At 49.2% G+C, this 121896-nt stretch overlaps 2 protein-coding genes across 2 annotated transcripts; both read left to right on the top strand.

Moving 5' to 3' along the window:
• The first annotated feature begins 64297 nt into the window (after positions 1–64297).
• LOC118793924 (retinoic acid receptor alpha-B) lies at positions 64298–109466 on the top strand. Its single transcript, XM_036552008.1, has 8 exons — positions 64298–65372; positions 93417–93565; positions 99337–99478; positions 105258–105418; positions 106101–106277; positions 107665–107869; positions 108356–108514; positions 108946–109466. The coding sequence occupies exons 1-8, from the start codon at positions 65198–65200 to the stop codon at positions 109143–109145; spliced, it is 1368 nt and encodes a 455-aa protein (XP_036407901.1). The 5' UTR covers positions 64298–65197; the 3' UTR covers positions 109146–109466.
• Positions 109467–113866: 4400 nt separating this feature from the next.
• On the top strand, positions 113867–114581 carry hspb9 (heat shock protein, alpha-crystallin-related, 9). The gene has a single exon (XM_036552009.1). It carries the CDS (start codon positions 113933–113935, stop codon positions 114512–114514), a length of 582 nt encoding a protein of 193 aa, XP_036407902.1. The 5' UTR covers positions 113867–113932; the 3' UTR covers positions 114515–114581.
• Positions 114582–121896: the final 7315 nt, after the last annotated feature.

The raw sequence follows: 121896 nt of genomic DNA on the forward strand, positions 1-121896 counted from the left end.
TCCCTGGCATTTGAAGTCCCTGGCAGTGGCCGGCGGAACAACTCTTGCCACAACTGCGTTTGAAGATTGAACGCCGGATGGTTTAATTCTTAGCCGCTGCTTACAGCTCGCCTGCGTCAGCTGCTTTATTTGGGACAGCATAGGTTCCCGAGCCCCACGGCGGGCCTTCATAAGCAAACGGGCCGACCCTAATGATGGTGCACAGCTGTACCCCTATCGACAGATAAATTGAGTGCTCTGACGGCAGGGGGGGGGGGGGAGTCCCAGGAAAACATCACTTGAAAGCATTTTTACCCCCCCAGCCCCGCGTTCATATCTGCATTTTATCCCTCCGTCCCGCAAGACCAGTCAGGAAGAAAAATTGATCAATTAATCAATGCCCAGGCCACTGGCAACAAGCGCCGGTCTTAGCTGGTATGAAAATAATCATCGCTGGGAGCTGACGGGGCAAACTGTGTGGGGCCCAGAGTTAGTTTGGGTCTGTTTGAGCAGGGAGCAGCTCGTCGTTAGATCACCCAGCAGTGCCCCGCTATTGCGTCCAAGCAGCAATAGACAGATAACCCTTTACCCAGCTTGCAGGTATACAGAGATAAGTGGGTGATAAGCTTATTAGATTTCTGTAAGAGCAAATAGGTTCTTTCTATTTTTGAGCCCAAGTGACAAGGTCCATGTGCTCTTTTCCAGCAGTTTATTCCAAGCTGAGAAAAGTCTGTTGAAACTGTTGAGCTACTGCTAGACAGGTTTATCTCAGAAGAAATATATTCTCTGCTCTCAACGGGACCACCTGGATAAATAAAAGATGAAAAAAAAAAATGCTGCCTTCTGGGTGCAGCACCGCTGCTAATGGTACTGTGTGCATGATTGAAGCTGGGATTTGGCAGTGAGTCAGTGAGCTTTTGTGCTTGCATCACAATGCTAGCATATTATATTATGGTGATCTATGTTCTCTTTTCGATTGTTAATTTCTCTGAGCTGAAAACCCATTCAGTGAGCAAACTAGCACGTATTCATGTGTTGGTTAATACGTAACTCAGATTCAATGGACTAACTTTTCCTTTGTCCTGTACAGTGGCATCATGGGTAATTTCAGTAGGGGTACCATTTAAGGCCTTATCTACAGTTTTCCCTTTTTAAACTGTAGCCATGTGCTTTTTTCCCTGGCCTATTTTAAGGCTATACTTAGACATTCTTAACCAGTCTTCTTAGAAGGCTGGATTTCTGATGACTTTAACAGTTTAAGCAGGACAGAAAAAAACTACCAAGCTTTTTTTTCCCTCATTATGGATAATTTTATAAAGTATTCCTGGTCGTTTGCGACCTAAATAAATTGTTGCTCTAATTCGCTCAGATTCATCCATTAGCCACGGAAGCGTCTCTGACCTCCTCCCTCTGTTTCTGAGCCGAGTCGGAGTCTGACTCTTCCTCTCGCTCGGTAAAGAGGGTGCAGGGGAGCCACCCTCTCTCCGCGTCTCAGGAGGGGGGGCGGCCCACTGACAGCATTGTTAACCCACTACTGACTAATGAGCGCAGGGGCACGCGGCTGGAGGGGGCCAGAGGGGGCCCTCGGTGGCGAGGATCTTTAGCTGGGGCTAATGCGGAGGCGCAGGGAGGGCAGGCTCGGACGTGAGCCCGTGACCCCCGACCTCAGCATCATTTGTTTGGATGGGGGACGTCAGCGCCTGTCGCGGCGCCCGTGATAAAGTGCCACCCGGTAATTGCCCCGCGAAGCTGTGGGTTTGCGGTGGTGCAGGTAGGGAGAGGGGGGCGGGGAGGCTGAGGGTGAGAGGGCAGAGAGGGGAAGAATCACCCCCCCCACACACACACATACACACACCCGATGTCTCATCTCACAAAGAGCTTTCCAACGTGCCCCACCATCCTCTGCTCTGCTATCAATTGTGTTTGCGTGTGTGTCTGTGTGTGTTAGTGTTTATCTCTCTGCCTGTGTCCGATTGCATTGTATTTTTTCCCTCTGTGGATATGGAAGAGGTAATCTTTATGTATGGGAGCGTGCGTATGCGAGAGAATGCATGCCAGCTCATTTATGCAATCCTTCTTCTCTGGTTGCTGCTGTTTGTGCTGCTGCATCGGTTTGCAAGCGGCTGGAATCCCCCTGGAATGCGTGGGGCCCTGCAGGCCGGGGTGTGGGGCTGTCGGGGCAGGGCTGGGCGGCGAGGCTGTGTCGTGGCTCTGGTTGTGTGAAGTGCCCGGGCCTCGAGCGAGGAACGCCCCCCCCCCCCCCCCCCCGGGCTGTAAATCCTGAGAGCCGCATGTTAATGCAGGATTAAAGCAGGTAGTAAATCAGGCCGGCGGGCTGCTGGCCACGTGGCTGGGCGCGCTGTGAGGGAGAGGCAGCGGGGAGAGTTATGGAGCCTCTGGACGTGGGAGAAAGGTCTCTTTTCCAAATCGGGTGCCCCGGGAACAGGCCCGGGCCCGGCGACGCTCCCTCGTGGGCCTGTGCCCGCACGGCGGCTCAGCCTCTCACAGATATTGGTTCAGCCTGCACTTCCTGTCCCCCCCCACTGTGGGTGAGCCATGTATATACATGTGTGTGTATGTAAGTGTGCATGTGTATGTATATAGGTGTGCCTGCGCGTCTGCATGTGTGTGCATGCGTGCTGATGTGTATGTGCTTGTGCGCGGACTGTGTGTTATGTTCTTGTGTTAATATATTCAGTGAGGGGTCTGAGTGAGTGTGCCAGCTTCTGCTCGGCTGGTTTTTGAGTGAGAAAGACCAGACAAAGCAACTACGCCCACACTCAAATCCATGATAGACTCTTTGTAGCTGAGATAATCCAATATCTCCAGCCTATACAAACTCCAAAATTATTGTTTTTGTTATTATTCATTCAGTTAATCATTATTCATTCTCTTATATGCCACACATTTCTTTACACATAACCCAGTTGTGCAGCTGGATATTTACTGGAGCGATCCAGGTTTAGTCTGTTCCTCCAGAGGAACCACAGCAGTGACTTCCCTGGGGATGGAGCAAACCGCAGCCCAGCTGCAAGCCCAGCTCCTCAGCCTCTGTCGCACTGCCGCCTATAGAGAAGGCACAGGGGCAGTCCAAGCCGGGGCACATTTATAGGCCCACGGTTTGTAGCTTGTTTCAGCTGGTATTGATTAGGAAATGTAGGAAGTGAAAAGGGCTTGCGGGACATGCTGTGTCAAAGGCTGATGCATCTCTCCGCGGGACATGCTGTGCTCAAAGGCTGATGCATCTCTCTGCGGGACATGCTGTGTCAAAGGCTGATGCATCTCTCCGCGGGACATGCTGTGTCAAAGGCTGATGCATCTCTCCGTGGGACATGCTGTGCTCAAAGGCTGATGCATCTCTCCGCTGCGTGACCACAGTGAGGCACAGGCGGGTGGGTGGGGTCGGAGGGTGACCCGGGGGCGGCTGTCGGGGGGTGAGCGGAGCTGGCGGCATCGGGGGCGGGAGCACGGCCGCAGCTGCGTCGGTCAGGACCTCTCATCTGAGAGCCTCCCGCCCCCCACGCCGCGCCGAAGACATTAAGGCCCGCGGCCACGCCGGGGCGTTAGGTGACACGGTTAGGTGGTGACGCACCCGCAGCCATCAGAGAGCGAGGCGCGCGCAGGTCGGCCCCAGGTGTGCGACAGACAGAAGCACAAAGTTCGCTTAACCTGCTGTAACCCTTCCCTTTACCTGAACGAAGGGCGGGTGAAATGATAGGGCGTTTCTCTTCTGTTCAGATATAGTGCTTGGACTTTGATCTGTGGATCCAGAAGGTGTGTGATAAAATGGCTGAGTAGGAATTATACGATTCAAAGTTGTCTTGATGATCCCTTAACATGGAAATGACTGTTTTTTAGCAGGAATCAGTACCCTGTGAGCTGGAATCACAGGAATTTCATAATTCTCTGGATGACTTTGTGTTAATAATTATCTGTAGTGTTTCATATTATTTATTATCTCACACATTATTCTTCTCACGTTTTGTTTTGAATTAAACCAGTCCAGTATTGCTCTCAGGAAGGCGATTGACTGTGGTGTTTTGCTGTTGCTGATGCTGGCTGTAGCTCAGGCCTTCGCAACCTAAAAGTCTAAATCTGTTGGTGTTCTCACTGAGGAGCCATAGGTATCGATCCAATGGTCTCGCAAGACTGAGCAGCATCAGCGGTCGATGAGATGCCACGCTGGGCGTCCCTCTCGCAGCGCACCCCCGTGCTGGGATGCTGGCGCGGTCCATCCCCGCGGGGTCCAACAAGCAATGAAGAGCAGAGACCAGCAATGGACTGACCCATCACCCGTTTGGGGGGCGGGGGGGGAGGGGGGGGTGTCACAGTACCCTGTGAGGCACCCGAGCAGAAATCCATCAGAAAGACAGAAACGACAAGTAGACCGGGGGGGGGGGGGGGTGTTAGGTGAGAAAGTGCAACGAGCCAGAAGGGTGTTTACTGATAGCGTGTCCAGAGGAGCATGCGTGTCCTGTAGGAACCCCCCGGCGAACTTTGACCCTGTCTGATATCATCGTCCCCCATGGCCATCACTGCCATCCACCACAATTTAAAGCATACAGCCAAAAGGGAAAATGTTGCAAGACACAAGATCTAAATTCTCTGGTGATAGAGGGGATTTCAGCTAGCTTCCCCTATATTCTGAAAAGTACTGTGGTGGGATCCCAAGCTGTGTTATAGCGACAGACAATTCTACACTCCTATATATGTTTATATATGTGTATGCTTTGCAGGACTAGCATGCGTAGTTCAGCTTTTAGTCCCTCATGATGTTAGTCACCTTTAGTCCTTTAGAATGGCAGTGGTCATGTTACCTGTGAGACCAGTGTATGAGGTTCAGTGCTCAGTGTGTCTTTGTTTTGAACGTTCCATTTCCAGCTGAAGCTAATTCTGATTTTGCACATGCCTGTGAGCCTGATGCACCCGACTCTAATCTAATCGAGTCTGTTCAATCTAACAGCAATAGGCGTCGCCTTCAGCCTTTGCAAACAAATTAAAAATGAATTCGGTCATGGATTTTCAGGGGACGGTGAAGCTCAGAACATTGAGGAAGAAACCAAAGCAACAATAACTTAAAGTTATTGGACAAAGCACAAAGCACATTATGTTAATGTTGAATAGGAGTGGGAACGTTAGAGCTCCAACCTTTTGGGAGAAATGCTACAGGGAAACAGGTACACCCCCTCCCTCTCCTCCATGTCCTCACCTCTGATTCTATTAAACAAATGATCTGGGGGTGAAAATGGTCAATTAGCACATTTGGAGATCCTCTGGCGTGAAAGTGTGAGTGATTGTGAGAGCTGTCTGCCCTTCTCCAATCTCGCTAATGGTGCAATTACCACACAAAGTCTGTAGTCAGCAAAAATAGAGGTGTTAATGTGAGCGGGGGAAATCATTTCAAGTAAAGAAGCTGCAAACATCAGTGCAGAATGAGAATGTGAGGAATAATCCTGCAACCGTCACAGGCGGGTTGCAATGAGGAAACGCACACGCTCTTTAAAAAGTCTCGCACTTTTAATGTGCAGGGTTCTAATGTTGATGAAATGATCTGAAATTCAATCCAGGCGTGGTTTCAGATTCTGGCCTTGTCTAAAACACTAAGACAGTGCATTGGATAATCATATTGCTCAGTGTATCAATGATTAATGATATTTATCCCCATCAAACTTATCTGTAAATAAATAGAATAAATAAAATAGAATATATAAATAAGTAGTGTACAGGCACTAGTCACAAGTGGAAGTATCCCTAACTGACAAAGTGAGTGCTGACAAGGTCAACATTGCCATGAGAAAGAACAAGAAAATTCCTGTTTCCTCAGGAAGGCTGCTCCGCTGTCTAGTTTTCAAAGTTCATGCTAACCGCATGGTACACATTGATTGGCATTTGCGGCCAATTCCAGCACTGGTCATCAGCTATTCAGTACACTTCTGTAAAAACTAATTTCAGTTTGACTAAAAGCGGTTACTGAATGAATTTCCAAACCATCACAGTCTAGGAGAATGACATATGTGTGTGCGTGTGTGTGTGTGTATGTGCGCACATGGATGAGGGGGCGGAGACTGTTCAGCTCTGCCAGCGGCTTTCAATTCTGTGTCTGTGGTAAATTTTGTCAAATCCTCAAAACTGCAGACTGCACAGTAATAACAAGATCCCCAAACCATCCGAATAAATGACCTGCAATGCACCTCATCGAAACGATGTGAGTGTTTATGCGAGTGGGTGTCTGTGTGTGCTGAAACTAACTGTTGGTGTCCCAATCAGCTCTGTAACATCAATTAAAGCTGCCTTGCTGGACATGAACAGCTCAATGCCCAAGAGCAATCTCTCATTGGTCATGGGGTGGCAGTGTTCGAGTGAGGCAGTTTGTCTAAGTCTCCTGTTCTCTGAGTGTGAAACCTGTCTGTGACTGCCTGTTGTCTGTTGCTATGGGGTGGTCCCCAGTATATGTGTGTAAACCCGGGGAAAGTCAGACAGCCAGCCAGAGACAGCACATCTACGTCAGGCTTAGTCTGAGTCAAAGCTCTGTCACAGGAGGGTGGTCAGAGTGAAAGTGAAGCCGTCCTGCTCTAAATTATTGCTAGTCCTTTTTTTTTTTTTTGGCTGAAACTCTTACCCAGGGTGACCTAACGAGCAATTCTGTTTAAAGTACAAGAGACAGTTGATATATAATTAACCAAGAGAACAAAATTGTGCAATTTTATTGCTGCTTTACACAAATATTTAAATTCCTATCGTCAATGTGCCTGTGTGTGTTTGTGCACACTTGTATGTGTGTGCACGTGTGTGTTTCTGCGTGCGTCAATGTGTGTGTGTAGGTATGCATGCGTGTCTCCTTCAAACTGAATTCTGGTTCTGTTAGTACAAATTGACAGTACCCTGCCACATACAGACGTACTGTAAGGAGGCCATACTGTGATGGCTCAGAGCAACGGTGATTTGCATTTGTGTTGACTTTCCGAGGGCACGGCTGACCCCACGTCCCCTTCCTGCTGCATTAAAGGTCAACTGCCCCTCACAAGGCCTTCACTCCACCTCTAGATGCCAGCTCCTAATCCAGCGTGACAGAGCGGCGCTCACAAAAGCCTTTTTATGCGCGCCTGCTATTTATAGCCGCCCATGTGGAAGCCAGCTCAAAAACTGAGGAAACACGGAGACTGATGGGGAGGAAATGCTGCCGCTCATCCAAATCATTACTGTACACTCGAAAGGGGGCTGTTTTGTCTTTATTGGTTGCAGCTGCCATACTCAAAGGCTAAGCAATACCAGTTAAGTCCCCAGCATTAAAATCGCACGTAATTAGCATTTGAGGGTAGTTTGATGGTAATAGGTTTGTTTGAAATCTTGCTTAAATCGGCTCATTATAGGAAATCGAGTGTTTGGTGTCAGCAGGAGATGCAGCGCCAGATAGGACACTTTGGTGCTTTGCGAATGGTGTTTCCCCAACTGTGGTGAGTATGCATGCTGCCCTGCTCAGGATTTAACTTTGTTATGTGTCAGGTGCACAGGCCGCACGTCGGTAGCCTGACTGCTTAAGCTGGTCTCTCCGCTTATAAAAATGCAGGTAGGCAGGGAGCGCTGTGCACTCTCACATAGTTGGGTTGAAACTTTGGACGGCGTAATACAGCTCAGGAATAGCAAAAACACGAGTTACTGAATGCGCTCTCAGTACGCCCCCTTTTTCTCCAGTGTTTCTTGAAGTAAGCCAGTGAAACAAAAGGCCTCTCTCCGTCGCGCTGTTTATTTATGCGAGCCTTGCATGAACAAAAACATCCTGATTGCTCATTCCACGACCTCACGATAAACACACCTACTCGCACTCCGCCTGTTTTTGGCCGCGGCGAGCGCCGTATCGGAAAGTGATCCAAGAGAGAGACCAGCTCCGGCCTGTGCAGAGGCCTGCCTTGCGATAGTGTGAGCACACTGCACAGCTCTATTGTCCCACCTGCCCACGGCTCTCTCGTTTATCCTGGCTTTACCCAGCACGCCCTGACGTGCATGCAGCAGAAACCAGTGCCTCCATTGCATTCTCACACCGCTTCCCAGTAAAGGCCCAGTGTCTGCCTCATCCCAGGACTCCCTGCAAGAGCAGCAGCTCTGAGAGGGTTACATTATTTTACATTACATTACATTACATTATTGGCATTTAGCAGTTGCTCTTATTCAGAGCGACTTACATCAGCTACAGTTTTTTTTTACAATGTTGTCCGTTTATACAGCTGGATATTTACTGAGGCAACTGTGGGTTAAGTACCTTGCCCAAGGGTACAGCAGCAGCAGTGCCCCAGTGGGGAATCGAACCTGCAACCTTTGGGTTAGGAGTCCTCCTTAACCACTAGGCTACACTACCGCCCCACATACACTGGAGTGCACTTTATTCAATGCTTCTGTTAGTCAGTGGCGGGAGACATGACATAGATGGTTGTGGGTGAATTGAAACCTAGGGTTTGTGTGTGTCTGTGCTTTGTTTTTGTTTTTTTGTTTTTTTTTTGCGGTACCTTCAGAGTATAGCAATGGCTGAATAGAGCTTTTTTTATGGCCAAGGATTGTAATCGACAGTCAACTCACATTTAACGCTCAGAACACTTTTTTCTCACGCCGTAGCTTTGCCTTTTGCTGAAATCCATCAGCTAACACTGAATGATTTTTCTTGTCTGGAGGGAATTTCCCCATTGACACACACCAGTGCTTGGGCGCTCGGGAGGCAAGCTGTGAGTTAGATTAAGCTGCATTTTATTGATCCTACATTGAAGGCCCTAGCATTATGATTACACCTGCTCTCACCTGGGGCAAAAGAGATTTTTTTTGTAATGGAACCAGTATGTGCTTGCCTCTGTAGTGAAAAAAACGATGCCTCAGCCTAAATATCGCCATGGTCCCCTTTTGTAGAACCAACATTTCCGCCCAGAAAGCGGGAGCGGTCTTCTCAGTAAGTAAAGCTGTTCAACGCTGGCAGTCTGCATGCAGCACGACTCAAGTGGTGTGTTCAGATGGGTACACCCGACTCCGTGTCAGGAGCGAGAGAGAGCGGCTGCGAAACTAAATCATTCATATCATTTACTTTGGGAAGAGGAGGAACAAAGGCCGTTACCCACACAGGAAAAAAAAAAAACATTCCCAGCATGCACGCTGAGGAAGCACAGAGTGTGTGAAAGTGTCCTCCGCGCACGCAGGCGCACAGGCTCGGCAGTTGTTGTTTTTTTTTTTTCCCTCTTTGTGTTCCCTCTTTTGCTCCGCTCGGACAGGACTCATAATGGATCTTATTGTCCCGCTGTGGACAGGCCGTTGTCATGGAGAAATATGATGGCTGGGAGACAGCAGTGTCCCTTTCTCCCCCCCACCCTCCCCTCCACCCAGACCCTCACCCCCACCCCCCACCGCCCCCTTTTCCCCAACCCATCCTTCCCCAGTCAGACACAATGGACATTAAGCGTCTCACCCTCAGACAACAGGGGAGAGAGGATGGGATGCAAGGATGAAAAATGGAACTCACCTCCTTATTTCTTCTCTCCCCTCCTCAGTCTTTCTTCCCCTGCTCTGAGGTCGCCACCAGCTGTGTGCTTGACCCTCTGCTATGTGAGCGCTCAGTGACTCCCCTGTTCCCACAGGAGTGTCTGGGCTCGCTGTGGAGGGTGGGGGGGTGGGGGGTGTCCGTGCCGCTGTGCTGACCCGGCGTGTTCCCGACACACCGTTGGCATCAGTGCAGCCCCACCGGGATGCCCTTATCGCCCAGCAAAGGGATCTGTGCAGTGCATGTGAGAGACATCGCATACAACACTGTAGCTTGGAATTAAACATATCCGCCTCAGAAGAGAATTACCTTTTTTAATCAGCGTTAATGCTGTATGACATTATGCTGTACGATCTCTGCTTATCATTAAGTCAGACTTAAGATCAGACTTAGGATGAATAGGCAGTGTGCCCCTCCTTTTATTGTGCCATAGCTCCAATCTTCTACAGCGCTCTGGTTTTTGAGGCTTGTATGTTACAACACCCTTTTGTCTCGGGAGAATTAAAATGCGTTCATTATTGCATGGCAGGGATGATTGGTGCCTGCGGTGGTGTTCTGTGTTTTGTGTTTGGTTTCTGTTCTGTAGATTTGGTAGATTGCAGCGCTTTACTGCCGCAAACTTGCAGGGTGTCTTTGCTGCAAAAACCTGTTTGACCAGTATGTCAATGGGCAGCCGTGCTGGCTGTATCGGGGCAGCCAGTAGCCGCAGAGATCCACCGCTGTTTAAGTTACAGCCTTTTGTCGTGTGGCCCAATTTCACTTTATCTCCTTCATTCCCCTTTTTCCATAAATAATTTATAGTACATGCGAGCGCCTGTTTGTCTGGGTCTTAAGTCTTAAAGGAATCAGCCCAATTCATTAGGTTGGTCATGCGTCACGGCAAAGCCCGACCAGACTGTTAGAAAAACATGTCTGAAGGGCTCCTTATTTAACCCAATTGTCTTTGTTTTCCTCCTCAAATAGGACAGTGGCCCCGATGGCGGAGGGCTTGACAGAGCTGCCTTCCCCGCTCTTAACACAAATCCGGTATTTATTAAAGCAATAATGGTGCCGTAATGCTTTTCCATGCCCCTGCCTTCCCCTCGGTGCCCGACCGCACAGCCCCTGACTGATACAGCTAATAAAGTTCATTTAAAGCTAATTCCTGGCCTCTTCCTGCAGCCGACGCGGGTGACGGGCAATCGATGCAGCCTGCTCTCTCCCCGGAAGCGCGGCGAGCCAGCGGGCGGCCCACTCCATCAGGCTGAAGGCCTCCGTTAGGGCTGAGAGGGAGCTCCAGGTAGGCTGGGTGCCTCTCTGTCCGAGAGTACCCCCCCCAAACCCCCCATCCCGCTCTGCATCAGCCGAAAGGTTAGCCGTTCAGTGCATAAAGCATTTAATAAATACTAAAAATAGTAAAAGGCAAGGAGGTTCAGTAAGTCAGGAACTGAGGCTGGTTTTGTTGGATAGCGCCGTTTGTCATTGAATGGGAATGGAATTTGTTGCGATGAGCTTTTGTTCTGTGGGTTGTTTGGACATGGCCAGGTTGCTTGATCCTGTCCAGAAGGTTTGCGGAAAATATGTGTGCATGTGTGTGTGTGTGTGTCTGTGCACGTGTGCTGGTGTGATTCCTGTTTTAGCACGAAAGGGATTCCGCGCGCAATTGTACTCTGCCAAAGGTGTTCCATTCTACACTTGTGGCAAATTCAGTTAATTCCCTCAAACTGCAGGCCGTGCGGTAACAAAAACAACAAAAAGCCCATACTTTCAAATAAGCCTCCCCTCAGTGTGCTTCATCAAAAGCAAATGACTCTGTCTCAGCCCGATAACGTCCTTCTCTGCAGGAACAAAAGACTGTCTGCCCCAGGCTGGGACTCTCTCCCGCTGCAGGAGCATGTAGAGTCATACGTCTCAACAGGACTGCTGGGTTTTCATGCTTTCAGACAACTCCGCATTAACACACTCTCACAGAGACACCGTGCCCCCCACAGCCCCCCTCAGTCTGATAAGTGTGGTTTGGGGGGGGCTAGGTTGTGGGGGTGCTGGCAGGACTGTTCCAGGCCACCTCTCCTGATAAGTGCCTGTGCTCGAGCACACTGTGTTGGGATCGCTGCCCTTATCGCTGCACCCCACCTGGCCAGCACATGCACTCATTGAGAATAGTGGGGTTTGGTGATCAGTCCACACGGAGGTATTCTCACATACCACACACACACACACACACACACACACACACACACACACACACACAGAGCAACGCAGTGACCAGCGATCAGTCCACATCACACACACACATATAGTAGATATTCATGAACTGACTAACCTCCTTATATTCTTTGATATGAGCATCTGAAAACTGCTTTGGTTTGCCACTGGAAATAGATGTTAAAATAACTAGTGTTTTCGTCTGAAGTGTGACGTCTGAAGCATGGGCTGTATGGGGTTCCACCTCCTCCACATGCAAACTGAGACATGTGTCTGCACCAGGAGGGGGCTGGAGACTCATCACAGCTACGGGAATAGCTGTTTAATGACCTGTGCTCTGGAAATTGTGTGTGTGTGTATGCGTGTGTGTGTACGTGCGTGTGTGCGCGTGCATGTGTGTGTACACGTTTGTGTGTACACACGGGTGTGTGTGCGTGTACGCAAGTGTGTGTAAGCTTGTGTGTGTACGCGTGTACGTGTGTGTGAGCGTGTGTGTGTGTGTGACCGTGTGCACTCTGCCCACTACTACAGTTTCTTTATGCTCTTTGTACCCCTCAGCTACAGCCTCGTTGAATCTCACGAGTGAGAGGTGGAACACGGGCTGAATTTAGGATGGAAAATGAACAGGATGCAGGAATTTGTAATCTGTTTATATGTCATCTCCGTATCTTGCGGCTGAAGCAAAGTCAAGGGATTTGAGAAAAAGACATTTGTTTCACTGATGAATGTGTGTGAGGCAGGGAGGATTGTAAGAATGTGAAGCTGGAAAGGGCATGCTGCTACAGCTTGCCATCAGCACTAATGTTTGCTGATTCCTTGTTAATGATAGTCAACATTAGTGGAAACAGTTCTTGTCTTGTGTAGCTGGGTCTGTTAAAATATTCAGAGCAGAAAACTGATGATGCTGGTGATTCTGCTCTGTGGGCCACCCCATGATAAAAGCACCCACACACATGCCTCTGGGTACACACAAACAAGCACACGCACACACACACACACACACACACACACACACACACACGCATGCACACGCATGCTCCTCTGGGTATACATAAACAAGCACTCACACAATCACACACACACACACACGCACACACACACACACACACACACACACACCCAGAGCAAAGCGGGGACCACTGATCAGTCCACACAGAGGTGTTCTCACACATACACAAACATACATGCACACTCCTCTGGGTACACATAAATAAACACTGACACAATCACACACACACACACACACACACACACACACACACATATAAGCACTCTCTCTCTCTCACACACACTCACACACACACACACACACAACCCCCCTTCTTTCGTTCTCTTGTTCCCTCAGCTCTCTCGCTCTCTCTTTCCCTTCTGCAGGCTTGAGGGATCTGGTGTTCATCACAGAAAATTAAACCTCCCGGCCAAGTTTGGACAGAAGGATGAAAAATCTAAATGTAGCATCAGGCTATCCTTAAGTAACGTCCCTGTCCTCTCTCTCTGACTCCCTCTCCTCCTCTCTCTCGGCGCTTCCCCGCTCGGCGGGAGTCACCTCTTGCAGTCAGAGGATATGAGCTATACATGCTCTTGCATGTTGTTTTAACATGTGTTGAACACCAGTAAGGCAATGTTGTTCTATCCCCAGCGGTTCTTCTGGATCTCTCCTCCGCAGTTGGCCCTGTGGTTCTTTCCCCCTCGGAAGAGGTGAAAGGACTTTATGAAATAGCCCTGCGATGTTTCTGTGCCAAAAAAAAAAAAAAAAGAAAGGTCGCTCCATGTTTATCGCAGAAACCGAATGTTATCATTCTCGTTTCCTCCCCTGTTCTGCAGGGATTTCTACACAGGCTTTGATGTTGCTGAAACCAGCGTCACAAAAAAAAAAAACCCCAAAAAACACTGGGCTCCACGTTTCTCCATGATAGAGAGAAAAACACTCGTTACACACGACTGTTACCGCGGCGGACACAATTAAAGTGCAAATGTTTCGCCGTTCATTCCGTGGCCGCCTGTTCATTTGTCCCTTATTGTGCTTCAGCGCAGGCCATTCTTTACATACAAGCACTGTAAATGAACACATGCCTTAATGCACGCTGTGTGCGGAAGCACAGCGGCGGGGCCGTACTTTAATAAGACAGTGGTAATGATAAATCCAGAGAGGTAATCAGGTTCCACTTTCCACCGAATCAAAGGAAGGCAACATTAGCCCCGCGCCGCTTTCAATTACTCTATTCATCACGTATCTTGTCGGGAGGGGTAGGTTTTGCCTGCGAGGAGTCGTCTGGCCTTTTTTCGGGGTGGGGGTAGTGGTGGAGGTGGTGGTGCTGATAATGGAAAAGGGGTGGGGGGGGGGGGGGTGGCAGGGAGGTGGGGAGGTGTGGTAGCTTTAAAGGCACGGTGCCAAATGAGACATATGCAAGTTTATAAATCACCGGGCGAAAATTTCGCCCTGACTGGAAAGGTACACAGGAAAGGCCCTGATGCAGACCCCCGCGCGGGGCTCCGCCCGGCCGGCAGCCACTGCTCTGGGCACGGCGGCACCGAGGCGACAGATTTCAGCAGCCTTGGAAGTCTAATTTAAGGCCCCCGGAGAAAGATTAGGGTGATTTATGGAGCTCCGCCGTAATGCCACCGCCGTGGCTCGCCCATAAATTGGCAGTAATGGAAGTTTTTTTTTTTTTTTTGCACGAATGGAAGGAGGGACATGTGGCTCTCTCACTCCGGCTAGGCGGGGGTGGTGGGGGTGGTGGGGGTCGGGGGGGGGAGCGGAGACAGGCCTTGTGGGTGATTTTGGGACAGCCGTGCCTGTAACGCAGCATGCTCGGGTCTGGGATACGCTGCCCTGACAGATGGGCCGGTGGCTGGCCCCTTCACTGTAATGCTCCTCAGATAGGTATGCACTGAGAGGGAAATCTGGACCTACACGCGGGAAGTAGGACAAGGTCTCCACTCAGCTGTGATCAGCATTTATTGCGCTTGCTTTTCCCATCATTTTCATGTGCCGTGTTATTTGTTTTTTGGGGTTATGGATTGGAGAAAGAGTTGTTTTGTTGCCTGTCAGTGTTGATGTTGTGAAAATTGTTAAAGGCATTGATTTAAAGTTTATTTTTCATCTCGCATCCCTTTGACCTTCTTTTGCAATCGTCAGATTGCCTCTTGGCTTATCCTGTCTTTTCAATGAGGCCTTTTTCATTTGAGGGAACATGCTTTCAAATCAGATTCATTTGTAAAGGGGTGTTATTGCACAGCATTGTCTGGGTGAGTTATGCTTTTTTCAAAATCAAATATGACAATATATGGAATCACAAATCTAATGAATGCATTTTTTAATGCATCTATTTTTTCATTTAAAGATCAAAGTATGTAGAATATTGGAATGTATCATTACATTACATTACATTACATTGCATTTAGCAGACACTCTTATCCACAGCAACTTCCAGCACAATAGGACATAAGTGTATCAATTCAAGTTAAAAGAGCAACAGTGTCAGACGAGGCTACACTCCTAGACCAATGAGTGTGAACATAACACTGTTCAAGCCCTACCACGAGTTAACTTGTGCAATCTGATGGAAGCCAAGTATAGAACACAGAATCAAAAATGCATCACAACACTACAGGTAAAATAAATATCAAATACTAGCATAGTATAGTATACTGTAGTGTAGTCCAGTGTACAGTATTGTAGTGTTGTGTCGAATGAAGCAGAATTGTATAGTATAGTGCTCTCTAGCCTAAAGTAGTTTAGTATAATTTAGTTGTAGCATAGTGTACTGTAGTGTGGAAGAGTACAGTGAAAGTGTAGTGTAGAGGAGCTTAGTATAGTTAGTGTAATATGGTATAGTGTGGTGTAGATGAGTGCAGTGAAATGTATTGTAGAATAGTATAGTGTAGCATAATGTAATAGGATGTAATAGGAGAGAGTGAGAGGTATGTGGGGTATGGCTAGTGGAGTCTGATTAAGGACAGTGGCAGCCTGTTCACCCCCACATCCTGGTTTTCCGCCCCTGGAGGGGTGCAGTTCAGTCAGTTTACTGTGGAGAGCTGTTTAAAGGGTTCCGTTAAGGTAGATCTTCACTTGCTGTCTTGCTCAGATGGACTGAAAACCTGCACGTAAAGTGGCAAAATGCTGGCGGTAGACTGGTCTAGACTCTCACTGTTGGATGTGTGTGGATCCCTCTTTGTACGGCCAATTGCACAAAATCAACTTTGTGACCAAATGCACAGAATTTTGTTTCAGTGATTTTGAGCATGTTCCTGGTCCCCCCCCCCCCCACCCCCCCCCCCCCCCCCACACACACACACACACACACACTGTCTTGGGAACTTGTTGCCCACAGTGGGAGGCTGAGAGAAAATGACTAAGAGCCGAGCATGAGGTAAAGATGGTAGAAACAATCTCCTTCTGTTGAAGAGATACTGACAGATGCTGACAGATACTGTCAAACCCAGTGTAACAAAACCATACACCCACCACCATGTTAGCCAGGTCTTGTTCGGTACTCCAGGAGGATTTGCTTATTCAGTAGAAAATATGCATGAGTATTCAAAAAACAACTGCTGTCTCATCGCCAAATCACATGGAAATTGTTTACAAAGGGTGACATGCGCTTTATACCACGGAACACAACTGCTGCTCTTCAGCAAAAAGACAACAGACAGATCATTTGGGCTGCCACTGAAAGCAAATAACAGTCAAACTGTGATTGTACTCTACAAAGTTGATGCGGGAGTCATTTTAGAAGAATGTTGTATGCAACAAAAAACTGGTAGTCTTAAATTCAGGATTAATCATGTGATTTTATCATGCATGTGAAATATTGTCCAGAAATTTTACACTTTTTGTCACGCCTGACCTCTTTGCTGTTGAGCAGGTTTCAACCCTGAAAGTAACAGTTTGCCAAGGTGTGACATGAGTTTAGCGCCCACGTCAATGGATGTGGGTTCCACAGGAAGTCAGGGTTGCAGGGAGGGAGGGGCCGGGGGGAGGAGGCACACAAGGAGTTATCACCGGACATTACACCCTCTGGCTTCCGGGTTACGCTTAAGGACAGCCACACATTACAGACACCGTGACACAAGCCATCATGTCCACCAAAGTTGTGTCAGTTCTCCCACTCTGGGGTGTGGATGAAGACTACAGCTGACTGAGGCAGATCCAGAGGCGACTGTTCCATAGCCATGAGCATCTGTGGTTTCCCTATTCTTCCACTCTGTGGAGTCTTTGTTTTAGTATGGGGTGGTACATGTGAACACACCTCTCCTTTCAAGTGCTACGTATGTGTTTGTGTTTCAGTGAATTCCTGTTTACTGACACTGATGGTCACAGGTTTGGGCTGAAACACAAACCGCATGCATTGTGTATTCACAGAAGCCAAGACAAAGAAGGAAATGCTGAACGCTAGTTTGGTGAGTAGGGGAGCACTCATAGTTTTAGAGGATTGCCCTGAGACGTTGCTGTCCATTTGGTGCTATTTGATGTCAGCTTAGACAAGCCAACCAGAGGGACTGAGACAGGCCACCTGTGATGCTCATTTGTGAGCTTGAGCACTGTTTCGCAATGCGGTGATTCTGCGATGTTCTGAAACAGGGACGCAAGCGAAGGCGTTTTCCCATCCAGACCTCTCGGCACCTGGTGTCGAAGGAATACTTTCAAGCGGCTGAGAAAACAGATGATAATGACGGCACTAATAACGCGCCGTGTTGGGCCTGAGCTGAGCAGCGGTCAGCAAGGGGCTGCAAATGACTGGCTGACGCTTGAGAAGTTTTTCTCGGCTGCTGTGCCGCCGGTCTGTGCTTTCCCTACTTTGAGGGAACGTAGGGCCGTGCGCTCATTGGCTGAGCCTTGTTCTAGTATGTCCCAGAATGCCCTATCGGGGTGTGATCTCCGGGGCAGTGAGTAGCCAGGTTTGGGGAGCTGTGCTTTTTTCCCAGTGAGTGTTCCCTTCTCCTGGAGCAAAGGGGGGGGGGGTGTTGAGGGGGGGTGATGCGGGTGCTGCTGGATGGGGAAGACGAATCGCCAGCTGGTGTCAGGGCCCGGTCACGTGACAGGAGTGACTGATTAGCCTGCGCACCTCCCTGAAACTGCCACAGGCGCAGCTCTGATTAAAGCTCAGACCGCTATCTGTCACCGAACCCCCCCCCACCCCCTGCTCCTCCGCCACACCCCCCCCCCCCCCCCCCGCCTGTGTCTCCCCACGTCCTCACCGCTAAATGGATGTGGTTCTCAAAATTTAATATTGTTTGCTTGGAGAACCATTTGCATTTTGCCATCATCATCTCAGACGGGTGGTGGAGAAAACCCTTTTGAAAGAAGTAAGAGGTTTACTGTATTCTTCTCACTGTGCTCCCCTCTCTTCCCATGCTCCTCCTCTCTCTCTCCCTCTTGCATTCTTTCTCATTTTAGAAGTCCTTGGCGATGGAACTTTTATCCGACTCTCTGGGGACTTTGATAGCTGTCTGGGGATGCACACTATATCTCCCCAGTCCTAGTGGCCTGCTTGTAGTGCCGCCCTTGTAATAGGATTACGTATGTATGGGGATGAATTTGTCAGTGAGTTTATGAAAAAAAAAAATGTCAGCACACAATGTTCTGGTTATTCATGCAAAAGTGCGAGGCCTTTAAAAGCCTCACCGGTGGATGCGAGGACACACACAACTTTCCTGGAAATGTTTAAGGAGGAGGAGGGCGGCATGAGCTCACCAACACACACACACACACACACACACACACATGCGCGCACACACACACACACACACACACACACACACACACACACAACTCTGTACAGCGCTGTTAATCTCATCTGAAGAGCAGTTATCTGTGCCTTGCCCTTTGGCCTTCCTCCCCCCTCCCCTTCTTCAGAACACCACCCCATAGCAAACAAATTGTATAACGAGCTTTGGGCTAAAGGATTGCTTTTGTCTCCCTCCTCCCCCCCCATTATGTAATGCAGCAGAATGTCTTAATTTAACGCGATGGTGATATCTGCTGCAGAAAGGAGGTCAGGGTCTGACTGCCTCTGACCCTTGTTCCTTGTTGTTTTTTGGTCGGGTCCCCTTACAGGCAGTCTTTTTTTAGAAGCGCTTTTCCAGTTTTGGTGTCACCAATGTTAGCCCCCGGCACGCGGAGATGGAAGCGTGTTCTCGAGCGGGCGCACGCTCCGCCTTCCCCTCTGCTGCCCGTTACCGTTGCGGATGGCTGAAAACCCCTCTCAGGAGTCCGGAACCCGAAGCGCTGCGTCCTGATTTGATTACAGGGGGTTTTTATGGATGGGAACACCCGGAATGCAGTTTGTTTGTTTCGTAGCTAATTTCTCCTGCATTTTTTTTTCCGCGGCCGTGTCTCTGAGGAAGCGGAGACCTGGGGGAAAAGCCGCGCATGGTTTGGGTTAGCGGCAGAGGCGTAATGGCAGATGACAAGCGCCTCCTCCCCTCGCCTCCACATGCGAGCCGAGTGAGCGGAACCCAGTCCCCCCCGAGCCGAGGCTCTGGGGACGGCTTAGGGAGGAGCGCGCGGCATCCGCCGCATCCCACCAATCGATTGGTTTAATCTGAACGACCGTCCTGTTTTTCTCCAACCCTCCCCTCTTCGGGGGCTGAGATCATGAGAGGTCGGCGGGAGACCTGCCACGACCCCTGGTCTCCGCGGAGACGTCTCCGGTGCGGACTGTCTGTCACCACCAGAGGTCTGCACCGTGCATCACCCAACCCACCCCCCATGCCCCTGCCACAACACACCCCCGAAAACGTAATCCTCTGAGGGACAGCATCTCCTGATGCTCCGCAGATACTTTCATCAAGTGCCCTGCCACCCCCCCCCCACCCCCCCACACACACTTTGTGCCCCTCTCTTACATGTGCAAACTGAACATATGTGAAACGTCCCTTTTAATGCTTGTCATGTTTTAGCTCCGCGGCGTGACGCTACGCTTAATCCGCCGCTTGGCACGCGATGGAGAGCGAGGCCCATGTGACCCGCCACCCTGCGTGCGTGGTGGTTTATTGAGCGTTTCCCCCTCTCTCTGTTCTGTGGGCTGGGGGGGGGGCGGGGAGGAGAACCTTGCTGTGGTGCCGCTGTCAGATCGTATCAGCGTTTCTGGGAGTGAGATCTCTCTCTCTCTTGCTCTCTCTCCCCCTCCCTCTCTCTCACTCATGCTCTCCTTCGCACTGAAAGAAAAAAATAGCAAGAGCTGGATGAGATGTGTGTGTGTGTGTGTGTGTGTGTGTGTGTGAGCGCTTGTGTGTGCATGTCTGTGTGCATGTTTGTGTTTGTGCGTGTGTGTGTGTGTGTGTGTGTGTGTGTGTGTGTGTGTTGCGTTTGTGTGTTTGCCTGTGGGTTGAGAGAGTGAGTAAATGGCGGGAGAGGGAGAGGAAAGCAGCGGTCCTCCCTCTGCCTCTCTCCCTCTCTCCATCACCGTCTCCCGGTCCACAGCTGCAGAGCAGAGTGAGAGAGTGTTCCTAGGCCTTCCTGTCTGGCAGGCACCCGTCTCCTTGTTTTCACTCCGAAAGAAAAACAAAGCCAAAACTCACAGTGTCGGGGCTCGCCCAATCAGATAAAACACTGTTTCATCAGCAGCCCTTTTCTCTCACTGCCCTCCATCCTCTCCGGTAACAGTGAAGTGTGTGTGGGTGTTTAAATTTCTGCATGTGTGTGTGCTCAAATATGTGTGTGTGCATGTGTGTACTTGTGCATGAGAGTGTGTGAGTATGCCTTTTTGTGTGCATGTATGTGTGTATGCATGTGTGTGCATGCATGTACAGGTATGTGTGTGTATGTGTGTAAGTGCATCTCAGTGTTGACTACAGCAACACTTTCAGTAACTTTCAATTCCCTCCTAAACCCTGAGACCCCAGAGGAAGGCCCAGGTCCCCCTGCAGCCCATTGAGTCCTGCAGTGGAGTCGTCCCCCTGTGAACCTCAGGAGTGGCAGTGCTGCAGTAACACAGATGGACATTATGCACATGCCTTTGTGTCTGGCAGTTTGCTATTGACTGACCTTGTAATGCGTATAAATGCGCTGAAGCCTTTGAGGAGGCGTCGGATGAAATGAGAGGCTTCGGTCTGCCAGACTCCTGTTTCTCCTGCCTGTGGAGGCTTCTGTATGCAGGGTGAAGCAGGGCCCTCCTGCCCCCTTACGCCTGCCGGAGGAAGAATAAAGGCGAGAGGGAAAGACAGAGGAGTTAAATAGCTTGCGCTGAGGGTCACAGGTTAGCGCTGCGGCGTGTGAGACGGGCTGCTTTTTTATGAATGTGGAGGCGCGCTAGCGGGGTGTACGGGGCTTGGTGATCTCCACGCCGGGGCGGCACGCAAGAGCACTGAGTGTGTTGGTGTCTGAGGGCACTCTCCATCTGCCTGTGCCGTGTGTGTGTGTGTGTGTGTGTGTATGGGGGGTGTGCCTGTATGTGTATGGATGTGCATTTATTTGTGTGTGTGTGTGAGTGTGTGTGTGTCTGTATGTGTATGGATGTGCATTTATTTGTGTGTGTGTGAGTGTGTGTGTGTGTGTGTGTGTCTGTATGTGTGCCTGTATGTGTGTGGATGTGCATTTATTTGTGTGTGTGCCTGTATGTGTGCCTGTGTGTTTGTGTGTGTGTGTGCGAGCGCACGCGCGTGTGAAGCATATATATATATATATATATATATATATATATATATATATATATATGCGCACGTATTCCTCTATGAGTGTATGTGTGTGCCTATATGCATATGTGAGCATGTTCCTGTGTGTGTGAATGTGCCTGAATGTGTTTGTGTATGTGCATGTTCCTATGTGTGCATGCACCAATATATGTGTGTGCATGTGTGTGTGTGTGTGTGTGCTTATATGTGCATTGTATTTGTGCATATGGCTCCAGTACCCTGGCCTCCCTCACCTCCCCAAGGAGTGTGCTTATGGTGGGGTGGGGTGGGAGGCAGCGGTCTGGAACAGCCCTCCCCGCGCATGTCCGCCGGCGACCCTGCGGAAACTGGCACGTGGAGAGTGATGATGCCGTTGCCTCGGTGTCTCCCAGACGCCAATCAATCAATTCCAGGATCGATACTCATCTGCTAAGCCCCCTCAGGACAGAGAATAAGCTCATTGAAACACTCCAACCAATTACTTTTCTCCTTTTAATAGCGGAGCGGTGAGGGGTGTTAGGAGTCGCCTGATGACATTGCACGGGAGCAGGACAAACAGCAGTGCTTTGGACGCCCTTGGCGCAAAGTACGGCCAGCGTGTTGAAGCACATAGCCGGACCTTGCCTGCGTGTATGTTAAATATGCTGCCCGTTTACACGAGTCCTGGAAGTAATTTTACTCTCAGAAAAGCGGGGATCAGTAGGCGTGTTTATTACCCTTGTGTTTTTCCTCTAATGTCTCTCGCCCACGCTGCGCGCCATGCTAAGACACAGCGGGGCGCGGCTAATTTGTCATTTTAACTCCTTTTAATATTAATGAGGTGGAAGAAAGTGTTATCTCAGCTTCGCTCTGTCCGAGGGGCGAGCGAAGCCGAGCTGATACGAGGGTTAGGCTGTGTCTTTGAAGGCTCTTTGCGTCACCTCTGTGCGTCCGTTTGTCCGTCCCTTTGACCCAGCCGTACCTCACTGCAGCCACTGCCCTGACTGAGTCAGACCGATGCCATGCTGTCAAAGACAGCAGGCCTCCATCTGAATATTAATGCCCACCCTCTGCCTGTAACCTCCCCTACATTTAAATGCTGGATTGCACTCTGTGTGTGTGTGTGTGTGTGTGTGTGTGTGTGTGTGTGTGTGTGTATGCGTTGTCTGTATTTATAGGGCAGAAATTTGTGTGTGTTTGTGTGGGTCTGTGAGTATGTGTTTATGTGTGTTGAAGTGCATAGATATGTGTGTGGATGTACATCCTTGTGTATGTGGCTGTTGGGGAGAAATGTGTGTCTGTGCGTGCGCATGTGTGTGTGTGTGCGCGCGTGTGTGTGTGCGCGTGTGTGTGTGTGTGTGTGTGTGCGCGCGTGTGTGTGTGCGCGCGTGTGTGTGTGTGTGTGTGTGTGTGTGTGTGTGTGTCTGTACGTGCGCATGTGTGTGTGTGTGTGTGCGCGTGTGTGTGTGTGTGTGTGCGCGCGTGTGTGTGTGCGCGCGTGTGTGTGCGTGTGTGTGTGTGCGCGCGTGTGTGTGTGTGTGTGTGTGTGTGTGTGTGCGCCTCCCTGTCCCTGCCCTGTATGTACATACGGAGCAGCATGGCGCCTCGCAGCTTCCGCATGCTGCACACCAGGCCTGCAAAGCGTGAAGGATTGTGCAAACAGGTTTCTCTCCGCTACACCCCAACAAGCATGGAGACCGAAAATCATCCTCTTATGCTGGTTTTGCGAAATACTGAGCGTGTGTGTGTGTGTGTGTGTGTGTGTTTTATTTATTCATTTTTTTTTGGTGAGAGGATTTGGTTTCTGAAGCACTTGTCAGATGAGTAACTCGTATCTCCCCGGTGGAAGTTGAACACTGTTACTTTGAGTGATAGTGACAGATGGGTGTGCTAAATGGATGTCACTGTGTTGCTGAGACTGTTGTTTGGGCCTTGGGAAGCTTGACAAATACACTGTAAAGAATCCCTATTACAGCGCAAGCAACCCGCTTAATATCCAGCAGTGGACTGGAATGGTCTTTGCTAACATGACACAAACATGAGATCATCCCCAGCTGTTTACCAAATTCAGTCAGATTTCAGGGAAAAGTGGATCAGAGTAGCAGTGTGATGATTTGTTCATGTTCAATCAAACAGGATGTGTAGACATTCAGAAGTTCAGTGGAAGCATCTGTGGCTCAATTTTGGCTTGCAAAGAATTAGATACTTGTTTTGTAACAGATTATGCAAATATATACCATTTGATGATAAGAATTCTACAGCACTTGTGACTTTGTACTGAGTACTGTGTAGTTAACATCAGCTGATGCAGGAGATTCATCGTTTCTGATAGGGAGGCCCAGGGAAGCTGGTCTGGATATAAGCAGAAAACGCCTTCAGTAACCACTGCCCACATCCTGTAATTCCGTTTAATTGATCTAGCGCCGAATCTCCCCCAAAATCAGAGCGCGCCCATAAACGGGTTGTCAGATAGGCCTTCTGAGACATGTGTGGCATTGAAATCAGCCTGTGTTTTTGCAGAAGGAGAGAGCAGCAGAAATAGACAATGCATACAGGCCACCGTCCCCCCCGGATGTGGCTGGTGTGTGGGATACTGCTCTTGTGCATCAGGCAGGTCCAGTGTGGCTTTGGTGTCTTGTGGAACAGGGAGGAGCTCACCCTGCTCTCATGGCACACCATTGGGGCGGCAGTGTAGCATAGTGATTAAGGAGCAGGACTCATAACTGAAGGGTTGCCGGTTCGATTCCCTACTGGGGCACTGCTGCTGTACCCTTGGGCAACCCACAATTGCCTCAGTAAATATCCAGCTGTATAAATAGATAGCATTGTAAACAAACTGTAACTGATGTAGAGTGTCTGCTAAATGCTAATAATGTAATGTAATGTAACACACCCCAGCCTCATAGCTGTCACTGTCTGGCAGCAGCCCTCTACAGTCACTCCTGTGTGGGACCTTTCTCATATGTTGCTTTTTGCCAGGCAACATATGAGAGAATCTGTAACTGGATGCTGTATACAAATGGAATGTTTGTGTAGATTGTGAGGGAGGCAGAACGTTTGTGGAAATGTGTTTGCATCTCTTTACCTCTCAGAGGCAATATGTACATGAATGTGTGCAGCATAAGCGGGCTGTTCATGTATTTTGCATAAATCATTGTTTTGAAAGGTGGTGTACATCTGCAGTGAGATACACAGGACCAAGTTGTGTATGATGCTGAGTATAAAAGCTCAACAGAGTACATGCGCACATGTACTGACAGACACACACACACACACATGCACGCACACAAACACTCTGCAGGCTTGACGTCAGGAGGCCCACTTAAGCTGGAGTGTTTTGGACGCGGGGAGCCTGTGGGAAAACTGAAACATCCTCTCGGTCCAGCTGGTCTCCTAGTGACTGCACTTCGATCAGACCAAAGTGCAGCCACCGCTGTTTTTAAGGCGTTCTGCAGAAGCTGTGGGGTTACAGAGGGCTGGGCATCCTTCCCTCACCCCCAACGCCGGCCTGCCTGGAGGGGTAGGAACTTCAAATGAGCGTGTCCAGTTCAGGAGCAAGCTGCTGCTCTATTACATGCTTCACTTGGCCTGACATTTAGGGCCGTTAGCGTGTGTAGGTGAGGCTGTGCTACGCGTCATACATGCTGTAATAGAGCAAAAAAGAGACAGAGGGCTGTGATTGTTGAAGAGAGAGTGAGGTGCAGTAGTATGGAAGGACAAAAAGCAAACGTCCAGTGTGACTGTGTGTGTGTGTGTGTATATGTGTATATGTATATGTGTATATGTATGTATATGTGTGTGTGTGTGTGCACGCTTGTGTACGTGCACAAGTGTTTGTGCATGCCTCTGTGTGTGTATGTGTGTGTGTGTGTGTGTGTGTGTGTGTGTGTGATTATGTGTGTGTGTGAGTGTGCATGTGTGAGATTGTGTGTGTGTGTGTGTGTGTGTGTGTGTGTGTGTGTGTGTGTGATTATGTGCATGTGTGAGTGTGCGTGTGTGATTGTGTGTGTGTGTGTGTGCATGTGTGTGTGTGTGTGAGTGTGCATGTGTGATTATGTGCATGTGTGATTGTGTGTGTGTGTGTGTGCATGTGTGTGTGTGTGTGAGTGTGCATGTGTGATTATGTGCATGTGTGAGTGTGCATGTGTGATTGTGTGTGTGTGTGTGTGTGTGTGTGTGTGTGTGTGTGTGTGTGTGTGTGTGTGTGTCCTGTGAAGACGTTGAGGGATGAGGCACAGAAGGGCTGCATTCATTCATTAAGTGCAGCTCCACTTGCTGAGGGCGGCCGGAGCCAGGCCTTTGCTTTTGGGGGGGAGCACTTCCCCCCTCCTGGCAGTGATAAATAACTGGAGAGGGGGAGGTGGAGGCCAAAAGGGGTCAAATCCCTCTGTCCCCTTGTTTGAAAACACTCTCTTTACCCCGCCCAGACAGAAGGGGGGGGGGGGGGGGGGGGGGGTTGTCGCTGCCCTTAAAGGCCTTGTGAAGGTTACTCAATGTCACACTTGCAAGAGGTTTTCCCAGAATCCCGTGCATCCTCCATGTACTGCCTCAATCCACACGACAGCATTATAACTGCACCACATTAAATTCATCATCTTTCACATTCATGGCGTCTCTCTGGCCCTGTGTCATTGGCTGCTGAGACTGTCATAAGTAAGGAATGCCAAGTGTGATAGAGGGATAGGAAACAGAATCTTCCCGGTGCAAGGCATTGGTGATTTGTCTGTGGGGCTGAGGGTCCACAGTCAACAGGGTCAATAGCCGATGGCATGACTGGAAACGCCAGAGACCTGCTCTCTTTGGCCCTCTTTCTTCCCTGTCATGTCTCCTCCCTCTTTATTTTTCATGCCCTCCCTTCCCCCCGTTTCTCTCTCTCTCTCACCCTCTATTTCCTCTCCCCACTCTTCATACAGCGATCTCTTCCTTCATCCCAGCTGTATAAACAGCGGTACCAGTCCGACGTGTTTTCACAGAGCAGGGAATGGCGGAAAAGCTTGGACACTCAGATCTGTGTAGGCAGCATCAATGATCTATATCCCTTTGTCTTTTTTTTCATTGGAGTACATTATCCACTGTGCTCATGTATTGTTTGAGTTTGGGTGTGTGTGTGTGTACAGTAACCATAGTCCCAAAATATTGACCCTTACAAATTACTTCAGCCTGTTCCTGAAAGTAAACTAAGACATTGAGGCATTGCTCCAAACTTGATTGTCTGATTATGTGAGTGGAGTTCCTTTTTGGCAGGACAAAGATTTTATCAGACCCTGCCATTTTTGGATGAAAGGACCTCTGTAGACCTTTTTTGCAACACAGAAATGACAAATGTGAAAAATATGTATTTCCTCTTACTGCTGGAACTGGTGTTGGGTGACTGGACCACCCTGTCTCTCAGATCAGTCTGAACCAAATCAACCTGCTCTGCTTAACGAATCCTCCAATCCACTGTCATGGTATTTGTTTTTGATAATGCCATTATCATTTTTATTTGCACTTTTGTACGTCGCTTTGGATTAAAGCGTCTGCTAAATGAATAAATGTAAATGTTATTGTCCTGTTAATTTTTAATATTATCTCCTCTCTCAGTGATGCGCCGTACTGAGATGACAGTTTAAGAGCTAAACATGCTTAAAGATAAAATAAATTGCATGCCAAAATGCAGCCAGTGAACCACTTCCCATATCACCATTATTTCTCTTACTCTGAATTTTGTGTGGTATCCCTTTCCCTTTCTTTCTGAAACAGCACTAAGCAATGCTGTTTAGTGCTGAATCCAGTGAATTCAGTCATGGTAATCTGATGCAGAGGCAGAGAGATTTAGCCATACTGAAGTGATCCATTTTTCCTGCAGAACCCTCTCTGGTTCAGCATGGAGTTCCCCTGGTGCCATCCTTGGGCCACATCACTCCCCCCACTCACATGTGCACACTCACAAGTATTTGTCTTGACACACGTTTGACTTGACATTTTGGTATAAAGAGGAACACCGAGGATGCTTTGACAAAACCTCCGAGACCTCGTACGTGCGCCCCTTGAGTCCCAGCTAAGCCCTTCTCCCATCCCCCAGCCTCTCCACCACCCCCCCTGCCCCGACCCCCAGTCCTGTGCCTCCTGCCGGATCAGTCCCCTGCCCCTCCACGCATCACGAGACGCTGCCCGTCACACGCTACCCCCCGGGGGCGTGCGGTGGACACACTATCCCACTCGCCGGAATGCCGCCACACGCTCACACGCACTAGCATGCACGCAATGCGCTCGCTCACTCGCCGCACCCTCCCCACCTGGCCCCCTTCATGAATGTTTCAGGCTACACCACTCTCACACCATATGTTACTCTGCATGTGGAGATGCTGCTGCTATGCTCTGTCCTGTTACTTTCCCAACAGTCAGGGTGTCCTCACTCGCGTGGTGGCAAGCCTGGTCCCGGAGCAGGAGAAATGCTGCTGCAAGTTCCTCTTCCATCTGATATCTTAATCACGTTATTCAGCCACTTATTAAGACAATTGAATTCAGATGACCATGTTCTCAATGGACTCTGTATTCCTCTGTAGAGATATATAGAAAATGTACAGGATTGGGGTTCTCTAGGTGCAGGCAAGCAAGCTCCTGCAGTAGAGATCAACTATGATGCTGTGTTGTAAAATAAAATCCTGCTGGGAAGAGGACACTTCTACACGGATTTGACACACTGTGACAGGCAATATATTTTGCATAGTTGTTTATTGATAAGACCCCGCAGAATTAGCGCACTGCTAAAATGATCTAAAAAGTTGACTTGTTGGGAGGAAGGCAAAGTTCTGACTTTCTGTCCTGTCTGACATTCCATATTAGAGGAGTTTCCCACCTTTGAGGTGCACTTAGTAAAAGACGTAGTAAAAGACGTGGCCAACATTTCCCCCAAAAACATGCTGAAACATTGCTGCAAAATTACCCAAGCGTGGCGGAGAGTATGCAAGGAAACTCTGTCCCGGGTTCCCGCTTCTCCCTGCATTCAATGACCTCTTTCTCTGCGCACTTCTGCAGTTCCCCCCTCAGACCGCTCCTCTGAAAGCACGCGTTAGCCCCCCCCCCCCGGCATCCAATTGGTGGCCTTCGATTATTTATTTAGCATCAGCTGTCAGTTCACATCGACTCAGCACGCATCACCGCTGCCCCGCTCCCCCGGCTCACACCGCCATGTTTGCAGAATTAAGGCAAAGGGGCGGGGGGGCGGGGACAGGACGCCACAGCTTGCTAGAAAAAACTCACCTCTGAGATAACGTAACCCAGTCACACATCAGGAGGTCACCACTCTGAACGGGCGCAGCATAAAAAGAACAAACGGGGGGAAAAAACTCAAAATGGCCAGCCATCCAGATCCCTTATAATCTGTCCCCTTATGGATGTGCCTTCCTGCCAAACTACGGACTGTGCCAGCCTGACTGTTTCAGCTCATAACACAGAGAAAAAACACAGCAGACTCTTTAATGCCTCCCTTAGTGTTCGGTTCTGTCTGCGTCCTCCTGCTTCTAAAATAAGAGAATAAAAGAGTGGCCAACTGTCTGGAGAGCCTGGCTTAAGGTTTAATGGTTTAACGGGGCCTTGAAAACAGACCCAGCCTCTCTTCTGCTGGACTCTGAGTTGGTTTCTCTTTATTCCTGGCTGATTGGGGCATTTGATCATTTAGGGCATCGACACAACAAGGACATATGCTGACAATCCACGGCTGCTGAGCTCACTCATCCCTATCCCCCAGAACATGTGATGCGTGAGAGAGGGGGATATGGGGGTGTGTGTGTGTAGGGGGGGGTGGGCTGGGGGGTTGCATGTTTCTGGCCCTGCGTGTCTTATTTGCGTGCAGGGTAATGGGTGCACTCGGCCGTGCTTGTTTCCATAGGACGGGGGCGGGGTTGGGGGAGGGGGATGGGGGGGGGGTCTATATGTATTCGTGAGTGTGCTCCTGTGCATGCCTGGTTACAACATGCAACATGCATCGCGTGTGGGATTACGTGTGTGCGCTTCTCGCCAGCGGTGGGTTTCCGTGCATCTGGGTTGGGGCTTCCATCTGTGATAGATATATATGTATGTGTGTGTGTGTGCATGTGTGTTTGGATTTATATAGATACAGATATAGATATATATGCAATTTTAGTGAACTAGGTGAACTTGTGAGGGGGAACTGAAGATTTCTGTATTTTATCCACTGAGTTTGTGGGCTGTCTGCTCAGCGTGAAATAAAAACCTGCCCAGAGACTGTGATTTGCACCGAGCAAATTACAGTACTGAATGTTTATGCTGTAATTCACTTATAAGTATATTTTTATGTACCAATGCAATATTAACGAGTCATATTTATCTAGCCTTCTTTCGAAAAAAAAAAATCTCAGTTCGGAAATGTAATCCCCTAAATCTCACAATATTGCATTCATGGGAAAGTAGGATCCGCTGTCCGACAGCGGTTAATGACTGGGTTTCCAGGAACGCATCATGTGGTAAAAGTAGGGACCGTCTGTACACACACATTCCTGCACATGGCGTCCACATGCATCCACATCCTTGATGAATTGTAAAAAGGAGATGATTTAACAGAAGAAATGCAAACGCAATCATTTTGTTGCGCTTAAACAACTGAAAGAAGGCAATACTACATGCTCGCTGCACAGAGCAGTGGTGTATGTTTAACAAATATGTGCATGTTTGTCAAAAATTCATATACAGACTTTGTGCATGTCTTTGGTATGAATATGCTTATAGTACTTCTGGTGTGTCTGTTAAGCCTGCTGTATGTATCTGTCAGCGTGCGTGTGTGTGCGAGTGTGTGTGTGTGTGTGTGTGTATGTGTGTGCGCGCGCTTGTGCTACTCTCCCTAAATGGCACTCCGGGACTCTGGATTTGTGGCAGTTTTTTTTTCCTCATCTTTTCTGCTCCAGTGGAGATGAGGCCATTCCAGGAACGTTTCTATCACGGCCCTCGTCTTTTCAGAGCTCATACATATTCATCAGGCCGGGGATGACACGCCGTTCTGTTCCCTGATTAGCATCCCATCCTCATTGCTCCTTCAGCTGATACCACTCCATTCTGCTCCGAATCACACGGCTTGCACCTGGGGGCCCCCACTGCAAGCACCTGGGTCAAATTGCAAATGTTAAATGTCTTGTTAAATGTCTTCTCAAAGGTCTGAAGAATTGAGCCTGACACCCTGTTTCAAATGCTGTGAATGAGTGAGTGGGGGCCTGCCAGAGGAATTTGGTGGGTAAAAGGGTGGACTTGCTTTAAAGCATGTGGGGCAGTGGACCTGCCCCGGGTATCTGTCAGGAACTTGTTTTGGACACACATTTATGCCCAGAATGTGAAGGGGTTCAGAACTGTGATAATCGACTCCTCCGTGAGGTGACAAGGACACATCTGTTCCAAGAGAAAATGTTCAAAAGGCTTTTTAGTTAGGATCTCCCCAGGCCTCTTGAAAATAGTATTTATTGTGCAGCCTCGGGCTCAAACAACAAAACACACACCCACACACACACACACGCACGCATGCACGCCGTGGAGGCACATGTGCATGCACGCCCATACACACACACTTGCACACAAACTCACTCATCTAAACACATACATATATAAATACAAGCATATAAATTAATTACTAACTGCATCGCTATGGAGAGAGGACCTGTGGGGGTTAACCTACTTAGTATCATGCTTAATAATTCACGAGTAAGATTCAAAGCGGCGAGCACTACAATGAGCTTTCTGCACTTGCCTCTGATTCACTGTCATCCCCCCGCTGTTGCCTGCTGCCTTTGTGGGGCGAGTATATATAGAAATATCTGTGTGTATGAAAGGCCTCCTGCGTCTCGGCTGCGTATCACCCATGCCTCGTCACCCATAAGCCTCTAGTGCCTCTCCTTCCCGGGCGGCTGCACAGAGAGCTCTAACCGCACCCCACAGAGTGGAATAAGGGAGTGGGAACAGCCCTGGTCACGAACCGGTCTGATCTGGGGACACCCACCGCAGATTTGACCTGGACCCACAGCACCTCTTGCTCCGTCCTGTAAAGGCATTTACTGGACCCTGGAAAGACAATGCGTCCCAGGCTGATGTGCAGCTCTCTAGCTGGCCCTTCTAAAGTACTCTGCCCGCGCGTGCAGTAGACAATCAATAAAAATAAGGCAGTTAATAGTGCCCTGACCCCATAAAGCCGGCTTTCTGTCTGATGGACAGCTGCACAAGGGCACCCCATCCGAGGGAGAGGGGCTTAAACTAACATCTCCGCCACAGATCGCGTGGGCTCAGCGCTGATTAGATTAAGCATCGCGGGCCCGTGGTCTCCTGGTCTCTCTCGCGCTCCGCCCCTGCGGTAGGCTGAAAGGCCGCGGCCGCAGGACAGAGCTGAGGCCAGAGCCGCTCCCCTTAATGCAACGCAGAAGTGACAGCCTCAGAAGCCTCGATGAGCCAAGATCGCATCCTGTTCATGAGTACAGCTTGCATCAGCACCATTGCACAAGAATTTTTACAGAAACAGAAGTCGTCGTCCCACAAATTGTGGTGGAGAAGATGCCTTCCCAAGCCGTTGCTAAACCCCCTCCTCCCATGTCCTGTCAACCTTAAATACAGTAACACGGAGAACGTGTCCTGACCGCTCAGCTCTTACCGGAGAGGACTCTCGGACAGGGCAATGTGGACACATGGTGAGGTTGCGTCAGCGACATATGCCTCGTTTTCTTTTATGGCGTGCAGCCTATGAAACACAAACTCCCACGCAGCGGTTACACCCGGGTCCCTGAAATGGGTCTTAATTCCCTCACCTCATTAGTCCTCCGCAGTGAACCTCTTATCTGAATAAACTGCGGATCCTGGAATTCCACTGCCAGCGCAGAGCTGTTCCAGAGCGCATTCACTTCTGGCTGTGTCGGTAAGAGCCATGCAGTTGGGCAGCGGCGTGCTAACATTCTGACTGCAGGTTTTTTGGAGACCAGCAGCTACCACAGGCATTCCCTCACAAACCACCCCTGCCACCCTGCCATCCTGCAGGCCAGTGAAGCCCAGCCCGTTTCCGGTCTTTGGCTCCGCTTGATCAGATGGACTTCAGCGCTAAGCTCCTGCCGTGCGAGACCGGCTTATGAAATGTGACACGCCGGGGTTTGCTGTTGATCAGTGAGCCCTTGAATGTGCAGAAATAACAGAAGGGTGAAAGAGTGAGATCCTGCAATGGAAGGGGGTTAGCAGAGGTGAGCACGGCCCTGCTGCAGCGTCTCGGGGGTCAGTGTGAAGTCCCGTCGCTCCCCGGCTTCGCGTGCCCTGGATACTCGGCGGGCTCCGGGGCTGGCAAGTGAACTTCACAGCTCGGTGTTCACGGTGCTGCTACATCCACCAGCTCCTGTGCCAAATGGGGGGGGGGGGGGGGGGGGGGGAGACAGGGCAGCCGCCGCGCAGATGAGCAGAGAGCTGCCGCTGGCTTGCGGCTCTTACTGAGAAAAATATGGAAGAAAGGCAAAGCGCACCTGCATGGGGAGGAGAAGGGGGCATTTGGGTCTGCAGAGGACTGCCAGTGCCTACGGAATCCAGAAACGCATGACGAAGCATTTACTGTGAAACACACACGATTACAGTCTCACAGTTTCTCTCATTAACACACATACACACACACACTCTTTCTCTCTGTCATAGATGCATGCATGCATACACTCCCAGTCTCTCTCTTGAAGAGAGCAGCGAAAAAGCAAAGGGATTGCGGAGGGGGAAACTTACTTTGTGATCATTAAAGAATAATCAAGCAGTAATGAGAGACTATCAAGAGACTCTGACTCCTGTGGGCTTGAAGAGGTTTGGAGTGGGCTGACAGGAAGGTTCTCTGTCCGGCAGAAAGACAAGGAGCTGGGAGAGTCAGGCCCTTTGAAATGTATCTGTTTGGCCCATAGGAGAGAACAGCATGGAAGAGCTCATTTCACTAGGGAACTGGGATGATGCCTCACCTCTAAATCCACTTGCCGTCCCTCATGCCATACGCAATGGACGAGGCTCCGAAAATATCTGTTCACTGTTGAGGTGTTGCTGAGTCCAGAGGTTCGGAGCATGTATGGACCCTTCCAGTCCCGCCTCAGACATAAGGGAAATATGTCACTCCTGCTCCAAGCAGCCACTTACATTCTAAGCCCCTCAGAAGTGAAATAAATGCTGGTTTAATGTGATTATTGCTGTCATTGTCATTACTATTGTTCTTCTAGCTGTTCCACTCAGATGAGATTCTCCACAAATAATTTAAATTGTAGGTGCAGCAAAATGGAAATGATGAAAAATGATGAAAAGCAGCGAGGAAATGATGAAAAATGCTGTAATAAAGGCATTATCAATCTTTAATTTGATAGCTTAAGAAAAGGAGAATGAGACATCACTGCCAGTCCCAGTCAAAACAGAATTTGTACTGGCAACCTAGGGAGACTGTAGTTTGACATGAAGCGTGTTATCTTGCCCAAAGGAAAGAGAGTGGCTTTGGACCCTGTGAAGTGCAATTATCAAGACAATAACAGCAGACTGATGTGGAAGGAAAACCTTCGCTTTCTTGAGAAGCTGTTAAGCAGTTAATACATATTGATACAATCCTTGGATGTGATCAGCGCTTCTCTGACTTTTGCTTCTTTTCTACCCTGTGAAAGATGAAGATTTAATTTCTTCTGTCTGGTTCAGGACCCCAAATGTGGAAAGCAGTGAATGCGTACCTTTGTGTACATTGTGTCATTGTAGTGTTTTATCAGCACAGTAAGGGTCAAGCTTTTGGGTTATGTGGAAATATGGCTTGAATGCTACCCTCACAGATTTCTAAAGAATACCTCTGTGTGTGTGGGTGGCATAGTTTCTCCATCAAAATGAAGAGCAGTGAATTCCAAAGATGCTTTTCTAGAGGTGTTTTACCTTTTAAATATAAATTTTTAATTTAACGGTGTTTGTGTTCAGCATGTTCAAATATATATGCAACTATATGCGTCTGCCTGTGGAGTGCTATCAAAAACTTGGATGTGTAGAATAACATGTTATTGGGTGTCATAAAATAAAGAGGCCAGATTGTTTTATCTTTGTAAAACTTTTTATTCTTTTTTTTAAAATTCTATTTTATTTTTTAAAATCTTTATTTTGTTTCTGGTGGTATAAAATCACTGCTTTTGATAGCACTTCAAATGAGTGCATAAAAAACCCCACACCCGCTTTCAGCTTTTAAACTTTCTCTTCATTATGAGATGCTCACATTATGAAGACAGCTTTTTTCAGTCCTCCTGGATCTTCTTCAGGTCTGGGCAAACCTAGCTTAAACACCGTGTGATCCTTATACTTTATTTGCATTGTTAATCCTTGACTGAGCGCTTAAATAATAATGTGGATTTGCGTACAGTTACTTGATTCATCTTATCAGTGGAGACAGGGTAATTCATTTTTCCAGTGGAGATGGGTCTGAGCAGTGATTTCCCACAATCTCAGCCTAATGCGCTCTCTCTGTCTCCCTCAGGGTGAACTGCGTCGAGGAGGGAAGAAGAGGGTACACCTTCTTCCTGAAGTGGGACGCCCCAGCAGGAGCGAGCCAATGCTCGGACAGCGTAGGAGCGCCATGTGATCTCCATCTCCCGAAAACCCTCCCCCTTCCACAGTCACTGCCAAGCGTATCAAACCGGACTCCCCCCACCCCACACCCCTGCCCCCTTCCCCTCACCCCCCCACCCCCCGCTCCTGGCAGCAGATCCCCGACGGAAGCGCTGCCCTCACCCCACCCTCCGTCCTGCGTCGTCTCTGGGTCTCGTTTTCTCTCTGAAGTGCCGGTCCAGTGCGAAGCTCCCTCCAGACAGGCTTTTAGCAGCCCTGTGCGCAACACCAGGGAAGAGCAGTCTCACCCGACACCTCACCCCACTCCCGTCCTGCGGCACGCCGCTCCCAAACTGCACTGGGGCACTGACTCTCAGCCGTCTTGGGACTTCCCTCCCCAAAAGACAGACTTTGTTACCTCATCCCCTCTCTCTCCTGAAAGGATTACTGGACCACACCCGCATGGAGACATAAACGGCGGTTTCCTCGGACGCCTCTTTCAACACCTGCCATCCCCAGTGCTGAGAGAGAGGAGCGGGCAGCCCACGCACACCCGCCATGTCCGGCAATGGTAACCCCTGCCCCGCCCACATGGGCGGGTTCCCCATGCCGCATTACTCCTACTTCTTCCCCCACATGCTGGGAGGCCTGTCCCCGCCCACGCTCCAGGGCCTGCCCATCAGCGGATACAGCACCCCCTCGCCAGCCAGTAAGTACCCACGGGCTGTGGGCACACCCACAGTCAGCGCTGTGTCTTCTTTTTGGAGGTACATACAGGTTTCTCCATCAGGTCACTGGGGGCAGTGGCAAACATCAGCAAGGGACTAGCGTGGCTTTGTGGATTCCCTAATGGCTAAAGCTATGACTGCCCCCCACGATCTTTGTGGCTTTGACCCAATCAGTGTGTTACTAGGGAAACCAGAGTGTTTTGATTGGTTCAGGTCTGTCAGTTTGAACTACTGCTACAGTCACATACCACTTGTGTCACTAGATCACAGGGCAAACCCATATCCTAATCTGACCGCTGTGTCCACCCCTACTGTCTGCCCAGGTCCTCATTTATGACACCAGAAAGCAGGCCGAAGCGGTGGGGGCTAGCTGTGCTCAGTGTATACCAGAGAACCCTGTGTTATCACCCTGGGCTGCACACCGCAGCTGGAAGTGTTGTTCTGGGCAGGCTGATGTTGATATTGGCAGGTGTTTGTGATGAGCATTAGGCTGACGATGTCGACCGCTCGTGTTGACTTGCTCCTTTGAACACATGGGTCAGAGGCGTTGGTGGGAAACAGGGAATCATATTGCAAGTCTGAGGCTTGAATCACTGGTCTGAGAAGGAAATGTGTAAATCACAGCGTCCTGAATCACTTTCAGGAAGTGTTGGTCAGTGCGATGTGCAAACGGTTTGATGTCACTGCAAGGAAAGAGATCTGGTTGATCGGTGAATGTGGGAATTGTTGTGTTGTAAGAAGGGCTTTGTTTTCTGTGCTGTCGAAAAATGCACTGTATACGGGCATGAGTCAGCGTGATGGAACGTGATATTGTGATATTACTTGTGGCAATGTGTGTGTGGTAGTAAAGAAACTGGATTAACACCCATTTGGTGTTAAAACTCTGGGTGTGGCACTGTAGTTCTGCCCTTTGGGAGGCTTACTGTATCCTTTTTTGCTTTGGCTGGCTGAGCATAGACAATAAATTCTGAATCAAGATGTGGAGTTTGACGTGACTTCTGGAGCATAGCAGGCCCCTCATCAACGATATAGTCAAAGCTCCTCTGATGAGTAGAATTTTTCCAGGCCAAGCCAAATGTTACCTTACCCACAATGCCTCAGGAGCTGTGCGACCTCTCGTGAGCCGACGTGCCACGTGTCTGTGTATAACATTCTGCACCAGCTTAGTGCTTGAGAGAGCTACGCTGCTCTGTGCCCGAGAGCTGGTATGGGACTCCCCTTAGTGTCTTTGCTTTTTCCTGCAGCCTATGTAGGACTCCCCCTGGGTGTGTTTGCGTTTTCCTGCAGTGGTGGAGTTCCCTGTGCCCCAGGGGTTTGGTGCAGGGTGGTGGTGAGGGCCTGCTTGGGAGTGGGACACATTTAGATTAAGATTAATTGGCGTTCCCCCTCATAGCCATCACTAGGCACTGCCTTGTTCATTTTTGCCATGTGATCAGGGGAGGAGAACCTCTGTGCAATCTCGAGAACGTTGCCCCCTCTCCCCGCAAACGGGCCTGAAATGAACCGCTCGCCTGAGGGGATCTCCCCATTCCGGTGTGGGACGTCCCAGCCCGGGAAACATTCCGGCCCCCCGCTCCCCTTTGCATTCCAGCTCGTTTGGTGGCGTGTAGCTGCCTTTTGCCCGGCCCCCTCCCTCTCCTCCTCTCAGCTCTGCGTCTGTCCTCAGATCACACACCTGCGCACGTCTCGGTGCTTGACATTCCCATCCAGGCAGCCTCTCCGAGCACCCGTCGTCCGGTGGTCTCTTTCTGTCAGTCACATTCCGCCGCTGGTGCTGAGAGACTAATCCCTCCTGCCACATGGTGTTAGCCAACGAGCAGCCGTCTCTCACTCAGAGCGGCTAATTATTACGTGCTCCCCGCTGATGTGGAGATGGACTTTGTGAGCTGTCACACGAGACGCTTTTCACTGTGGCCGCTGTTCTGCATGTGCCTCTCCATTTGAAGAAGCTCAACAGGAGAGGGAGAGGGAGAGGGAGAGAGAGGGAGAGAGAGAGAGAGAGAGAGAGAGAGAGAGAGAGAGAGACAGCCAGCCAGCCTGTCCTACATAGAGATGGTTGCATTATCATTTAAAGGGATGCTGTTACTACTTTTAGCAGTATGTGCACTGGCTTTATTTTGTCAGTATATGCTACTTTAGCATTCTGTGTGTCTGTGTATTTGTGTGTGTGTATGTGTGTGTGTGTGTGTGTGTGTGTGTGTGTGTACACATTCAGTTTTTATTTCTTTCTGCATGGATTTAAATATAGGAAAGACTGGCCAATTCAATGTTACACTTTCATATTGTAGATGAAGCAAGTCAATACGTAAACTTGGAATTTTCAGAACAGTCAAATGTGTACCTGCTATGTTAAAAATGTGCCTCCGGTAGGGATTTACATATAAGAGGAACACGCTCTGCATATTGTATACTAACCCCACATATACAGTGTGAAACTGGGCTCAGCACCCAGACGTAACTCTGTGTGGCAGGTTAAACACTCTACTTGTGGACTATCACCACCCCCTCAGTTAACGGTTCTGATGTGGTCCTCCCGGTTCACTCTCTGCCATGGTTTCTCTCGTTACCGTCATAACCCGGTCACACGAACTCCAGTCAGAGCCCCAGCCATGGATGTAAAGGTGGATCTGGGATAGGTGAGCGCACGTAATGATGATGCACATGAAAGCAGATCCTCATTACAGCAACCAGGACCTGATGCAATCACTGGCCGTGCACGTGTTGCGAATCAGGGACGAGGAGGAATCTGAGCTGAACCCGTGCGGCAGAAGCTGCTCACTTCGCGTTGCTCAACACGGAGTCGCGTTACCTCCCGAGCGCCAAGTTCCTGTATCCCGTTTCTTGCTTTTCGAGAAAGGACGTGCAAGGAACGGGCCAGAGACACGCGAGGCGCTAAGCCTCACCTGCGACTCACGGCCGACCTGCTTTCCCGCCGCTTTCCCGGCCCCCTCGGTGACCGCGAGCGGAAAAACGGGCTAATTGCATGCGCGGCATCTCGGGTGTCTCCCCCTCCCCCCCTGGATCCCTGTCCGCAGGTCGTCGGGCGCGTTAATTGCTGACAGGGCCGGCTGATGTGCGTGGGCCCAGGTGGGTGGCTTCGCCGTGCTGTCAGAGCCGTCACCCCCTCGCTTGCAGTGCGCTCCCTGTCCCCCTCTGTGGCGAACGGTGTCACGGCCCCGGCGGGCCACTCCGGCGAGCGCTGCGGAGCGTGACTTTGATCTAAGTTTTAATCGAGGAAATGCCCCTCTGTCCCCGGTTTCTTTCATTCTCCTGCAGTACGTCATGCCTTGGTGCACCGGGGAGAGGGAGAGGGGCCCACATTCCTCTGCATTTACCTACAGTCGTTGCTGTTATAAGGAGCATTGACCATGCTGAAACATAACAGCAGCAGATTCCGGCCTAGCTATAAGCAGCAGTGTATGGTTATTGAATTTTTTGTGACTGTCAGCGTGGTGTCGTTGTCACGCACATACGTGTGTGTGTGCTTGGCATCGCTAACATGTTGCGTGCCTTAGTTATGTTGGTTGCCATTAAAAAAATGCTGATGTTAAAATGCTGATCTCTCTCTCTCCTCTCTGTACTGTGTGGGGTGGTCAGGTTCTTTCCCTTTGGCAGAGCAAACGTTTCCTTTCTGTAAACACTAGCAAGCCAGGACACATCCACTTCCTTAGCTCTGCAAACAGACACACACACACACACACACACACACACACACACACTCCTTTCATCAGTGGGCAACATTCAGACGGTGGACCCCACAAATAATCCATGGAAGCCTCCTTTATTAATCATCATGCTACATGTGTCTAATCCCATGAATGGATTTTCCCACACTTTGCTTGACACTGGAAGGTCACATGACCCAGCACCTGTGCTGCCATTGTGTTTAAGCGCTCCTGTCTCCACTAAGTCCCATCTGCCATCTGTGTCAGAGGTCACTTATAGCAGCATGGTTTATGATCCAGATTATATATATGCTCTTGAGTCCAGGAGCAAACAACCGGTTTGTTTGTTTGGAGGAAAACAGCTTTTCCTCACCATCTGGCTCAGAAATGTTGTGATAACCACAAATTGCACATTTCGAGTGTCTGGAAGCATTTGCTGGGCTGTTCGGCATCCACGTCTGTGTCTCTGCGCAGAAAGCGGCGTTCAGAAAGCATGAGACAGAGTAGACTTCTCATATAAATTTGCATTTGTGACTGAGTGTGACGGGCCAGCAGGTGGTCTTCAGCGCGCTGGGCCAAGCCCACCCTGCATGTCCCTCTGGGGGGCGCCGTGGTGTCGGTGGCGCCCGGGCCGCCGTCCAAGAGGAAATGCTCTGGTTTCCCTCCCCCAGGCTCGCGGCGGAGCTACATGAATAAGTGTGTCCAGGCCAGCAGCCGCAGGTTCACCCGCAGAGCCTGGCACACGCGCCCCGGGCAGCCCCGGGCGGACACAGCGGCCAGCGCGGAGCATAATGCACGCGGAAGGCAGCACGTAGCTGCAGCATGCAGCATCTCACATGTAGCAGGAAAGCAAGGAGCAGATAAACCATAGCAGATGTCAAGTAACATGTAGCGTGTAACACATAGCATGTAACAGACAGCATATAGCAGTGAAGCAAGAAGCAGATAACAAGTAACATGTACCATGTAACACATACCAAGTAACATGTAGCACATAAAAGGGGTATAGTGCGTAACATGTATAAATGTAGCAGATAAAATGTAAAATATAGCAGATAGCAGCATGTAACAGACAGCACACAGCAGGCAGCATGTAGCTTGCCTTTTGTGTGCATGATGGATGTACTGTATGTGCATGTTTTCATGCGCTGAGTGGTTGGTTCCCCCTGCATTTGTCTTTCATAGGGTGTCTACAGGACGTGTGCAGTGCCAGTGGAGACAGGCACCTCTGTGTCATGGAGGTTGTGCACCAGCATGCACTGCCTTTGCCACACTTAGTCAATCAGACCACTTCTCTGAAAGCTAGTATAGCCTCACAGCCCCCCAAAGCTAGTGCAGTATACAGCTGTGTGTGCTTGTGTGTGTGTGCTTGTGTGTGCTTGTGTGTGTGTGTGTGTGTGTGTGTGTGTGTGTGTGTGTGTGTGTGTGTGTGTGTGTGTGTGTGTGTGCTTGTGTGTGTGCTTGTGTGTGTGTGGGTGTGTGTCTTTCATTTTGAAATGCCAGCACCTCCTCCTCATCAGAAATGGCAAGGATAACATTATGTTGTAGAGTGCATTGGACCATGAGTGCAAACAGTGCCCAGCTTGTGAAAGCACAGCAGAGACTGCAGGAGGGTAGAAATAGCTGCAAAGTGCAGTGGCAGTGAGGTGTGGTGTCTGGATGGGAGTCCTGCATGCCACACATGCAGTTACATCAGCTACTTTTTGAAGAGTGGGAGTTGGGATTGATCAGCGCTCCCCTGAACCCTCACACTGCCCCAAAAATCCCTGTCATTCTGGTCTCTCTCCTGCCTGCCTTATTGTCATTTAGTAGACACTCTTATTGAAAGGAACTTACATAGGTGTCCATTTATACAGCCTGATATTTACTGAGGCAATTCTAGGTTAAGTACCTTGCTCAATGGTAAAGCAGCAGTCCCCGACCGGGGAATCCAGCCAGCAACCTTTCGGTTACGAGCCCTTCTCCTTACCACTGTGCTACACTGCCGCCCTGTCCCTCCTCTGTCATTGCCACTCGCTGGAAAGGACATGGAGTCTGAGCCCAGGAGCGGGTCAGTCATCCAGATCGGTTTGGCAGGCAGGGCGACACCTCTGTACACATCTGCCTTTATGCAAATTGGCCCTGCGTTCAAAGGAGCTGTTCCTGATGATCCTGGAGGGTTTGATTTCCTGAGCCCTGCACCCCCCCCCCCACCCCCTCACCAGCAGAGCCAGAGTTAAATACAGACTGCTTTTTAAAGCCACCTCGAGGCCCGCAATAACTTCAATATCCCCCAGATCGCCCGCAGAGATGCGGCACCACAACAGGACAATAATAAAACAAAGCCCGGCGCTCACCCCTACTGGCACACAGACACATGGGCACCTTGATCAGTGAGACAGAGGTGCGGGCAGACTCACTATATTTCAGCACGTTCATTTCCCATGGCTCCTCCTTCACCATAGCTGTTATGCAAACACCGCACTGGAAAGGAATACAGCTTGGCTTGCATCAGCTTAGACAAGGGCCCCTCGTTATTCAGAGATTGAGAGTCCGTTGCTAAAACCGTGGTGAGATTCACTGCGCCCTGCAGCCAGGTATACATATTGGGGGGAGGTGCTTGAAGAGGTAAAGTGTAGGGAGAAGTGTAGGGGCTTCCAGAACAAAAAGGGAACCAGTTGCAGCTGCAGAAAAAGTGAGCGAACTGTCAGGTTAATATGAAACAGAGCCCTGCTGCAACAACCCCCCCCCCCCCCCCCCCCCCCCAGACGAGACACACCCCAGGCGGCGTGCTTACAACTCCACAAAGCCTTGTTCCGTACAGCAAGAAGGAGCCCCTGGAGGCTGTTCGTAACGCTGAGCCCGTTTTGGCTGGAGGGCTGGGATTAGCTGGTACGCGGAGCGCGGTGTGGATGGGAGCGAGCGGGACTGATCCTGCAGCCCAGTCTTTTTAATGTACAGATTTACAGCGCGCCTCCCCGCCAGCCATTACCATAAAGCCGCTTATCCCAGCAAGATGGCACATTATCAAGGAAAACAAACAGCGCTTTCAGATGTCCCCCGTTGTAATTGAAACAGCCCCCCGAGATGCTTGCGAAATGGCTTTTCTTTATTACCTCGGAACCCTTCATTTACCGCCAATGATTCAATTGCGTTGTAATCAATTCAGGGTTGGGTGGATGGGAGGCGTGGCCGCACTACATCACGGAAGGGTTAGCCTTATGCAGGCGTGCAGACACGGCGCAGTCGCGGATTGTCCCGGCAGACAGATCGGCAGCTTGTTTAGATGGCCAGGGCCCTGGCAGGCTGTGCCAAGCACAGCTGGCAGGCAGTAAACCCTCTACAAGGGGCCTGGGCTGGGATTCCTAATGTCGCCCGCCTGTCCGAGGCCCCGATACCCGCCCAGAGACACTCAGCTTGGGACTCCGAGGTGCGGGGGACACAAGAATCTAATTGGGTTCTGCTCAGTGACGCCGTGCAGAGAGAACACTCTGAGCCAGGGAGTGGCAGGATGGGACACCGTGGCCTGGAAAGCAAATCCATCCGCAACCCCGCACTTACAGTCCTCCTCTTTGCTTAAACCCAGTTCTGGGAAAGCGAGCCTCTAAGCCATTACCATAAACAGCCAAATCGGCTCCTGCTTCACAAATGTGTTACGCAGATTGGCCTCTAGCGGTGCTTTCAAAATGCAAACGGTTAGTGCGGCGCAAATCTGTTTACATTCAAAACTTAATGTTGCCTTTTGCAACTAGACATTCCAGAAGGCTGGCTGCCATTTCACCAAGGTATCTTTTTTTAATAAAAAATTTTAAATGGCACATGCTCTGTTTACATGGTCAAGTAGGAAATATTGGACTGTTTTCTCCAGTGTTGCATAGCCTGTGGTGTGCATGAGGAGCAGGGAGAATGTTAGTAAATGTCAGAGACCCTTCTTGCATAACAAAGTCTGTTCCAGGGCTTGATGTGCACCCCCCACGCTGTCTCCATCGGCCTCCTGGCAGTTCCCGTTTTTCAGGGAGCTTCGGTTGGTTTTCAGTCAGCCTGTTGACTTAATTGTAGTTGTTATTTGGATAGGAAGTCACCACCTCACCTTGCGTTCCAAGGGTACATCTGTTGCTAATTGAAGGGGAACTCAGAAACCTGCAGAACACACAGCTCTCCACAGCTGGCCTGGCCTGGCCTGGGAAACGGTAGCGTGTGCGGTGACTTTTCTCTGGACCTTATACTGAATGGTTACATATGACAGTTCATTTTTTGCTTTTCTTTCTGTATGAAAGCAAATGTGCCAACTTCAAGGCATGGATGAGTTTACCTGCACTTTACCTCCTATTTTCAAGATTTTTGGAGTAGATGAAAAATTGCAAATGGCAGCAGATGCGTATTGCCTATGTTGTTGAGGGTATTGGTATTGATTTCATGCACCACATTGTCGATAACAGCGATCCAACAATTAATCAAAGCTGGAACAAAAGCACACTCTTTCTCTTTGTGTGTCTCTGCATGTGAATTTGTATGATCATACACTCGATCAGCGTTTGAGTCGGCCTGGTGGGATCCATGTTTTACGGTGCTCCTGTTTGTCACTAAGCTGAAGTGCAGTTGCAGTGGAGAGTTTTGTGGCAGGTTTTGTCTCATTGTTTCTGACAGGGGTTCAAAAAAGGCTGTTAACTCCCCGAACCCAATCAGCTTAGTGGCTGGGCCTACTTTTGCTCTCCCTCTAGATTTATGAAGCTCCACTCCGCCTTGCCTTTTACAATGTGAGGAATACCCTTCTATCTTCTTCTCCCAGGAGGAGCAATCCTTCAGCAGATAAGCCCTGTATGACAACATTTGGCCCCAGCCTTTAACTGAGGATGTTCCACAGCCAGTAATTTTAATGTGAGGGACAAAAAAAAAATCACACGCTTCATCTCCATACATAGAACTGCTGAATAAGTGATCGCCCTATTTCGGTCTTTGCCTTTCTGTCAGTAACAATCGAACTCCTTCCTAAATGAGGCCTTTCCATTTAAATGTCTGCCCAAAACTCTCGTGGGTGTTGTTTTGTGTGAATGTAATGAATAGGTTTTAAAATATTGCCTTTCCTTTGGGGAGCGTAAGTGGAGGGTGCCGATCCTGCTGTTTGGTCCCTGAGGATTTTATCTATAAGAGTGATTGACTTCTGACAGAGACACATACCTGTGCCTGCAGAAAGCACTCAAAGCCACCTCGACAGGAGGCTATCAATCACCTCTCCAAACACCTGCCGGTGCGCCCCACTGTCTTAGGACAGAGAGACTCTGATGTCTTTGGTGCCGGCGGAGGGGCGAGGCAACCTGTGAGCCCCCAGGCATCCTAAATCAGCCAAGGCCAGGCGTGCCCTTCACTGAGGAATCACGGCTTCACCTTTGGACTTGTACTTTCCGCCGGCTGTGCTGTTCTACCCGCTCTTGAAAGCTACAGGAATCGTTCAGGGGAAGATTGATCAGGCTGGCCCTAGGGGGCGGCATGGCTGAGGGAGACGGGGGGAGAGCTAGGGCGGGGTGGTGTGTGTGGGGGGGGGGGGGGGTCCTTAAGATTTTCTCGCCAGGCCAACCTGCGAACGCGTTGCTGACAAGTGCAGGCCCATGGTGTCAAAAGCCTGCAGAAAAAAAGCCGCTTTTAGCGTAGCACCATGGCTTGTCTGACAGACTTAACCTTTGCGAATACTTCTCGCGTCCTTTTCTGGGGTGATTAACCCTTCGAATTGCCTCGCGTGATTGGAACACAGAGGGAGCGGGGTGGGGGAGGGAAAGGGGGGCAAGGCCAATTAGGCGGACGCAGGGCCGGGAGGGCTTAAAGGAGACCTCTACCCCCCAGCCTTCCTTCCCTGGGGCAGAGTGTGAAAAGCACGGCTCCATTAGAAGGCCGTAATGGGGAGGTCTATGGGGAACGCTTAGGGGAGAGTGTTGTTTCAGACTGATTTGTGAATTGGGGCATTTCTGCAGCAGGGAATGTGAGGAAGGGCCAGCTGGTTTGATTTACCCTGATATTGCTTTAATTAGGACATCAGGCCATGTGGGTGTGCTCTTAGCTCTGTCGCCGCAAACCAAGGTTTACTGCTTTCCCAATCGTCCCTGGACCGGATTATTTGGTTTCACTTACGGAGAAAATGTCAGTCTTCAACAGGCTTCCAAGCTGAACCAGCTTCCAATTTGACTGTCGCAACCGGAAACTTTTCTAGTCAATTTAACATTGGGAAAAGCGTTGGATATTTCAAGGAAAGCTTGACTGAAGAGGGGGCAAACGGAGAAAGCTAAAATTGAAATGTACAAGTTATTGTGAAATTCATAATCTTACTTTAGGCCTACATTGAAATAGGAAGTTATTTTCCCTCAGAATACGGAATGTAAGGGCCAAGGTAAGCTTTGAAAGAGGTTTAACTGAACTGAAGCCCTTTCGTCCTCAGTCAGGATGCAGGTAGTAGTGTACTGTAGTAGTGTGAATTATTTGAACTGCATTTTTGTGGAAAACAGCACAGAACGTAGACCAACCTGGGACATAAACAGAAACTTGGGTTCTTTATTTTTCTTTCAAAGCCACTTGAGCATCCACTTGCTCTCTTTGCCTCCTGTTTGTATGCAGTCCTCGCTCCTATCTTACTGGGCAGCAGCAGGGCCGCATTGTCTGTCTCTCCCTGCAGACTCTTTGCAGGTGAGCTTTGATGCGGGAACAGGCCGATTCTAACGTCCTCTCCAATCCATCCCAAACTATCCCTCCTACGACTCGGTCCGTCCTCTGCGGTCGTGCCCCGCATGTCCCGATTGGCCATCGTAGTGATACTGTACACTGGCTGATGAGGATAAAAGGGAAGCTGTTAGCATATAAGATCATGCTGACAGCCAGGGCCCCTTTCGTAGCGGCCCCGCTATAGCAGCGCAAAAAGAGAGACATTAAAGGGGGCGGAAACGGGTAGCATGGCGTGCTGGCGTTTACGCGACTCTACAGATTTACGCTTGGAGAAGCCTGCCCTTTAGCAGCAGCGAAGCGGCGCGGCTGACAACCCCCCTCCGCAATAAATAACTTACAAGGCTAGCAACCAGCACAAAGAGCTCTTAAGCGCTTCTTTATCAGACGTGGCGAGTGGAGGAGCAGGGCTGAGGGGTGCGGGGGAGCAGGGCACAGGGGCCGCCTACCAGTGCCCGCTCAGGACGGGACGGAATGCGGCTTGAGGGTGTGGGGGAGAGTTCGTTCCCACCCCCTCTACAGACAACGCCCATAAATCACAGACACAGAGGGGGCAGGGCTTGTTAACTCTTTATTAGGTTTTAAAGGCATGCTTTTGGTTATTTATTGGATGGTTTATGTGGCCTTTGTTTTTTTTTTTTTGGTCCTCACAGAAAGTCAGACTTCTGTCCTCATCACAGAAAGTGAGTCTTGTGGCACTTCCAGTGGATGTTATTCTGAGCTGAAAGAACAAGCATAGGCACTCCCAGACAGTAATGTATCACACACGGGTTGTAAGGTATTATCCACTCACACGCTGTCTGTTGTACAGGATGGGGGAGCTGTGACGTCGCGTGGTTGCTCAAAACGCTGGCTAGCCCCTGCTTATCGAGTCCTCGTCATCCTTGTCACCGATCCCGTGCGTTTCAGGGGTGGCCCGCTGTGCAGTGTGGCCCGCAGCCCATTTGCGGAAGGCGTGCTGGGATATCTCTGCGTTTCGATCTCTTTTTAACTCCGTCACACGCACAGCTGTGGCTGATTCTGCTCATGTGGTATTTTTGCTCTGGGAACCAAACAAGCGCAGCGTCCTGCAATAACCCCGACACACCCCCACCCCCCACCCCCACCACACAGACACAGACACACACACACACACACACACACACACACACACACACACACACACACACACACACACACACACAAACCAAAAAGCCACTCTGCATTTTTTCTGCACTCCTAGGACCCATCAAACCAACAGTGTCAATTAAGTCACTTAATGCTGTCCTGCTGACAGAACCGAGTTAAAGGATGAAGCGTTTTGTCACCAACAAACCCTTGGTGTTGACAAAAAACGGGCGTCCACCCAAAAAAAGAAAAGGTCCATTAAGGTCTAGCATTTGACTGGAGGGGCTGGGGGCGTTACGCTCTCTGGTTTCTGGAGGGTCTGTCATGTTACCTCCCAGGCCCCCCTCACACGCCCATCCAAATGTTTTCCACGCCGGGGTCCTCTGTGGCTCGTGATTGAGTGCAGCACTGATGTCTGAACAAAGGCAGAGAATCCAGGATACGGTCGGTTTAAGAAAAGTGCCCACCCCCCCTCCTCCCCCCACCCCCGTCCCCAAAGCCTTCAGGAGCCTGAGAGGCAATCCTTCTCCGTCTTCTCCGAGCCGACTTCAAAGCTCTCAGCTCCTTCAGCGACTTCAAACACTGGGGGGAACCATTAAAGCGCAGAATATATTTTCTGTAAGGTAATGATTTACTTGATTGAAAAATGAAACCACAAACCAAGCCGACACGATTTTCTTTTCTGGGCTGATTTACCATAAGACAAAAATTGCTACCAGGTGTGCTTCTGCTGCGGTAGCTCTCTCTCACTCTCTCCTCTCTCTTTCTGCCTGTGCACTCCGTCTCTCTCCCCTTCTCTCGGGGACGGAATGTGGTCTAAGCCGATAATGCCCCGCAATGAAACGCACACGGGAAGTGCCTTGGGAACCGTGTGATTGTGTGTGTGTGTGTGTGTGTGTGTGTATGAGTATAGGGTGAAAGGATGTGTGTGTTGACAGGTGGTCTCAATCCAGATGTGACTGGTGCCCCCCCCCCCACCCCCTCCCTCCCAACCCAGATTTTCTCCAGCATGGCAGTTGGAGCAGCTGGTCCACAAACACCCCCCCCCCCCCCTTTTTTTTTTAGCATAAGTGGGACAGAGAGAAGGATGGCCAGAAGGTGATCAACCTGGACATCTCCTCTCCACAGTCAGTGTCAGTCTTTGGGGTGGCGGGGGGTCACTGTGGGTGACTCTCCAGCAATGGCAGTCATGTAGGGGACCTGGAAAAATGGGAACGGTGCCCAGGTGGGAGAGAATGAGAAGGGAGCAGTGAAATTCCAGCGCTATTAAGTGGAGCCCAATGCTGATTGGAATCTTCTGCATAGGAGACGTGTTCTATTAATGATATTATTCAGATATGGAGACTTCTGGTGTCAGGGGAGCTGGCCTGTGAGTGCGGTGTAACTCGGTGAACGGGCTGACAGGCCCAGCACAGAAGATCTTCAGAGACGTTTAACTGCATGGTGCTGGTTTTGCCACAGCCTCACATCCCTGACAAAGTGTGATTACTGCTGCTGGACCTCACACTCACATCTTAATTAAAGTAATGAAACAGTCAGTCTGTCACGGTTAGGCACTCCGTTTGCATGATGGGTGAGTGTTCCACATGTGTGTGTGTGTGTCTGAGTGTGTGTCTGCTGTGTGTGGGTGCTCAATCTTGCATGTGTTACTGTTTGTGTGCATGTGTGTGGTCTTGTGTGTGTGTGTGTGTATGTGTGTGTCTTGATTTGAGCGTGCTTTCCTGCATGCACTGTTGCACACGTTACTGTGTGTGTAAGTGTGGTCCTGCATTCTTGCATGTGTTGCTGTGTGTGTAACTGCATGCCTGCATGCGTGCATCTATGAATGCATGCGTGCGTCTGCATGCGTCTGCATGTATCTGCGCTCATCCTTGCCTTTCTCCCACCATGTGATCTCACTTCCTCTGGGCCTCCAGATAAAAGGCGCAGAGCAGTGAGAAAATGAACTGCTTTACTGGGACGGCTGTCGGGGCCCCGGCTGGATTTATGGCCGACAGACAATGTTTATCACTCAGCAGAGGGTAATGTGAGCGGGGAGCAGGGCGGAAACCAGAGGAGGAGGGCGCTGAAAAGAAGGAGGGGCGCAGCGGGGCGGGAGAGCGCACCCAACTGGTGGGCCCTTGTCTTCAGGCTCAGCCCCTAGCTTCAGCTGGAGTGCTCCATACAGAGACAGCTGAGCCTGAACCAGGAGGTGCTGACATGTAACATTTTATTAAGCTTTTTTTTCCCCTGTAAATGTTTGCGGGGAAGCCACGGAAGCTGTGACTGTGGGTGCTTCCCTTTGAAACAGTGCTGTGCTGCCCAAGTCACACACAGGCGGCTAGCCAAGTGGATGGTTACAGCAGACAGGCAGATGGCAGGAGCAGGCAGATGGATAGGTGCAGCAGCAGGGTGGTTTGGGGTTGAGCAACAAAGCCAGTGAGGAGAGCTGCCGGGCGGATAGCACGCGTAGCTCGGCGGAGGGGGTGGTTTGGGTGGATGGCGGAGGAGCGGCGCGGCCTCGCCAACCGCAAGCGTGACCTCGCACCTCTGCCGGAGTGCGATCGCTCCTTCCGGCCCTTTCGCTGGCTGTGTGGAGCGAGCCTCGCCCTCACACCTCCTCGCAGCACGCCAGCGATGGCGGGCGAGGGCATGAGCTCACCCGCAGGAGGGTCTGAGAGGGGGAGGGGCGCGCGGAACCGTCCATGGCACCAGGCACCACGGAAAAACGCACAGCTGTCGATGTATCAGTGATGAACACCTACAGTACCAGTCACAAGTTTGCACACACTTTTCTTTCTTTACTATTACCATTTTCCACATTTTAGAGTGATAGTAAAAACTATGAAATAACACAAATGGAATCATGCAGTGACCAAAAAAGTATGAAACAAATCAAAACTATCTAATATTTTAGATTCTTCAAAGTAGCCAAAAAATATTTAAATGGAATTTTTTGGAAAGAAATTCATTCATAGGCATCAATGACACTATTTATATTTGTCTAAGAAACAAATTTCAAGCATTTAAGCATAAGTCTTTAAATCACAATGTTTTTGAATACTTGTTTCCCATTATCTTAATGAGGTGTGTCCAAGCTTTTGACTGGGTTTGTAGCTGAGACAAATACCTCACACAGAGGAAGCCACCGCCATTACTGTGCACTGTGACAGCAAGGCCTTGCATATACAGCAAACTCTCTCCAGCTGAAATAGCGTTTCCCGCCCGGCCGGGGAAGGACTTTGTGTGTCAGCTCGATTTCGCTGACTTCGACAACAAATCTTCTCTGTGTGCCGTCAAAGCTGCCGCTGAACAAATTTAGGTCAGACAAATCCCAAGCTTCTGCTCAGAATTCTGTCTTCCTCCATGCCTCTCCTTCCACGTCCACATGCTAAAAACTGCCTTTTTGGAGAGGCTTTTTTAGCGCGGCGGCGTTTGCTGCCTGCCGCCTCAGCTGCCTCTATGCGAATTCACAATCAGGCTCCCTTTAACAGTTCATTCGAATGACGCTCATTGTTATGGCAGTGGGGCAGTGGCGTGAATCAGCATACAAAACGCATCTGAAGGGTGTTTCCACTCCGGCTCGTGTGCTCACGGACCTCTGTGAGGGTTCTCGCTGTGGCAGCCGCCGGTGCTGACATTGCCGTCTTTTCCCTGGTGCTTTGGAGGTAGGCCGTAATGAAGCCCGATAATCACATCCGAGTCCCATGGTGTGTGACTTCCCGCTGTGAGGTTTTCAGCGACGAGCGAGCTCCACTCTGTCTCCTTTCTCTTTTGCATATAATTGGTTTTATGTTCCACACTCAAATTCAGAGGAGCGGATAAGTGTGGTTAAGTTTCCCACAAAACCCTATGAAATTCTGCCGTAGATTGCCATAATTCTGTACTGTATTAGCCTCTCCTATGGAAGGGTGTTTTCTTACTGCCTCAGGCATGAGTTTTGGCTTGAATAGGAAATGCATTTGAGACTAAGTGGACATTATTTTAATGATACATAAAAGTGACACATTGTGTAAATGTTTAGTAAGTTGTGGAAAGAAATATAGAAAACAGTGAACGGAGTGCATTGAAGTCTGAATTGTTATGGACCTGTGCCTGTTTTCCACTGTAACGCTGGAGCCAGGCTGGCTGACTTAGTTTAGGTTCTGAGTGTTTCTTTCATTATCTTTTCTGTCACGCTGACCAGTGCCAACTCGGCCCTCTAGGATCACTGGTGCTGGCCTACTTAGAAATAAAATACTACACCAGTCGCCTGCAACAGCCTGACTTACCTGTCCAGGTCCGATGTGGCCAAGTGAGAATGACAAGGGAACAATGCTGACATATGAAGCGCACTCACTCGTGCACCCGGAAATGATTCAAACACACAGGAGTCTAGTGGGACCAACCATTCACTGACTTCAATACCCTTCTCCCTCGAATGTGGAATTGAGGTTTGACATTGAGAAAAGGAGGAAATTGGAAAGGGGGAAAGGGGAGAGGGATACAGACTGAAATAAGAGGTAATCGGCATTGTCAGGCTGCCCACTCTTCAACAGAAATTTACTACCTCACATGACCTGGATGCCCCTGTTCTGAGGAGTAAGCCGCAGCTACACAGTGATTATGACACAGATTATTATCAGGGGTGTTGTGGTCGGGGCTTCCAGCGCACCTCCCACCCTTGCTACCTCCGTCAGGCCTGTTCCTCCATCATTTCTGGCATGGTAACATGGCCCTTCGCAGACGACACACCCTGCCCTGATTTGGGGGCGATGGGCTGGCCGCTCCAGCGTTCTCATCTCATCTATTCCCCCTCGGAGCCCTGGCAATAGGAGCGTCTGTCCACCTCCCAACGGCCTCAGCACAGCTCTCGCCATCTGGGATGGAGTTCCACACTTCTCATTCCGCTCCTCTCCTCTCTGTGTGCGGGGTGACCCCCCCCCCCCCTCCCTTACACCCCTTAATCAGCCCTCGTGGGCTTCTCAATCCACTAACTCGGTAAATAATTAATGCCGGCGGGCTGACTTGATTAAAATAACACGTCAGTCCGACTTAATTTAGCAGAGGCGCGACTCAATGAGGGGCAACCGCTTCCTCTTAATGACAGATTGCCCCTGGCTGTGTTTACTGGAAGGAGCTTACAGGTTCTCACAAACACACCAACACTCAAACAAAACATGCAGCAAGGCACAGCCTGGCATGGATTATTGGATATCAAGGCAGTCCAAAAAAAACAACTAGATTGGGTTTGGGGAGAGAGGCAAGCTGATATCCTTTGGAAGAGCACCAGTGACACAGTGAGACTCCTCTGAGGAGCTCTTCAGAACACGCCTGCCCTGTCCAGTCACTCCGCCTGGCTGCAGGCGCCAAAATGTACATCTCTGGTTATGCATGGACACCAGAACCCATCAGAATGTACTAAATGCCAGACTAGATAAGCCCAGACTCTGCTTTCGAAGGGGGCCAATTACCGCCTGTCTCCCTGTGGGGAAAAGCACAGGGATGGGGAAAAAAATACTCAAAGGCAGATTTTTTTTTCTTTTCTTGAGGAAAAGATGAAAATGATCTGTGGCACGTGGTGCAAGTTTAGTTGTGCTAATTACGTGTTAGCGGTGCTATTAGGTCGTCTGCTTTGATTCTGCTCTCTGCCCCGTAGCAGTAGGAGGGATTCCAAAAGCTGCCTCTCGAAAGGGGAGGATAATGAAAGTCCCATATATAGTCGCGTGGAGTGTCTAATTAGAAGGAACAGAATTGCCTGCTCGGTTCAAAAGTCGTTACTCGCTGCGTGCTGATCTCTCCCGTGCGTGGGGACGACTCGGGAGGAGAGGGGGTCGATCTCTGTCAGCCCTCCTTGGTCCGAGGTGGGCCGTACCATTGTGAGGCGGGCAGAGCGCATCTTGAACAGTCGTCTGCCTGCACTGGTGGGGGACAGAGGCCTGCCTGGGAGAGAGGTGGGTCTGATTACAGCAAGGAAAGTCTGTAGCCCAGGGAGGACCAGCACAAGCGGTGACTGCTTGGAGTATGGGGGAGGGGGTTGGTGTGTGAGAGATGCTTACAGACTGCTAAATGAAACCCGAGAGTACGTTCCGTCGGAATGAGATGGGGCGGAGATGACAGCTCCTGATTGGGTATAACCGCTGTGATAGTTCCTCCTCCTCCACTGCCAGCCACTAAGGATTTGCCGTCACTCTTGGTCATGGAATCAGATTCCATAACTGGTGTTGGTTCCCTGCCTTTGACTCCTGACCAATGGAAGTGACTCTTTGTGTCCTGCTTGAGGGAGAAGGGGCAAGCATGTACCCATTTGGATGTGCCCCCCCCCCCCCCCCCCCCCCCCCCACCCCCACTCCCAAACCTGGGTTTTCCTCAGCACATCTGCTGCAGGGGAATGTTGCTCAAAAAATGATGCCTGCCCTGAACACTCTCCACACCTTAATTTCCATGCAAGAAACCTCATATCTCCATCTCAGTCATTCATACCTCATTCTCTAGCCATTACACTACACAAATCAGCCGCTCAAACATTCATCCTTAGTTACAGTCCAGGTTGCGCAGGTCATATGTAATTTCTGCTCTCTCACCTGTAAACCAGCACGGCTCCTGATCCACTGTCCTGCCCTAACCCTAATGGACTACACACAAGTGGATGGTGATCAATTAGGCAATTAAGAGCAATCCAATGGACTGTAAGTCATAGCATTGTTGCGGCCTGCCTGCAGTGGAGCTCTATTCTGGGGAAAGCTACTTGATAGAGCATAGAGTGAGGAGAAAAGGCAGAGCCTCAGCGAGCGTGGGATCGAACGCGCGGAATGTTAACGAGGGCCTTTGTCTCACAGAGAGCGGAGAAACCTAACAGTGCCTTTTTCATGTCTTCCAGTGGGCGTTCGTCGTTAGTGCTGATGTGAGAATCTCAGGCTTGCCGCTTCTTGTGGCAATTTAGGTTGCAGAAATGTGTCTGTAATTGCATCGGACGCAACAGCTCAGAGCGCGGAGTCGGAACAATGAGGCGACGCGCCGCAGAAACATTTGAAGGCATGGATTTGCTATTCAGGGCTTGTCGACGAGAAGTGGGAGGACAGCATAACTGTGAAGCTCTGTCTTTGCCAGCTGAAAACAACGCCGACTGCGGAGGGGTCAATTTGGGTGTGGGTGGAAAAACAGAGATAAATCAAACGTTTTTCATTTCAGGAGGTTTTGGGGAAACCAGCTTGTGTTCATCTCTGAGCAGAGGAGGTGGCACGAGCACACAAAGAGCCCAAAGTCACACTGCCCTTTCCGTGCGTGTCACTCTACCCGCCCTTGCCTTCCCTCCCATGTTCCCTCACACAACTCCACATTGATTTTTACAAGGGTACTGATGCATTCCCAAAGAAATCTGCCGGCCCCTTCATTTAATAGATGGACAGGGTCATCCCTCCTTGATTTTGCTATATTTAACCTTTCCAGGCCTTTACTCAAACTCTGGCTCCTGTTCAGTGAGGCCTGAGCTCCACTGCTCACGCCATGCCCTCACTTCCCCTCTCTGGATGGTACATGCAGTGCCTGCCTCCTACACTGCCCGCTGCTGTTTTTCCAGTAGGCCTCTCAGGATGTGCGGTCCCTTTCCCCCCGGCTCTCACATAGACATAATAAAGCCTCTTTACGAGACCCCAGCCACAGTAAGACCAGGGGCCGGGGTGCGGGGGTTGGGGGATGTAAATAACAGAAATAAAAGTTGGCACGCTGGCACACACCCCGCTGGGTTGGGTTAAAGACACAGCTTGGGTTAAAGACACAGGGGCTGTCTCGCGAGTCTGGGCAGGCACTGGTCTCGCATCTGGGACTGATCCTTAGCTGCCATATTTCACCGCTGACAGACCAGCCTGACACCGCTCCTCATGCTGTGGGCCCACTTGCCTTTTGTCTGCTGGCTCTCAACCCACAGAAGATTAGCACAGTGTCTGTGGTTTCAGAATGTAGGTTTCTGTGCTCTTCTCTGTGTGTCAGCTGAACCACCAGCAGGTATGCTTGCAGGAACAGCCCTTGTATGTCTCCTGTACGTGTACAAACTGGGTCCCATGTGTATACCTTTGATTGTGTACCTCCAGTGCTTTGACCCCCTCCATAAGAGTTGTACTGGCTTGTGCTTGTACTGTAAATGGAGCAGTAGAGGCTTGCCGCACTGGTCCCCTGATCCCTGGCGCTGAGGTCAGAGGCAGCTGTGAAGACTCATCAAACTCCACAAGTCTGCAAGCTGGACGCCCATGCCTTAATTTGTAAATTTAGCCTAGGGAGCATGTAGCAGTTGCTTAATTATCCAAGAACAGGGAGGCCCGTTTAGGGTAAGTGAGGGATCACCAGCGTCTTTCTGTAGGAGAAGGGCGGGGAGGAGGATGGAAGACGGTTCCACAGTGACATGCACAGGCCTCATAGCTCTTTTGCTGTGAGGTTAGATCCTATTGTGCATTTACAGTTACAGTCCTTCAGCTCCTGCTTTTAGGTAGTGGAGGGGAGAGAGTAGAAGTGTTTCAAATCAGAAATAGGACGTATAAATGTGTCTGTCACTGAGGACACCAGCTGGCCTGAGCTTGGCGTTTAGGCTGGAGGGCCCAGCCGACTGAGGCAGCGTATAGATATCATTTTCTAAAAGGATCCTGGTGCTGAGCAGTCCTGTGGTGGGTGTGCACGCTGTGACAGTTGATACGATCTGCCCTTCCAAGAATGGCTGCTATTGCCTCCGTCTGCCTTCTGCCACCACCCTGGTGAGCATGTTCAGTCCTGTGGCTCAGAGGCATTGACTTTCTACCCCTGGCCACTGCCCTGCATCCTGCCAAAGACTGATGCCACATTAGTGTAGGTTCAACTTTGTTCTCTCCATGAGTTCCTTTACCTGACCCCCAACCCCTGAAGTATCCACCCAACTGAAGGGATGCCCTGTCAGACACGCGTTCCGGCGCCTGCCTGTCTCGGAGGAGTATGGGAGGAATCTGCAGACCCCACGTGCCAGCATGTCAACAGAACAGCCATCCACACGCTCATCCTGCCCCAGACCCACAGCACAGGACTAGGTCACCAGGGCCAGCCAGTGGCCTGTGCCCGGTATTGGACAGTGCCTGTGGGTGTGGGCCTCACAGTAACAGGCTCTGGAGCTGGATTCCATATGTGTCACAATGGCATGGAAGCCTCTTTTTTTGGCTTCCCCAGCTAATGAATCCTGATCCGGTGGCGGAGCTGGAGGGGGAGCTCGGGAGGGAGGCTGCTGGCATTGTGCGAGATGGTCCTGTTTACTCTCCCCGTCTCTTGTCAGTGAGAGAAGGCCTGAATAATGCATGGGCCATTTCGCTGTCAGCGCCTCTTCAAGTGGCTTTCCTCTTAATGAAGCCGGGCCGCATCAACTCACTCGGTGACACAGATACACAGAGCTCGAGCTCCGCAGACCCTCTTTAGGTGCCTTCCTTTCTGTCGTTAGCAGATAGTATGGAAAGAGGTCCTTGAGCTTTCTGACATGACCAAGAATATAGCCGTTCTGTGACTCGCATGTACTCAGTGAACTCCGAGCTCCCCCAGCCTCCACTCTGGGTGGATCTGCAAGGGTGTGAAACCACCCCAGCTGCCTGGCAACAGCTGTAGACAAGCAGATGGACATGCTGGAACAATATCCATTAAATTAGCTCCCTGTTGTTGCTCATACTCCTTATAGAACCTTTGCTCCTTCGCTGTGTCTGATATGCTGTCCTTTATGTTCACACATGATGGTATTGATATTAAAGTTAACATCATTATTGTCATCATCACTCTGCCGTGGTCAGTGGGTTTCCTGCTAGGATTGGATGCAGTCATTTTTAGATGTCTCAAATCTTTCTCGCTGTCTATATATATATGTGTGTGTGTGTTGGTTATATTTATAATAGCCTAATAACATGGCGACTGACTCTGACCAAGCATGCATTGTGTTTTTGTGTAAAGATGTGCTTAAATACGCTCAGTGTCAATTCAAAAGTAGCATGAAACATCGCTAGTCTGGTACCAGCAAGCAGTGACCAGTGGGTGGGATAAGGGAGAAGGAAGGGGAGGGTTGTTTTGTCCATGAGGAGAGGAAGGCGGAAAAAAAAGAAGTGGCCCTCCGAGCCAGGGTGCGCTGAGCCAAGTGGGCCGGGGGTCAGCGTGTTTGTTCCTAATGCAGCGCTGCCTCCTTTTCGGACCAGGGCGCCCCCGCACAGCTGCGGGGGGCTCTCTCGGCAGAGCCGCGCTGCCTGAGACACAGAGCCAACAGCACAGCGGGCCCTGCCCCCACTCGCCATGGGCACGGACGTCACGACCGCTCGGGGGAGCTGGACCGCGTCTTAACTGTAGAGGAGAAATGTTTTCCGTAGCGTTGAATGTTACAGTTACAGCCCCTGACTGCTTTAAAAGAGCTTGTTCACTCTCTGATATGATGACATAAATAAAACCATCTGCCTCATGACCCACTCCCCCATAACCCCCCACCCCCTGCCATCCCCGTTACCCAGTCCATCAAACGCATTTGGAGGTGGATAGGAATGATGTGTTGGAATATTCACAGGATCAGTTAACTCAAACGCATAATTTTGAATAAGTGGTGGTCAGATTTGGTCAAATCTTTTCCTTCATACCAAGAGATCATTATTTTAACAATAAATTATTAAATGATTCTGGTATGTGACTGAGATAAGCCAAGAAGGATTGAGATACAGCCGTTGTGACTGACAGAGGTAAAGCGTCATCTGTAGTTGTCAGTTTCTTGTTTCCTACAAGTGTTGGCAAGTGTTTGATTTGAGTTGTCTCGTGGGAAAGTTGTTTTGGTGAGACGGATCAGCCAACAGAGGCAGATGAGAGGGAATAGTTAAACCCAAGAAATGATGTTAAGAGGCATCACTGCAGGTTTGAGAGGCTGAAATACCCCCTCTCGGTCCCTCCGTCTCGTCCACAGCTGCGTCTTGTCCGGCATGTCGGCCCAGTTTGATCTGATGACAAGGCTGCCCTGAAATACAGTGCAGTCTCAGCTCATCCGTCTCTATTATGGCCAGCTCCACCAGGCCTTTTCAAGAACACACCACCAGAGGATGTGCCATCATCCAGCTGGCACAAACAACTGCTGTGTGTCAGGATTATAGATTCTCACACACACACACACACACACACACACACACACACACAGTCCTGTTTGCACACATGCATGCACGCACACACCCCTTTTGCACCAATACAGTCCTCCATAAAATGGGTGGGAAAATGAAGAAAGAGAGAGAAAGGGGCAGCCTCCTATCTTGCTGTCTGAGAGGTGCAGAGTTTGCTCCACAAAGTAAAAGTAAAAATAGTTTTTAAAAGGGGCTCTGAGCTACAATCGATTTTAAATCTAAAAATCTCAGCATGAGTGTATGTGTGTGTGTGTGAGAGAGAGAGAGAGAGAGAGAGAGAGAGAGAGAGAGAGAGAGAGAGAGAGAGAGAGATAGAGAGAGAGAGAGAGAGAGAGAGAGAGAGAGAGAGAGAGCTAGAACACTCTCAGTCTGTGAGGCAGTGTTGTTTTGTCAGTGCCCGGCTGGCCATAACATATGATGTTATTCTGGGCTCTGGTGACAAGTGAAAAGGAACAGGGGATGGGGGGGTGGGAGGGAGGGGGGTGTAGCTGGATGGAGCAGCATGTAGGATTGAACAAAAGCCCAAAATTTGAATGGGGAGAGAATGGGAGTGAAAAGAGAATTACAATGGGTGGGCCATGGGTGAAAAGGAAGAGTGAACTCCAGATTGATGACACATCACCTCTGGTTAAATATTGTCAGGCCCTTTTAATGTGTCAAGGGCCTCCACGGTGTGAGAATGGCAAGGTTCAGTAGGGTAATGATCTCTGCCTTTCAATCTGTAATGTGCGAGGACTATAGAAGCTCCTTTCATCTCTTTCTCCTCTGGATAGATAGCCACAGCCTTGATAGCAAGTCCTGTTCTTGTCCTGTCAGCGCAGCTAAACCAAAAAGAAAATACGATGGCAGTGACTTCTCATAGTGTGACACTTGCATGCCGTCTGTTCGAAAAACAATGACTGTTTTTTTGAGAACTGACCAGAATCAAAATTACAAATACCACTGTAGCAGTAGAAGCCAGGGCTTAGGCCTCTGCGTGCTCATACAGCAGTACATATACTCTTAACTTTGAGGTATGTCCCTTGACAATGTTCAGGGACTTTGTAGGATGTAATATTATTTGATGCATGACATCTACATTAAAGTGGCCTTGGTTCATTTGTGTGTCCTGACATGAGATACAGCAGCACTAATCAGCCTTTGAATGTCTCTGTTTGCCATAAGGTTTAGTGTGTTTGCTTATTTGTTTCATTTAATTAATTTATCTCTCCGAAGTTCTCAAATGAGTGAATTATAGGGCATGGCGTGCTTTCCCGCCGCATTGTAATTGAAATTGCGGCTTTAATTACAGGTTCAAAGTAGCTGCTGAGCTCAGAGAGGGTCATGCTGGCATAATGATTGGTTCACTATTCTATTGTGAAACAGTGAGACGATGGTCATGTTTGAAATGCTAAACCCCCCCTGTGGTGCTCAGAGAATCTGCTGATAAGCGGGTTTCGTATCCTCTACGTCTTAGTCATGATAACGCCATTGAGAATCAATACATTGATATCAGCTGTGCTGGAATGCGAAACAAGGATGACCATCGCGGCGGAACCTAACGCAGTCAACGCCGCAACCAACAGTGATCTGCATCATTTTTAGAGCCCACCGGTCATCATTTCAAAGCTGAATATGGGCACAGACTTAAACTAGAACAGTGGTGTTCATGTTTACCAGGGTAAGACATACAATCTGGGAAGTTTTAAATCTGTGTGTAGAGGTAACACATCCTTGATAAAGAAGCTCATGTTGATGAAGGAGTTCATTTCGATTCCTGGTTTGAATGGATCAGCGTTTCAGGCAGACGTGATAAATGCAGGTGTCCACTGCTGTTTTGGTAGGCAGTAACAGTATACGCAGTTAGCACTGAAACATTTCTCCTGCGCACGCCTCCACCCAGGGTCTCCGCATTAGGCCTATCTGTAAATCAGAGTGGGCTGTGGCACCCAGCGCCCTGCGGGGCTCAGGAGTAATGGCCCTGTTTGTAGAATAAACAACACTCTTTGTGGTGAGGATGATGGGGCCATTTCCATTTCATTACCATGTGAGGTGGACTCAAGTCATGGGTCCAGGAGGCGAGGGGGGGGGTCTGTGCTATCTGCTCTCTGGCCCCATTCCTTTGAAATGGTGATGATGGGACCCCCATTGCTGCTCTCTTCTCTTTAATGAGTTTGAGTCGGGTTATCCATCCCATTGCCCCCCCACCCCAATGCCCGAGCAGGACAGGATCCACCCTACAGCCCCCCCGTCCCCATCCCAGTAGTATTTGTCATGTTCAGCTGCAGGTCTGTGGGGCTTTTGTTCCCTGGCCTGCTGGCTAAGCAGGGGATTTCAGATGTTCCATTAACATTTGAACCAGCGCTGCGCATTTTGCCATTTCACATCGCCCGGCAGGGTCATTACATGCAGAAAAATTACATTCGCCATGCACCTCTAATGCAGTCCCACCTCAGGAGGTGCATGAACAAACACACACAGGGTGTTATAAAGCGGAGGGCCTGAGAGCGCCCATGAGAACCTGTCCCACAACTGAATGGAAACCCCTGAAATCTTGGCCTGTCTTCTACTTGAGAGAGAGATGAGAGAATGAGAGAATGAGAGAGAGAGTGTTGCAGGGACTGAGGCAAAAACACCTTTCCCTTATGTCTCCCTTGATGGCAATGCATTTTTTTTTCTTCCTTGTACGCTCCCCTTGTATATCCAGCTTTGCCCTGGCTGACCCCGGTCTGATGTCACCAAGTTGATCTGACATGGAGGCCGGGATGGAATGTACTGTAAGCAGTAATTGCTTCACTGAACAGAGATTCTAATGAGGCTCTAAGCCCTGCGAAGTGGAGCAGCGCAACAGCTTTCTCTTTCTCTCCGCTTTGTGATGTAACCGCAGCTCTGTTGAGCGCGCAGGTCTTCTCCCCGCAAGCCTGCATCAAAGCAAGAAGGAGCAGCTCTCGGCTCCATGCATTCTTGAGTACCGTGCCCTCACCTCCCAGAGTCCCTGATTACACCCTCTTCTCAGATCCTTCAGGGATTGTGTTAAGAGGGGTATGTTTTTTGGGGGGAGGGTTCGCTTGTTTATTCTTAAAACCAGACTTGCTGCCTACCTGGGAGTCACCGGGGACACATTAGCGCACATTAGTGTCATGTCTCTTAATAGATTCACTCCTCTAGGCGAGATACCGACACCTCCCCAATACCGATTAAAAAAGAAAAAAAAAATCTGTTCTCAACCACAAGAGCCATCACATACAAGCTGCTCGGATTTACTTTCATTCTTTCCCCACCACTGCTTTGGTTTCCACTCAGTGTTTGTGACCGCACTGGGATGCGCTGTGTTCATCAGGGGTATCGCTGACTGTGGGGGGGGAACCTCCATTTGTGATATGGAGGCCAAGCAGCTTTGTACCTTCTGTTGTAATGTAGCTAATGTCCCTGGGCAAGGGGGGGGGGGGGGGGGGTGGGGGGGTTCTGTTGAACAGTTGTTCATGAAAAATGATAAAAAAAAGGAGAAATTCAGAGCATGTTAAACAATACATGCCTGCATTAGTAACAGGTAACCATCCAGCCTCTGCAGCTCTGTCATCCTTCAGTGAAAATGATACAGGCTTCTACAAAGACCTCCCTTGTCTGTCAGTGCCCTGCAGAGCTTCCCCTCCGTCAGACCCGTTTCAGCATATAACCCACAGGAAACTCTGCCGATTGCAGTTACCCATTACTTGAGCATAAGTTGACCCCGCTGGTTCACGCGAGCGATATCTGCCTTGTTTTGTTTTATAGGATGACCGTGCAGAGTCTGTGTCACTGCGGTTATCATTAAAACAAATGCTATGTCAGATTAGCATAATGAGCTGGCAGAGGAAAACAGTGGAAATACACAGTGTGCTGAGTGATTACATCACTATCAGAGGGCTGATTGAGTAATAGTTTACAGCCTTGGCTGATTTGATAAGCTCCTCTTTTAAAGAACAGATTGTCACATGACTCAGTGGAAGAATGAGGAAGTTAGGTGTGCCAGTCTGGATGGGGGTGTGTGTGTGCTTTCCTCAGCACAGTACAGCACAGACGTAGCTTACAGAAAGTGCATGTTACGTGTGTATTTGTTTTGTTGATGCTCTTGACTAGAGCTTACATAGCTTTCATTTACATTATCCATTTATACTGCTGGATATTTACTGAGGTAGCTAGATTCCTTGCTCAAAACTACACCAGCAGTGGCCTACCTGGTGGGGAATCCTTGCTAAAGTATCAGTGCAAGTGGGCAAAATAATGGCTTCAAGTACTCAACTGCTCAGGGTGGTATTTCTCAAACAAGGTCAGGAGACTCCCGGCAAGCTCTCCCTCCCTCTCTCTCCCTTTGGGCTCCTTGTCGATTGTCAATCCTATTATAAGATTCTACCCAATGTACATGAAGGCCAAGTGCTAGAACTTGGCTAACCTGCTCCTGATCTTTCTAAATATGCATGCTGGAATCAACCATCTGTGGGCCTGCCAGAGAGCATGGAGAAAGGGTGTGTCTGACATGAAATGACAATAGTGACTATTAACACTTTGCATCTGTGGGGAACACAAGATCAGGCCGCTTTTTCTTAAGTTCTCATTTCAAAATCTGCACACGGAGACAATGCACCTTGTAACCAAGCCAGCGAGCTGTCTTTGAGAAACACGAGCCCGTCTCCGTCCGCTATTAATCCGCTCCGCTACAAGCCATTTGCTACTCCTAATTAAACCCATCCTGTTGTCCTTAACATTGGAGCCCTAATGTCCAATTACATGTCCACTTGAAAAATAATAATAGCCAAAGTGGAATTAATTTTACGGTCACGATTCATTCCTCTGCCGGTTTTACCCCCCCACAAATGAGATGAGCACTCCTTCATCCCCAGAGTATACTGTCTCACTTGGACAATGATAGCAAAACCGATAGGGGTGCATCTCAGATGAAAGCCTGTGTAAAAGGAAATGCCCACTCTGCCGATGTTTGGAGTGCGACTATTTGATCTGGTAAAGGGGCATGTTCTCCCACCCATTCATTCCTGTTCTCTTGTAAGCATCATTCCATTCCATCCAACAATAACTTTATACAGTTAAATTATACCCAACGCAATGTGCTACTACAGTGTAGTGTACTCTAGTAAGACAGTATGGAGTTTGCATGCTTTAATATTTTGTTGGATTATTATTATTGTTGTTGTTATTACTGTTAATGATTGTCCTTGGGGGTTAATAGCAAGATTAAACAGGATTAAAATAGTTCCTGTAGATAGAATTTGTGAGGACCCTGTCCTTTTTGTTCAGCAGGTCCTACTTTAATAGCAAAAAAATCAATACCCATAGTCACAAGCCAAGGACAAATATATGAATACACGACCTTGCAAAGCAGACAGGGTCCCATATATCCTTCCACTTACAGATGGAGCTATTTAGAGGCATCCTTCATCCACTGATAGCACCTTGGTTTAGGTCGTTGTGTGACTGACAGCAATGCTTCCTCTAGCCTATTTATTACTTGCCTTGCTCTCTGACAAGTGTCTGTGCGACCTCGGTGGAGGGAACCTCGGGTGGGCGAGATTCAAAAAGGCTGGTGAGCAATGGGGGAAACCTTGGCTGATGTCAGCTGAGAAACGCAAAGGAGCGAATCGGAGTCAGTCTGTGGGTCATTTAGAGGTGAGACTGCCTGCTTCCGTGGGTTCAGAAAAAGTTCAGCCGCATGCCATTAGGCAAATTAGACATGGGAGACAGATACCGGGAGAAAGAATTTCTGAGAGTGTGAAGGATGGGAACGGGACCCTTTACGTCACGGCTCAGAGGAGAGAGGGCAGAGGAGCTTAACAGGGAAGAGCGAACGGGACGAGGATTGACCTGTTCCACAGTTGGCAAAATACAACATTGCTTGATGCGTTTTCCCGGTTGCGTCTATTTATTTATTTCGCAGAAGAAATATTTGTGTTTCTATCCAGACACGACCACGGTTTCCCATGCCATGCGACGCAGCACCCCGAACACGCTCGATCTCACGCACAGGTCCAGCCCTTTGAAATTTCCACCGAACGTACTGTACGGAGTTTCACGTGTTCAATGCGTTCAGCTCCCAGCGTGTCCAGAAAGGGTTAAACAGGGAGGAGCTTAGGAAGAAAAGGAGAGAGGGAGAGCGAGAGAGAGAGGGGAGGGGAGGTGGAGCTTAACGCACAGCTGCCGACACTCGTCACAACCTTCAGAGCAGGACAGTGACAGAAATTGTATGGAAATGAGAAAGGTCTCAAACAAAACAAATACAGGTCCTCAACTAAGCTGAACCGCGGATTTAAACACCGAATGCTCAACAGTCAGTGGATAATAGAGAACTGGCAATTTTTATGCTGAATATTATCAGAAGTCCTGCTTTGTCGTTCGTCGTAAAAAGAAGATAGCGCTACGGGACAGACTGCATCAGCGCAGGAAGGCACCCCAGTTTTTGAACACGGCGAGTGTGAATCGAAGACCCGCTTTTTATGGGATTATGCTGTATTTCGTTTAAAAAAACCGATTCCGTCCCGACGGATTGCTGTTGAACTGAATTGAGAGTATGCATTCAGCGTTTCCTTATATTTTCGTGGAGCAGCCTGTTGTATAGCAATGCTCTCAGTTTAGCATTTTGCCCAAAGTCAGAAGATCTAGCTAATCGATTCCGCTGGCACTGTACTGCCCCTTATCTCCGGCTTGCTAAACTTACTGCTGTGGAAATACTGGTCAACAACACTGACTTACGCGATCGTGGTCGTTTTTTTTGCGAGGAAAATGCGGAACAACATAGTTGAACAGATATTTTTCAGACCTGTCGGTGGTCACTGCTCTCATTTATAATCGTTTCTTTCGGACAATGTGGGTCACACCTCTAAAGTACTTCCCACGGCCGTAGCTCAAATCGCAGTCTTTTGCCCACGAACGCTGTTGGCATTTTCGTGCAGTGTTGTTGCGACTTAAGTTTCGAGGGAAATCACCAAGGTGTCCTGCCGCTACTGTACAAAAATGTTAGCTGCCAGCCTTTACTTAACCTAACGTTTTTGGACCTCATATTTATTTTCGTTAGCATAAATCGCTCTCAAGCATTTATTTTTAAATTTTAATGAGCATTTTTGTACGATGTATGAAAGCGTGGATGTAGTGGGGTTGACTCCGAGCCCAAACCCTTTTCTAATGATGGATTACTACAACCAGAGCAGAGGATGCTTGATCCAAGAGAAGGGACTCGTGCCTGGAGCACCCCGTCCCTACGGCACGTCCATCAGGAACCAACACTGGAACAGCTCAAATCACTGTAGGTGACATTTTTATGGCTTCTTATCATGGTTTCTCTAGAATGCAAAAAAGCATCTCTGTTCTTACTTGTCTCGAATCCAGTCATTGTAAGATACACAAGGACGAACGGAGTGTAAACCGTGAGTTGTAGACGCGCGAACGAATGTATGTCAGTCAGTGCATGTCATTGCACGCGCATCTATGCACAGTTGACTGGATTTCACATTTGACTCACGTTTTAAGCTTTGTTTATTTTAATTATTATTTTTTTGCAACAGTTCTATACTTTGCTTTGGTGTTCGACTGCAAGAATACTTATCGATGGTCAAATTTCCATGAGCATGAGATATTTTAAAATTTAATTGTTGGAGTTAATGTAGTTTTCCCGCGAGCCTTTATGTGCTGTGCCAAACACGTTTTTTTTCTTTCTCGGAGATTAATGCGAGTAATTACGCTGCATAAATGCCCACATCGATACTCTCCCTCATTTCTAATAGTCTGCAATTCAACGGTTAAACTTTTCATTTCCATTTTTTTTGTACAGTAGCCGTTTGCAACAACATGCTCAAAGCACTAAGTAGGGTGTTGTAGTAACTACGATTACAGGGTACGTTACTGTGTTTTGCCTGAGGATCTTCGTAAAATATAAATATGCTTTTGCAAAGACTGACCTACATGTCAAGAAGTGTTGTAGTGTATATGGAATGTTTGCATCATCCTAGCGATAAAAAGGCAAGGATATGACATTCGTGTTAGTTGCGCTGGAATAATGCCTCATGGGCTTTTAATGGATAGAGTACACAGTAAAAATAGAAATGACTGAAAACATTACTTCTAGCCATAGACTGCTTACACTTGATTCGTTATGTTGAATTAACGAGACCGCATTGGAAGATCGTGACGATGCAATATTCTGTTAAATGAAAGCACAACCGTGACAAGACAATATAAATCAGACAGTTTAGCAGTGTTTACCCTTCGTCTCGAAGGAAACATTTCTGTAGTGTAGCCAACTTGTCACAGAATTGAATATTCCCTGATGTGACGATTGATCTGGAAATTCCTCAATAAACAAAACACCAAGAAGAACATATCTATTATTATTATTATTATTATTATTATTTTTATTGAAGTAGTGGTTTTACTACACGTGAATTTGTATGAAGCTTTTCGAAATCTATGATTGATATAATTCATTGTTTTTAAATCGCTTGAGATTTGAGTATTTAGGCTCACCATTAAGCATAAAGGCCTTTAATGCATTTAAGTCGTGAGGTCCGGAGTGGAGACGTCTGCCGCCTCTCTCGAGCTGAATTTCGGCCATGCTCTTCCTGTGAGTTTACCGGTTTTATACACAATATGCAACAATTCGTTTTCTACAGCTAGTGTTTTTACGGTGTATCATGTCGGAACATTACTTATAAGACGGGGGAAAAAGGCTAGGATTCTAAATGGCCAGATCACGGCTTGGAAAAGTATTGTTAGGCTTTAAAAACGCCCGCGTAGTAAAACCGTGCACAGATCCCTTGATCCTTGCCGTTTGTTTCGTATGTGCTGACTCGGTGATCACTGAATACTGAATCGGTGGCAAAAATTCAATATACCCACGGGCTTATTACATAAAATTGCGGGCTTCTTTTGTTCTTGCGCAGTTGTTTTACTCCCAATCCATTTTGAACTGGTAATTAGTAAACGACATACTGTAGACGCATAATTTGTTAGCTGTCCACTGTGTGAAATGTTTTGGACCCCTGTGGCAAAGCCTGTGTTTTACCAACTATATGGGCAATTTGAAAAATATTAATTGCATAGGGTAGGAACTATCCTGTATTCAGTGCGTAGAAGTGTGCCTATCTGTATGCAAGCCACTGACTATAACTCAGAAATTGCCTGTCTTAGCGTCTTAGCCCCTAGAATGCAAAGAAGATAGACGGTACAATACAGTCCAGTACAGTAAAAATTATATATGAAAGGAACATCTTTTAGTCCCTGATTTCGTGTAAAAATTACTGCCATGCATGCTGTGGAGAGTGAACATGGAATCAAGGATATTTTTTATAGTTGTCATGGAGAACACATTGTCTGCAGAAATTGTTTGTACATGGTGACATTTCAAAGCTTGGGCAAGCCTGTACTGAGAAATGATTTGTTCTTCAGCCTAGAATCCCTATCTTATGGGAGTCGTTCCATTTCATAACAAATGACTACAGCTTTCATGAAGTTCCCACCTCCCCAGCAGTGAAGGAGGAGGGGGGGGGGGGTGGTTCTTGTGAACAGATTTGCAAACATTAAATTGAGCCAATGTCTTCTGAGAAGAGAGGTAATCTGAAGCTATATTAAGGGCTCCAAAAGCCCTGTCTTTGACAGACTATTAATATAATGACAGAATCAGGTTTGAATTTCGAATGGGACTGAAAGACCTGCTAGGACAGATTGTTCACTGGATGATTGAGCTCTCTGTGTAAGCGTGGCCTCAGCTCTCCCCCTGCCTCCTGTTACACACGGCGGCTTCATTAAGGAACAGAACGGATGGTATGTTTCAAGAGCAAGAATTTATCGAAGTGTCAGAGAAGCCAGGGAGGACTCCTTATTGATGCAGTTTTGAACCACATTTGAGAAGTTATTTGAGAGGCCGTCCCTCTCCCCCTCTTTGTATTGCGGGAACAGCGGAGGGAAAACAGCCGGCCAGCGCCGGCTTTCTAAATTATACTGCAGGGCAAGGGTTTGCAAACAAGTTTAAACTCCATCGGAAGATACAGATGTAAAAAGCTCCTGCTTCGTGGCTCTCGCCGAACAGCCCATCATCCATTTCCTGGCAAAGTAACTTGTGGTGGTTTGAATGCACAAAGAGCAGGGCAACCATCCAGTCTAGCAATAAAGTATAATTGAGTGAAGTGCCATTCTCCTCATTCTTTCAATGGATAATCCTCAGTGCACTCAAGTCAGAAAGCACACCTATTTGTGGCAGAGGTTGTTTGCCTTTCTCATGGGTAGATCAAGTGGAACAAATGAAGGGACTGGCTCACTAATGGAAACATTTCTCATGTTGGCTCTTACTGAAAAACAGCACAAGTTGAAGCGGGGACACATTTTTTGATCTAATAGAAGCTTACAGGGATGGCCTTGGGAAGCTTTCAGCTTGCATTACATTAACAAATGTGTAAAATGAGCAAAACGTGCATGTTGATGTCACATGCGTCATGCAAAGTTCCTTCCTGCTGACGAGAATAGCAAAGGCCTTATTCACGGTTATTCGTAAGCGATTATTTCCTTTTCTAGTCAGTTCGGTCCCGTCTCCTTGTGCCGTTTGGATTCGGAGGTGAGGTGGGGTGAAACTGTGTGGTATAGCTGGGCGAGAGAGCACGCGTGGGAGAGCCGTGCCCTACATTTCGCCAGGTCACAGATTTTAGGCTGACGGCACAGAGCCTGCGGAGTGTTCTGTGCACGCATAATGCTCGCGGTGTTCCCATCAGGCCTCTGTTTGGGCTGTGGCCCTCAGTCCTCATGGTGATTCTGCTGAGTCCCATCATGCAGCCCTGGGGATTTTAGTGATCTAGGTAAAGGGTGGGGACGAGGATAAGGGCGGAGCGGCCTGAACATCCTGATCCAGAAGCTTGCAGCCTTCCCCTTGTTTTGGATTTAGGATCTGGGGAGTGGTTGCACAACCGTCCACAAAGTGTTTACATAAAGTGGGAATAGCATTGTAATATCAGAGAAGAGCATTTTCATGCTGGCAGGACTCCTTTGTGCCGTCACAATGTTGTACAAGAGCCGAATGACAGCTTGAAGTGTTGTACTTTGTTGGAATTAGGGTCTTATCTGAGTTTTCTTGCGGTTGAGTGAATGACTGAAGTGCAATCCAGCGATTTTCAGTATTATGGTTAATTAGTATTTGGGGAGGAGGGGGTTAATGCCTGGGGGTTGTGTGGGTGTACACACTTCCCTGCACTCCTTTTGTGATGTCTGGAAGATACCAGATAGTGTCTGGCCTGTGCATTGGTAAGACTCACAGCTGGACACAAGGAGACCGGCCATCTGTGTAGGAAAACTTGGGTGTCCTGCCTTTTGGTGTATGAGCCTCTCCAGCTATTGGACAGGCAAGACCAGCATGCAGTATCTCGGGTAGCATTCATGGTGTGAAAAGTCCCCTGTGAAGTGAACTGCACCTCCCTTATTTTCAAGCAACTGCACGGCTCAATAACTGTAGATCTGTCTTTAAACCGCTCCAGCAGTGATTGGAACATGTTTCTTGCTCTGTGGCGTCTAAGCTAAAAAACACAGACAATCCACAAACCCCTAATACTACCTTCAGTAAGTGTGAATATCTGTTTTTGTATTAAGTTCCTCATGATCCATTCAGACCCTAAATAAATTAGTGCAACTTTCTAATGGACATCGACTCCGAACTAAGAGTGTTTACCACTGTCTAGGTATTTGATGGTAAAAACAGTTGCATTGTTATTCCAGGTGTCACTTAAAAAAAAAAAAAGACCGAATCAGGACAGTCTGTGTTGCAAAATAGCGGAGAAACCAGCAGAATAGGGGTTTTAACAGACTTCAAAGGCAATGTGGGTACTCATAAGATTTGACATGAGGGTAAAAACATTTTGTTATGGTGGCACCTGATGTGCCTTCTACGCCATCTGGTGCAACCTGCAATATCTGTTGTCTCAGCACTGTTTCTACATTGTGTCATATAGAGATTGTTTAACGCTGCCTTGGCCGTGGTTTTTTATTTCATGTTTTTCTTTTGTTCACCTGTTCACGCATATGAATCCCTCACACTGTCTTGCGGAATCAATCCCTCTACTGTACAGCAGAGGACTGTAGCAGGGCTTGGAAACGGCTTGGAAGCTTGGGGATAATAGGCCCTAAAGCCAGCGTTCAGCTGACAGGAATCATTCGGAATGGTTTTGGGGTTAAATGTAAAAAGGGGTTTTAGTGTTTTTTTTCCCCCCATAAGCCCGTATTCTGGCTGCCGTAATTGAGCATGGACTCCTCCACAGAGAATAACTCTCACAGCAGAGCTGCCAAGTGGCCTAGCGCCTCTAATGGGCCGATATTTGAGGAATAGTTACTGGGAGCCTAATCTGACTCATGTGGTATTTAAGTGCGGAAGTCCTTTCTGAAAAGCAGATGGCATTTTTATTGTTTCCCATGCAAAGCGCAACTGGTGGAAGTGATTGCAGGGAGGGGTGGTGGTGAAAGGGGGAGAGGGAGAGAGGAGAAAGTTCCAGTCTGTTGGTTTAGTGTGGTTTGCTGGGTTGCAGTCTGAGCTCCAGACAGCGTGGCGAGACCGCTGGTAAATGACTTGTGCTATTTTACAATACATAGATACTGCAGACGAGCTGTTTGTACACTGTAAATAGCCCGGGCTGGAGGAGTCAGTTATGTGACTTTATGAACCAGTGACAGTTGGTATTAGCCATAAATATAGAATGTGCCTGCTAGCATCCATGTTACCTCAGATAATGGCAACATTGGGTAGCAGTGCACTTCAGCAAAACCTCCTGATTGACACCCTGCCACTGGGAAAATTGGAGGGAAGATTAGTGCAAACAGTTGGCATTGGACAAAAAGTGTCTGGTTGAAAGTTCAGAAAGATGGAATCTTCAGCTGCAGCCCAGTGTTTTCGACCCCATCAAGTTATGACCTGATGAGAACTCGCAAAAGGGGGAGGTGAATAGAAGCTATTAGTCATGTAAACACTGACCACTTAAGCTTTAATGAAGTATAACTAAAACAACTAAAACACAGCAGAGTGTCTGTGATTGGTCTCCCTACATGTGTTTAGTACATTGCAAATGACATATGAGAAGTGCCTCCATTCCCAAGTGGGAGCTTGAACATTTTCATAAATCCTTCCCCTGCCACATTTTTTCCTTCTTGCTTTTATACTGCATTTGTATATAAATTTACAGATGTTTTATGGCAAGGGTCCCCAGTCTCATCTTTCTGTAGGTCAGCTGCAAGTAATTATGAAATAATGCAGAGGACAAGACTTTTGACAGCAACTCCCCCCCCCCCCCCCCCAACATCAGTTGTCAGTGGGAGGGCAAAAGTATCATAACACTTTATTAACAGAGAGCTACCTAACACCTTTACCAATCAATGAATGTGCTGACAGTATTACCTAGGGAGCCAATATTCTGTAATTGCATCTTGCATTGAATAACATTTATTTGAACTAGTGTAAATTTGTCATTAGCTGCATGATCACACTTGTCAGTTAGCTGTGCGTGGGCCGTAAACAAACCTTTAGTGAGCTGGATACGGGGGTGGGGTGGGGGTCACGAGGAATCTCCGCTAAGGTCAGCACCTGCAGTGTTCTCACTGTCTTAACTGCATGAAGAGGAGAGATGTAGAATATAACCCCGTAAAACACTGAATCCCTGAAGCCCGCAGTGCAGCGGTGAGGCTGGTGACTGGTCTGTGTTCAGGCAGCCGTTGTAAAGCCAGGCAAACCGGCGAGGGAGCGCCGTGCTTCTCTTTATTCGCCCCGCTCGCCGCTCTCCGAGCAGGCCGCTGCTTGCGCTGAGGAGCGCCCGCGGAGGGCAGTGGTCAGGATACAGTGCTAGAGAGGGATTTGACTTCTAAATCCCTAAACAAGAGGCAATTTACTTAGCAAAAGCCCTCTTTGATGAACAAAGCGGAGCCTGGAGGGAGGACTCTGCCGGTGTCATTGATTCATTGTTGCTCACGCAGAACAGGGTGGGGGGGGGGGGGGGGGGAGACAGCAGACAACCTGACAATGGGCTTTAATCTCAGTATCAATAATTACACACTCACACAACGCACCCAAGGTGGGAATTGAAACGGCTAAGGTGAAAGGGGGCGGCTCTTAAAATATTCATAGCTTCTTCATTTAAATCAATCTCTGTATAGGGAGCCAGCCAAGCGGCAACTGTCAGAATTGGAAGGAGCCTGTTGTAATCACCTCTCTGTTTACCGCTGCAGATGGATTACTGGCAGCGCTTTTTTGATTTGCACTGGTGCTGTATTGTTGGAGGTCCTGTGCAGCCCCCCCACCCATCTGTCCCAGATAGGTCAAAAGAACAGGCATGTATTCATTACTGATAACAGTCCCTGATTCCATTTGGCGCTGTCCCCGTACAGTAGGTCTCATGTGAGTAACACTCAGTGCTTTGTAGCGGAGGCTAGGTCCCGGATCTGATTTGTATTGAATGCTTGCTGATCCTGATTATCCCTTCTCCCTTTCTCTTTCCCCTTTGGGAGTTGAATCAATAGAGGAGAGACATGGGTTCTGAGCAGCAAGTAATATGTGAACCGTATGGAGGTGGGTTTGCAAGGCACAGGGCCTGTGATGGCTTCCAGTTTTTTGGCGACAGATAAACTGACTTGAGACGTCGCTTCACAAACATGCGCTTACACCTTTGATACAGGAAATGATCTGCATGATTTCAAAATAACATGAATACATTTACACGTACAAGTAATTTGCCACTTGGACGTTTTCTCTTAGTAGAGATAGTGCTTTTCTGCTTGTTATGCCTGCATTGCAGTGATCATTTTCATTGGTGCTGCAAAAGGAAGCACTTATATCACTGAGGGTTGCCTGTGGAGAAAATTGAACATGTGAGTATTTTGAAACATAGATTATGGTATACCTACTGTTACTTCATGTCTGTTTGGAAAAGAGAATTTCCGCTTAGAAAGGGGTAGTAAGTTTTCTCAGTTCTCTGTTGGTGCTTTGGCAAATATGTGGCCTTTCTGTCTAGAGGGCTTGTGGCATGGTCAGTGTGGTTCAGCCAGTCTGGGAGCCCCTGATGTGTCCATTTCTCATTTCTGAGATTGTCTCAGTGTATACCCATACTGCACTCATACGGGGGTGAAGGGACATTCACTTCCCTTTTCAAATAGCGTTCGCACCACCCGGGCTCGCCCTCGCGCACTCCCCCTCCGTCCATGCCCTGTCCCCAGACAGAGGTGAGAACAGCCCGCCAAAGCACCAGAGGCGGCAGCTGAAAGGTTGGGTGTTAATGACCAGGCGTTCCGCTGAGGAACCAGGGCAGCCACGGAGCGAAGGCGCTCTGTGAGGGATGCGTGTCGCAGAGTGGCAAAGGACTTGGGTCAGAAGAGAAGGGTGATTAAAGTAAGCAGGAAGAAAATGGAAGCCAGCGGGCACAAACCTGTTCCGGCAGGGGGCTTGTAGAGGGTGAGCTGCGGTGGGGGCCTGGATTTTAGAGAGGGGGTTTCCGTGTTTGTCACATACATACAGAGAGGATCGGACCAAGGCCTCTAGAAACCACCACCGCTGTAATACCCAGTCAGTATTACTGACACGTGCCAAGTGGCTTCCTTACGCAAGTGAGAAATGCAAGGCACGTCAAAATTAGGTGTCTGCTCAATGAAGCAATAACCAGTGAAGAGAATGAGTATTGAAAGAGGTGAATCAGTGACGTCATGTTCGCCTGTAAATTTCCATTCAGCGTCATGGCTAATGCAGTAAAGTCTTCACAGACAGTTTTTGTTAGCATCATGGTAGTTTGCCCTTCTTTGGTTTGGAGCAGAGAGGAGACTTTTCACACACACATGTGGCCAAAGGCAGCAGTTACCCTAGATGGCATGTCACATGACCGTGGCAGCACCTAGCCAATGTGGATTGATGGTAGAGGATAGGATCTCACCTGAACCAAACATTCCTGTTAGACACATACAGAGGTGGAAATGGGGGCATGTCTGCCCTCTGCCCTCTACTCGTCCTGACTTTGTGTGCACATGCCAGGAGGTTGCAGCAAGTGACCCTGCACTTATTCGGAGAACCCACGTCATCATCTGCTGGAAGCAATACCATGTAGTGCTTTAGAGAGTGAATCCCAGCGTAAAGGGATGCATCTGATGCTCTACTCTGCTGCCTTCTCCTGTGGCTAACACACACACACGCACGCACGCACGCACACACGCACACACACACATGCATGCAAACATCAGATGTGTAAAATCTTATTACATGTCATGTGTGCACTTCCAGTTCCATTAAATGGATAATTTATTTGATGGAGTTCTCTCTGGGGAGAAAGGGTGAAAGTTTTAATGTGTGGATAACTGTGGTAAAAAAATAAAACAACAGACATGACAAATTTCATTACTGCTGTCTCTACTTCTCAAAGGGAGATCATTTCTGCTTGGAAAGTCTTGATTGTGAGAATGTGCTATACCAAATAAAACCTGATTGACTTGACTGAAAAGGCTCATGTTGGCCAGAGTGGGCGCATGTGGAGCTTGGTTGTGGAGCATGGCACTGCAATGAAGAGTATGTGAAATGGGGCCGAGGATAAAGTGCACTGAAACTGCTGTGAGCGAATCCTGTCAGCATGTTTTTGGCACTTTCTGTAAAGACCTGAAGGACTTCCTGTGCCAAGATGATGGCTTGGGCGCTTCCTGCACCAGCCCTATGGACTTCCTGTGCTAGCCTGATAGCTCAGGCACTTCTTGTGCCAGCTTGATGGCTCGGGCACTTCCTGTACCGCCTGAATTCTGTTCTCATAGAGTGTGACTTAACCTTTTGCCTACTTAAATTCCTCTCCTTCTTCTCCTCTCCTGGGGGTTAAAAAAACCGGCAGTTGTGTTCCATGTTTTGCCCTCCCAGTGTAACGCTGTCGCTGTGATCAGGATTCCCAGGCCACAGACTTCTCAAGGCTTTAAACTTTGGCTGGTCTGAAAGGCCAGCGAAGAGGATTGGGGGTGTGGATGGATGCAGGAATCCACTCCTGTCTTTGTAAGCCTACTGTGACAAGCTGTTTTACAAGAAAGCACTGGCTGCACTTATTAGGGACACAAAGCCTTTCTGCAGTAGAACAGCAAACACAAACTCTACAAGGAGTACTTATTTGTAGTTAATACACACACACACACACACACATTGTCATACAAGAAAATATACACAAGCACTCACGTCTCCGGGTGACTCAAACTCAAAACACAAAAGAACTGAAGAATATGCAGGTACTTCAATAGGTAGATATGGGAGAAAGTGTTTAACCCCTGTCTTTCCACCTAGCTGTTAAACCTAGAATGCACCGTATTACTTTTGTACATTTTGAGTCTACTGTGTCACGCCATATGAGCTCGATGCTGCAGAATCATCGTAGTTGAGCCTTACGTACCACATGAATTTTTCAAACATGTAATGTGTTTGAATGTCATGAATGTAGCTGTGATCAAACAACAGACTATTTTCTTACCGGTTTGTTTAGAGTATAAAACACAGGATATAACTCAGAGACAATACAGAGCTTACCTACCATTTCTACAAGAAGGGGAACAAGAAGGGTTTTTTTTTTTTTTTTTGCCAATTGCTGTTATAGTACCAATGTCTGGACGGGTTCTCACAAACTCCCTATAATTGGCAAATCAATTATTCGTGATGTTGTGAGTTGTAAGCTTTAGATGAAATTCTCTCCTGGATCCTCCTCTGAAAAAAAGCACCTCATGCTTGATCCAACAGCTGTAGCTTAATCTAGGTCAGAGGCTGTCAGAGAGGAGGAGCAGGGACCCCTTGGCCATCACAGTTCCTTTCTCGTTATTGGAGACAGCACATTATACCTTTTCGACATCCTCCCCCCCCCCCCCCCCCCCCCCTCCCTGCCGCAGCAAGAGATAATCTGGTTACTTTAGTCTATCTAATTAAACCACTCTATTTGGCCTTGGTTGTTTTTGGGGAGCTCCCCCCCCCCCCCCCCCCCCAGTGCTGCTAACTCTGGATTTGGTTTATTAGATTAAGTAATAGGTTTTAGGAGGGTAAAGGCATCCAGCCTGCTCAATCTCTATCCAGCTTACTTTGCTCATGTTTGCTTTCCTTCATTATATACTGTGACATAATTCTCCGATAACCAATACAGCGTAAAATATGGAAATTGTTACTGGTTGATTTAGTCGTGGATTACTGCGGGTGAGAGGACTGGTCTTCTCCATCTGGTTTTGGCTGGTGGGAGGCAGAGATTCCACAAACTACGGAAACAAAGGGTCTGATTAAATAGGCTATTATTCATTAAAAAATCTTGCATGCCATTTTTTCTTTCAGAAGACTGTATACAGTAGCTAAGTAGAGTGCCATGCGCCACTGACATGTTTTCACAAGCAAAGAACAAAGCAGGAACAGAACAGCCGCCCTGTTAAAAAAACGGTATAAGTTGTCTGCGGCAGCCAAGCTAATGGGAAATAACTGGATAGCTACATGTCGGTGTGGGTATGTATTTTAATTCCTTCAGGCTTTGTGTGTTCAGGAGTAGGTATAGCCACACCTCCCTTCCAGGACTCATTAGCTGGCAAACAGAGAGGTGCAGGAGAGCACAATGGCAGCCATTGTTACCCGCAATGGAGCGAGTGTTTCTCCCTATTTGTGAGGAATATGACAACGTGCCAAGACAAGGGAGCGATGAATTACAAAGTGATTGTTCAGTGTCACCGTGTGCGTCATGGGGATGTTTGACTTTTCCAGTGAGAAATGCCCTCTAGCCCAGCAGCAAGGACTAATATATATATTTAATCCTTTTCTGAAAGGTGGTGGTGATGGGGGTTGGGGGGGTGTTGGCTGACACGCATGCTGAACATCAGAAACCGGCCTCTGGGGTCGGAACAGTTTGGTTTCACTTGTTCTGACAGCGTGATAACTTTTGATGATGGATGACGTCCTTATTGGGATTAGAAGCAAGAAACGCTATAAATGAGTTGCTGGTAAATCCAGAACCATTTTTGGTCCTTTTTGGATGCCAGGCTGCGTCCTGTTTTAGACCGTGAAACATTCTGTCAGAACTAGTAACTGCAACTGTGGATTTCACACCTGAGCTCCGTAAGCCCTATTAAAACACAGCTGATAAGCGCTGTATAAATAAAATACTTTTTTCATGTTTATGCCTTTCTCCCAAACGTGAGGATCCTGATGGCGAGCTCAAAGGCCAGCATGAGTTACAGCCCACAGACCTGAACAGTATTTATGAGCGGAGACTGTCATTCATCACAGCACGAACATGCGGCAGAGGGTAATTGAGCAGCTTACTTACTCCGTCACAGAGCCCCAGAGTTTGTAACGGACCCCTGGCATGCCTTTCAGTTGTGCTATGCGAAGACTCCAGCTGTAAGTGTGGAGTGAGACTTCAGAACTGGTGCACATGGGGTGACAGGAGGCTAGTGTACCCCTCCCCTCCCCCTCTCCTTCTCCCTCTCTCTCTGGGGGCTCCCTCCTTCCCTGTAGGCGCACCTCTGGGGACCCTGCACTGGGGCCCGGAGCTGCTCTCAGGCGGCTGGCGGAAGAGGGAGATTAAGACTTTAAGTGGAGAGGTCTGAGAGATCGTTGAGCCTATTGTTCAGGGAGACCCAGCGAGGGAGAGGAGCAGTGAAGATGTCAGCATCCCAAAGCGCCGAAGCATTTCCTCCTGCAGCTCCCGCCCACCCGCTGCCCCCGGCCCGCACTGCCACCGCCGCCACCGCTGCTCCCTGACACGACAGGAGACAGGGCCAGCGTTGCAGGGAGACACAGGCGCATATCGGTGCTGTGTTGCACAAGACCAGAATCGAGCCTGTTTATCTGTTGCGGCATCGCTCCTAGTGCGATACCAGGCTGTTGTAGCATTGCTCAATTCCCCAGCAATAAACAAGCGGTAACCCTACCCGACCCTGCATGGCCTCATTGATCAAACAGCCTGTTCCAAGCTGTCATAATCATGTGTGCATGGGAACATCAGTAAAAATCTTCAGACTTGCGCCTAGGTATGCTGTTGTTGGCTATTATCTAGGATTTGTGCCGTGATGGAGGAGCCAGTCCGCCCTTTATTTTTCCTGCATGCATTTCACTTCCAGAAGCTCTTCCCTGCACCTCCAGAGGTGTTTCCAGATCAGTGACCTCTATACCGTTGCGCAAATCTGTTTCTTGCTGTGGCATGGCGGTTCTTATCACTCCACTATTTGCTGGTAAACAGCCGACGATAAGGAAAGATGTTACACCTTAATAAGTTAACCAAAGCACCCATCCAGTACATTTCTTTTTATGTCCCCTGACCGTGTCATGGCTTAAAAAAGGAGCTGTTGATACTTCTACTCTTTCTGTCCAGGTGAGTGGCTGCCAATGTAGCAGGACGCAGAGTGAGTCTGTGACAGTGGTGCAGGCAGGCAGTGTTACCAACCTGCCCGGCCGCTCCAGGGCCTAGGCCTTGCAACAGAGGGTGCACGTTGGAGGCTTGAACCCATCTGAACCCCAGTGACCCTGCTGCTCCACACAGCACCGTGGATGCAGCCATGTCTCGTCTAGGCCTTGCTGGCAGGCAGAAGCCGCCAGGTTGGGGTGCACAGTGGATTACCCCGCCGCTGTCCCCTGCTTTCATCCCCCCCCTCCGCCAAACGATGAGAGACGATGCCGGTGAAGCCTCGTCTATCCCCCCCACCCCCCCCCCCCCACCACCGGAGCGCCGGAGGCTTAGTGCTGTTTTTGTTTGCTCTTATTTATTTCTTCCTCCTCTCTGTTAAACAGAGGGCAAACAGCGGGAGATCAGAGGCTGCTCGATATGTGGCGAGAGGATTAATGGTGCGCTGGGGCGCGGGGCTGCATTCCCATGGCCCAGATAGAGCTCAGAGATGAAATATAGCGCCTAATGCCGCCTGCCTTGTTGAAACACGTCTCGGGCTCCTCGAGGGCCGGGGGGAGGGAGAAGCCGCTCTTCCTTTTTTGTATCCTGCATTTTCTCTCAGCGCTGTTTGGGCATACGGAACAAAGCCCTGAAAAAATTAAGCTTTTTCCACCTTTTCTTCGGCGTGACACTGATCCCTCTTCGGCTAACGAACTGTGGGAGAAGTGGAGCCTCGCCAGACCGGTCAAAACGTTCAGCGTGGACTTGGGCGGTGTCCAAGCGACCGTGAACGGGCTGGTTGGGAGATCGGGCGGTCGGTGCAGGATGACCTACATCCTCGTCCTATTTAGCACGTTGCGGCTTGTTGTTGTTTGTCACCATCTTCTCCCTCTCAAATCGTCACCTCTCGCAGCATATGGAGCCGATGCCCCGGATAGTGCAGTGATCGTTATCTCTGCTTTCTCCCTATGTCCTTGAGCGTGCTTTCCCTGCCCCTCTGCCGAAGGAAGGGTAAAGCACTCGGGCAGCTGTTGCAAAAAATGGAAATTCACCTTCCCTTGGCTGTGTAGCTTGTTTTCGATTAAGCTGCTGCTTTATGGCGATTGGCCTCGCTCCTCCTGTGATGTAAATTGTGAAGCGCGTCAGACTCGACAGGGCGTGGCCCCCGATAAAAAGGGGATGCAGCTCTCCTCCATAGCCCAGAAGGTCAGGAGGTCCCTGGTGGCAAAGCTGATGTCATGGGTACGGTCTGGCCAGCGTGCAGCTAGGCGCAACTGTCCTGGCCAGGATGAGGGGATAACCGCCAGCCAGGCCTTGTCAGCCCTTTGAGAGTGCTGCAGGCTGAAGGTGACTCTCAGCTCTGCAGAGCTGGAACAAGAGGGGGTTCAAAGGGGCCGAATTTGATCAAGGAAAGCTTCATGGGAAATATTTAGCTGACTGTCAGAGGGCTTGCATCTCTCCTAATGCCCTCAGAGACCCTTTTGGCTTCACACACCACCCCCCACCCCCCACCCCTGTCAGAGGCGCTGCTGATAAGCGGCTTCCTTGACCTGGCCTGTTGCAGGACGTTTGATCTCTCTGTCAGCCCCGGGAAGCCGAGCTCCTGCGGCACAGCCGATGGAGGCAGTGCGTGCTTCAGAGGGGAGAGAGGCTTAATGACTGTATTAGGATCTGATCTCCCTCCAGACTTCCTCCCACTCCACAAGGTACGCCGCTGCCTGCCTTTAATGCTCTGCCCTATTTCTCTGGATCTCTTTCAACCCACCTTCCCTCCGCCTCCTCCTCCTCCTCCTCGTCCTCCTCCTCCTTCTCCTGGCCTCTTCATTTTCTGTTCCCTCCAACTCCATTTCGTGCACAGCGCCGGGGCACACATCTTTATTAATTCATAGAGCCGCAAAGCCACATCGAAGTTCCTGTCTGGGCCGTCTCTTCCTGTTTGCGTTTCCCTGCCTCAACCTGGCACTGGGACTGAGACGAGGACCCTGGATCGGCGTCCTGCTTGGGACGGGGCCTTGTTCCAGATTAATGCAAGAGAGAGGGGCTGAATTATTAGGAGAGGACAACTGTGTATCATTTCACCCTGTCACCCAGGCCAAGCAGGGGAGAGGCAACGAGAGGCAGTCAGCCCAGGGCAGACAGACAGGTGAGCTGGGCCTGAGGGCTTGGGAGTAGGAAGTCCCCTCATCTGAAATGTTCCCTTGCCACAGCCTGGTCCAGTTTCAGTGCAGGGTGTAGATCTAAGACAGTTGCCTGCAAGCAGAATACACATCCAGCACTTGCTGCTGGAAGATTATAATGCATCTGTAAAGGCCAGCAGACAGCCAGCTCAGAGAGGAAGGAAGTCTTGGACAGAGGTTACATACCTGTTTGGGTCAGTCTCTGAGAGTGCTCTGTATGTGTGTGTGAGTGTGTTTGAGTGTGTGTGTGTGTGTGTGTGTGTGTGTGTGTGCGTGCATTGGAGGGCTCACATTCCCAAAGGCCTGTGTGCTAAGCAGAGGGATTGACACAGGAAATGAACGTCTGCGCTTAGGAGAGCGGCCGTCTGCTTCAGATTTAGAGCGTGCCACACCGTAAGATGACACACACGCGGCAGCAGCGGGAATGCCCTTTACTTGCAGGGCATTCTGGGAGCAGACACCAGTGATGGCAAGAATAGGCCACCGCACTCACACGTGAGCGAAAGACAAATGAGTCTGGTGGTGGAGCCACTCTAGAGCCCTGACCTCTCCTCATCGTGTTGCAAGGAGCTGCTAAGGAGCCCCCAGATAAAAACCTCGCAGACGGATAAACCAAACGAGCGCGATCAGTCATTATTACAAAAAAAAGGCGCTGTGACGTGCCTCGAACAGGTGCGGCGGGTGGCTCCCGCGCCGAGTCGGCCTAAACCGAGTACATCTGCCTTCCGCTGTCACACTCACAGATGCTCGCCTCATAATTAAAACATGTGGCACCAGGTGAAGTACCTGTCATATTCTCAGTTCTGCAAAACGCAGCGATTTAGCCTCACTGTCCAGACCACCAGGAATCAGCATCGGTACCACAGAGCTGTGACGTGAGGTGCTAGCTGGCATCGGTCTGGCTGTATCTCACACATCTCTTTGGGGTCCTCCACTTGCCAGAAGCCTCAGACCGGGGGTTTCATGTCCCCGGTTGAAAATTTACCATCCATGCCAGAGCACTCCTGTGAAACCAGGCCACACAACACTCTAAGGAGTCAGCAACTAGCTGCAGAGACATCTAGAGGGACAGAGAGTTTACTAGGACTGTTTACTCGGATATTACGCTGCTTGCCTCTAGTGGACAGTTCTCCAGAGGCATGGTTACTACCTAAACACTTGCCCACACTCATATGTATGTTACAGCCACACAGACATACATATGTTAGTGTTCAAAGCTGTAGGTCCTGGAAAGGTTTCTTAGGTGGCATTCTGATAGTTGACAGGAAGTCAAACGACAGGCAGTGTAGTATTGTTATATTTCCTTATTGTATTTCGATGAGCTTCTTTCAGTTACGATTTTTCACCTCACAGATGGAAGATGCCAGTAATACGGCCTTCAGAAACAAAGTCTTGAATGATTGAGGTTTTCTGTGTCTCCCCGGAGTTTTGGCATGGTGGATGCTGAAAGCAGATACGTTTCCCGCAACATTGTGAAGTATGTAGCAAACGCACCACAGGGTCTGCTTGCACGTTGTGCTGGCGCAGTGTGACTAATGGCTACGGCGAGGTGGAGACAGCCCACGCAAGTCGTGTGCTCACATATTTCAGTGTCTGGCTATTCCAAATATTTCAGCTGCTGTTGGTGAGGAGCACGAGGTGGCTTAAGTCCCCTCGGGCCGGACTGCCAGCCCTGCCACTGCCCCTTGGGGTGCCTGTGCTGCCCTGTGTTCAAACAGTAGCCTGACAAAGCCGGCAGATCCCTCTGAACGGAGAGGCCATCTGATAGGAGCCTGACCTTGCTGGCAGGCTGGCTCACGCAGTGACCTACTCCCCCGAGCAGCACACGTCTGCAGAGCTGAAAATCTATGAGCGCCAGCGGCCTTCAACACCCGTCCGCAACAAGGAAACTCACCCAGGCATGCATTGTATCTAACAACAGCGGGATGAACCATGTGGCACTCCGCTGGCTTGGGGTGCATTAGGCCTATATGATCAGCAGGGAAAGGATTAAGAGTACCCCGCCCCCCCCCCAACAAGTGCTCTGTCAACTACACGGGAGACAAGGGGGAATATCCGCTGGGAAATGTCTGCTGGAATGTGGGTGAACGCCGTTGCGTACCTTATCCATGATCCTCAGCGGAGGAATCCAGCTGAGTGTTTGAGAGATCGGATTTCGCTGGTCCTCACTGGCTGTCTCTTTCCCCATTCCTGATCGAGCGCTGTCGCTCAGGGAAAGGAGGGCATAAAGTAGAGCACGACAAAGACTGCCTTTGTGACGGGCTCCTCCGTTTCTCTCTGTCTAGCTCTCTGCTTCTCTCCCTTTCTCCCTTCTTATTTCCCCACGATCGTCTTTCCCTCTTTCTCCCAGTGCAAGAAAGGTGATCCAATAGTCAGTTAGCAGTCACAATTTGGCATTTGAATAGATTTGAAGGAAAGCCACACTTGGAATCTGTGAATATGAGGATGACCGTGACCGTGCTCAGTCTGTTCAGAGAAAAAATGACCTTGTGTGGGTACAAGTTATTTACCTGTCCATTTTCTCTCATCCTTTTTTTCACTTTCCAGCAAAGGAGTAAGTCGGCACATCTGATGACGCTGTTCGCATATAGACCCACGCTCCATTCTGAAGCGCTGGTCAGTGTGGATGGCTTTACGAGGCTTGGCAGGAGTTTTGCGAGGGTGACATATTGTCACTGTCCCCAGGTCTGCTGACAAGGACGCGCCACTGCCGTGACAGCACTTTAAGGCCTGACCTTGGCTGTGTCTGTAGGCGTGCGCCTTAACAATGACCACTCCGGCGGCGGGGGGAGGGGGGACGCTAAGACCCAGCCCTCTGAGGCCGGATCAACACGGCAGCATCCTACTCCTGCGCTGCTTACCTGGGAGCAAAAGCCGTGCGTTCTTCCATTTTAACACAAGTTCAAGACTTGAATTGGCAAAGACATGCCTTCCAATTCGACCATGCGATCTTGGTCTTGTGTGGCAGAGGATTGTGTGGCAGAAAGCCGTTCCAGCACAGTCTTGTAGCGACTCGAACGTTGCATTTGTTTGTTGGAGACAAGGAGGACCTTGTAATCTATACCACAGAATGAGCTTTGTGAGGGCTTCCAAGTCCCTCAGAAGCAGAGACACGGTGGAGGCAAAGCTCTGGAAAAATTTTGGCAGGCGCTCGACGGCGCTTCACGTTAGCTTTGTACCTATCTGCTGAAGGACTGCCGGTGTCATAAGACGGGAGGCAACAAGACTGTCCTTGTGCGTTTTAATCCACTTTGTCGAGACAGGGTGCAGGGGCGCACGCAAACACGCCGGAGCCAACCCTCCTGTACTCCTGCTTATTTGGATCCATTTGAAGCATTTTTCCCCTCATGCCAAGACAGGCTCCCTAAACCACCTTAATGTGTTTTAGATTCCTGCTCTCCTCGGTTACGCACACGCATGCTATTTGGGTCAAGGTCTATCTAAAGCCTTGCACTGGGCCAGCGAGTCCTATATTTCAGCTCGGCGTCTCCTTTTACAGAACCTTCATTGACACATTAACCGACAGCGCGGCCCCGATACAGTGCAGTACAGTAGGTGGTGGGGGGAGTGATCGGCGGCCTTTGAGAGAGGAGCTCCAGAAGGCTGATTAATGTTCGCCGCACGACATCTTATCTTGGAGCTCTACCAGCAGCGGGATTGGAAAGAGGTACTCCATGGCCTCTGCGGGGAGATTAGATAGATGAAGTAGCTACGGATCGCATCTGCGCGTCTGTTGGAGGAGAGGACCGGCGGGCACGGCTTCAGCCAGCCGCTCTGGGGAGAACCTGCAGACGAGGCCGGCGCGGCTCTCATATCTTGCGCCCCCTCTTGTCACCCCGCCCCCGGGAACGGCGCCAGCATTTATGTCCCGCGCGTCGATCAAAGGGTGAAGATAGCACCCGTAACGTTTCACATAAGAACCCATGGAGGAGGAGGTGGGGGCAGGGGTTAAGGGGAAAAAAAGGTTTATGTTCGGTGCAGGGCTGAGAGAGGAGTTCAAAGTCTCAGTTACTTCACATTGGCGCATATTGCATCAGCAGGTAATGGAGCTCTGAGCCGGCGCCCCTGTGCGTGGCCACCCGATCTGGGCCTTTCCCCCTGGGAGCCATGCCAGGGAAGGTGGGGGCAGCTGCCTGTCAGAAGTCACCCCCCCCCAGCCCCCCAAAGACTTCTACAAACCAAACGGGGTCGGCGGTGAGGCGAGGTGATGCCTGCTGTGGGCCAGTGTTAGCTTGACCTTCACCTGAGACACGAGCTTCGGATTCACTGCAGGAACACTGGTGTTTTACATGATTTTGTCCAGTGTGCCCTAATTCACGGTCAGCCCCTGCTTTTTGTCGCTGGCACCACACAGTAGTTTCACTTGTAGCCAAGAATGGCTTTCACCACATTTAGGTCATTTCAGTTGCAGCGTATTGTTTGTAACCGGTCATGAGCACTGGTGTTTGGTGAGACTTATTTATAGCAGCGCTCTCCCACAATCCCAGGCTCCCCCAGCCTCTAAAAGGGTGCAGCTCGCTCTACGGGTTTATGCTAGACCTCAGAGTTGGGAAAACCAGGCCCACCTTGCGCCCGTGCTTTAAGACGACATATATTATTCCGTTAATATCCAGTGTGGCACTTTCTCTCTGGTTGTGGCTTATCCAAACATTCCCATTTCCTGTATGAGAGGAGAGCCTCCCAGGGGTCTGGGGCGGGGCTTCTTGCAGCGCAGAGCGGGCTGGGCTCGGGCCAGGGGAAACCCTGCATCCGGACTCCGGCACTCTCCGCTATTGTCCCCGTGCAGACCCCCCCCCCCCCCCCCCCCAACACCAGTTGTTCAAATCCTGCCCCCCACTGTGCATCAGCAAGCTGTGCCATGGTCTTGTACTTGGAAGCTGCTGCAGTGTCATGGCCTCTTTCTGGGGGGTGCCGCAGTGTCCTGGCCTCGTTTTAGAGGCTGCTGCAGAGTCACGGCCTCTTCCTGGGGGGGTGTTGCAGTATCCTGATCTTATTTTAGAGACTGCTGTAGAGTCACGCCCTCTTTCTGGGGGGGTGGTAGTGTCCTGGCCTCATTTTAGAGGCTGCTGCAGTGTCACGGCCTCTTTCTGGGTGGTGTTACAGTGTCCTGGCCTCGTTTTAGAGGCTGCTGCAGTGTCACGGCCTCTTTCTGGGGAGTGTCGCAGTGTCACGGCCTTGTTCCAGAGGCTGCTGCAGTGTCACAGTATCATTTCGAAAGCCCGTGCAAAGAGCAGCAGAGCCTTCTCCTGTCAGCCTGGCGCTGAAAGGCAGCATGGAGAGTGACTCCCGAGACTGCAGGACGGTTACAGAACTCTGAGGAGAGACTGCTGACGGTTCTCTGACACTCATCTGGGGTGACAGGTCTCCTCTCCCTCTTCTGCAAGTGATTTCAGTGTGACTTACATCTGTGAGTGAAGGATGGGGGTGGGTTGTTGACTGGAGAACAATGCTATTCCAACATTTGGTGGGAAGGGGGAGTGTTAACAGTATGCCCTAGGCGAGACAGGAAGGGTAATAGGACATTATGATCGGCATCATTGGCTAGGTGGAATGACAGACATGGAAACCCAGCCATTGGTTTAATTGGGAGAATAACCAGAAGATCTGGGGAACAGGGGTAGCAGTCTATAGCAGTCTGTAGACAACAGAACACACGGCTGTCCCTGTGTGCCCTTGTCCTTGTTTAGGCTTGCCTCTCGGCCAGTTCAGCACGCACCCCTCAACCTGTTACCCCAGCCAGCCACATACCACCTGAAGCAGGGTGAACAGAGGAACCGGGACTATCTCAGCAGAGAACTTGTGGATGGACAGATCCTCACAGTCGGCAGCCCCGGTTCCCATTCCTGTTCTGTGTAAAGGACAGTGTTGTTGTGAGTTTGCTCAGCAGGTGCAGGTCGACTCGGCGGCGGCTTTCCGACGTTTTCCTCTCTGGGAAGCAGGACCTCTCCGGAGTCCTGCACCCTGCAGGGCATCCTGATAGCGAGAAGGTTAACACCCCTCTGCCTGTGTTTGCTATATAAACATCTCGCTCTCTCCCTCTCTGGCCTGCTAAAGAAACAGCTCGAAAAGTAAATGTTTTCCCAAAAAAAAAAAAAAAACCTGCACCAAGCAGTCCATTCCAGAAGAACTCCAAACACAAACAAACCAGCTTCTTTCTCAAATACCCCTGTAAGACTCAATAAAGCTGTACTCCTTGAGCCAGACAGCCCTGAGCCCCCAGCCACCATTTCCTTTGAGAGCCGAGTTAGACGAGGCCCTCTTATATCTCTCATCCTCCTATATCTTATGCTCCTCCATCTCCGCTGTCCTGTGCAGGGACCCTTTGCAGCCCAATAAGGCATTTTGCATTTCAGCTGACTTCAGCCCACTGTTTATTTACTGCAGAGCATGGAACATCACAGAAATGAATATTCCCAGCTCCACCTACACCCACCCGTAGCTCTTGGTGTCTATGAGTAAATGAGTGAGATTACTCATCCCATCAAGCGCGTTTGCATTTGCATTGAAATCCTGATATGTTCTTTTGTTGTTCATGTCTTGGACACAACACAAGGGTTTCAGCAAATTATGCTGGTTATATAGAGATGGGGATCCAGGTGACAGCAGAGCAGGAGAGAGAGGGAGAGAGAGAGTGTCTGATCTATTGTGAACAAGGTCACGCCACCTAACTAGCAGTACTCATACATAAATACCTCCCAGGATTGGATTTATACAGGATAAATACACCTACTTCTGCTTGAGCTGCTTGGATTCAGGGAAAACCTGCTTTCATCAGGGATTGTCTAACATCTGCCAGGGTCAGTTTGCTGTAGAAATGGCTGCAGCTCACTTCTCGTATACATGACCTACAGTGAAGGTGGGTCAGAGGACACGACTCAAAGGCGTCACGCTCCCTGCGGTTCATTACCTTTGACTGTGTCTGTGTGAGGGGTTGATGTTTTTAGGCCGGTGTCTTTTTGTGCTGTGATTATTCAAGTAGTAAGACCGATGGAGGTGAGAGTTTGCAGCACAAACTCGAAAAGGCGCGTGTGAGTTTTCGCTAGAGTGATGCCAGACTAACATTAGGCTAACCGGGGGAAGTGGAGCGGTCTGCAGAGGTTACAGAGGAGAGGAAAGGAGACAAATGGCTCCACTGCTGAAGAGCACGTCTGGTGTTTTTGCAGGCCTAATGTTAGAGCCGTGCGGAGAAGAGAAACAAGGGCTCTTGCGGCCCCCCTAAACCCCCTGACTGCTGCTCTGGGCCTGATAAAGCATTTAACACACTCTTAATGACAGCGAAATCCTCATTAATTTGCAACACTGCTGGGCCTGGTAATTGATGTGAGCAAGACTCAATAGCCCCTTTTCCGCTATCAGCATGTGAGTCGGAGGGAAGGAGGACCGTGAACCGAAGGAAGGGCTGTCAGGGATCCCTTCATGTTTCCATGCTGTTTACTTTCAATAGGCCTGCTCCGGCCGTAATGTCCAGGCCCAGCCAATCACGGTACATGAAGGAGTGTGAGGTTTCCTTAGTGAGGTGGTGTACAATTTGCTGGCACAGAAAGCAGAAAAGTAAATAGCTGGTCCTGTAGAAATGTGTGCTGTTGATAGGCTGCTGATAGCATGATGCATATATCTTCTTCTGTGGCAGTGTTTAAATATTCCACTTGTCCAAACAGTGAGATAAGCACTTGTGCCATTCTGGTTGACGTGAACAGCAGCTAAGAAGCTATGTTACAACTCATATTTTTTGTTTTGTGAGAATTGGTAAAAAGGCTTACTCTCTATTATTGGGAACAGGAGAATATTTAAACACCAGCAGCTGGGGTTAGAAGTCTTGGAAACACAGGTGAGCACAGGACAAACGTTTTGAGAGTATGTCTGTTTTAAGGTTGTACAAAGATGTTAGCACTTATTTGAGCTGCCTAATCAAATAAGTATGTCAAAAATACTCAGTAGTTATAAATACTGAGAACAGATTTTTCTCCAAAACAAGTGTATGATACACAGTACTAATGACACGAGATAAAGATAAAGATAAAGATAAAGACCTCTGCCGCTGCTAAACAGGAAGGTGAAATGAAGATGCAGGCTCTCAGAAGTGGACATCCTATCGTTGTGAGCTCTCGTCAGTGAAGAGGAATCAAGTCCAGAAGGGGGCACTATACTTGGCCAAAGGACACAAGCCTGCCATTGTTCCCAGCCACCGTCCCCCCCTATAACTGAGCGATTGTCTTTAATTACAGTAGCCGGCCCTCTCCCTGGCTGTGTCCTTGTGGCCCAGATTTCTTGCGTTGCTCTCATTAAGCCCTGCAAAGGGGGTGGGTTGCGTTTTATATAGCTGTTGGCAACTCTGTGTGTGTGTGTGTGTGTGCGTGTGCGTGTGTGTGTGTGTGTGCGCGTGTGTGTGTGTGTGTGTGTGCGCCTGTGTGTGTGCGCGCATGTGTGTGCGCGCGTGTGTGTGCGCGTGTGTGTGTGTGTGTGTGCGCCTGTGTGTGTGCGCCTGTGTGTGTGCGCCTGTGTGTGTGCGCCTGTGTGTGTGCGCGCGTGTGTGTGCGCGCGTGTGCGTGTGCGTGTGTGTGTGTGTGTGCGCGTGTGTGTGTGTGTGTGTGTGCGTGCGTGTGTGTGCCTGCATGCGTGCTTGTGCGTGCCTGTGTGTGTGATGAAGGCAGCTTTAATACGGATAAATAGGTCTTTGAGCCCTGTAATAGTCTTGCCTGTAATGGCTCCAGATTAGACGGCCGTGGTTCCTATAACAACAATGGGTGGAAAAGTGTAGAGGCGTAGGGACGTGAGGGCGAGAGCAGCGGTGGCGTTCCGCTAATGAGATGGAATCCGATGCGTTACGTAAGCCCGTTCTATTTAAGTTCCATTTTTGTGACATGAGTGTAATGACCGCCAGCACCAACTGGATGGCAGCGGCGAGGACGGCAGACAGCCAGGGCAGTTAAAGAGAACAGAGAGTCTCATCCACCCCTCCCTCCCCTGCCCTCCCAAAAAAAATCTACAAGGTCAGGGATCGGCGGCCAGGAGCACCTCTCTATTGGCTGCAGGGCTTTAACTGAAGTCAGGAAGTTGGGAGAGGTTTTCCTTGCCAGCGGCGGGCGGTCCAGGTGGTTTGAAATGGCAGTTTTTTGGGCCGCGCCGGCGCGCTAATCTGAGAGCGATTAGCCAGCCTTTCAGCAGCAGATCTGAGTCAGCTCTGGACAGGAGCCTTTCCCATTGTGATCGGAGCGCCAAAACAAAAGGAGGGCCCACGTGAGCCAAATGGGCCCCTTGGCAGACATTAAGGAGGTGTACATGCTCCTCTTATTAGGTTTGGTTTGTTTAGCCTTAAATAAATAATGAGGGGAAAAAAAAGAACAGGCCAAAGAAAATATATATATATTCCCCCTGCCATGTTTATGAAACCGCACAGCGATCCTCTGTTTTTCATTTGCACTAACCAGGTGGGTCTGGTCAGCAGGAAAATGTGGGCCAGTGTGTGTGTTCTGCTAACCCCCCCCCTTCCCCACACATGCACACACGCACACACACTCACACACACTTCACTTTCTGTATTCCTCTGTTTCCCCTCTCTTCTCTTGCTCACTCTCCCTTTTCCTTTTCCCACCTTTTTTCTCTTTTGCTTCTTCATTTCCTCTACCTGTGTCCTTCCTCCCACGCTCACTCTTTTTCCAACATCCTCGCCCTCTCTCCTTTCTGTGTCCTTCCATTCTCTCTCGCTCTCTGTCTCCCTCCCCCCATCCCCTCTTCTGCAGGTGTCACCCTGCTGGAGATTCATGTTACCAGGGATTACAGTTGACCTGTGGTCCAGTGGGAACCTGTAATTTCACTCTGCACACGGAGGCTGTTGCGGAGTGGCCGCAATGTCCCCTGCACACTTGTACATCACAGCATTCAATGTGTAAAGCGTCCTGCACAAAACAGGCCTCCCCTCCTCTGGCGGTGCGGTTGGCGTCCCGCTCAGATCTAAAGGTGAACGGGGCGTGGCTGGCTGGGGGCACAGTGCTGGCAGGAGTGGTTGTTTCGGATGGAGGTAGGGGGCACACAACACAGGAACACAGGGTAGTTAGTGAGGGAGCGAGTGTCTGTGGAGGTAGAGGCAAAGGGAGAGGTGAGACGTGCAGCATGAGGGTTAATGACAGCATGTCACGGCTCCAGGCCCCACACATAAAAGAGATCCTCTGCCGGCCAGGAGCGTGCGCCAGCAGTCTGTGCTTTCTGCCTGTGTGGGGCAGAAACGGGGCCCGACAGCCTGGGAGTTTTACACACGGCCAGACGCTGCCTCTCTTCCCCTCTCTCTCTCTCTCACACACACAAACAAACACACACACACACACACACACACCCTCAAATTCATACACAGTCACACATACACAGTCCTATATACAAACACACCCACACGCTTACAGACACACACACACTCGTGCACACCTATTCACGCATAGTCACAAACATGCGCATCCACACACCCAGATACACGCGCACAGGTGCTGCTTCACTCACACACAGACACCCTGGCTCGCACACACATCCCGTCGACAGACAGACTCTCACGCACCCACACACACCCTGGCGCACATCCACTACCCAGTCACAGGTGCCTGAAGAAAGGACATGTGTCCTGATGCAGCTTGATCAGATATTTTACTGCTTATGAGCCAGACAGGAAGAGATGAAATAGTCGTCCACTCAGCTCCACTGATCATAATCCTCAGTTTAAGGACAGGATTGGTGTGACGGCTCCTTATTATCTGGATTAATTGTGTTTGCACAGCATGTCTGTCTGAGAACCTGCAGCACACAGGCAGCAGAAATATTCATGCATGTGCTTGTGGAGCTGTGTTTGTGTGAGTCACGGAGAGAGTGATTGCCACAGCACAGAGGGTGAGGTACAGTCCCACAGACAGAGGGGCAGACGGGTACACTCTCTCTCTCTCTCTCTCTCTCTCTCTCTCTCTCTCTCTCTCTCTCTCCCTCTCCCTCTCCCTCTCCCTCTCTCTCCCTCTCTCTCTCTCTCCCCCTCTCTCTCTCCCTCTCTCTCCCTCTCTCTCCCCCTGTCCCTCCCAGTCTCTGCGGAGCGTCTGTCTACGGCGTCACGTGGGCGCCAGCTGCTCCATGCGCTCACTGAACCCATGAGCCCCGCGTTAAATATAGAGTGCTTATTTCCACACCAGTGCCACCCGGACCGTGCAGAGACATCAGCCACACGCATGCGCACACACACACACACACACACGTGCGTGCACAGGCGCGCTGACACACATCGGGCCGCAGACTGGCTGACACACTTTCTTGCGGCGGCCCGGGTGCAGATAGCGCGCGTTGCGACTTGCTGCCAGGTCCGATCGTACCCGTGCTGTACGCGAACACACAGGTGCGGGATGTTCCCACTCAGTCTGGCTGCGGTTTCTCATGAAACACCCTGGATAAATCACCCTGGATAAATAAATACCAAAATCATAATGATGATTCTGTTTCACGTGGTGACGGTGGTTATCAAGTTGCACCCACAAGCCCTCCCTCTCTGGTTGTTGGTGGAGGTGGTCGGCATCGAGAACACAGAGCTGGCAACCCGTCCCTCTCTCCCACGACCTCCCCCAACAGCCCGGGGGCCCCTGTCTCAGTCCACATCAGTATCAGCCTGTCACACAAGGCCACCTAGCTAATCACTTCCTTACTGCCCATAATTTGTTGTTTGTTGATAGAGGGATGGAGGGATTTGGAGAGGAGACCTGTCCTTCTAGCCTGGCTCTGAAGCTTTTCTCTTTAGGGCAGCAGCATGGTGCTGACAAGCTGGCCTTGTAACCCAGAGGTTGCCGTTTGATTCCCAGGTGGAGCACAGCGGCTGAGTACTTTGAGCGAGGCACTGAATTGCCTCAGTTAATATTAAGCTGTATAACTGGATCATTTGCAAATTACGCAAGTCACTGTGGATTAGAGAGCCTGGTAAACAGGAATAATATAATAGCACACACCCCTTTGAAGAGGTACACACTTGATACGATGGCGGCTCAGTGCTTCTGTCCTGCCTTTTCAGAGGCAGCGCAGGGCGCCTTTTTGGTGTGTGGTCCTTACAAAGCACGCAGCGGAGGGTAGACGAGAGGAGGTTTAGGTGACTTGCGTTGGGAAGGAATTCAGGAAAACCGTCCCTGCGGTGGATTAATGGGAGACATGCCCGCCCAGCTCTCTGTGTGCGGTGAGCGGGCCTAGCCAGTACACATACAGCTTCCTCCTACTGCAGCTATAAGGCCGCTGATTGTTTTTCCATATTCCTTTTCATTGCAGATGTTCTCGTCCAGGGCAACTTTCAGTGCTTTCAGTTTGATGTGTGTGTTTACTCTGAGCAATACCTTTTACTCACAGATAAAAGAGCAGTGGTTATTCCTCTCAGTCTCTGCTACTATCTGAAGCAGGTCTCAGTGCACTCTCAGTATGAGCTGAGTTTTGTGTGTGTGTGTGTGTGTGTGTGTGTATCCTCTGTGGTCTGTGCCTTGCAGGACCAGGAAGAGCAGTGCTCATTGCTGCTCCCCCAAAGAGCTTCCTTGCCTATGTTTATGTGAGGGATTTCAGTAAGATTTCTCTTATTCGTTCACCAGGGTTATGTGTGTTTCAGTTGTGGCTGCCCTGAATGTTCCTCAAACACACTGCTAGACACACCATCATAGACACTGCATCATCACTGAGAGTAGCCCTGGTGTTTTGCCACTTTGAAAATAGGGGTGTGATATTTGGTGTCATGCTGGTGTAAAAACAGCATGCTTTGGTTTAGTGGTGTCTGTGAGCACCCAGTCTGACCATCTCTCCCCCCCCTTCCTGCAGCCATAGAAACGCAGAGCACCAGTTCGGAGGAGATCGTGCCCAGCCCCCCGTCTCCGCCCCCTCCGCCGCGAGTCTACAAGCCCTGCTTCGTGTGCCAGGACAAGTCGTCAGGGTACCACTATGGGGTCAGCGCCTGTGAGGGCTGCAAGGTGAGCTGCGGTGGCATCACTATACACACGCAGGCGCACACACACACATACACACACATTCTATCTCTGTCTCACACAGCTATTTTCTCTGACACATGCACAGTGCAGATCTGTATCTGTGTCTAACTCACACACATTCATATAGTCAGTCACTTGTGTTTCAGCAACGTTCCAGTCGTCTCCATCTCCATCCACTGTCAATTTTATTTTCAGTGTTTTCAGTTCTCAATTTTCAGTTCTATTAATTTCATGAGCAGAACTCATACAGTTTTATCATTTGTCCAAGCGTGCCAGTGAAGAGCTCTCTTTGGAGACCTGTGTTTGTCATAGGCCCGTGGGGAATCAGCGCACTGCAGGATATAACCTAAGTCCTCCGGATGGATTTGGTGGCCAGCCTGAGAAAAGCCAGATTGAGTCAAGCGCCATGGGATCACTCGTGACCTGGAGACTGAGTTTAATGTGGCCTTACCAGCAGAGCCGATTGTGTAAGGCAGAGATAGCTCTGAAACACCTGTGCAGGAGCAGCTGGTGCTCGGCGTAACGATGCAGGCCGGAGATACTCTCCGCTGGACACCCCAGTCTGCATCGGCCCAGACTCCCGCCCTGTTCCCCTGATCCCTGCTGATCTCTGATCGGTGTTCTTTGCATCCTTTTTCTCCTGATCTCAAGCGGTCGACCCGATTTGGACGGATGAATTCAGCATATGTCTTCAGCATATGTCAGCATGTTTTCGATCTTTTTCAGTGTTTGTTTTCCAAACGCCGTCACCCTTCCAGAGCCCAACTGATTCCAACTGGTGCCATGCTGGACCAATGTGGGCTGCTTCAGATCTCTTACACAGAGCAAGCACCATACATATAGTAACATAAACATAACCAACACAGCGGATTGTGTGGAAAATATTCTTCAATTTCCTTTGGTGTGATCCTTCCTAAATATAATTGAGCCATACAATTTGATCCTTGTCCTGCAGCCTCATCAGGTCAGAAACAAATGGTTTGGCTTTCTTTCTGTCCTGTGAATCTTGTAGTGGAGAAGGTTTTTCCAAAATGAGGACCTCCTCAAAGTTACAAACCTCAGATCAGAACCGTCACTGCATAGCAGCTTGCTTTTCGCATGTTAGGTTTACCAGATGTTTCTTCGGGTAGCTGCTGTGTACACTTACTGCTGCCCAGCAGAACAGCTGCTAAGAAGAGTGTTACTGCATTCACACCACGCAGTTCGGCTTTGACCTTGCCGAACCAATCAAATGACTGACATCAGTGACTGGAGCTGTCTTAGCGCTAGTTCAGTACACGGCTCATTGCACATTCGCTACACCGGCGGAACTAACCTTTCTGAGCGTCCTTTCGCAGTGGTAACTGTAGCAGTACTTTGTGTTATTTTATGTCAACCTGCCAGCCAATCGAAAATGATATTAGGTACAAGTAGCAGCTGTTCGTGCACTGCTTCTGTGAGATATACCAGTAGCAGTGGCCTTGGAAAGATCAGTTTCCTGCTTCAGAACCTGGCTGGGCTTTTGCGAGTCCGCCGCTTGTTGTGTGTAAGCAGTGGTTTGGCATGTGGAATCCATGAGTGGAGATTTTATGATTCTCCCCATCCATACGTACTCCCACGACAGACTCACGGTCCACCATCACCGCCACAGCAGCCGGAAAAACAGAACCAGCCCCCACACGGACCCCCAACCCCCCCTGCCCCCGGGATGAACCCCTGCACGCAACATATAGCGTTATCAATAATTGAAGCCTACGAGCGTATAGATGTACGCGTGCGTGCTCCTCTGGGACAGGGGTAAAGTTCAGGTTAGCGCTTAGCGCCTAACCGGCGTGGCTACAAAGCCTTATCCTGGGGCCCTTTGGCCAAAGGACATGGGGGAGGGGAGGGGTATGTGCATTCCTGGCGCACGGCAAGTATCTCGCTCTCAGGGATGTAAACAGTCGCGCATTAAACTTGCATGATCCTTCCCTTTGATGCGAAGCAGAACTCCCTGCTCTGCTTTTTAGCTGCAGGCTTGATTCAGGCATTGGCAGCCTCCTCCGCCTCGCGTAAGCAAAGAGGAGGCATAGCCAATGGAAACGGGCGCCCCCCCATCCGCCCCCCTCCCCCCCCCAGCATCCCACGGCGCAGAATCAGCCGCGGTTGGCCTACTTAAAGAGTCGTGAGGTGGCTAACCTTGCCGTAGTCGCGGTGATGGAGCACGCTAAAGCGTGAGCGTTCACCGCTGTCAGCGAGGGGGGGGGGTGTTCTGATTTCTTTAATGTCAGGGATTATCACGAAATATTCTGTCCTGTTCTTTTACTCTGGAAGTTGTGCGTGTGCAAACGAGACGAGTCGGTGTCAGTTGGCTCCAGTGGCGTGTCACGTGACCAGGTCGACTCGGCCTGCTCTCTGTCCCGGCCTGCTTGAAGGTTTGAGGTGTCACCGCTGTTGCACGCCTTCATCAAAGTCCATACGGCGGAGGGGCCAGCGGGGCCGACAGCAGGCTCTCTCTCTCTCTCTCTCGCACACACGCACACGTCATGCAGATACCTCACTCACAGGCGGTGCAGTTAGGCTAACACATGTGCACAAACACCCTCCCGTACACACACTCACACCCGTACTTGACACGCATACGTGCAGGTCAGCACTGAGGGTGCACTGGCTTATGCCACATGTCCTCCCAGACTCGTGTCTCCGTGAAGTCTCCCCTCTCCCTCCGGACCCTGCAGCGCTGCTGATAAGCCATCCTCGGGGCTCCGGTGGCAGGCCGGATTAGCTCCGACACGAAAGAGGCTTGGAGGTTCGGAGGTGGAGTTAAATACCGTCAGCGTCCGGGCCCGCAGGGGTGTGAGCCGCCCGGCCTCCTGAGCCAGGATTGCTCCAGTGGGGTCAGGGTTGGGTAAGTCTTAGGATCAGGGTTCAAGTTGTGGTCAGAGAGTGATCAGAGGAGAAGCTGGAAGATCAGAGCCCCCCCCCTCTGGCCCGCATGCCGCCCGTCTCCTAGATCTTTCCTCCTTCCACTTTTAATCCAGTTTGGTCAGAGTCGGCTCAGAGCACGGAGACAGGCTGCTCCTTTATTTATAGTGCCCCCAAAGCCAAGGCCTCCGCTTGCCTCCAGGCCCGCAGACTCCTGATTGGAGGGCGCGTTCACGTTGCCCTCTCTCCATTGGCCGGGAGACCGTCGGTCACCCTGTCGGTCACCGCGGCCAAGCGCTGGCACCCGCCCGCACCACCCGCTCTTCCCAGAGGGGCTGTGCGATGCCGGTCCCTGCCAGTGCGGTCTTCACACCTCGCGGCTATCCAATTGATTTCGTTCCAGGGGATTTCAGAGCACGAACAGGGGTAGACATTTAATAAAAAGGGGTCAATGTTGAGGAAGGAGGAGAGTAAGGAGGGGGACCTGATTGTGACAGGCCATGGGGCTCTGTCCCCGCGCGGACGCCGCACACGTCCTCGGCGTGGGTGCCGGCGTCAGCTCCACGGCGCCCCCCCCCTCGTCCCGCCCGCGCCTTTTCCTGGGCATTGTAACGGAAATGCAACATTACGGAGGTGCCAAGGGGAGGATTATCTGCCGGCTCGGCTGTTGAGAAGAGTTATTCTTGGCATGCAATCTAGTTTAAGCCAACAGGAGGGCTGTCTCTGCTGTTGGTTTTCTGCTTTGCTCCTGTCAGGGAAGCCATTAGTGTTGTGCAGAGAGGAGAGATGCTGCTGTCAAACAGATGGGGTTTCCTCTCTTGCTCTGGCCACCCCCTTCTGTGCAGTGTGCCTTGTCAGTTATCCTGAATTGCTCTGACATTTTTATTACCATTATAAATATTTGTTGCTGTGTCCCGATTCTCGCCGTTATTCCTCTACAGATTAACTGTTTACCGATTCACTGTGACAGCTACCAGATTAACACATTCCTACTGAAAGTGGGTGACTACGATTGTCATGTTATCTCTGTTGAGCATCAGCAAACCACTACTGCAGGCAGCCTTTTATGGCTTGGGTTTTTTATTCGTTGCTCAATGGTCAACAGGTATGTCTTTGGTTAAGTTTGAAATCTCAAGGGCATTTGCACAAGAATGTCTGCTCCGTCAGCCGTGTGGGGCCACGCTCGTGTTTGTGCGTGAGTCGGTTTAGCCCCGTTTTCGACTTACCCGCCCCAGACTCCTGCTTCCCACCAGCTTCTCGCCCTCGGCCTAGACAGAAACTGCCTCCCCGCAGCCCAGCGTGGGCCCGGTCTTCTCATTTCTCTTTATGCCAGAGCGGTTTCTGTCTCTATTCAATATGCCGGTGTCTGGGAGCCCCGGCTCCCTCTTCATAACCCGCTTCCCCCCCCCCATCCATCTCCGCCGGCTGCTTTATTACCCAGCCCCTTCCTCTGCGGCCGGCGCAGTGTATCAATCACGACGCCCATCTGCCGCCTGCGCGTTAATGGGAAGGGTCCAGCCGAGGAGCTCGGAGACCGTAAAAAAAAAAAAAAAAAAAGGCACGCTTGCCAAGCGGTGAAACGAAACCGGGCGAGGCGTCTCACCGCGCGACTCAATATCAAAGGATGCTGGAGGAAAACGCGGCCATCAGAATCCCTCCTGGGAACATCGAATGGTTCATTTAAGAGACCGGTCGTTTTTGCGTCGTCTTCAGATATGTAACTGTTTTGCCCTGTGTTTGTGGGCCCCCGTGCACAAGACATGCAGCCATGCTGCTGTTTTTATTCCTGTTGTTGCCTGTGTCTGTATTCTTATATGTATTGAGTCCTCACCCTGCGTTTCAGCTAGTTCAATGATGATGTGACATCGGCTTTAGGAGGGGCTGAAATCTGCAGGGTTTGGGTTCATCTTTTCTTCTCCCAGTTGGGGCCAAGTATAATCGCTGCTGCATGTTGGGAAAAACCGTGCATGTAATCAACCTGAAAAACGCTCCCATTTCAGAGTCCTGGAAAAGCCCTTCGAAAGCGGAGAAGCACAGTCTGTGTGTCTCCTCCATCTGGCCAGCAACAACGCTATCCCCGAGAGCTCCTGATCTCCAGCCAGCTCCCAAAACGCAGATCACCTTGCAGCCAGTGTGGAAATGTTTCTGTTGACCCATAACCCATTAAGTCTCCATCTGAAAGCCTGCCACAGGTTGTGCAGTTTGCTATCACCCTCTGCAGCAAGGCGCTGCCATCAGCCCAGCCCCAGAGCTGCCGGCTCCAGCGGGACCCTGACCAGGAACATGATGTCAATTTACATGTTTTCCCCCTTTAAAATCCCAACAGCCCCAAGCCCACTTTTCAATCATCGCTAAACAGCAGATAAGCAGATTTGAGCTGCATCGCTGATCCCTTCAGATGAACAGAAGAGCGGAAGAGGGGACGGGGTCCTCCCAGGTCCTTCAGCCGAAATCCGGACGCGCCACATGTTGCGCGGGAGCAGATACCAAGCGCCACATCCGTTTAATCTGCGGGTCACATGACCCGCTGTAGAGCACAGGATCAGCACTGAAAAATGGGCTAAATATGTGTATTTTCGTTTTATGACACGACTCAAACAGGCGGTGGATCTCCCCAATGTGGTCATGGGTAACGGGAGTTAATAGACGCCCTTCACAGCTGACAAGCATCAAGTCCTTTAAGCGATAAACCGGCTGTTGCTCATTGGGTATAATTCATGAGCAAAAACCCTCCCCAGTGGCAGGGCCATCTATATGTTAGCTCGTTTCTGTTCAGATGCCAAATTCAAAGTGCTCAGTGGGCATGGATTGCAGTCTGTGTATTGTCAAAGCAGGCATGTTATTAAAGTTACACCGCCCACCTCTCTCAGGGTTTCTTCCGGCGGAGTATCCAGAAGAACATGGTGTACACGTGTCACCGGGAGAAGAACTGCATCATCAACAAGGTCACCCGCAACCGCTGCCAGTACTGCCGGCTGCAGAAGTGCCTGGAAGTGGGAATGTCCAAGGAGTGTGAGTACCAGAGAACAGCGCCCCCCTCTGGGAGCCAGTTTTATTTATTTAACCCTTATTTTACCAGAGGCTGTCAACTGAGAACCAGTTCTGTTTTACAGTGATGACCTCGAGGAGGGAATTATTTGGAAGGAAATAATTTAGGAAATTTAGCCAGGACTGGCAAGCCACTTCTGCCCTGGTCACTGTGCTTAGACGTACACACAGGATGCGCACGTGAAAACTCACTGGCTCACACGCTGACATGCTCACAGTGCACCCTCACGCCTGCACATTTCAAAGGCAGAACACCTGCATTTTGGGTATATATTGCAATGGCAGGGTAGATCCCTCACTAATAACTAGGGTTATGCTCCCAAATTAGCTCACAGTATAAGTGCTTGGACAGGACTGGAGACTAAGAAAAAGTGGGAGCCTGGGGAGAGAAACAAACCTTAATGCCTTTAATGTAAACGTCATATTTTAGATTAATCATGAGTTCTTTAATGATAACTTCCATTAAATAAAAGCAGTACAAGACAAAGGAAGTACAGAACTGTGGAGATAATGGACAAAGACACTTAATATCAGCACAGCCTCTTTAGCCAGAAATTCTATTAGCCTTTGCCCAGCTGCTAGCAAAGTTAGCTAACGACAGTCACTGACTAACCAACAAACAGTGATGCTTTCATCAACCTGACGAGTCTGGAGGAGCTATCGCTGTTGACTCCAGTCAGTACCTGCTCTTGACACACTGTCACATACTGTCCTGTTCACAGTGCATCTCCCTGTTGCAAACTCCCTGCCCAGGGTCAGAGCTATGAAGAAACAAACACGTTTTACAGATTGAATAAATGCTTGAAGTCTGACGTTTGAAGCTGCATAGAGCTGCTTGTCACTATCTTAATGTGACTGTTGCTCCGCATATGGCTCTGTTGCTCAGTCCTACGTAATTTTACAGCTGACCTACATCTTTCTCATAACAGCTTCCACACACCAGTATGTCGGGAGTTGAGGCTGGATGCATGAGATAGTGAAAATAGCAGACAGACTCTGACAGTGAAGTGACAATCAAACAGTAGTGAAGATCAGACAGGTCCGAAGGTGGGTACGTGCACTCTGTATATATAGAACAGCTGTTAAAAAAATCCCCATCACTTGCCTGGGTCTGTTTTTGTTAGTACTCCCGTGCACTGTGTGATTGGTCACGGGGTACCCCTCCCTGTCACCCATTATGGTCAGGTCTGATGAAGAGGTGAGAGAGTGCAGCTCTTAGTAGCAAGGTGCTCTAATGGAAGAAACACAGGCTCTCCACCTCTCTCCTCTCTGCTGCCAGCCTCTGGGACTTCCCTTTTATCACTTCCCCCACGCTAAGGTGGCAAGTGCTACGACCGCTCAGCTCTCTGGTCTTCTGGAGGTGAGCTGCCCTCAGTACTGCCTGACTCTTGAGTGTAGCCATTAATCACAGTTAGGGTTGAGCCAGCTGCTGTTTTTACCTGAACGGAGAAACAAGGCAGTCAAAGTGCTGGTGCCCCCTAGTGGCTAGAAAGAGATATTTCAGAGCTGGACTGGAGTCACAAGCAGCAAAAGCAGCTTTGTTCCTAGAGTGCCATAATCCTGTGGAGGAGATCAGGTCTCTGAAGCATTACTTGACCTCAAGCACATGTTCATTAGAAAGTATGATTGATCCAATTGAGTCATTAAGGCTTATAAGAAGGCTGAATCTAAAATAGGACATATTACACAGGACCAAGCAGGGCTGTTGCCCTCTGTAGTCTTAATGCCTAGGTCACTCTTACTTTGACCCTGTAAGAGTGTCTGCTTAATTCTGGATAAATAATTGGTGATGACAGTAATCCATCACAAGTTGAGAGTGGTGTCGCTCACCTGCGTTATGTGATTGGGGACACTTGTGGCTCTGCCGTGGAACAGCTCAGAATGGACGCCGTCTTGGCAGAACAGAGGCTTCTGGGTGATGGGGAAGAGTTACCTGGTGTCTCTGTGTGTATGTGTGTGCGCTATTACACACTCTGACCTCTGGGTGCTGAGCTCGGGTGTGGCCTAACTAGGCGTGGTTGTTACAGAAGGGCCTGCTGTGATTGACAGCAGCACAGTAGTGGTGTATAGGGGTTAAGGGGAACTGCCATAGGGAGGCAGGGGTAACTGTAGCAGGGCTGAGAAGCAGAGAGAGGGAGCGGGTGTGTGCGGCAGTGCTGAAGAGCAAGGGGACTGGAAGAAGACAGCCGTCTTTCCCCCCTGCTTGCAAAGTAATGTCTTAAAAACTTTGCAAAACCACATCCTGCACTGTCAGTGAAAGGACCATGCAGTGCCTGAGTCTGTGGGGAGTACAATCTGAGGTCCCAGCTCAGAAGCCCAGAGGATTCTGACCACGGACAGAGAAATGGGGCCAGAGAAGGCTTACAGCACTCCCTCAATACAGACACACTGTTACATCCTTACATTTACATTAATTCATTTGGTCGGCGCTTTTATCCAAAACGACTTACACGTGAGGCAGAGAACAACACAAGCAAAAAGCCATATAAGGAGTCAACAATATTAGAAGCTCTGCGTGACCAAGTTTCATTTCAATAGTTGACCAGACAAGGTACAAAATAGTTGGTAGAGACATGGTAGAAATACTCTCATTAGAGAACGTAAAAGATGTGACCACATCCCACAGATTTTAAGTGTTGGAGAATATTAGGGGTGTGGCCCCATCATCATGTGACCCCAGGAATAAAACCTTACCCCCCTCCCCCTTCTCTGTTCGCTACGGCAGGGACCTTTTAGCACCGCCAGGCACAAAACAACTGACACTTTCATCCTTCCATTGAATTCAATCTGTGTGATGGACGACCTGCCAGGGCTTTAATTTTCCTTTCCCAAATTATGGCTGTCTCCCTGTTTCTCCAGCTCCCCCACTACCCCCAGTACAGGCATGCACAGTAATCCTCCCCCCTTTTTTTATTAATGAATACAGGAGTAAGTGTGGGGTTCTTTTCCCCTAATTCCTGCTGGTTCCCTGGCAGATGGGAGTATATTTGCACTCGCACGCAAATATACTCCCACATACATACAAAGCCACACACACAAAAGCCTTCAAAAAACACACACAAACACACACAGGCATACACAGACACACACATATCCGTACACAGGCATGTATAGACACACATGGGAATACACACAGACCACACACACACACACACTCACTCCAGAGCTCTCCCAGTTATTGCATGCAGCAATCTGCCATGACTGATTAGGGGCCCAGGCTAATAGTTCTTTAATGACTTCATTAAATTGTGTTGCGCGGCTTATGACTGCGCTGCCAATTTGTCAGCCGGGGAAATGTCTGTGCTTGGAGGACGCAAAGACCCGTTTTTATTTAGGAATTAATTTCCCATCTCTGGGGGCCTATAATGAAGCAGAGGAGGAAAGGGGGCCTGACACAGAGATGGAGAGGAATGAGTGTGGAGAGAGGCAACCCATAAGATCCAGGAAGCTCTCTCCCACTGCTTCTGCAAATCTATTCAGACTCAGAGCTCTGGTCTGCACGCGTGTGTGTGTGTGTGTGTGTGTGTGTGTGTGTTTGTTTCCATGCAACCTGATCTCCCTATCCTCTTGCTGGTTTTCATTACTGTAGAGGTGGTCTTTATGAGGAGGTCAGTGTGTTTACCAGGCGGCTCAGGCAGCACTGACAACTGATTGATGGAGGCCCTTTTCCCAGAATGCATCCCTGGTGTCCACCCCTCTTTCCTCCTCCTGTGACGAAACTAGAGAGGGAAACAGAGACACAGTTTGCAGAAAGAGAGGTGTCGGGGGAAAGCCAGTCAAGAAAAGCTGAGGGAGAGAGGGGGCGGACAGAGGTGATGGGGTTGGGGGAGGTGGGGGGGGGGGGGGGGGGTGGGCAGAACTGGAGATTCAGTTGAGCTTTTTAAACCATTACCTCTTGGGTATTTGTCATATTATGTTATTAGATTAGTTCAGGGTCTAATGAAAGTAGTGGTGATTTGTCAGTGTTATTAACGACTTCATCCCTCATTGCTATTTATCACCTGCCTCCCTCTGCCACAGGCCATCCATTGGAGGTGTGTGTGTGTCTGTGTGTGTGTGTGTGTGTGTGTGTGTATATGTGTGTGTGTATGTGTATGTGTACATGTGCATGTGTGTATGCGTGTGTGTATGTGTGTATGTGCGCATGTGCGCGCGTGTGTGTGTCTGTGTGTATGTGTGTGCGCGCGTGTGTGTCTGTGTGTGTGTGTGCGCGCACGCGCGTGTGTGCGTGCGTGCGTGCGTGTGTGTGTGTGTGTGTGTGTGTGTACATGCACGTGCTCACACTGAAGGGGGGCTTTTGGCTCTAGTGATTCAGTGTCGAGGTGATATTACAATTTTTTTTTGCCAGCTCAGCAGCACAGATTTCCTCTTCTTTTGCTGTTTTTTGCTGTCAGATCAAAGCCGTTCCACATTTTCTCAGTGGAAAAATGAGTTACAAAAGCCCCCAGCTTCCTCATCTTTCTCTCTCTCTCTCTCTCTCTCTCTCTCTCTCTCTCTCTCTCTCCTCCTCCTGAGATCCCTGCTGTCTCAATCCACTGTGTCCACTCCTTATATGAGCATGTGAGAACCCCGTAACCTCCTCCCCCTGCCGCTGGCCGATCTCCCTGCTTAGGGTGAACATATCACCCGGCTTGTAAACCGCACGCGAGATGGGACGGCTCAATGCCAGAGGTCTCTGTCCACCCCAGGTTCTAATGAATTCAGCACAGTCCTTAAGGGAACGAGTACTACGCCTTTTATTGCAGATGTAAATCGGCTGATACACCGCGAAGGTGACTTCGCAAGGTCTGTCTCGTTTTGCCTCCCTTTACTGTCCGCTAGTGGAGCTGGACAGGGGCAGTTCAAAATGGCGGATGGCCTTTTCTGCGAATGCAGCCCCATATTCCGTCCTTCTTCCCTCCCTGTCACAAAATAGCAGCAGTCAATACTCAGTAGTAGCGCCTGCGAGCGTCAGAATCGAAACTATCGCTGATAAAATGGATGAAACATGGAACTAAAGGGGATGAAATTATTATGCTACCTCTTTTCTACATTTTGATTACACTTCAGATGGGTGTGCTGTCTTTCTTGATTAGCCATGCTAGCTGGTTAGTGCTAGCGAGCCGCACTCAAATTATAGTTAAGTCGACAGCAGTGAACGCAGACATAATTGCTATGCGAGTGTAGTCTGACACTAAGACATTTCTTCTTAAATGTGCTTTAAATCTATTCTCCTGAGGAAAGCAGCTGCTAAGTGTTTCTTAGGTAATCAATCTAACTTACATGAACAATGTTTCCACCGACACGTGAGAATGTCTTCTTGTATAGCATCCAAACACATCAAGACTACTTGCATATCTAGCTGCATTCACATTGGGGTTGATTGTAGGAAGCACAGTGCACTGGCTCGTGGTCAGAGAGACATCATTCAGCACGATGTGGCTCTCAAATAACAGAAATAACCCTTGTTGAACACATTTTCTATGCCCCTCCGTGATTTGCTTGTAATTCTTGCAGTAACACAGTAGAACCAAAAAAGCCTTTCTTAGATGTCTTTCTTTGTTAATTCATGGGAGGCATGTGCAGAGGACTACTGCTCTTCCCTGGACAATTGGAGTGTTATATGGGCTATATAAATTGCCAAGAGAGCCAGCCACATTGGGGTATGGTGGAATTCACAGATCAGTAAGTCTGTGATGAATATTTTCAATATTGTAATCTCTCTCTCTGTCTCACCCCCCCTTCCCCTCCTCCTTTCCTGCAGCGGTGAGGAACGACCGCAATAAGAAGAAGAAGGACGAGAAGAAGCAGGAGTGCACGGAGAGCTACGTTCTGAGCCCTGCCACGGAGGCGATGATCGAGCGCGTGCGGAAGGCCCACCAGGAGACCTTCCCCTCGCTCTGCCAGCTCGGCAAATACACTACAGTGAGTCCCCTCAACCCCCCCCTCCCCCCCCCCCCATCGCACAGCGCCATCCCTTTGATCTCACACACCGTCAGATAAGGGCCCTCCCCTGCCACTGAATGTCCTCGGTATTGCCAGCGCTCAGAGCTGTGGAGAGCATTCGTGTACGTTGCGCATGAGAATTTGAATTTGAACGAGGCGGAATCTGCTGGTTTGTGCTTGAGCGGGAGAAAAAAAAAAAAGCTTTCACTGCTGGGCCGTCAGGAGGTAGGGATTACGCCTTACCTTTGAAACACGTTTATAAAGGAAGGCCGATGAAAATGTTTCTTAGACATGTCAGAACTGATAAGTTCTTATACGTCCAGCCAAACGTTGTCCCTTGTTTTGGCATTAAAATACTTACACTTTTCCCACCATATCACAAGTCCAATCAAATACGTCAGAGCGTTCTTTTACTTCACAGATAAATTTACTTGACATTTTCAGAATCTTTTAACGGTCTATATCCAGGATGTGAACATCTGAATCTGAGCGTATGGTTTGAACAGGCATCAGATACCAAGATAAGCACTTCTTTGGTGTTCGGTGTCTGTGGTTGATAATCTAGGTCCAGGACATATCCAGGCCTGTTGTGAAAAGCATCTGTAGACTCCGCCGGAGTGAGTGAGACAAGCAGGCCTAACTCTACCCCCTCACCCTGCAGAATAACAGCGCGCAGCACCGAGTGTCCCTGGACGTGGACCTCTGGGACAAGTTCAGCGAGCTGTCCACCAAGTGCATCATCAAGACGGTGGAGTTTGCCAAGCAGCTGCCCGGCTTCACCACGCTCAGCATCGCCGACCAGATCACCCTGCTCAAGGCCGCGTGCCTGGACATCCTGGTGAGCCCGGCCGCCCGTCCCCACACCCCTCCTCATCCTCACGCCCGCGTCCAGCGCCAATGCAATGCCGGTCCAGCATGAATGCACCTACTAATGCCTACCTCTCCACAGCAGAAAAACGCTATTGGCTATTACAACATAAAAATTACCATTAATAAAAGCCACCCTTCGTTATTGCCTCGTGTTATTGCCGCCGTCCTATAAACCACGCCATGATGCTTCTGTTACTAATAGTCATATTTGTTCTTTTTATCCGTCAACTCATATTTTCTTGTTTTGGCCACCTTTAAACTGGTGGGGTGACTAAGATTAATAAAATCAAGAAAAGACCTTTTTTAGGGCAGCAGCACCATCTGTTGGTTCATTTTACACCAGCAATCTCCAAACATCACATCGATCGGCAAACGGTATGCCAGTGTTGTAACAGTACAGAAAAAGTCCTGGACAATGCTTTAGTTCTGTCTTGGTTGTTGTCTCACTTTTTGGGCGAGGTCAGTGCAAACGCGATGCCCGCCGTGCTGTTTCTCCTGTGGGGCGGTGCGACAGGTTAATCGGTCATCAGGGCAGGGGGGGCGGGGTTAGCGTATGTGTGCAGAGCCTTCTCATCCTCTGCTGCAAGCAGCAACCGTGGCACAGACGCCCAGCTCTGTCGTTTACGGACATCCGACGGCCTTACCATCTCCCTGGGCCTCAGGTCCGTCCGTCATGCATCCACGGCCGTTACCATACGGCTGCCTCCTCAGGGCTTCCTTGTGCAAGATAAGCTCAAAGATCAACGGGCCATTTTGTGGATGAAGGGCGGTGCAAAAAAACTAAGAATTCAAATGTTATTCAATGTATAACCACCTGTTTAAACAAAACAGTAAGAACAAAGTGGGTAATAAACCAATAATAAGCTTTTGTCAGGAAGGGACCAAAGTTGTACTTAACTGTGATCATCTTTGTTAAAACGTGACTTTCACACACAACTATAAATCTGAACACAGCAGCGTTTTTTTTTTTTAAACCGTGATCTAAACACTACAACTGGAAACGTGTTACCCATCACTGACTACTTACTCACTGTCTGTCGTTTCAAGTAAGTCATACTGAATAAATAGGTTGTAATATATTTATGGACTGTTTCAGTAGCATATACTATAAATAGGACCTTAAAATAAATTGTGACTGACATTTCCCACAGTCCCCCTGAAAGGCATTTCAGAGGAAGAGACGTGGAGACACAGAAGCAGAAGTCAGGGAGCAAAGAGCTCAGATGCAGGCAGGAGACTCAGCTTTGAGTCCCGGTCCCCAAACCCCATCCGAGCGCCTGAATTCATGCGAAAACGCTGCGTGCTCCCTCTCACTCGCCCTCCCTTTTCCTTCTTCTTCTTTCCCTCCCTCTCAGATTCTGCGAATCTGCACTCGCTACACGCCCGATCAGGACACCATGACCTTCTCAGATGGCCTGACGCTCAACCGCACCCAGATGCACAACGCGGGCTTCGGCCCGCTCACCGACCTGGTCTTCGCTTTCGCCAACCAGCTCCTGCCCCTGGAAATGGATGACGCGGAGACAGGCCTGCTCAGCGCCATCTGTCTGCTGTGCGGAGGTACTGCAGCCCTCGCCCCGATCCAGGCGCCTCCTGCTGTGTCCACACATGCTTGTTATTCCTGAGCTCTGCTGCTCAAACAGATCCATGCCAATCGCGTTAGAGCAGTAACAGCTCAGCGTTTCACTTCAGAAGATGGTGGTTTTTCAGTCCGTGGTAATCCCCCTCAAATGCTGATGATGCTCTTTCCTGCCTCACATTTTTCCTCAGTCATTACATGTTGCACAGCAGGTGTCATGATGTACAGCACTAGCTCCCTCTAGTGGCAAGAACAGTGATTTAATTTATTGAGCTATGATCATAAGCAGGATTGTACACTCAAGCGCTAGCTCAGTCTCAGTGTTTTATAAAAGAAGCATAGAGGGACTGCCTGTTGTGGCTGTGTGTTGTGTGATAATGACCCGTCTTCTGTGTGTGTGTGTGTGTGTGTGTGTGTGTGTGTGTGTGTGTGTGTGTGTGTGTGTGTGTGTGTGTGTGTACGTCCAGATCGGCAGGACCTGGAGCACTCAGAGAAGGTGGACACCCTGCAGGAGCCCCTGCTGGAGGCTCTGAAAATATATGTGCGGAAACGGCGGCCGCACAAGCCGCACATGTTCCCCAAGATGCTGATGAAGATCACCGACCTCAGGAGCATCAGCGCCAAGGGTGAGACATACAGCCCACTCTCACAGAGATACACCCGTTTTCCCTACAACATGCTGGTATTCTCACAGTGAAACAGTCCACTCACAGTACACTGCCAGAACTTCTTATATTGTCACACTCGCTGCCAGTGACATGTCACACTGAAGATGCAATGGTATAGATACATTGGAAGTGTATACTCCCATTTTTAATGTCACATACACACTCCAATTCTCACACACCTGCTTGTAAGTCACATATCTGTACGTAGATACAAATATGAGCATGTAGAACTATCTGTTTCACGCACCCGTACATGTGCACACGTGTGCACAGCAGCATTGCCTGGCTGCATTAGCTTTCTCGGTGCACGTTTGCAGTGCGAGGCACTTCCACAGCATAGCAGCGTGCGATATGGCGGTGTTCTGACCTCCCGCTTGCCCCTTCCCCAGGAGCGGAGCGCGTCATCACCCTGAAGATGGAGATCCCGGGCTCCATGCCTCCGCTCATCCAGGAAATGCTGGAGAACTCAGAGGGCATGGAGAGCCAGGGCGGTGGGGCGGGGCGGTCCAGCGGACCCCCTCCAGGGAGCTGCAGCCCCAGCCTGTCGCCCAGCTCCGCCCACAGCAGCCCCGCCACGCACTCCCCGTAGGCCAGGATCTACCTCGCACAGCGCCCCCTAGCAGCACCACTGCGTCACCGACAGGCATCTATCCTTTCCCTCTCCGGAGAAGACCGAGCAGGACAGGAAGTCGTTATGAGTCGTCTTTTTGTTTTTTGTTTTTCTTCGCCCCCGAAGAACCAGTGACACTGCTGACTTCTCTGCTCCTCCCCCTCCCCAAAAGACTATATAAAAAACCTGGGCTTGTCCCAGTCAGGGGTGTGGAGTCTCTTTGGTGCAGCTGGGACAGTCAGTAGGGGACAAGGCCGACAGACAGACGGACACTGGACTCTGGATGGTGTCTGTGGACCCCATGGCCACAACTGAGAAAAAGACCTCTGACAAAGGGTCTTTCCCTTTTTTCCTTTTTCAACTTTGAGACAGATGTTTTCTTACAAAGATATATAAATATAAATATAAAATCTATATATATATATAAAAGAATGACGAATGATTGAGAGTGAATTAAGATGGAATGACTGGTGAAAAGCATTTTTTAAGTTTTCCCACTGTTTCTGAGATGAGATGCAATTGTGTTTGTTTCACTGTTTTAATCTGTTTTAATGCTCATGGTATTGACAGAGATATGCACCATCGCGTGATCACAGGCAGGTGTTTTTTATGGAAACAAGAGAAAAAGTAGAAAAAAAAAGTCAAACAGATTTCTTTTACACACGCACATGATTAAGATAAAAAAGATTGTTACACAAACTGTTCCCTGTTTGTTTTGAATGTTTTTCTAATTTCATTTTGAGGAGACAGAAAAAAAATGATAAAATTATATCTAAACTTTTACTGGTTCTTTGTTAGGGTCACAGGTCCTAGAAAAATAATGATTATCTATAGAAAGGTGGATTTAATTAGCCTCTCAGATGATGTATATAAGCTGGATTCATTCTTTAAAGTATGAAGAGTTTAGCCAACACTTGATTTGTCAAACTGCCTTTTCCTTTTTGTTAAAGAAAAGTCATTTTAAGCACATTTCACTGAAGGAGTGGCAATGATGGACTGTGTAGGCCTTTTAGATAAGGGACAGACCTGTACAGATCACACAGGGGACACCGTGACTGGTAGCAGACAGTGATAACAGCTGATTCTCACTTTGCGCCGAAATAAAGAGAACAAAAAAAAAATGAAGTGACCAACAGTGCTGTGAAAGGGTGCACCTGCTTTCAGAAATCATGTGACCGGAGTGGGCGTGGTTTGGGAATGAGAGACACAGGTATAGAGGCACACATGTTGAGTCCAGAGAATTTCTAATCTTTGGACGGGTGGATCTCTTTTCTTTGAAATCACCTGAAGATGTCATGGCCTCTGGACCTGTTCTTGAGAGCCCGTCCCAAGCTCCACAGTAGCATAAGGGAGAGCCCATTGAATATCTGCCCCCCCACCCACACCCATACCAGAGAAAGTGACCACTGCCAGAAAGCTCTGCAACACACCACGCCCAGGGAGGGAGGTCAGAGACCCATAGCTCCAAATCCCCCACAGGAATATGGCACAGGAGAATACTCCTCACCCGGAGCTATTCCACACACTTGCGCCAACACACACAAAACTGCCTCAGGAATGAATGGGCTTACCAGTATTGCAGACTTCGAGCCTTCGGTGCCCGTTGTGTAGAGAAGTGGATTAGAGCTGTACTGCATCTCTCCCCTCTCCAAGCCATAGTTTGTGTGTATGTAAGTGTGTATGTGTGTGAAACCTCATACACTCATATGTGGGTAAATCAAATGTGTGGGTGAGGTTGCCACTATCTCTGTTGAGGAGGCAAGGAGACCTGCTGTTATCATGGCAGCCCGGTGACTGGCTGCTCTGTGTAAACCCTGTTCAGTTTTTTGTTGTTTTGTTTTTTTGAGGGGGATGATTCTGAACTGCTTGCGGTGACCAGGATTGTCCCAGCTCCCGCCCCGAATCAATACACACACACACGTACGCACACACACACACACACACACACATCCAGTTTAAGAAACTGGAGTGAAAATGAAAGTGTTTCAGTTTTGTCAAATTATTGAGCAAAGAGATGGTTAATAAAGAACTCTGTTTGTTTCATCTTTCTGAAGAGCCTGCTTTTGCCTGTTTTTTTTTTTTTTTTTTTCCACTCTTAATCACTGAAGCAGCTGGAATGAGCCATTTGGCTGCTGCACACTGGATGGCCTTCCTCTGCAGGGGTCCCTCGAGGCTGAGAGATGCAGACACATTGGCTTCGGTCTAACTGAGTCCTCCTGTAAGGAAGAAAGACCAGAGTATGATGCTGGTAACAGAAAAATGTGAAGAGGTAAGCCTCAGTTTTCTGCCTGGCTTGTCCCGTGTAGTGTTTGAGAGTGTCATGTTGTGCATATTCCTGCACAGATTCGCTGATACTTATGGTGTGTAGATCAGCTAATGTGATAGGCACAATAAGTTCAATGAGCCATCTGGGTGATGTAAAGATCAATGGGCCCACAGAGAATTTTGCACAGCATGGCACCCTCAAATACAGCCATAGTGTTAGCTGGTACAGGTGTACGCTTTAAGATGTGGCTTCCATTGCTAGCTTAAAAGTGAACACCATACAAATCATTAGATTTCAGTCCTCCATATGGGCACATTATAGCTGAGGAGTAGAACAAGTAATACAGTGTAAAAGACTTAAAAATACAGCTATGTTTAGGCCATCACTACAATCAAATAAACATTGAAGTAAACTTAGGTTTATAAAAATGAAATATGAAAACTGCATTCAAGTCACCAGGAGGGCAACTGGAATGGACGTTTAACAGAGTGACACAGCAGCTATTACACCTAAAGAAGCAGAGAGGCATTATTTAAGGACCAACAGAGAGCCAGGGATACGGAGTGGTGAGTACTGAAATCACCAGCAGCCCCCTCCTCCCACAGCATGTTTTTTTTTACCATGTTTAACTTGCTGACTGACCACTGTCGTTCTCACTTTATATTCTCATACATGATTTGGTCACCAGGTGTCACAAATTATTTATTCGTCACACTCTGTTATAAATACAAAGCAGCAGTAAGCAATTTGCAAGCCAAGTGAGTAACGTGTTGTATATAGAGTATTTTTTAAAGTGACATTAATATAGGAGGAGAGGTGGTATTTGGACTATTTAGTAGATTTCTGACATTCTGTTTTATTCCCATACATACATTTTATTACTTTTTCAATTTGTAATATTATATGTTTTATTTCAGATCAGTTTAAATTTTTGTTTTAACTTCAGCAAAAGGAAATTTGGAATCTAGAGATCCTTCCCCTGATGCCAAAATGCTGAGGTGTAAATTTTAATCTCCACTGTTTGGTTGGTGCGAAGACAGAAGAGGTATCGTTAGACATGACAGTCCTGGGGGCCTATCCACAGAAGTTTATCGAAGTTCTCAAACGGATCTGAAAAGGTGCTAGCTTTGTCATCAGGCACTTTCAGGCACTTACAGTTCCTGATTGGTCAAAAGAGTTGCTAGATTTGGCAGTAAAACACAATGTTGGCAGCCATGTTGGCTACTTCTCTGCCAAAATTCTTACCACCACAGAAGGGTTACCAAAGAGAGTGCTGATTTTGTGACTTGGACTTTAACAAGGCACTGATTCTCAATCCTGCTCCTGGGGGCCCCCTGCTCCGCACGTTTTTTCCATCTTTCCCTGCTCTACCTACCTGACTTAACTCATCAGTGGCACTTTTGACTAGCTGAGCACACCTGATTTAATAAGGGATTTGCTTTTAACCTGAAAAACTGCCACCTCTTATTGATTAATTTGGTCAGGAAATGGCCACTCGTTTTGTTTTTTAATGTTTTAAAACTCACCTCAGTTATTAGGTTGGCAGGATTAGTTTGCACATTCAGGAAAAAGATGAGATTAGTCCAGTTTAAAACCCATGAATTAGCTCTTTGCTGTGGGATTGAAAACAATTGTCTCAATGAGTCTGGGTAAACAATGTGGTTTTGTACCGATGAATGGCACACCACAGCAGAAATACACAGGGCTCTACTCATTTCCCAGTGGTAGTGGCCGCTGTAATGACTCCTTGTACTTACCATTACCATTTACAACTTGAGTGTTCTTTTGAATTAATTAGACCACTGAATGTGTGACATTTCCTCTACGGCCAGAATAAGCAGGCAACAGAAATAGCCGAGTGCTTCATGCAGTGTTAAGAGCTCAGTTATTTTGCGAATGCCGCATTCGTCACTGTGTCTCGCCTTCCTTGGATGCCTGGAGGATGAGCGCACGGGGGCATTCGCGATTTTCGGTGAGGATCTCAGAGAGGATGGGGCCCGCACTCGCAGGACGCGCGGAGGGTGACATCACGAAAGCGAATGCTCTGTTGCCCTGCTCATCGAGTTTCCCCACACACAGTCAGGGTGCAAAATAAACGGGGGACGAGGACGTAAACATGTGTGACAGGGGGTTGATAAAAATAGGGCAGCGGGTTCAACTTCTAACAGCATGACTAAGATGATCTATCTGAACCGCCACCCTGGGGGTAGCGAAACCTGATACTGTGTCTTCTGAAGCCAGCGAAGTGGATTTAGAAGCATGAACCTGCAAACGCGAACAAGAGGATACTAGCGTCGGCTCCTTTTAGTCCGGGACCCGTCCCAAAGAAGGTCCTCCCTCCTTCCAGACAACTTCATGACTTCATCCTTTGTAAATAGCCCGGGAGGAGTGACTGGGCAGCTCTCAGAGAGAGGGTATATAAGCCGTTAAGACGCGGCTCTCGCCTCAAACCACACAGCCCTCCTCAGCGTACTAAGGAGAGACCGGAAAGAGAACGAAGATGCAGTCCACTGTAACAGAGAGCCTGTTCGCCGGGGACCCCTTCTTCGAGGGGACGCGGGTGCTTTGGCCACTGCGCCGCGGTGTTCTGGCCGACATGCGGGAGGACTTCTTCCAGAGGAGGTCTGCCATGGTGGACAGCTTCCTGAGGGAGTTCAGGGACGCCTTCCCCTACGACTTCCTGAAGGGCGCCGCACTCCCGTCGTCCCGCGGGCCGCTCGGCGCCCTCACCAACGGCGAGGCCCACAAGCCTGGCATGGAGCTGTCCCTGGACGTGCGGGAGTTCTCCCCAGAGGACATCACGGTCAAGCTGGCGGGCCGGCAGCTGGCTGTCGTTGCCACCAAGCAGGCGGAGGGCGGGGAGGCCCGGTGCAGTGGCTTCGTGCAGAAGATCGACCTGCCCGAGCACGTCAACCTGACGGCCCTCACCTGCTCCCTGACTGCCGATGGGCTGCTGAAGATTGAGGCGCCGGCAACAGCGCACTCTTCCGAGGAGCGCACTGTCCCCATCCGGTTCAGGACGTCCCTGAACGTCCCCATCAGCAACAGCAAAAAGGAGGAGGACAAAAGCCAAGCAACCTAGAAAGGACTGCCCGCTTTTTTTGTAATGTCATTTTGTTACTGACTCAGTGGATTTGTTTGCTAAGAAAATTTTTATGTTTATTTAATAAAGTGCATTTCATTAGCACAACCTGGTTTTATTTGTCCTTTATTTGTAAAATAGTGAACGGGTGTGAAAATTAGCTGTAGAATCATCCTGATTGAAAAAAAATTAATGCTTTTAAATCACTAACAGTTCTCTAAATGTTGTGTGGGCTTCTTTGACTCAGTGCCACCCAGTGCTGCCTAAATATTTGAAGGACTACTAGTATTGTCAGTAAAAAGACGTAGGCCCATATGGTGCAGAACAGCCACATCATATACATGAAAGACACATACGGAGACTAAGGAAAAGAACTGACCTTTTACAGGGAGAAATTAATTGTCCAGTTGTGATTTATGCATTACATAAGGGAGAGAATCGCTCCCTAATGTCATGTTCCTGTGCAAGCAAACAGATCATTTCACCACTGTGAAGCCCCTTCTTTTTCCCCCATCATGCACGCCTATTAAACTGTGAGGTAAGGAACAGCACTTGAAATGCAAGTAACGCTTAATTTAACCAGCCAGGTATATATACAAGTTAGCACGCTACATAGACATGTTCTTTTCAGCCATTGCATAGATGATTGTGTGATGTGCAATGTTTTTTTTTAATGAATGAATGAATCTGTTAGTTAGACAGTCAGCTGGCTCCCCAGTTGTAAAACTGACATGTGCGGGGCAGACACCATAAACCCTTTTTCCTCAATTACATGGCATAGGATCAGCTGCAGTTGCAACCCCACGGCCTGCATACCATCCCAGCCCTAACATTATCTGCCAATCAACAGCAAACTCATAGCGGCAGAACAAACTGGCTTCATTCTGCTGGGGTATCCTTGTCTCACCACTCAAAAGCATTATCATTCTTTGTGCCCAGATGGCATCAATGGAGATTGATTTGTGTTTGCTTTGTTGTATTGCATTGTGGGACTTGTAGTGGGGAAAACAGCAATTGGCCACGTGTGAGTATTTTGGAGAGGTGCGTTCGTCACGCTGCAGTACTCCACTTCAGCAAAGGTTGGTACAGTGACATGAGCATCATATGCAATAAAGAAGGATTGCATAAAGGGTAAATAGCAAAAAAAATGCATAGTATGGTGAGATGTAATCTCCTAGAAACACTATAGTAAAGCCTATCATGATTCTAATTCAATTTTCTATTGTAAGTGGACTATATATACCTTTGGCCCATCACATGCAATATAGCCTGGCACCACTAGAAGAAAGACAAACAGAAAGTGCTAAGACGTAAGGCCTTGCGAGGTCGGAATGATTCAGGTTTGTTTATTTATAAATATTAGATTTTTTGTGCGGGTTGAGAAGAGGCAGTTGGCTGCTATTAGTGAGGTTTCTTTAGGCAGATCTGTGTGACAATATTGTGGAGTCCCTGTTCACTTCTCATCCAGATCAATGTTTGCACAAAGGCAGGACTGTGCCCCGCCCGTATCCTTACAGAGGTTCACTGGCATTTACTTCCAGCTTTGGTAGAGAAACAGCTACCAGTGTCAGCTATTGTCACAAATGATATTTGAAATATTTATCTTAAATGTTTACCGATGTAATCTTCTTTTAAACACTGGCACAATGGTTCACATTTGTGTGTTGCAGCACCCTTCTCTCCCACTAATTCTTTCAAAGTCACATTTAAAGGAAGGTTCAATTGCAGACTATGCATAGGTTAATCCAATTACCATGTTACCTTCACATAAAGGTGGATCCAATTATGCTACCTTCAGGCTCAGTCATCCAAGACACTGAAGTGCAGATGAAGACATTGACAATGAGCTCTTCTTAAAAAAGACAACATGGTGACTGAAGACCCTACTGCAGACTTGACATCGCAAACACAAAGCAAACTAAATGTAACCATCACAGCCAAAATGATTCATACAAAACTGGGCAGGTCCTTACATTTTTTAGAAGGGCACACACGCTCAGAACACAGCAAAGGACCCTTTGAAATAATAAACTTCTCAAGCTGGAAGCTGTTTAATGTCTTTAACAGTCTTTAAGAGCATGGGTGGGTGATGTTCCTTTTTTAACCCAATGACTTGGAAGGAAGTAGGTAAAGCAATAACAGGAAGACACTAAGACTTCCCTCATCCAAAGAGGTGTCTCTCCCCCCCCCCAAAAAAAAGCGAAACCGAGAAAACAAAACACTTGTGCTCACTGAGACGTGACGCCAGTCGCCACAAACGGCAGATGCGCGAAGGGGGCTGTTGCGAAGTGAAGACCTCCAGAGCGCTGACGTACGTGTCAGCGGGGAGGGACGCGTCACTGCAAGAGAGAGAGCCGGGCGCTCTTCTCACCCTGTGGGTAGAGAGCGCTATATATGGGGGGGATTAGCAATGCGCGCTATATCGGGGGGCCACAGGGTGAGAGCGCACAGGCTGAGCGGCACACATCTGAAGCGAGAACGGAGGTGGGGGGGGACTGACGGAGATGGTGCTCCCGGAATGGGATGGGAATTGAAGTGTGACGCAGTCGTTTGAGCTCCGCCAGTTACTGTTCTCAAGGGCCATGAAAACACCTCAACTAGGAAAGCAGCGCACATGATAACCCCCATTGCGGTTAGCGTGATCAGTTGCTCTCCTCAACATGAAGTTCCTCATTTCAGCCACAGGGTGGCGCCAGATCCTTAGAGTTGAGCTTTTTATTTTTTTTTTAGTCAATGCTGATCTGAAGGGCTGAGAATGTCTGTCAGTATTAATAATCTCTATAATTTATCTGCTGTCATTTCATTTTTACAGCATATTATTCTGAGATGTGCATATGGTAATCTTTCTCCTGTTTTTGTACTGTTGCTCTTTACTGGCAATTTGAATTTATAAATTTGTAGACTGGCACATTTTGCATTCTTATTCTATCTTCCAGCATATCTGAAATTCTTAGCCAAAGCAACTGAAGCCTGCAGCTCCTTTTGCAATAAATGAGGCAATATTTCGAATGAGGTTAGAGCGAGACGCTGTCTTTTTTATGGGTACATTGGATGAAACGAAATGGCATTAAAATTGTTTACTACTAGTTGACCTAATTGCGCCCTAATCACACAGTTGCTCACTTTTTAAGGTGGCAACGGTAACCTCTTCACTCACTCAAAGTGAACTGTGAAGAAAATAACACAAAATTCTTTTCCCTTGTGCATGTCACCAACATCGTATTTCATGTCGTATTTTCCTCGTAGTGTTATTTCGGGAGATTGTGGTGGCTGAGTTGCCACTCTCTGACACAGCCAGGGTTTTTCCACAACCTCTTATCTGCTCCACTGGCTAAAGAAGATGGTCTATATGTGTCGCCTCTCAGCCAAAAAATAAACATCAATATCTAAACACACACCAGACAGGAATAAAAAGATATTAGAATATCCTTGTCTAGTCTTGGAATATATGTAATGTGTTTCTGGGAAATAAAACTAATAATTAATTTAGATCATACAATATAATATCATTTATTTAGATACAGTATTGCATTTTTCATATGAATGTAGTTTCTGTAGTTTGTTATGACCTTTCTGAGCCACTAAGCCCTATCTGCACATAGGCTTTTGTGGTCTGGGTAACTATTGTGCTACTCATTTGCAGTCTTAGTCCCATTCATTTACAGTGAGTGAACACAAACAGACAGAATGCCAATCATTTTTAGACATTGGTCTTGTACTCAAAAGGTCTAACTCCCATTCATCACACAGAGTTCACGATTTTGTGCTCAGTTACAGTGAGTTTTGGTTTTGTTGTTGGTCTTGGGTTTGGTCATAGCAGTCTGGGATCCACTGCTGTGTGTATACGCGATGGCTTTGTGACAGCTTCATTACCGCAGGTCTTCTAAGTGGCGGTGATTACCTATTCCAGTGTATGTCGTGTTTCCAGCTATGGAGGGGTGTGTGATTGAGAGATGGGGCTTACCTTTCACCTGTTAACTGGCTGCGAGAATCCCCTAATGGGAATGTAGAACACCTCTGAGGGACTGTGTGGAGTGTATAAAACACCACACTAGCCTGTATGATCTGTGTGGATTTTGGATTCTTTGGTTAACCTGTGGTCAGAAACTCTCACATCTCACAGCCAGGTCCGCATGTGGCCATGACTGGCTCGGCAGGTAAGAGTGAAGTACTGGTAGCGGCTGAATCCAAATCTACCCATTCTGTGGTATTGCCCTTCAACATACTGGACAGCTTTTGAGCTGCGCCACCGTGTGGCTGGATGTCTTAAGCAGAGTGGCCTTCACTGTGAGCACAAAGGAGTGTCAAAGCACAGCCCCGGTCTGCTGCATCAGCATGACTCCTTTAAAGGGAGGGTGTGGAGGCTAGCGTGGCTGTTTGGCCTCTGTAGCATGCTGGGCAGCTTGACAGGGAAATGGAGAAAAGCCTAACATTCATTTCTTAAGAAACTGCTAATCACAAGGCTTCCCTTCACACCCCCACACAGCACCAGAGATACTGTAGTTTGCGGCCAGCTGTATTCAACAGGTGAACTGTGTCCATAAAGAAATGGAATATCGCAGAATTCACCTTTTAAATGAATTGCAGTCGCAGGTCAGAATTGCAGTAGGTGACCAGCATGGTACCATCATCCCACCCATAGCCTGTGAGGTTGTTACAGCGGGTAGTTACAGCATCAAGATTTTATGGAGCTCTCAGAACACAAATGATACCCAAGACAAGCTTTGCATTTCTCCCTGAAGCTTGTGCATGAGTGTGTTGGAAGACAAGGGAACATGTCCTTGTCAACACTGAGACAATGTAATTAACAAACTGCACTGTATTGCAGCATTTATGTGAAGCAACGGCGCAGGAGCTTGGATCCTAGGGCAGGGAAGAGACCCCCAGCAGATGTTGATTACAGAAAGCAGAGACTGAATACAGGAGGGCCACTGGTTGTGGGGCCACAGGAAAGAGGGGTGTGAGCCACTGAGGAGCCTACTGGATGCCTCCAGGCCAGATGGGGGCAGCGTGGAGCTGGTGACCAGTGTATGCAGCTCAAGGCACTGAAGAGGTGATCTTGGAATTTGAAGAGGTTACAGAGCAGCTGGGTGGCACTTACTGTACTACTCATTATTTGACCTTGGAAACAGCCGCAGAACACTCTAAGGACTTCCACATCCTGGAGTTATTTCTGAGAGGCTCTGGAAGATGTTGGAGTTTGGAAAACATAACATAGGACAGAGAAAATATGCAATATATTGGATTCACATCAAGTGAACTTAGTATTAAGTTAAAAGTTAACAGAGCTCTTAACACCACCATTTCTGCCTCGTCCCTGAAGGGACTATATTTGCATCTGTAAAGGTTTCTGTGACACTTCACCAGGGGAAGATGTTTTTTGTTTAGGAGGAATCGGTATAAACACTGCAGTTTAATGTTTTATGAGCACAACCCTGAGCCACGTGGAGAGGCCGGGCACAAATGGTTCTCATTAAGTAAATGTCACTGGGCAAAGATTTTGTGCTTGACGTGGGCCTCAGCTAGGAAAAAAAAAAACGCAATGTACTCTGAAGAACAGAGCAGGGCCCTCTTATGGCGATGCGGTGTCTGCAATCACTGTTTGTTCTGTTCTGATATGTGCTAAGATCCCGGGTTTCCTAGCTCAAACACCATATTTGGCAGCAATCTGTCCTTGTCTAGAGCGCGCGTCTCTTTTTCACGCGGACGGCCCCTCTGAACGTGGCAGCTCGCAGACGATCAGCGCGGGTAATCGCCTGGAAAAACTGCGCGGGCCCGGGGCTTCGAGGCTATTGATCCTGAGACGAATAGGCAGCCCGAAGCTGGACTAACGAGCGCCCGGCGCCGACGGTTCATTTCACCTGCGAAGGGGCACGGAGGAGGGGGTTTCATTTGCAGCATGAACTCTCGCCCATTGATTTCGTGTATTCTTTTATGTTGCTCCTCCTTGGTGGAGTGGCCGTTGATCAGATCAGACTGCAGTTTAAGACCGTGGTCTGACGTCCCCCACTGTTCTTTGACGAGCTTGATGAGGTTTCAGCCTGTGGAGGCAGAGGTTCCCCAACTTGTGATGCAAGGCCTACCCATTCCAGATCTTCAAGCACAGATGCCACAAGAGGACAGGTAGACAACTGTGGGTGGGCAACTGTGGCCATGCAGGTATGGGTTGGTGTGAAACAGCAATGGAGAAGAATGGAAAACACTTTTTGTAATTGCCTGTATTCTTGTTTTAGTTCATGGATCCTTTTACTTGAAAACATCCATAAAAATCAGCTTATTGACATTATTACATGACATTACATGACATGACAGCACTTAAAAGACTCTTATCCAGAGTGACTTACATAGGTTACAATTTTTTACATGTTGCCCATTTATACAGCTTGATATTTACTGAGGCAGTTCATGGTTAAGTACATTGCCCAAGGGTACAACAGCTGTTATTCACAAATAAAGCGAGGAACAGCTTTTGGAGATCAGTGTCCTTCAGACAATTCTGGCTAAAGGCCTGCACACAGCATAGTGGGGTGAGGCCAGGATGGGAATGTAAGGGAAGTGATGTAGCAGACACCTTTGTGCTGCTGGTGCATTGTCTCATCACACCACAAAGCCTTGAGCTTGTTTTCCATTTCCAAACACTCTATGAAGGCCTCAGTACAGCTGTGTCACTGTGTAGCATTTCAGGCAACAAATAGCAACATTGAACGACATCAGGAATTCCTCATTATTTCAACAAATTAAATTAATTGTTTTATTTAATAAATAAATGACCACTATAGCAGAGTGGCGTAGTGGTAAGGAGAAGGGATTGTATCCAATTGCAGGTTTGATTCCCCACTGGGGCACTGCTACTGTACCCTTGGGCAAGGTACTTAACCCAGAATTGCCTCAGTAAATGTCCAGCTGTATAAATGGATAACATGTAAAAATTGTAACCCCTGTAAGTCACTGTGGATAAGAACATCTGCTAAATGACATTAACGTAATGTAATGTAATTAAAAAAGAGACTAGGACTCTCCCACCTCATCCTGTGAGGGAGAAAAAAGATGAGAAATGGAGGAGAAGGAGTGATGCAAATGTGGCCGGAGAACCTGAGAACGCTTATCCGGGCAGCTGTCACCCGCAAGATGGATATGTCATTGTGACCGTTCATAATTGGCCGAAACCACCGTAGGTGACAGGAGCCAAGCGGAGTGTGTAATGTCCGCCAGCTCCTCCGGCTCCCAACCGCCCCCCCGCCCCCCCCCACCCGCTCCGAGTCCTCATCCATCTAATCTCCCCTGAATTATATGCTCTGTCAGTGCGAAAATCGCTCCTTGTCACCCGCGCGCCAAACGGTATGAATACCCGCACGCTGGTGAGGCAGGAGACCGCTTCCGCT

This window comes from Megalops cyprinoides, chromosome 19, assembly GCF_013368585.1.
Source record: "Megalops cyprinoides isolate fMegCyp1 chromosome 19, fMegCyp1.pri, whole genome shotgun sequence".
Taxonomy (NCBI): Eukaryota; Metazoa; Chordata; class Actinopteri; order Elopiformes; family Megalopidae; genus Megalops; species Megalops cyprinoides.

Bases quoted from the DNA above. Each gene is read 5' to 3' on its own strand.
- hspb9 (XM_036552009.1), top strand. From the start codon at position 113,933: ATGCAGTCCACTGTAACAGAGAGCCTGTTCGCCGGGGACCCCTTCTTC.
- LOC118793924 (XM_036552008.1), top strand. From the start codon at position 65,198: ATGTATGAAAGCGTGGATGTAGTGGGGTTGACTCCGAGCCCAAACCCT. The intron at 107,870-108,355 runs GTACTGCAGCCC...GTGTACGTCCAG, and splicing joins CATCTGTCTGCTGTGCGGAG to ATCGGCAGGACCTGGAGCAC. The intron at 108,515-108,945 runs GTGAGACATACA...CCCCTTCCCCAG, and splicing joins CAGGAGCATCAGCGCCAAGG to GAGCGGAGCGCGTCATCACC.